Consider the following 144179-nt stretch of genomic DNA (forward strand, 5'->3'; position numbering starts at 1 on the left):
TTCTGCAGTGTTTTATGATAATAAAAAGCACTTGGTATTGCAATCATAAATTAAGATCACCCACTGAGAAGGTATTTCTTTTAAAAATACAACTTACAAAGAAGCAATTATTTCTCAAACAGTGTATTTGAGTATATTTGTTAAAGTTACTGTTCTTTTAGTGCTCATGCTTTTGAAATTATTCACACATAAAGTTGGTCTTTGAGTTCAAAAGAAACATTGATTAGTATTAAGAAAAACATAAAAGGAAGGTATAATAGACATTTTTGCTTTGGGCTATCAAATTACATATCATTATATAAGTCATAATTCCAGAGTATAGAAATTTTTTTATTTACAGAATAGTTGGAAACAATTTGCATTGTAATGAGGTAGAAGATACTGCTTGTCAGGAGAGATTTACTGGAAAATAACAAAGAGTTAGAATTCTTGAGATGTGTGTTCATGGGCAATCCTGTTCAAATTAGGGCAATCCCTTCCTACACTCCCTCTTGGTGTCATGTCTTTCAAGTCCAATTTAGAAAAAAGCATTTTCATACCTCTAAAGGTTTACACGACGAAACATATAGTTATAGCTATCTTGCATAAGAGGCCCTGAATCATTACATTCAAGTGTAAGCATGTCTAAGTGATAAGATTTTTGCAAAAGATAATCCACACAAAGTTTCATCATGGAAGTTAATTTTTAGTTCCATATCAGTTAAGTCATATACAGACTTCATTTTTACTATGCCTCATATTTTTCCCACAAGAAACATTACATATTCTAATGGTGGTTTTTTATGAATAGAGTGAGAATGTTTGTCCAGTTTAGCCATTTTTGATGAACATTGAATATAAGTCAACCTTACTCCTGCATCTTTTCAATGGTTTCTTCCTCATATTGATATTTGCCCTGCTCCTTTCCTACTTGGCAAGATTTGGCTTTGCCTTATTGGATGTTTTTGGTGTTTATTTTTTAATTTTTTTTAAAGATTTATTTATTTATACAAGAACCAGGGTACATGCCAGATGAGCGGGAGGGTGAGAGGATTCACCAGAGACAGAGTGGGGAACAGAACAGGCAGACTGACGAAATACACTGCTGAGGGGAGCAGTGGGTGCGACAGGAGAGGTCTGCCACACCATGTGGGATTCTCGCCGGCCAACCGGGATTGAACCTGCGCTGCAGCGGCTGTGGACAGCTTCACAGTGTGGCGCTCAACCACCTGCGCCACCAGGGAGGCTCTGTTTTGGGGTTTTTGTCCAGTTTTCATCTAATGAAGAGCCTCTAGCTGGGGTGAACACCCCCGAGAACAGCTGCCATTGCATCTCTCACTACCCTCATTCAAGGTAAATGATGTATTTCTAACTGTAAACCTGGAGGCTTGACAAATTTGCTACCTATTGTGATGTCCTGAACTTCATCATCTTTCTGATGGGCACTGATTGGACATGGTGCTTCTGCTCATTGGGAAGAGGGGAAGATGTGAGCTTCCAATGAGTGTGGGAGAGTGTGTAAAAGTGCCTGTATGGTTCTTGCTCTGGTCAGAAGTCACAAAGGGATTGAACTTGATTTTGACTGCTGATGCTTCAGCAATTATGGCAGAAGGAAAGAGATCAGATTTGCGAATTCTTAAGTGAGCTGAACTTTAATGACTAAGGCAATGTATAGAATCATATTTGGCACAGAACAAATCTACCTACCCATCTCTCTCTCTCTCTCTTTCTCAACTATAACCATTGAGTATAGCAGTACTAAATAAAGGGGGTGATAGAATTGGATAATAATTACATATTCATCTTCATAACTCCCTTCTTTGTTACTCACAACAAAGTAAAATCATACATATGTTTAATGGAATTTGAAGGAGAAATTTAAACTGGGCAGAACTTCCAAAACTCCCTCTTTTAGGACTATTTGTTCTTGTTTTATTTTGGTATTTTTCTCTAGAAATATTTTAACAGGTAAAGTGCTAAGAGACACATCTTTGACTTCTCTTATGTAAGTGGAGTGTTGATGTTTTGATTTGGGGAATAATAACTAACCCCTGGAGCAAGCCAAAGTATAACATTCACACCCACACTAAAAGGGAAATCTTACTCTCTTTTCCCCAAATTCCTTCTGCCATATGTCTGAGAATCCCTGAGGATGCTTCTTTGTTATGAGACCCTAACCATATTTATCTGTGGTCTTTGTAAAACACCAGAGCTCAGGACATTCCCATCTGGGAACAGTAAACTCCACAAATGCTATGAGAAAACTGGGTGTCCAGACATGCTCTGTTGTTCTTTGTGCCTGTCAATGCAACTGAAACCTGAAACCTGTGTAGTAGTCCAAGGACATCATCCCTTCTCCTTGGCTGATTTTGCATGGGGCAACTGCTGCCTGGGTGGCAGTGGTTGTTTCATTCTCTGGAGTGGTTCTTCAAGGTTCACCAAAAGGTAGTCATTCCCATGCTCACTAATGCAATGTTAGCCTCAGGTCACATCCCAGGCAACAGTTCTTAACATCACTCAGCTCATCATTCTGTAAGTGCAAGACCACCAACCTACCTCACCAAGACAGATGACTAGTTTTAGATTCTGGAGTCTACCATGCAGGAGTCTCAAATCTGCAGTCCACCAGAGTGACACACTTAGAGTGAGGACCTGCTCACCAATTCCATCTCTTTCTACCCTCATGGGAACTCTTCCTCAGGAGCTTCTGTGGCCTTCCCATACCTGGTCATGATTTGGGGTGGTTTCCAATGCCTTGCCTTCAAATTCACTAATCTTTTCTTCTGCAGTGTCTAAGCCACCATTAATTTCACAGGGTGGAGTTTTCCACTCAGACACAATAGTTTTCACATCTAGCAAACTCTGTATCTCTTCCATATCTGCTTCACTTTTAAAAAAAGATTTGTTAGTTCTGTGCTGGTAAGAAGCGTGGCACAGACATGGTTTCAGGTAAATAAATCTATTCTACGATAAAAATAAAATAAAATAAAAAAAGATTTGTTTATTTATGCTTTCAAGAACCGGGGTACAGGCCAGAGGTGTGAGAGTAAGAGGAGTCACCAGAGACAGAGTGGGGAACAGAACAGGCAGATCTACTGAAATACACTGCTGAGGGGAGCAGTGGGCGAGACAGGACGATGTGGGTAGCTCCCTGGCTGGGGATTGAACTCATGCTGCAGTAGATGCAGATTGCTTCACCTGCTGACACTTAACCACTTGCACCACCAGGGAGGCCTTGCTTCACTTTTTGAACATGAAACATATGACTATCATTTCTTTAGTGTTTTAGTGCTAATTTTAATATGTGTGTCAGTTCTGGTTTCATTTGCTTGATTTTTTATCTGTTTAGGGATCTGATTTTCCTACTCTTTGCATGCCTGGTGATCTTTGAAAAGAAGCCAGACATTGAATTTTATTGTATTGGAATGCTGAATATTTTTGACTCCTGTCAATAATTTTGAACTTTGTTTTGGGATACAGTTAAAATATCAGGAAACATGCAGACACTCTTGGGTCTTGGTTTTAGAATATATTGGGTGGGACTAAAGCCAGGTGTAATCGTTGGCTGCTTATTCCCTATTGCTGAGGCAAAACCACTGTGAGCCATATGTCCAGTGCCTTGTGAATTTTAAGGTTTTCCAATCTGGCTGAGTGGAAGAACTATAGCAGCCCTGTTTACTGCTCCCGCTAATCATTTTGGGTGATCCCTTTTCTTCTCATATTTCCTCACGTCTCCCTATTTCAAGATGATACAAAATAGCTCAGCACGTGTCCACAGGAAGCTTGCGTGGTTCTCCAGAGTTAGGTTCAGGGACCATTAGAGGAAGACAGAGAGCTTATTCCCCTTTCCTTGCAGGAGGACTCACTGGTCTACGCTACTCTGCTCCCCACCTAGTTCTTACAAAGACTCCTATTTCTGACACCTGAAAAGCAGATATCGTATTTTTCAAGAACATATAGTCATCCACATGGAAAATTCATCTTTTAATTTGTAACATCACTTTAAAAAATGAGTTTTAGATGCTGCCAAAGTTATGGAAGTGTCTCACATACAAATGTAGGTGAACTAGTGGGGAAATAAGTCATGTATTTATTAGAAAGAGCACAAGGGAAGGAAAGGCAAATAAGAGGTAAATAACAGGGCCTCCCCGGTGGCGCAGCGGTTGAGTGCTGGGTTGCGAGGCTGCCCGCAGCCTCTGCAGCACCGGTTCGATCCCCGGCTGCTCCCCGGCCACTGGAGGAGGGTCCCACATGGTGCGCAGACCTCTCCTGCCGCCCGCTGCTCCCCGCAGCAGTGTCCTTCGGTCCTTCTGCCTGCTCTGCTCCCCGCTCTGGCTCTGGTGAATTCTCTCATCCTCTCGCGCTTCTGACTGTACCCAGTGCTTGTATAAATAAATAAATAAACAAACAAACAAAAAAAGACTGGGGTGACATTATAAAAAAAAAAAAGAGGTAAATAACAACATAAGGTACCATAGGAGCACTTTCATGCTTTAAACATCAGTAGAGAAAAAAATGTATTTTTGAGTTCAGAGGGATGAGCAATCCCTTGCTGGGATGCCTTAAAAGACCCCAAGGAACAGAAGTGGGACTTGAGCTGATAGGATTCCAAGGAACAGATTTTGAATTTTTTTCCTCTCCAGGATTCATTGTGATTCATTTCCACACAACAGTCATTTCTCAGAACCATTCAGAGGTAAAGGAAAGTTTGAAGAAAGGGGAGGAGGCAACAAATAAAATTCCGTTTTTCTCACTGTAGAAACTAAAGCATCGCATTCCCGAGACAGCTGAATCCCAGCTGTTCCAAGTCTGCAGCTGTGGGAGTCCAGAACACTGCTCCCAACCTCACCGAGGCGGGGAGGAGGAGACAGCCTTCATAGGGTGGACACAATCCTTGAGCACACAGTGGCGTGTAGCGTTGCCCATTGTTCTGATCATTACCTGATCCAGTGAATGTGACTAATGGGCCAGAGGCAAAGCTGTTTCAACACCGCTGTATGGGTTCACGCAAGACTGGGAGTGTCATTTTTCTGTTGTCCGTAGAGGATCGTACAGTCTGGTTGCTAAGAAAACTGCTGAATGTGCATCCACTTGCCAATGAAGCTGGCGAAAATGTGCTTTTACACTCCCCCCACCCCACCTGGGATACGGAGAGGCGAGAGGACTCTGCATAGCTCCAGAGAGGTGTTAAATAGAACTAGTAATAGTGACGCTCAGGGCATCAGATGAGTGACAGTTAAACCCACAAAGAAGGAAAGGACAATTCTGTGTGCTCTCCCCAGAGCCGAGATAAACCAGAGTGAGTTACAGAAAGCTATGTGTAGCTAGTGAGGATGATACCGGGTAACGGGGGGTACTGAAACTGGCCAAGGACGGTGCTCCAATAATTTGCTCATCACTGTCTGAGTTCTTGGGCACAATTGCAAGACCACTCAGGTTCAGACAACAACAATAATGGGATTTATTTAAGAAACAAGGGAAAACGAAGAGTTGCTGAGGCCATAACCAGAAGACCAGAGATTGGGCCACCTGTCACCATCGAATACCAATGAAGCAGAGACAGGAATTGAATCTTTAAAGTGCGCTTTAATCAGACAGCCAGCAATCTGGAAGACAGGGGGTTAACACCCTAAAGAAACTGCCTTAGCATTTCATTTCCAGCTGTCTTTTTATAGTGAGTTGAACAAAGAGAGTTCATCAGTAAGCAGGCCTTCCCCGCTGCCAGGAGATTGTGATGTCCAGCCCCTGGAGCTCCTTATCATCCTCCTGGACCCGTGGCCTCATGCTTGTCCCAGTGTGCTGAGGCCAGTCTTCAGATAGCACTGCTCCCCACATTCCTCCAGACGTGTCCTTGGGCTGGGAAATTAACTCAGAGAGGACAGGCCATAAGCAATATGTGTGTGCAGATTTCCTACTGCACCAGCTCAGTGTCTCACCCGATCGCCTCCCCCTCCCTAGCCCCTATCAAGGCCACAAGCGGCTGTTTACCGCACCCGAAGCTGTGTCCGGTGTTTTGGAATTCTAAACAAAAGGCATCTAAGATGGTGTCTTCCCGTCCCTGGAGACTTGGAACATGTGGCAGCCAGAGATGACAGACTGGGATCCAACTCAAGATGACAGCAGAAGACATTTATCAGAGCCACCAAGATGTGCCAGAGGCAACAGCATGGTATTAGGTGAATAACACTGGAAACAGCAGCTGCAGCAGCCCAAGAACCCAACAAATGGCCACACTCACGCAGCTCAGCAAGGCATCTACCTCCACATCTTCGCCTTCCCTTCCAGCTGTCGCAGCAGCAAAGCTGGGAACAGTGTCAGTCCCTAGGCTACCGGCAAAGCCTCTGAATTTCCTCCTCTGAGGTTGCCTGCTGGAAGCCTCTTCATGTCCTCAGGATGCCCACAACAGTCTTCTGGAAGATTAGAGTGGTGGGGGCAGAAATTGCTGACCCTGGAATGTTGAATCCTGAAAAACTGCTGACATCCCAAAAATGCGGAATCATCCCAAAAGACACTGACTCCTGGGGGCTGCTTCTATAGTCCCTCATATTTCCTATCCAAGTCTCCACCCCCATTGATATGGTGCCTGTATTTCACCTGGGGTTATTCATCCTCACCTGCACCACCCTCCAGGGGGTACCACCTGTAACAGCTTTTGGCTTCAGCCCCCAGTTACAAGGAATGGGGTGATCAGCAGCCACCACCATCAGAACACTGGGCAAGAGCCCCCCATCGAAGTAAATGGATTATGGAAATATTTCCTGACTAGGCTCAGTTGTGATATTCAAAATAGAAAGCATGATTTGTAAAATCTTATAGTTTGACATTTTATAAAATCATAGTCATAATCACCATTATAAGTAGTCTTTGGGATGAAAGTTTAGGAAGCCTTAATTTCATTTCCCATTTCCTACCATATCTGACTTGTAATATCAAACTGAACATTTTTTCTCATCATGCCGTGAACACATCGTACGAGTTCCCAACTATGGTGAGTGCATGAAGAGAACATTCAAAGATGTTTTTTCTAGCTCTCATGTTAAACCTTTGTTTTATTATTTCATTGCCAAATATTTTTAAAACCACTTCCATGTGAAGAACAAGTATTGACAATTCAATTCAGGAACCCCTTCTTAATTGTTCCACGTTAGAAGTAATCACACATAAATAAATCAAATAGCTTTTCTGTACTATTCCTCAGAAGTAGAATAATTTTGTGCTGTGAACACCAAGATGGATCCACATCCTGGGCTGTGCTCAGCAGGCAGAGGTGACTGTAAAATAGAGCATGTGAGAGTGAATCATGTAAATTAATGCCATTTAAATTAAAGCCAAAGACCATGTCAGCTCCTCTGAAGTTGAGAGGCTTGATATTTCTGTGATTTCAACATGAAGAACATAGGGAACAAAGAGGAATAGACTTCCACAGCCAGGTCAGTTGGGGTGCAAAGCATTATTGTGTTGGTGTATCAGCAAGGCCGGTTCCTCCAGGTCAAAAAAGACAGGATGAAAGAGTGCTCTGGGCAGCAGCACACATAAAGGTGTAGAGACACAAAGACCATGAGATAAGCCGGTTGTTACCAGAATCTGGAATATGGTTTTTAAGAGATCACGAAATAAGAACAGTCAGGTGAGCAATATCTCAGATCATCAAGGAACTTCATGGGATGGGATTGAGTTTGCATATGCCTTTTAGGTCTGGGGGACATTTGAAGGTTTTTAGGTAAGGAATAGTGTGGTGCTATTTACAAGTTACAAAGACTCCCATCAACTTTGATTTAGCGTGGTCCAGAGGTTGTCACACAATCCGTGGGGGAGGTGACATCAGCCTGTAGTATAGGAGTGGTGAGAGGAGCAGTCAGGCTACAATGAAGGCTCAATATCATGTCACCTGGCAAAATTAGGAGCATCAGGAATGGCCTGGTGATATGTTCCCTTTCCCAGCCTGCTCCACTGGGCAAGGTCTTCTGGCCAAAATTGTCCTTACCAAGTGGACCGGGCATTTCTGCTTTCCCCGAGAAGTGGGCTCTGTTGCCTGCCAGCCGACTTCCACTCATTCCTAAGAAAAGCCCCTGTGGCCTGGCCAGGCAGCTGTGTCTTCCTCCCCAGGCTGAGGGTAGGTGGTGAAGACTCTGCTGTGGATTAAAAAGAATTAATGTTGTTTAAGTCAGTGTGTGTAATAGACATATTCATGCCTTTTGTCCTCCAAAGCCAAAGGTGAAGGAAAAGCACAAAGGCATTAGAACGACCATTCCAAATGGAAGTTAAATCCTTAAACTCAAAAATGTTTTTTTTTTTTAAAGTCCTGGGCCTCCCCGGTGGCGCAGCGGTTGAGCGCTGGGTTGCGAAGCTGCCCCGCAGCCTCTGCAGCGCCAGTTCGATCCCGGCTGCTCCCCGGCTACTGGAGGAGGGTCCCACATGGCGCACAGACCTCTCCTGCTGCCCGCTGCTCCCCTCAGCAGTGTACTTCGGTTCTTCTGCCTGCTCTGCTCCCCGCTCTGGCTCTGGTGAATTCTCTCGCCCTCCCGCGCTTCTGACTGTACCCAGTGCTTGCATAAATAAATAAATAAATGTTTAAAAAAAAAAAAAGAAAGAAAGAAAAACCCACTTATTTAAAAAAAAAAAAATAAAATAAAGTCCTGTGACTTGTTCACTCAGGTGTTGCCAATTTTGCTGATTGTCCTTGGTGGCAGTCACTGTGACAGAGGAGAGAATCTGAAGTATTATCAAGTTAATTCTATAACTGATAAACATTGTCTTTCCTTAGTGGGAGTGGAAACAGCTTGGGCAGGGTGTCTAAATGGAGCTCAGCCTTCATCTGGTGCAATGACCTTTGGAAGGTCAACCTCACCTGGGTGTTACTTTTATCTGTAAACTAGGTTATATTGCACTGAATCTTGAAATTTCCACCATTCTCATGAAGGATAAACTTCTGTTTATTTTTGAATCAGCAAAACTGTATGTAGTTATGGTTGAATTAAATTTTAGGATGAATTAGAAAAATTGGTTAGGCTGCATTGCTACTGGAGCCAGGTTTATCATTCCCATTTGGACCTAAGTTCTAAAATAGACTCATATCAAATCCAACTGACCAGCCTTGCAGTAAAATGTTGATTCAAGGTTAGGACATGGGTGTGACAGATAAGAGACTGTTCAAATGTGAGCACTGCTCCTCCTGCAGATAGCACATAATTCATCCCTGTGGATCAAAGGACACCACTGAGAGCCATTGATGGATTTGGCTGACTCACCATTGCAGAAGCAAATAGAATCTTCCCAGGAACTTGGAAAATGTCAGACAGCAGAAGTGGACTCAGAATGGTTCTCTTCCGGTGGCCCCAAAAGGCACTGAGCATTTGAGAATGATAATCAATGAGGAGCCATCTTTATATAGACTCTAAAACAAGAGTGATTTATTCTGTACCCACCTTGCACCAGGCACACTCCTAGGCACAGGGGCACAAGGGAAAGTCCCTGCTCTGTGGAGCTCCCATTCTAGTTGGGGTGACAAACAATGCACATTCAAGAATGGGATGTGCAGTAACTTCAGGTGGGGAGATGGCTAGGAAACAGAAAGCTGTGTCAGGACATGGAGTGCTGAGTGGAGGAGGGAGAAGCAGACACAAGGAAGCCAAGCTATGCAGGGAGGTCTTCTCTGTGGACATGCAAATTTGGACATGACATTTGACAAGTAAATGGTGAGAAGCAAAACATTATTGTGTTGGTGTATCAGAAGGCCAGTTCCTCCAGGTCAAAAAAGACAGGGTGAAAAAGAGCTCTAGGCAGCAGCACTTGCAAGGATGTTGCGGAGATGTTTTAAGTAAGGAAATTGGCCAGAAATGGGACTGAAAACCCTCAAGGAACAGAAAGGAAGTTCCAGAGAATGGAACCTAAGGGATAAATAGAAAAGACATTTTGTAGGTATGTGGCGATCATAGAAAAGTGTTTCAGTGTCTTTGCCTTTGTATCAGGAAAGGTTTGAGAGTTTGGAGCAGGGAAGTAAAATGATTTCTGGTTTTAAAATATCACTATGGCCACTGTGTATAGCGTATTGTTTCAGAATGAGAAAAGGTTAACTATGTAGAAAAGTTTTCTCAGCTTTCTTTTAACGAAACAATCAGATTAAAAAATGTGAAACATTTGCTTTATCTGCAAATGATCTGATGGCAAGGTGTCATCAGTAAAGGCTTAATAAGGTGTGTTTGTTATTGAATTGATCTGTAATCCCTATTGTAAAAACAACTTGCATGAGGAGGAATAATGCTTAATATTGTCCCAAGGAGGTCCCAGAATTGGGGGTGAGGGAAAGAAGTGGGAAAGAAGAGCAAGGGGGAGTTAATATCACAGGAATGGAAATTCCATCACAAGCAAGAGGTCAGCAGTCAGAACCATGGTGTAGGGAAAAGTGCAGAAGAGTGAACCTGAGAAATAATTTAACTCATTTTAGTAAACTAGAGTATGGAATGATGATGGCAAATGTAGGTGTATGTTCTAGAAACAGCATAAACATCTTCCCTTAGTTTATTTAACTACTCAGGAAAGCAAGAGGCACTAATAAACATCTATATATATATTTTAATAAGTACTATTTTTTAAAGATTTATTTATTTATACAAAAACTCGGGCACAGGCCAGAGGTGTGGGAGGGTGAGAAGATTCACCAGAGACAGAGCGGGGAGCAGAACAGGCAGACGGACTGAAGACACTGCTGAGGGGAGCAGTGGGCGAGGCAGGAGAGGTCTGCTGCACCATGTGGGAATCTCCCTGGTCAGTCGGGAATCGAACTCATGCTGCAGAGGCTGTGGACAGCTTCACAGCACAGCGCTCAACCTGCTGTGCCACCAGGGAGGCCCACATCTATATTTTTTATGAAGGACTTGACCCACTGTAATTTACATGTATGTCTGTGTTTTGTTTTTACTAAATACCAACATAATGTGTCTTCGAAAAATACTCTAAACAAGACAAAATAAAAGCAACACAAAACTGCCAGAGAATTTTCCCATCATCTCATAGATACCAGAGAACTACTGTTTTTAACATTTTAACTTACTCTTTCCAATATTTTTCTATGCATATATACAAGTTTCATCTTGTACATGTCATTTTGTTGTTTGCTTTTCTCACTTGTTGTCTGTATGCATTTGCTTCTTTTTCTACTCTATGCCTATTTGGTAATTAAAACAACTAAATATAGTATCAAAATAAAATTGATTAGTGGGTTAGAGGGAAGAGCTGGTAAAATACTATTATTTAATTGTTACAGGACAACCCCAAAAGGAAATGGGATGGCCTGGGTGTGAGTCCCCACTGCACGCTTTAAAAAAAGACAAACTTAGAATAGGACCCAAGTGCAAGCAAGCATAGAAAAGGTAAAAAAAAAAAGATTTATTTACAAGGGAGCACTGTCAGAGGTGGGACCCCAAAAACATGCTAAAGGCAGGCAAATTCCAGAGAGTGCATGCCCGCATGTGTTTGGTTTCACAGCAAGCATGGCTGCTTAACTCCTTAGTTCCCAGCAATCCCATCTTCTGAGAAGGGAAGAGTCATGGCAGATTCGTGACATGACGGCAATTGTAATCCTCAGTGACTGGATCTCTTTGGCATGGAGGGGGGTGGAGTCCATAAAACATCAGTGGGTGGAGTTCATTCAGAACATATTGTTCCCCCAACATAAACATAGCTTAATTTTAAAATTTATAATTAAAAGAGGAAATGAGTTTCCCTTTCAATTTAAATTTGATCATTTTATCCTCTCAGTCGTGGATGACATTATAATGTCCTCTATTAATTTTGTGCCATGCAAGGCAGTATTGGGAACACAAAGGTATCAGAAAACACAATGACCCTGATCTCAAAATATTATCAGGAGAGGAGAGAGTATGTATGATGTCAGTCTAGTCAGAAACATTTCGAAGCAGCATAAATAGGACGGTATACAACATACTACCTGCAGCATTTAGAGCAAAGAAAAGTCAATTCCATGAAAGCAAGGTTCCTTTTTTTGCCAGATACCTATGAGTGCCAGGCATTGAGATGAAACCATGAACACAGACAAGCATGAGCTAAAGTCTTCAAGTTCCAGAGCGAGCTGTTGGCTGGGGTAACCACAAGCCTTGCAGGTATATGGAGCACCTGAGATGTGCTGGTGCAAATGAAGATGTGTTGAAAGCATAAAGCTCACATTTTGATAGTATGAAAAAATATAAAATTTATTTTTAACTTGACATGTGCTTTTATTTTGATCACATGATAATGTACTCAGCCTTTAAAAAAAGAAAAGATGAAATCTTGCCATTTGTGACAACATGGATGGAAACTGGAGGTGATGATGCTAAGTGGAATAACTCAGAAGGAGAAGGACAAATACTTGATGGGTATCCCTGGGTGCCCACATGAAGTTGTCAGCCCAAGGTGGAGATAGCACAGGATCACACACGGTTTGGTCTGAGATTATGTCACTTCTCCGCATTCCAGCTGCCAAAATGATTGATGTTTTCACTACCAAGCATGGAAAACGTGAGCCCAGAAGGAAAAGAGAATATGCTTTGTGAATAATTAGCCAGTCACTGCCAATAAGCAAAAAGTGCCCTTGGACTTCAAATGCAATTTTATCCTTTATAGTTGTAATCTGGATGTCTCCACAAGTCAGACTGATAAAACGGTTAGATAACTCTCTGCATATTATTGCCATGTACAGGCACTGTTGTGTTTGAATCAGCAGTATTGAGACTGAGTTACTAGAGAAAAGCAACTGTCTGTGATGCTGTCCTCGAGACACGAAGCATCAATCATCAGGAAAGTGAAAATCATCATCTGACTCACTCAAATTCTCAAATCTATGACTTATTTGAAGACTAGCAGTCCCTTCACATCACACCTCATGCTTCTCATTCTTATTTTGTTCTTTTACTATTTTAGTCACTGTTCAACTAATTGGCTACACTGTACTTACATCACCTAGATTACAAAAATGATTCTAGCACCCAAGCCTGTAGGAGCACCCACAGGGCACTAGGGACCAAAAATCTAATGCAATAGCCATGTGACTCAATAGCCATGGTGCTGGGGAGGGGGAGCTCCCCAGGATGCTGATAGACTCGGGGACCAGATAAATAAGTACACTTTATGTGTTGGTTCTTGTAGTACACATTTCTTAGAAACATTATTGTGAATGTGATTTGTTGCCCAGGCTAGCCACAAAGATTTATGTGGCCCATAATGTGACTAAAACATAAAGTTATTCATGGAGAAGTCTGGACCGGTCATAAATAGAACAAAATTCCTTCTACTGGATTTGGAGGCCACATGCATTGTGTGTCAGCAGCAGTCCTAATGAACTCCCAGCATCACTGGATGCATTCCAGTAAAAATCAAGTTTAAATAAATATCCAGAGCAGCCATGATGAAAAGTAAGCATGAACTAGACACTCAGTAGTTTTTATTTTTATTTTCTATTTATTTTTACACTGAATATTTTTTTTAACACTATAAATTTTTTTTTAAAGATTTTTTTTTTTTATTTATACAAGAGCCGGGGCACAGGCCAGATGCACAGGAGGGTGAGAAGATTCACCACAGACAGAGCGAGGAACAGAACAGGCAGACTGACTAAATACACTGCTGAGGGGAGCAGCGGGCAAGACAGGAGAGGTCCGCTGTGCCATGGGGGTTGCTCCGAGGCCGGCAGGTGTTGAACCGGTGCTGCAGAGGCTGTGGACAGCTTCACAGCGCTGCGCTTAACTGCCTGCGCCACCACAGAGGCCCTACACTGAATAGTTTTTAAACATGTGTGAAGAGAGAAGGCACTTTGCCTTGGATATACCCTTCAAGCTCTATAAAAAGTTGAGCAGCAAATGGTATAGCATTTTACCTCTATTTTCTCCTTCTCCAATTCTTCCTCTCTTTCTCCTTTTTGGGGTCTTTTTTGCACTATATCTGCTAAATAAACCAAAAGGGAGGAGGTGAACATAGATAGACATGCTAACATGCTAACTCACCACCAAAGACAATGCCACTCCCCAGTGTTCCTTGGCTTGTGGGTGCATCCATTTCATCACTAAGGCCAATGTCTTCATGTGTCTCTCTGTCGTGTCTTCACATCATTGGCGTGCCAAATATCTCTCTGGCTCCCTTTTATTTTTTTTATTTTTTTATTTTTTAAAGGTTTACTTATGCATGCATACAAGAGCTGGGGTACAGGCCAGAGATGCGGGGGCTGTCTCACCAGAGACAGAGTGGGGAACAGAACAGGCAGACTGACTGAAATACACTCCTGAGGGGAGCAGTGAGCAAGTCAGGAGAGGTCTGCTGCGCCATGTGGTTTGCTTCCTGGCCGACCGGGAATCGAACTCGTGCTGCAGAGGCTGTGGATTGCTTCATAGTGCAGTGCTTAACCCCTTGCACCACCAGGGAGGCCCTCTACCTCCCTTTTATAAGAACACTTGTGATTGCGTTTAGGACTCACCCTCAATCATCCAGAGTCATCTTCCTACCAAACGACCTTTTCTTCCTTACCAGGAAAACAAAAATTAAAGACAACTTTACTAAAAATTAATGTAGTCATAAAGAAAAAGTAATATAGGAATAAAGAATATTGCAAACCAAGCAGCCAATGCTAATAAATAAAAATTGGAAAACTACAGTTCTTCCCCTTTGGAAAAGAAGTTAAGATTACTTAAGGTGGAGCATGGATCTAGCGGTACTTTTGTGGGGAACGTGATCAAAAATTGCTAGCATACTTTACTAGGACTCTTTTTGGAGTAAAAGACCAACATTATTTGTGCAAACTTCAACAGATAGAAGAGAATCAAGAAAATATTGCCAAGAATTTTGACACTCTAAAGGCTGAAAGGAAATGTATGAATTAAGCATTTTAGGAAGTTTAAAACTCTCTTTGAATGCAGAGCCATTTAGCTCCCTGGAAAAACCATGTAATTTTGAAACTCTTAGAACAACAAAAATCTAGACTGTTTATTGCTATTATTTTTCTCCGGATGTCTCAATATTCTGCCACTTTCTCCTGATATCCTGCTGCTTTATCCCGATGTTATTATTACACATCAGGGAATCCAACACAACAGTTTAAAATTGTAGGAATGATAAATCCTTTAGTTCTTTGTTGTTAGCTTTTTTTTTTAAAAAAAAAAAAAAGATTTATTTATGCATACAAGAACTGGGGTACAGGCCAGAAGTGTGGGGGTGAGAGAATCCACCAGAGACAGAGTGGGGAACAGAACAGGCAGATTAACTGAAATACACTGCAGAGGGGAGAAGTGGGCGAGTCAGGAGAGGTCTGCTGAGCCATGTGGGCCACCTCCCTGGCCGGGGTTTGAACTTGTGCTGTGGTGGCTGCTCATAGCTTCATAGTGCTGCACTTAACCCCTTGCACTACCAGGGAGGCCCCGCTGTTATTAGCTTTTATGAGTATTTTCAAAGCTTCTACATGCTAAGAATAAAGCAGGGGGTGACAGACGTGTTTAAGAGTAATTACTAATATTTCATTTATTTATTATAGTTTGGTTTTGATTTATTTTTTATTATGTGCTTGTTTGGTTTACAATCAATGCCTTTTTATTTATTTATTTTCAATTGTATTATTTTGTGTTGAAGTAACATTGATTTACAACACTACATATGATTTAGAGGCATAGGTTCACACCTCTTCAGGCGTTTTGTTTTTTTTTTTAAGGACTTTTTATTTCTTTATACAAGAGCTGGGGTACAGGCCAGAGGTGCGGAAGGGTGAGGAGATTCACCAGAGACAGAGCGGGGAACAGAACAAGCAGACTGACGAAATACACTGCTGAGGGGAGCAGCGGGGGAGACAGGAGAGGTCTGCTGCGCCATGTGGGTATCTCATGGGCTGGCCAGGAATTGAACCCGCGCTGCAGAGGCTGCGGACAGCTTCACAGTGCTGCACCGAACCTGCTGCGCCACTGGGGAGGCGCTCTTCAGGAGTTGTTAACCACACCACACCCACCACCAAGGCACCCACAATCCTCCACCACAGTCCATTGCGCCCTCTCCCCACTTTTCCCCTCCGCCCCCTACTCTTCTGGTAGACTCATTTTTTTAATGTCCATAATTTAAAATTTATCTTATAATTCCTTGTTGAGTAAATATTTGTTGAACAGCACATATGTATTAATTCAACATATATTTGTTGGATGATGGAAAGAATGAATGAATAGTGTCCCATACACACTTTTGAGGAGCAGCTGGAGTGAACTACTTCCCCCAGAGCCCTTCAAATGAGTAATAGGACCATGGTTCTGTCTGTGACTTGTGAAGTCCTGGTGCCCATGGGTGGTGGCCTTTTTCTGCGCACAGTCTATGTATCCCAAAAACCCATGGAAGAATTCCGAAATTAACCTGGAACCACATGGACTAGAGAAGACAAACGTATTATTTTATGGAGTCTTAGTTTGTTTTTTTTAAAAAAAGATTTTATTTATTTATACAAGAACCGGGGTACAGGCCAGATGCGTGGGAGGGTGAGAGGATTCACCAGAGACAGAGCAGGGACCAGAACAGACTGATGAAATACACTGCTGAGGGGAGCAGCAGGCATGGCAGGAGAGGTCTGCCGTGCCATGTGGGATCCTCGCCGGCTGGTCAGGGATGGAACCAGTGCTGCAGAGGCTGCAGGCAGCTTCGCAGCCCAATGCTCAACTGCTGCACCATCAGAGGAGGCCCAACATTTATCATTTTTTTCATTTTTTTAGACAATATTTGCTTCTCCCCACCCCCTCAGATTGAGTCCCCATAGAATCTCCTTCCCCAAGGTACCCCTGCACCATCACCACAGTCCCCTGTGTCCTCCCTCCCTCCCACCCCTCTCCCTCCTCCTCCCCTGCAAGATGTCTCTGGTTTATAATTGTCTGTTTTTGCTTTGTTGTGTTTTGTACTGTTATTATTATTTTTTTTTACACTGATGTCTTATTTGGTTCCTCTATATTCCTGTTATAAGTGAAACCTTCTGATATTTTTCTTTTTCCTTCTGGCTTATTTCACTGAGCATCATTCCTTCTATCTCTATCCATGTTGCTGCGAATGGCATGAGTTTATCTTTTTTGATCGCTGAATAATATTCCATGGTGTATATGTACCACATCTTCTTGATCCAGTCATCTATTTTTGGGCATTTGGGTTGTTTCCAGGTTTTACCTATTGTAAATAGTGCTGCAATAAACACGGGTGTACAGGTGTTCTTTTGAATCAATGGTTCTGTCCTTTGGGTAGATCCCTAGGAGTGGAATTGCCAGGTCGTATGGTAGCTCCATTTATACTAGACTAAGGAACCTCCAGACAGATTTCCACAGTGGTTGGACCAGTTTGCACTCCCACCAGCAATGTAGGAGAGTTCCTTTTTCATCACATCCTCGCCAACATTTGTTGTTGCTTTTTTTTTGATATGTGCCATTCTGACTGGTGTAAGGTGCTATCTCACTGTGGTTTTGATTGCACTTCCCTGATTATAAGGGATGTGGGACATTTTTTCATATGCTTGTTGGCCATTTACATTTCCTCTTTGGAGAAATGTCTTTTAAGTTCTTCTGCCCATTTCTTGACTGGATTGTTTATTTTATTTTTGTTGAGTTGTGTCAGTTCTTTGTATATCTTTGTGATCAATCCCTTATCAGTTGAATGGAGGGCAAAGATTTTTTCCCAATCAGAGGGGTGTCTCTCTGTTTTGGTTAATGTCTCTTTTGCTGTACAGAAGCTTTTCAGTTTGATGTAATCCCAGGTGTTTATCTTTGCCTTCACTATCACTGCTTTGGGTGATGAGTCTTTAAAGATGTTTCTGAGATGTATGTCTTGTAGTGTTTTACCTATATTTTCTTTTATATATTTTATGGTTTCAGGTCTTATGTCCAGTTCTTTTATTCATTTTGAGTTGATTTTTGTGCATGGTGAGAGGTAGTGGTCCTGTAACAGGGTGGTCCCCAGGAAAGGGGGAGGTTCCACGTTCCCTGCCCCACCCAAGGAAGGGTGGAGCTGAGCAGGAAGAGGAGAAGCTGCAGAAGAGACTGAGGAAGGAAGCAGGATGGAGGCAGAAGGAGACCTGGAGGAGGCACATGGAGCCTAGAGACACGTGAAGAAACTGCGCTTGTCTTTTGGTCGTGGACAGGGTGACACAGATGTGGGGGAGACCCGTGGGGAGGTGACAATGGCAGCTTTTATCTTGATGTTGATTTTGCTCTTTTCCTTCCAGGCTTGTCTGCTTGTTTCTGACCCTTTGCTGTGGGTCCCCACTGGAAGATGCTTTAGACTTGGGGCAGGCCTTGGGGCCTTGCTCTGGGCCAATCCCATTTGGATGGACTTTTACCCACGAGGGGACGGGTAACTTTGGGTGCTTGATTTAGAAACTAGATTATTTGCCTTTCCTGTATTGTTTACTAGTTGTATTAAAGTTCCTTCCCATTAAAGTCTCATATGTTTTGTGTTGATGCGGCGGATGGCAGAACCCATTTAGAATAGGCAGGTTTGCGGGGTTTGGGCTGCCCCTCTCCCTGTCCTATAACAGTCCAGCTTCATTTTTTTGCATGTGGAGATCCGCTTTATATTTATTAATCCCAAATATGTTCACCCTAGGTGTGTTTAATACACATTCTGACTGCTACTGACACTCATCTGACTGCACATTTTCCTCCTAGCCCTTCAGCCAACCCCTAATATTGAGTTCAGGCAGTTCATAGGGCTTGGTACTAATAAGATGCTACAGTTAGAATTGGGCCATAAACTCAAGATATACACACTTCCACAGGTGTGCACATATGCAGATTTACACACACATGCACACTACATAGATGGTTTAAAGGTATTTTGTTTCTTCTAACAAAAAACTCATTTAACTGTAGTGTGTCTCTGGTTTATAGTTGCTTGTTGATTTTGATTTTTACTTTATTATAATTAGGAGGGAGTAGTATCAAAATGGGGTGGGGGGGTGGGAATTGTATGGGGACTATAACCAAGATGAAAATGCATACATTGTGCAAAAATGAAAAATGATGTAAAAATATATATAAAATAAAATAATAAATTAAGAAAAGAAATTACAAGGGGGTTGTAAGTTTTATTTTTGAAAGAAACTGCAAAAAAAGTAATTAAAATAATATTAAAAAAAACTCATTTAACTAATAAATCCGATATGATGGAGTTTCAGACAGAGGGATGTTGCTTAGGCAACACCACACTGATAAATGGGAGTCATGGAGCAGGCTACACAATGCAGGGTGCTGCCGAAAGAGCAAGATCCTGGCCTTTTTATTCTTAGAATAATCATACAGCATCAGTTGCGTGGAGAAGGAAGACAAAGAGAAAAGGGGGCGTAAGAATGGAAAATGTGCTCTGTCATCTATAGTATCAGGGGTTGTGAGTCTTCCCTCCAGGCACTTCTCATCTGCTGGATGACTCAGTATTGAAATTGAAATCAAACTCTAGTTCCCACCCACCCCCCCATGGCTTCAATCTTATCAAGACATTCCACTGATCAGCTTCTGGAGACCCTTGTAATATATCAGTCAACAGCTCCCCGGGCATTCCAGGTCATACCTCAAGTGATGTATACCCTTCCCAGGGTCATCAAGCTTTCTGCTCTTGATTGATTTGAAAGGTACCTTGTAGGGTCAGGCTCACATATGATTGGGAAGTTCTGACCTTGTGTAGAAATGCAGAACCATATGTAACAAAAATAGTGGCCAAACAGGCCACTTAGGATTAGCAGACCCACAGAAGAGGAGGGATATTTTTGAGCAGGTGACCCTCCTCAATATCCTTGAATTCAGGATACTCTACACCAAAGGTCTGTTGCCTTCTTTGTTCACCCCTGCCCAAGCATAGGGCCTGCTACCAAAATTATTGTTGCTCGAGATGAGGTTAACTATAAGGGTTTCACTTGTATTTCCCTTAGCAGAGATTTTTTAAAAAATTATCTCATTAGTAACATAATTTTATATATACATTCTTCCAAATACTTTTCATTTTTGATGAAATAAATGTGTTGCACATTTCTTCTTTCCTTTATGAGAAACACTTCAAAGTATTTCACTCATTAAACATTTACTGAAATGTCCAATGATTTTTTTCAATAAAAAGGGGGTGTCAAGAGCTAAAATTCAGGAAGTTGATTCGCCAAATTTAAACATACTAGGATTAATATACAGATTCAATGCTATTCCAATCAAACTTTCAATGTCATTCTTCAAAGAAATAGAACAATTATTGATGAAATTCATATGGAATCGCCAAAAACCCCAAATAGCCAAAGCTCTCCTGAAAAAAAAAAGAAGGGAATGGAGGCATCACACTCCCAGACTTCAAACTATACTACAAAGCCATAATCATCAAAACTGCATGGTATTGGAACAAGAACAGACATACAGACCAATGGAATCAAATAGAAAATCCAGAAATAAACCCACAGATTTATGGTCAACTAATCTTTGACAAAGGAGCAAAAACTATGCATTGGAGCAAAGAAAGTTTGTTCAATAAATGGTGCTGGGAAACCTGGGTCGCTACATGCAAAAGAATGAAGCTTGACCACTACCTCATACCATACACAAAAATTAACTCAAAATGGATTAAAGAACTAGACATAAGACCTGAAACCATAAAATACATAGAAGGAAATATAGGCGAAACACTACTTGACATGCACATCAAAGACATCTTTATAGACACATCACCCAAAGCAGTGATAGTGAAGGCAAAGATAAACAGCTGGGACTACATCAAATTAAAGAGCTTCTGCACAGCAAAAGAGACAATAACAAAAACAAAGAGAAACCCCACCAACTGGGAGAACATTTTTGCACCCAACACTAATGATAAAGGACTGATCACAAAAATCTGCAAAGAGCTGATGAGACTCAACAACAACAAAGAAAATAATCCAGTGAAAAAATGGGCAGAAGAGCTAAAAAGAAACTTCTCTGAAGAGGAAATGCAAATGGCCAACAGGCCTATGAAAAAATGTTCAACATCACTTGTAATCAGGGAAATGCAAATCAAAACTACCATGAGATACCATCTTACACCAGTGAGAATGGCACATATTAAAAAAACTAGCAACAACAAATGTTGCCAAGGATGTGGAGAAAAAGGAACTCTTCTGCACTGTTGGTGGGAGTGCAAACTGGTCCAACCACTGTGGAAAGCTGTGTGGAGATTTCTGGACCTACTAAACATAGAGCTTCCATAGGATCCAGCAATTCCACTCCTAGGTATTTACCCAAAGGACACAGAAACATCAATTCCAAAGAACACCTGCACCCCTATGTTGATAGCAGCACTATTTACAATAGCTAAGCTTTGGAAACAACCCAAATGCCCAAAAATAGATGACTGGATCAAGAAGATGTGGTACATATACACCATGGAATATTACTCAGCATTCAAAAAAGATAAACATATGCAATTTGCAGCAACATGGATGGCGCTGGAAGGGATCAGCTCAGCGAAATAAGCCAGAAAGAAAAAGGAAAATACAGAATGGTCTCACTCATAGCAGGAATCTAGAGAACTTAAATAAGGGACCAGGAAAATGAATAACTATAAGAAAGTGAAAAATCAAAATCAACAAAAAACTATGAACCAGAGACACTTTTTGGAGGGTGGGGGGCGGGAGGGGAGGGATTGGGGTCAGAATGGGGGGGTTGCATTGTATGGGGAATATAAAAATAAAATTTATTATTTAAAAAAATAAATAAACATACTAGGATTAAAAATATTAAGAATTGCTTCAGAATGTGCAATTAATAAATTCAAGATGAACATGTAATTGAGAAAAATATATCCTCTTTCCTTTAGTTTCTACTTCTCCTACTACTTTTTTATGAGAAAGCAATAGAAATGCACAGAATAAAATGGACTTTTGTTTCAGGATCATTTGTATTGTTTGTTTAGTTTATAATTTAGAAATAAATAGCCTGTCTTAGAATGTGTTCCATGGAACACAAGTCCCTCAAAAGTTACCTCGCCAGAAGGCTCTCTCCTCAACTAAATGTAGAGATGTTGTTATAGGGCAGCCCCGATACAAAACAGGGTGCCTGACTGTGGGTCCTCACCCATGTGCTTAAAAGGACTTATCAATGCTCTGCTGCAGGCACACGTGAAAAGTTCATAAAAGGTTTATTTACAAGAGAAGGGGAAATGAGAAAATGTACAGCTCAGGGAGAAAAGTGGGAGACAAAGTTTTAAATGAGTCCTACCCGATCCGCCGATCAGGAATCCCAAAATGGCGCTCTGAGAGCTGGCTGCCAGCCAGGAGCCCTGAAGCCAGGAAGCGAGCGATAGTGAGCCCCCAAGGCCCACATGTTTGGTTTTTATACCCAACCTGGCTGCTTCACTCCACCCTCAGGTCCCAGCCACCTTCCCTTTGGTGGTGACGGGATGTGTCTTTCCCAATGTCCTGATGGCTTTGGTCTGGAGTGGGGGTGGGGTCCACAAAGCCTGCATGGGATTAGTGCAGGACATCCTTTCCCCCTAACAATGTGAGCACAGCATTAGTCAAAGTGATGGAATTTTCCTGTTGGCCAGTGTTCTCAGGCATAGGTAACTTGCATACAAATTTCTTGACCACAAATAAAAGCTAGATGAGTTAAGAATTGAGTATACGTCATACTATTTCCTGATAGTATGGTTTTTGCAGATCTCCTGGCTCAAGATATGTACCCAAAGATTCCAAGACTGGGGAAAATGACATATCTGAGGCCCCTCTCCCACACTAAGAAAGATGCCATATAACTTCACTGTCCCATCTAGGAGACAGTTTCTTTGGAAACATTAGTCTCCTTTTCTTGTCACAGGAAATAACTACATGTCTTTTCTGCATCCATCTTGCCAGTGTCTTTTTTTTTGGGCCAGACACCCACCAAGAGGATGAACTCATAGAGGTCAGTAGCATTTACTCCACACTAGATCTTGCTTGGCAGAGTGTCCATGAGCATTACCCCCTGGGGTCTCTGAACAAATGGAAGAATTAAGAGTGCAAGAACATTCTTTTTTTTAAAAAAAAAAATATTTATTTATTTTTGCATAGAAGAACTGGGGTGCAGGCCAGAGGTGTGGGAAGTGAGAGCATTCAGCAGAGACAGAGTGGGGAATAGAACAGGTGGATTTACTGAAATAGACTGCTGAGGGGAGCAGCGAGTGAGACAGGAGAGGTCTGCTGCGCCATGTGGGTCAGCTCCCTGGCGGGGAATGGAGCTCAGGCTGCAGCAGTGATAGCAGTGAGACTTAACCCCTAGGCCAACAGAGAGTCTACAAGAATATTCTTCACTGTATCTCTCCCAGCATTGCCAGGTCCACAAGTATATCTACTAATATCCACAAATTGCACTTTGAGAAATATTAACCAAGTTTTTTATAGTTCATTAACTCTTACACATATGGCTTCTTCAGACAATAGCAGTACTGTCCTGCAGTGGTTAGAAGGACTTTGGCTCAGACAACGTGGGTTCAACACCCATTCTGCTATTTGCTGATTGTGTGACCTTGGGCAAATGGTACCGATGGAGGACAAGACTAGAAAAACTGGAAAGGAGGCCTCACAAGACTAAAGCCTGACTCAGGGGGTCGAGGGGAATAACAGGACCATTAACCCAGCTGCAGGGGTCGTGACCCTTAGGCACCAATGCCTTATCACAATGCATGAGACCCAAGCAGGATCAGATGCTACAGGGAGTGGAGCACAGGCCTGAGGGGAAAGAAACAGAGATTGGGCCCACCCTGGAATCTCTGGTCCCTTCCTGGTTTTGCCTGTTACCCCAAATCAGCAACAAACACGCCACTCCACAGAGGAGTGAGCCCTCCCAAACAGAAGGAGACTGTATCAGCGCAGTCTCTGCACAGGCTGGGGCAGCACTCCCACTGCCCGCCTGTGACTATGCAGGTGCTTCTTCTCACCAACCCTCTCCTCCACAGGGCAGCAGCCTCCTGCCCGCCCGTGACCTGCAGCGGGGCCTTCTCTTCACTGACCTCCCTCCGCGGAGGCCGCGCTCCTCAAGGCCGCCCGCCTGCAGCCCCGCAGGCTTCTCTTAGCAAAACCTGCCCCTGTCTTTCCCTTTCCCTAACAAACCTGTTCTTTAAATATAACTAACGTCTCTGTCTCGTGGAGAATCTCGCCTGGGAAACTCGCCACGTGCCACTAAAACGGGAGCTCTGGTGACACAGAGTGAACCCCAGGACCCGCGACTCTACAAACCCCAACAATATCACCTCTTTCCATGACAGTCTTCCCACTTCAAAAGTGAGAGCCGTAATCTCACCAACCTGTTAGGACCGGGGAGATTTAAGTGAAAACCTCTAGCAGTACTTAGCATTGTGCCTGCTGTTAAGAAAGCTCTCCAGATAAACTCATGCCATTTGCAGCGACATGGATGGCGCTGGAAGGGATCATGCTCAGCGAAATAAGCCAGAAAGAAAAAGAAAAATCCCGGATGGTCTCACTCATAGCAGGAATCTAGAAAACCTAAATAAGGGACCAGGAAAAAGAATAACTATGAGAAAGAAAAAAATCAAAATCAACAAACAACTATGAACCAGAGACACTCTGTTGGGGGGGGGGGTGCAAATACGGGGTCAAAATAAGAGGGATTGGGGTCAAAATAAGAAGGGTGCAATTGTGTGGGGAATATAAAAATAAATTTTAAATAAAATAAAATCATAATAATACAGAATATGTGAATTAAAAAAAGAAAGCTCTCCAAATTTTTGAATAGTTGTTACGGTATTGCTACTATTAGAGATGGCTTTGGGGGTCTACCTTTCAGCTACTCATAAACACGGAGGTCATTACTATAACACCCCCGCCCTCCGCCCCCCACCCCACCCCAGCAACCTTGCCATTCAGAAGCAGCAGGTCTGGGCAGACAATGGGTCTCCCTACAGACCGACTTCTTCATCTGGAACCTGCTGCGCTGAGGTCACAGCAAAGTCTAATCACAAGCTTGCTGGGAGGCAAACTGCAGAGACAAGTTTATGGAACTCAGTTATCTGACCTGTACATTTATCTACCACGTTTGTCTTCCTGGCGAGTAGGACCTTTCAATGCTTCCCCCTCTGTCTCTCTCTTTTCTTCTTCTGCCTTTCGACTCCCCTGTTGCCGGGGTGACTGTCTTCATGTCTCCCTCTCTCCTTCCTCCAGCACCAGCAAGACCGGCGTGAGCCCGCCTGGCTGTGCTCTGCTGCTTCACTGACTCCCCTAACGTTCACTCGGGGTGTAAGTGGGCCTTGAACGTATACACCGCTGAGCATCCAACGCCAGGTTACCACGGGCAAAAGGCAGAATCTGAGTGTTTACATAACGTGAGGGGAAAGGAGTGAAAAAAGCAAAGCGTGTGCTCAGCAAGCGAAGTGACTGAAATTCAATCAGCCTTTTGGCTGGGCGAGCTTGTGAGTACAACAGGAAGAAGCCGGTGGCCAAGGCGGAGTTTTCCTAGGGAAAGCACACCTCTTCCCAAGCGCTGGCTCCCTGAAAGCTGCTGACCGAGCACTGGCAGAGGATCCTCCTCCAGCTGGCTGATAAGCTAAGCCCTGTTTTATATTTAACTCGCTCCAGGAGGGGTGGGCCGGGTGGGGATGCCGTGTTTATAAGGGGAGCGGTGGCAGTATTCCTGCCAGCCCGCTTCCCCATCCCCACTCCTCTGCTGGAATCCTTACCCGCCCCCTCCCTTCTGCCTCCATCCAGTGGCTGGTGGGAATGGGAAGGAGAGGGCAAGACGGCAGGAGTTAGAGGGGGAGAGAGAGAGAGAGAGAGAGCTCGAGCAGAGGTGTGGGAAAATCGCACAGGCTGCCAAATCAGGGAATTCCTTCCAATTGGAGAAGGAAGTCTGCTGACGTTAGTTAGTTAAATTTAACATCCTTTTTTTATGTGTGCCATTTGACTTTAGCAACAAAAATGAACTTTGAGGAGGAAGCCCACGCTAAGAGATACTGCATTAAAACAAAACATGTGGCGATTATCTGTGGAGTCGTGGTGGGTGTGGGACTAATAGTAGGACTTTCCGTGGGCTTGACCAGGTCATGCCCCCAAAACTCCGGGCAGGACACGATTCCTCCACCTACTGGCAGCCCTCCTGGCAGCACTCCCAGCGAGAGCCCGCCGCAGGATCTGGGGGTCTGTCCTGCCAGTGAAGATGACAGTGGAGCCTGGAAACACTTCAGGCTGCCGGACTTCATCAACCCGGTGCACTACGACTTGGAGGTGAAGCCCCAGCTGGAGGAAGACACCTACACAGGTGTGGTGACCATCTCCATCAACGTGAGCAAGCCCACCAAGCACCTGTGGCTGCACATCCGGGAGACCAGGGTCACCAAGCTCCCAGTGCTGAAGAGGCCCTCCGGGGAGCAGGTGCAAGTCAAGGGGTGCTTCGAGTACAAAAAACTGGAGTACGTGGTGGTCGACGCGGGAGAGGAGCTTCTGCCCAACGACGGCCAGGGCCCCTACCTCCTGACGCTGGAGTTTGCGGGTTGGCTGAATGGCTCCCTTGTGGGCTTTTACAGAACGACCTACGTGGAGGATGGACAAACCAAGTAAGCTTTCTGCTCTACCTCTCCTAAGCTCACAGATTTGCTTTGCATTTCTTTTCCTTTCCTTTTCATTTTCCACCTTTTATTTTCTTTTTGTTGTTGATCTGATCTTTATCTAAACTTGGTTTCTATTCTGCCTATTCATCTGGGAAGCAGATATTCTTGCCCTGTTTTCTTTTGAAGTTTTCTTTTTTTTTTTAAAGATTTATTTATTTATACAAGAACCGGGGTACAGGCCAGATGTGCGGGGGGTGAGAGGACTCACCAGAGACAGAGTGGGGAGCAGAACAGACAGACTGACCAAAAGCACTGCTGAAGGGAGCAGTGGGTGAGACAAGAGAGGTCTGCCGCGTCATGTGAGAATCTCCCTGGCCAGCCAGGAATTGAACCAGTGCTGCAGAGGCTGCAGAGGCTGCTCAACTTGCTGTGCCACCGGGGAGGCCCCTGTTCTCTTTTGAAAGACTAGCATAAAAGTTGAAAGGATTCAATGAGTTGCATGGAGTGAATAAAATCAGTGTAAGTTTTTTTTTTTAATCAGGAAAAATATAATGTACTGCATTCTAGCCTTCACTTTTAAAACAGTCTTTTTTTTTTTAATAGAGGCGTTTTATTTATTTGTTTGCTTGTTTGTTTTGTTTATACATGCACTGGGTACAGTCAGAAGCGCGGGAGGGTGAGAGAATTCACCAGAGCCAGATCGGGGAGCAGAGCAGGCAGAAGGACCGAAGGACACTGCTGAGGGGAGCAGCGGGCGGCAGGAGAGGTCTGCGCGCCATGTGGGACCCTCCTCCCGTGGCCAGGGAGCAGCCGGGGATCGAACAGGCGCCGCAGAGGCCGCGGGCAGCTTCGCAACCCAGCGCTCAACCACTGCGCCACCTGGGAGGCCCTAGCCTTCACTTTTACATAAACTTTTCAGATATCTAAGATATAGGTACTTAGTAAATTTCACCAGTGATAGTCTTGGGCTAGATGACTGTTGTAAGCTGAACTTTGTACATGATGTCACTAAATTTAAGTGAAAGTAAGTAGATGTCAATTATAATTTTGTCTGTTTTGTTGGAGAAGTGATGTTGAAAGATTGTACAAACTCCACGAAGCTGACTTTGTGCCTTTATCTGAGAAGGAAGACCAGCCTCTTCTTTCTTATTTCCTATGGCCAGAACCAGGTTTTACACATAAGCTTTCAATAAATACTCACTGAGTCCACACACATGGATAAATCTTTGGGCTTATTGCCCATTGTTCAATATGCAAGAATAATGCTAAACCTTTTACAACATAGAACATTATATTAAAAAGTTAAGGGCATAAAAAATATTTTTCCTGGGCCTCCCTGGTGGCGCAAGGAGTTAAATACAGCACTATGAAGCTATCCGCAGCCTCTGCAGCATGAATTCGAGTAGCCTAGCCAGGGAGCTGACCCACATGGTGCAGCAGACTTCACCTGTCTCACCTGCTGCTCCCATCAGCAGTGTATTTTACTTAATCTGCCTGTTCTGTTCCCCACTCTGTCTCTGGTGAATCCTCTCACACACCCCCACCCCGTGCCTCTGGCCTATACCCCAGGTCTTGTATGCATAAATAAATAAATCTTTAAAATAATATTTTCCTCCCCACAATTGCCAAATAGATATGCATATATATATATATGTGTGTCAGTGCAAGTGTCCATATATGTAAGTATATATATATAAATGCAAATATTCATATGCAGCTATGGTTATTTGCCTTGACTATCAATCTGAGACTGTTCCTGGAGGTACATTAAAGGCAGAAAGTCTGTCAATGCACTTGGAGACCTCTCGCACTAGAGGTGTGGTGTAGGATCTCAGGCTACACCTAAGATGTCACTGAATTTGAAATTACTTTGAACTTTGCTTACACAGATTCTGAACAGGTAACCAATTAACAAGTCTGGCATCACAGTTCACAAACATGTCTTGAGCCAGCTCAGGGACTACCCCTGTCTTGGGTTGTTCTAATACCTTTCAGAGCCAAGCAAACCTTGTAGTCCAATTATTGCCATGGTTTGTAAGAGAGACCCAGAGACTAAAGTAAATAGTTCATATCCCTAGATGACTGTGTGACAAAGTCGGCAACTGAGTTGAAGGGACAGTTTGCAAAAAAAATACTTGGAGGGAACACTCTCCCAGAGACCTATATCTTAATATCACTAGCTATAAAACAAATTTCTTTGCTGTTTACGTATTTTCATATTTATAACGATTTTAAATGTTGAAAGCTTTGATAACTATAGAAAGGAAATTCAAAAAAACCCCATGAATTTCACCATCCAGTGGTAACCACCCCGTTAACATGTTCATGCATATCTAGTATTTTTCTTTTGTTAAAGATTTAGTTATTTATGCATATGAGAAATGGGGTGTAGGCCAGAGGTGCAGGCGTGAGAGGAGTCACCAGAGACAGAGTGGGGAGCAGAGCAGGCAGATCTACTGAAATACACTGCTGAGGGGAGCAGTTGGAGAGACAGGAGAGGTCTGCTGAGCCATGTGGGTATCTCGGCAGCCGGCCAGGATCGAACCCGCGCTGCAGAGGCTGCGGACAGTGCAACACTCAACCGCCTATGCCACCAGGGAGGCCCCATTTTCTCCCACTCTTAAATATCTTCAAGATCATGATTTTAAAGATTGTACAATATTTCATTGGATGAGTGTACTTTATTTCTAAAAAACAGTTTTCGTTTTTTTTTTTTAAAGATTTATTTATTTATTTATTTATTTATACAAGCACTGGGTACAGTCAGAAGCGCGGGAGGGTGAGAGAATACACCAGAGCCAGAGTGGGGAGCAGAGCAGGCAGAGGACCGAAGTACACTGCTGAGGGAGCAGCGGGCGGCAGGAGAGGTCTGCGCGCCATGTGGGACCCTCCTCCGGTGGCCGGGGAGCAGCCGGGGATCGAAACGGCGCCGCAGAGGCTGTGGGCAGCTTCGCAACCCAGCGCTCAACCGCTGCGCCACCAGGGAGGACCTAAAAAACAGTTTTCTAATAGTGGACAGCAGAATTGCTTCTAGTATTTTCTTATTATAAACAAAGTCAGAAAAAAACACAACTGTAAATTCATGTTTAAGTGTGTATCTGTTATATCCTTAGGTTAGGACATAGTCCTAAAAATAGAGTGGCCGGGTTAGAGGATACAAACATATCAAGAAGTGGTGACATTTTGTTTATTTCAGAAACAATACACATTTATTGCAGATAACTTGGAAAATAGAGAAAATTATGAGAAAAGATCCATCTATAAGGCCATCATTCAAATATAGTCATTATTATATGTAGGCAGGTATTCTTCTGGTATTTTTCCTGGAGACAGATAAACATGGCATTATTATGCTGCACCTAGTATTGCTTTTACAATGTTTCAGTCTCCAACATGTCACTTGATATTCTTGCACCAATGATCTGAAAGGTACAAGACAGTTCATTGTCTGAATACATTGTAATTTATTCAAATTTTCCTTGACACTTGGATGGTTAAGTTGCTTCTATTTTTCTACCCTTAAACATTGCAAAAATGCTTTTACACTATTACTATGCTATAATAATGTAATATATAGTATAATAATACTATCTTATATTATTATAGTATATAATTCTATAGTATATAATACTATAATACTATATAATACTATAATACTACAGTATATAATACTATATAATACTATTATACATAGTTTTATAATAAACTATGCATAATAAACTATGTATAACATTTTCTAATGTTTCTATAGGAAAATTCCTAGGAGATTGACAAAAATAATGTATGAATGAACAATATACACGCATGCATGTGTGTCTCCACACTGACTTTCAAAAAGTATGTCCCAGGGCCTACCCGGTGGCGCAGAGGCTGAGCACTGGGTTGAGAAGCTGCCCGCAGCCTCTGCAGTGCCAGTTCAATCCCTGGCTGCTCCCCGGCCACCAGAGGAGGGGCCCACATGGCGCGCAGACCTCTCCTGCCGCCTGCTGCTCCCCTCAGCAGTGTACTTTGGTCCTTCTTCCTGCTCTGCTCCCCGCTCTGGCTCTGGTGAATTCTCTTACCCTCCCACACTTCTGACTGTACCCAGTGATGTATAAATAAATAAAAATAAATCTTTAAAAAACAAAACAAAACAAAAAGTATGTCCCAGAGGACTTTTCTACCAGCAAAATGAATGAAACTACCTATTTCTCTGAACCTCTCTAATGATAAAATGGTTGACTTAAGTATTTGCTACCTGATAGAGGAAAAGGTAAAATGGATATCCTGAAGACTCTACCTTCAAGACATGTTAAAAATTCATTAGTGTAAAGTGAAAACAAGTCCAAACTTTGAAGTGATAGTTTATAAGCTTAAAAAGCATTATATACTAGAAATAGATTATCTACTCTGATTCTTTGGATTTAACCCTACCGGCTAATTTAATCATAAAATATACACTTGAGAGCTGACATTTGGAAACTCGGTGTCTTAATTGTGGGTGAGGAGATAGTAAATGACAGCAGGACTGTGCATTGGTTTTTTTCAAGCCTGTAATTCACTTTTGGCAAATCAGGTCTCTGGGGCCCTCATCCATCTATCGCAAGACGGGTCTCTGCAACTGGTTCATGCTTTCATGGCATAGAGTCAGCTTGGTTGTGTTTGGTGCTCTTACCGCTGCAAACACCATCACAGCAACATGTGTTGAGCATGCAGACAAAGTTGTGTTTTCTGCCTGCGAGTAAAATTCAGCTCCAGGATCCATAGTTAGCAGTTACAGATTTAATGTGGGAATCACAATGCCCAGTAACCCTGCCTGTGCTCAGCAGGAATCAGAATGACTGGGTTTCTACATATACAGGGAGGACTTGACCTTCAGAGAGAGGAGACAACTGTCCAGACTCATTTGCCTCAGAAATCAGAGGCAGGAAGAGAGCTGCAGAAAATGGAGGCTGGATTTTCTAGCCTATTACCCTTGGCATCTTGCTAAGGTCAGTGTTGTAGGGAGGATAGGAGGAGAAACTTTCAAAGAAACTTTCAGAGAAAGTTTCAGAGACTCCAAGTCACTTTTCCTACTGTCTGGTCTGTTCCTTGGGGATCTGAAGAAAACTAATTAAGAAGACTGGAAACTTTGAAGTGTTTCCTAGCCCCCATCACCAACCTGCCGTGCCCTCTGTCAACATGTTCTGTGAGATTTCTGGTTGTTTTCTTCTGGGTCCGCTTCCTCTCCAAAGAATGTCATTTCTTCTCTCTAAGGTTTAGCATTTTCTTCAAAGCATTTGAATTTCTCTTACACAGCATTTCCCAAAGTATGTTCCCCAGGGTTCTGGTTGTTGGGATATTAATAGATATTGCCAGAATGAAAAAGCAGGGGAGGTATTCTGTGGCCAATCAGTTTGAGCAATAATGCTAAATACACAATGATGTTTTTTGTTTTAGTGGTGGGACTTTTCAGAGACTTTTATGTGGTCATGTCCATTAGGAATCTCAAGGACACTGACAGATTATGATGGTTTTCAACGTGTGACTGTGGAATGTTCTGTGGTCCCCAATGGTAGGGCTGTGTGTCTCTTGTTCACTGCCTAGCACAGGGCAAACAATCAGATATGGAATGAATGTATAGAATATATAGAAACACTTTCCTGTAGGTTCTCACACTATGAATATCCCAGCCCTTGCTGGGATCACCTGCATTGTTAACCCATGGCCAGGAAGGAGACTAACTCCCACCAATGACAGCTCTACCTGCCCACTCAATCAGGATGGACGTTTCCTTGGCTCTCTTGCTCCCGGTTGCTGAAGAGAAGATGAATTGGTTAAATCTTTTTCTTTTTAATTTAGGATAGAGTTTTCATACTGTAAGGTCTGAGAATCTTTGGAATGGACAGGAATTACAACAAAAATTTTTCAAAGCAGGACAGATACCTCCTAGTTTGGGTTTTCTGGGTGCCCACAACATGGCGCTGATTGAGGCTGAATTTTTATATTGTGGTGGGATTTCACTAGGCAACAGAGAAGGTAAAGGCAGGAGAAGGAAAGGCATTAAGAAAATCAGAGTGGGAAGAAAAGAACCATTTGTAGGAGAGGTTCTCATGAAGAGGCTGACTTAGAGAAAACTTTGGGAAACACATAAGAGAGAGAAAAAAGGATAGCTCATGGCCACGTTTGTGAAGGAAAGATTCATATGGTGGATAGGGATTGGTGACAAAAAGAGCTAAATCCACACATGTGTAGATGGGAGATACTGCAGAATTAGTGATCCCAGAATTAGAAGGTGAAGATCAGCTAGGGCAGTGATTTCAGGACAGATGGACAATGGCACAATGGAGACAAGAGTTTGGAGCTGAGGTAGAGGAAGTCAGGGTTTGCAGATCGGTTGACTATCGGAAAGCATTGAGTTCAAGTTATGGGTGTAGAACACCCCAGGTGTCTGATCTGAGAGCCTTTACATTGACATTAGATATAAAAGAAAAGAAACTTGTTTAGAGGGGGAGGTCATGAGTTCAGTGTTAGGAATCTGGGAGCAATATCTTATGGGCATTTGGAGAAAGATGTCTGAAGCAGCAGGTGAAGGCTCATGATAGAGATTCAGGAGTTAAGTGACAGAAAAGTAACCCGCGGGATGATATCCGTTAAGGGTGTGTGTATATCACAATGTCCCATTCATGCATGTGTACACTCATGTGTAGCCTTGATCTTGAAATTCCAGGTGTGTGTCAGTTTTATTGTGTTCTTAGATCCTGAGCTGAGCCACCTGTGTACTCATTGCCAGTAAAGAATAGAGTCAGTGGGGAGGGGTTGGGGTCTGTTTACTTATAACTTTGTAATTACCTTTATTTGGGATGCAAGAAAATTACCAGAAATTTTACTTGACCTTGGATGTCTTCTACATAGAAAGAAAGCAATTGGGAAAGAAAAGTTAAATAAATGGTTAACTGGTTCATTTAAACTGCCATGGGGCCTCCCCTGGTGGTGCAACAGCTGAGCGCGGGGCAGCGAAGCGGCCCGCAGCCTCTGCAGCACCGGTTCAATCCCCGGCCTCTGGCGAGGGTTCCACATGGTGCACAGACCTCTCCTGCAGCCCACTGCTCCCCTCAGCAGTGTATTTTGTCAGTCTGCCTGCTCTGCTCACCTCTCTGTCTCTGGTGAATCCTCTCACCCTCCTGCGCTTCTGACTGTACCCAGTGCTTGTGTAAATAAATAAATAAATCTTCAAACTACCATGAAAGTAAGCTGGGATCTGAATGATCTGGGGGTTGTCTTGCACTGCTTAACCCCCCAAATAGTTCAGGAACCCCTTACTTAACTGCACTGACTTGACAACTGAGGCTGCCTCCTGTCCTCAGCAGCCCTTTGTTTAAGGATTTCACCCAGACCTGTTTATTTTACTGGCTTACATTATTAAATCGCTGAACATGGCTGCGTGTCTTCACTGGAAGCAGCATGCCGGATGATTTATGAGATAATCAACTCATTTTGTTTTGTTTTTTTAAGTTGATTCAGAATGAGCTGGGCTGTGACTTATAAAATGCCCTCCTGTCCAGCTTCCCCTAAAGTCATCTTGACCTGATATGCTCTGAGACATCAGAGGGATTCTTTCTTTTGTAAATTAATAAGCCACAGAGAATTATACATTTAATGTGCCTATCTAGTGACTTATTAACGTGGAGACAAGAGGCCCTTATGGAGAAGTGGTCACCTCAGCACTTTTGCCTGCGTTGTAATTACTCAGGTCATCCTCAAGAGCCTCTCTTGAATAGATTGTGCTATTAGCCAGGCTTTCCCCATTATTTGCAACACTATTCATCTGATTTTAAAAAAGAGGAAGCTTTAACCACTGAAGGAAATCTCCCCACGGAAGTTGTGATTTAAAACTCTATTGTACTGCTAGCTCATATACCTTTCTCTCAAACCTGGGCTTATTTAGAAAACCTTAGTGACTTCAGATGGAATTTAGCATATGTAAGGAGTAACTTTTGATTTATTGAGGAGTCCATGAGAAACATAACAAATTACTATTTTTAAAAAGTCCTTAGATTGCCTCAATTTACACACCAAGTCATTTTGTCTTAGTACCTAATGAATGCATTTTGAAGTCTGCAGTGTGTGGAAGGTGCTATCTCAGAAAGCACAGCGAATTCTTCCAGAGTTTAAAAAAAAAAAAATAGAAAGAGGCATATCCTAATCCCATTGGGAGCTTTTCAAGAAAATTTTAAATACATTACTACTGTCCCCTATCCATTCATACTCCCGCAGAACTTGTGCGGCCCGAAGTGCTCGGATGATGACTCAGGAAGTCCTGTGTCTTGTGCAAGATCACACTCAGGGACTGAAGTGAGATTAGGATCTGGAAATGTTTACTCTTAGAAAAGGGTTTTCCCCCCAAATCATGTTGCACTTAAAGAAACAAAACTGTACCCATTTTGCAGCTCTTCTGGCTGGTGAAAGTCACTTTACTGCACGAGGGGGGTTCAGTTCACTGGAATCAAGTTGAACTTGCTTTGATGAACTTGCTGGGAGGACTTGCTGGGAGGACCATTGGAGTGGCCCTAACACACCCAGTAGGCGTGTCCAGCTCAGTGGTTCTGTCCCATTTCCAAGTGCAAACTCAGAGCCACTTTTCTGGGTGCTTAGACGTAGAAACTCTAGCAGACAATAGAGACTGAAACAGTATTTGAAAAGCCTACCCAGTGGCTACCCCTCTACCCCTCCGCCTCCCGCCTCCTCATACACTCTTTCTCATGTTCCCAAATTAGTAAACAGGCTTATTTCTGAGGTGTGACTAAGCTGAAACATTCTTACAGGGAGTGATTTTTCCATTTCCTCTGCCTCTGGAAGAAATCAGAAGCCGGAAGAATTCAGAAGAAATAGGCATCTGACTAAGCATGGAGTTGGAGCTTGTTATAAAGCCTTATTAGCCTGGGAAAGTGTCCACGTTCCTTTAAATTTATACTTGGATATATTTGCAATTCAAATGTTATCACTAAAACTAATCAGTAATCACTGACAAAGTTTTGGCTGAAGCTTTGGGAGGGTAATTTTTTACTTTGAAATAATTTCAAATTTATAGAAAAGTTATAAGGAATAGTACAAACAGCACAGGAACTTCTAGAAACACTTTGCCCATGTTCACTAATTGTTCACATTTTGTCCTCTTTTCCTGTCTCCTTCTGCCTAACCCTCCATGTCTCTTAGCTCTGTCTCCTATGTTTCTATTTTTAAAATACATTGAAATGTTTTCCCCTTTACCTCCTTTCATGAAGTGCTTGTCTAATATACAGGCACATTCTCTCACATAACCACAGTATTAGAGCAAGTTAACACTGATCTATTATAATGATCTAATAGTACAAGTCAGTGATTCTGAGATTGTCCCTCAATTTTCTTTTGGCTGACTTTCCTCATGATTTAAAAATGCCAGGTAGAGGCCCTCCCCTGTGGCGCAGCGGTTGAGCGCTGGGTTGCGAAGCTGCCTGCAGCCTCTGCAGCGCCAGTTCGATCCCGGCTGCCGGGCAAGGGCATGGTGCGGCAGACTTCTCCTGCCACCCGCTGCTCCCCTCAGCAGTGTATTTTGTCAGTCTGCCTGCTCTGCTCCCCGCTCTGGCTCTGGTGAATTCTCTCACCCTCCCGCACTTCTGACTGTACCCAGTGCTTGTATAAATAAATAAATAAATCTTAAAAAAAAAAGCCAGGTAGAGTCTTTATGAGGCATTTCCTAGATGAGGTTCTATGCTCTTCTTAGGGAATCGCCTTGGGAGACACCTCTTGTTGGTTTGTAATATTGTTGATGATACTCATTTTGGTCATTTGCTTAAGGTGGAATCCTTTGGGGAAGTCATCATTTTCTCTTTGAACGTAAACTTTGACACTATGCAAAAATTCCTTCCCTTACCCAACTTTCAGCTGCTAGTTTTTGTATCCACTGATGATTTTCTTAAGTCCATCATGCCTCCTGAAATTATTTAGTAGACAATCTCCCATAAAGAAGAGCTTTCCCTCTTCCCTCACTTATTTATTCATATTTTTATCCGTCAGAACTCAGAGTCTTCCTTTATACAATGGATTATGGCCCCACTATTTATGTTGGCATCTCAGTTACCCCAGATTTGGCAAATGCTGGTCCCCTCAAGTGGGCTTCTATGTCCCTTCAACTTGATCCCTTGATTCCATGAGAACTTTTTTCTGGCATAGCAAGCTGTTCCAGAATCACCTTGGACTTTTCTTGACTCAGCACTGGTATCAGCCACTTCTCTAAGGAAGTAGTCCTTTTAGTGGAGAGTGGTATTTAGAAATCACCATCTGGGAACAATTAGTGCTCATTGTTGCAAGCTTGTCATTGCCTCTAGCCCAGCTCAGTAGACGTGAAAGGGAATGTTTCTCTGTGTACTTTGATCCATCTGAAAGGTTGTTGAATCTATACTGAGCCTGCCATGGGTGTGTTCTAGTCTCCCCCTATACAGATTTGAAACTGTCTTCCCTAACAGTGAGGAACCTGCCTCCATTATCCCCACTTTTTTTTTTTTTTTAAATCATTTGCTCAGGCCTAGAAGACAGAGAGTGTTGTTTCTGAATTGCTAACCCATACCACTTCAAAAATACAAACCTACTTATTGATAATACTTATTGATAGTTATTTTTAGGTAAAATTAATGTACATGAAATGCACAAATCTAATGGGCACAGATCAGTGAATTTTGATAAAGGCACACATCTTTGTTATCGATATGTCTATCAAGACATAGTTGGGTTGTGTTTTTTTTTTTTTTCCCAATCTCAGAAAGTTCCATCTATCAGCCAATATTCTCCTAAAAGGCAGGCACACTTATGGCTTAATTTCTACTCAATTCATTTAATAGCCTTAACTTTCTTAGCTAAGTTTTAAACCAGTAACTTTTATATCTAGGAGGAATTTTATTATCTATTTTTTAAGGAAAATTTTAGAGGAGTTTAAAAAATATATTGTAATTTCCTGTGAGTGGATATTCCCCTGTGTCTTATTACTTCTTAGAATTAACTTATTTAATACATCCTGGAACTACAGTACACATCAACTCTTACCATGGCCTCCAACTTTGCCAAACACCACTTTCCCTGAACCTCTGGGCTCCCTGACCACAGTGGACACTGTTCAGGTCCTCAATCACATCAAGATCTTTTCCGCTTTAAGGAACAGGAAGTTCCTCTTCCCTCTACTAGAACCTACTTCCCTTCATCCTCTCCTATCTAACTTTTATCAGTCAGACCTCACCAAACCATAACCCACGCCAAGAGACTGTCTCTGATGACTCTGTGTGAAGCTGCTCACACTTGCCCTGGGTTACTCTGCACCTTCCCCTGTTTTTCTTTCTATGTAGTTCTCATCACTCTCACTTATTGATTCATTTAACCTTTGCTATTCTCTTAGCACCTGGGAAAATGCCTGGTGTGTTTGTGTGCTGTGTATGTGCTGTGTGAGAGTGTGGTGTGTGGTGTTAGGAAGGAAGGTCAGTATGGGGTCCAGTAACTATCTGTTGTGTGGATGAATGATGGAATTTTTTTATCTTGGTGTTCTTTAAGATGTGTGTCTTCCTTAGTCCCTAAGAATCTGAAAGACAAAGTGTTTTCCTTATACAAATTATTAGTGATAATATATCAACATTTCTTCACTCTTCCAATCTTTTATCCTTTTTATTTTCTTACTCTTCTTATGATCAAATGGGCAATAATACTATCTCACTGTGATATGACTATATGTGATAAGTATATACCTATTGCTTCTGAATAATCAGAAAATTATCTCTACTTTCCAATGATGGACACATTAAACATTAACATTTAACTACTTAGAGCCATAAAGAGCACTGCTGTTTCTTGTCAGAAGTGGACTGCAAACCTGGCCAAAGGTTATTTCACCAGGAGATTACCCACAGGACTCTTCACAGGGAAACGAAACTGGGGGTTTGGTTTCGGGTGTAAGAGAAATAAGAAAGAAAGTGTATTAGGACCTGGGAACGCTGGAGATACTCCTCTGCTCAGTGACAGGGCACAGCTGCTCCTGTCCAGAAAGACAACTGGAAACCAGCCCATTCGTTTGGCTTGGTGTTTATCTGCTTGTTGCACAAGAGCTTTGGGCTGAAGAGTATGATAGCTCATCATTGCCTTTATTTTGCTCATTTGCAGTTTGCATTTTTAATTATGGCACCGAAATATGTGAATATTGATATAAAATAGTTGACTCTGTCTCTAGACTTTCATTGAATTGTTAACCTAGACTTTCTGGAAAAAGACTTTGACCACTGTGTGAGAGTTTTCTAGAGAGAAACTCATTTTGAGAAATGCAACCATTCTAATTGCAGAGTTGATCATTTCCCTCTAGCAATAGCTACCTCGGGGATGTCAGAAGAGGTAACATGTATTTCGTGTTTGTGTTTGTTTCTAAGGAGCATAGCAGCCACCGATCATGAACCAACAGACGCCAGGAAGACCTTCCCCTGCTTTGATGAGCCCAACAAAAAGGCAACATACACAATAACTATTGTCCACCCCAATGAGTATGAAGCACTTTCAAATATGCCAGTGGATGTAAGTATTTAAAAATGGTTTTTGTTTAGACAAGTAGTCTGTTACCATATCAGGTAAATTACCTGATTTGCTGTGAGAGAATCCACCCAATCCTAAAATGAAATGAGCTCCTCTAGCTTATTTAGAGGCTTGAATATATAGGTTGGCCATCTTTTTCCTTTGGGTCCACATGTCAGTGTCCAGTCAAAAAGCTTCCTTGGGATTTCTAAGGAAGAGAGAATGTAGCAGACACCTGTCAGCTGGACTCTGTTTACTCGAAGGCATTCCCCAGGCATGACAAATTAATGGCAAACCAACAAAATTACAAATTCAAACATATTTGAAAGCCTAGTCTCTACTCTTGGATTTCAATTCACTATAAACCTGGTTTTTAAGCTATTACTACCAAAAATCCTGTCTTACATGTGGGAGTGCAGATGACAACTCCAGGGAATGCCATGCCCATAGATTTTTAGGTGAACAAGACGTGCTCATTAAATATTTTTATTTTTTAAGAAAGAGGCTACAATCATGTCTGGCTGTACAACCATGAACATAACACTATTTCTTCTGTTATTGCTCTCACCCTCATGAGGGGTAATATAGTTAACTAAAGTATCATTATTATCAAAGTTGAGGTTTCTTATACGTTATGTATTGGTCATTACAAGGACCAAGTTCTTAGATATAATTGTCACCTAATAGCCAACGTGATATTGTCCATCCTTCTGATCTATCTGAAATATCATCATTGAAATTCATCTCTTTTAATCATAAATATTCCTCAAGAAAGCAAGAGCAAGATGAAACAAGGAAAAGCTTAAGAGAGCTGTCATCAGCCAGCCTTGTCTCAGTGTGGATGAGTTTGTCAACTCATCCTTTTCACTGGTGGCAGGCCCCTGAGTAACTGAGTTTTGATTGGGAAAGCAAGAGGAAAGGATAGAGATGAAAGTATGACACAACAGCCAGAAAATTGGATCAGGGTGAGGACAAGACTGTCTCATGTGGAGGGGAGAAAGCCAGGTCAGGATGGGAAGAGACACACCAACCCTACCACTTGAGACACCCTGTAGGATCTTCTCATTTGCAGACTTCTTCTTCACCTACTAGGTCCACATCGTAGTCTTAGAAGAAGGAGAAGATCTGGCTCATTATACTTGAACAGACACTCTTGGGTTGGTTCTGTAAAGGAACTAACCTTGCTGGGGCTCCAGCTCACACACACACATGCTTGCCTTGTCAACAGTGCATCTGTTCTAGGCCAATCTCTCCCACTTAACCCCTTACTAACGCTTCCCACTGAAGCTGTGTGACTTACCGAGTGGCTGCAGGGCATATGAAAGGGTTTAAAGGATGGGCATCAGGAGCTGAGCAAGTCCAACATAATACTAGCTGTGTGCTTGGGGACCAAGGTGAGAACAAGCCAAGGGACAGTGATGCCTCAGGAGGTGATATTTAATCATAAATCTCATGTAGAAACATTACCATGTTACAGCAGCCACCACATCAGTAGCCAGTAGGGATTTGGGGACCAGCATGGTACAGTCCATCTAGGATCGACTGAAAAGTTACTAGGTGCGCATCTTTAGCCATGGGTGAATTTCAATGGTCATTGCCAGTGCAGAAGGCAAAGCTGACATGGAAAGAAAAGCAGACAGGGGTTGCATCAAACAATGCAATCCTTCTCTCGCTCCATGGTAACCAAGTCAGTGACTTAAGTGACCATATCTGGGTCTTTGACGTGGACAACCTGAGATAGAAAAGACACCCGTGTCCTGCTCTGCCTGCTTCAGCTCTTGTTCCCTGAACATAGTCAAGTGGGCAAATGTCTACTTAGCTCTCTAGGTGTGCACAGTCCTGAGTGCTAGCCTGCCTTTCCTCCTGGAGCCTCCATTTGTTTGTCTTGTACCCAATCCAGCTTTTGAAAAGTAAAAAATTGTCTTTTGTGTTTAACAGAAACGAGAGCCAGTGAATGGCAAATGGACTCGAACAACTTTCCTAAAGTCTGTCCCCATGAGCACTTACCTGGTATGCTTTGCTGTACACCAGTTTGTTCCTGTGAAGAGAACATCAAAAAGCGGAAAACCGGTGAGTCCTATTATATTTTTAAAGATTGATCACCTATGACTTTGTGATTCATTTTTGACCTTTTTTAAAGTTTTTGTTTTTTCACTCAATAGACTAGAAAACCCACTAGTCACCAGGATCTGTGAACTTGCTGATAAACTGAACAATATAGAAAAATATAACAGGAAAGGACACAGGTGTAAAATAAACAAACACGGTAGACATAGGTAGGAATTCCTAGCCTTGAGTTATTTTAAGGGGAAAGTTCACTACCAATCAAAAGAGGGCTGGTTATATATATCAGGACAAATATACTAAAATACTTGACTCTGCCTAAACAGTTAAGTGACTCTCTATATTTTGATGCTCCACTCGGTGCTTATATATTAATGAGTGCTATGTCTTCTTGATGGACTGATACATTAATCATATACTTTCCATCTCTTTCTCTTCTTACCTTTTTTTTTTTTGGAAGTCTGTTTTATCTGATACAAATATGACTTATTTGCAAGGTAGCGATAATGCTGGGTGAGTCATTAGAACTCGTACCAGTTAGCTGAGCTCTAGTGATGGATTTTATATAAAGGATTTAGAATGACATAATGCAAAATAGGGTTTGGCAAAGGTCCCAAAAATGTCCTTTAAATGGTAAATATTTCTTAAATGGTTTTTCTATGAAAACTAAGTATATAATATTCTATCTTAAATCAGTGATGTTTCAATCATTTGGGAGGGAAATAAAGATAAGGTTGTCATGCTTTGTATCTTTCTGATCATCTGTTTGATAAAAGAGAAGTAGAAACTCAAACTATCTTTGAACACGTCACGGAGACTCTGGGTCAAGAGAATTCAGTGAGCGTAAAGAGAACAAAGTAGGTTCTCCTCCCTCTTCCCAATATACAGAAGACAGGCAACCAGAAATGACCCTCCTGCAAAAAAACAAAACAAAACAAAACAAAAAAGCCCTGTGGGGCTGTTTCCTTCCAAAGCCAAACAGAACCTGTCAGGGGAACTTTGAGATATCCATTGTCACTGTCAATTCATGGTAAGTTCTGCCTCCTTGGCATTTGGGCTGCCTGCCTGGACCCCTACCCACTCATTCTAAATTGAAGTCTAGCAGTTGACACCTGAGCCCCAAGTGCTCCCAGGGCAATTTCTTACTCCAGAGAGAATTACAGATAAACCAACCTACTTCAGTCTACTTACATGTAGCATCAGAGAAAACCCACACTAGCCTCCCAGTCCTGCATTCTTACAACTCAACAGACAACTTAAGGCAAACAAGTACATCAGGAAAAAAAGTAACAAGAAAATATCCAAGACAAATAAGCAGAAAAACACAGCAGGGGCAAGTAGTGACAAATGGGGAAACAAGATAATTCTTAAAAAAAAAAAAAAAATCTATAAAAATTAAGCATTCATGCAATACAACCTTTAATTACTATACTCAGAGACTTAAGAAGCTGTGATCACCATGAAATAAAATAAAGTCAGAGAAATAGTAGAAAACAGAATTTAAAAACACGGTTCCCAAAACATGACCTGGCTCTGACCCTCACAAACCTGTTTCTGACTAATTCCTTCCCAAGCCAGGGCTCAGGAGGTCTGCAGTGTCGGTTCCTGTCCACAACTTTTATTTATTTATTTATTTATTTATTTATTTATTTATTTATTTATTTGCCAACTCCATGGAGATACTTGTATTGTTTAATGCCTGTTCTCCATTTTTACCTAAATCTGTCATTTCTGCATGTTAGGAACAGCAGAGGCATCAACATCAGTTCACTGCACTATCTTGACCCAAAGTCCAAGACCACTTTTTCAGTTAAAGGGAGAGGAATCAAAATGGGAGGGACAAGCACAAGAGAATATGGTGACCGTTCACGGTTGACTTGGTGGTGGGAATTTTGTGGGAACCACACCTGAGAGGAGAAATCAAACATTATATAAAAATGAACAGTGATGTAAAAGATATATTTATATATTTAAATAAATATATTTAATTTTTAAAAAAGAAATGCAACTAGGGAATTGGCAGGTAATACACCATTTTTAGTAGAAATTTTGTGAATCAAAGACCATTATTATCCTCTCTGCTCCTGACAGTATTATTCTGGTACATTAATCACCTGCTTTTCATAATGAGATTATACTGTGCAGTCCAAGAAACTGTAATACCCTGATTAAATTCTGTCGGGTATGTTCACCCTTCTGGCAAGAGTATCTTTATATCAACAAACACAGAATCAAAGCTTCTGTTCTTTTAACTGGAGGAGAGCATGGGAGGTATTAGTGGTTGAATCATTCATTATGCTTAAATATCCTGTTGCTTCATTAGAGAAAATTAGGTTGGAGGACCCGATCCTAAAATATGATTAAGAAAAAAGATAGCTCAGAAGATGTTTAACTCTGTCTATTTCATGTTTTGAATATTAGTTGCATTGTTTAAGTCTGTCCAGGAAAAAAAAAAAGATAGTAAACTGAGAAGTTACTTAGTGTAATTCAGGAAGAAATAAGGCCTGCCGTGGGCAGAAGGGATTTTTACGATTCTGTTGGCCACAAATCTCTTTCTGAGGCCTTTTTCAAGATTTAGTTGATTGGTTAAGGGTTTTACAATAAATGAAATCATTAATTCAACGCCAGAAAAACAGAAACATCCCTGCACTGCGCAAAATATAGAGATGTATATGATCTTCCAGTTCTGTGAATTAACTCTTTTTTTTTTGTTTGTTTTTTTAAATGTTCTCTTCTTTTTTTTTTTTAAAGATTTATTTATTTATTGATTGATTTATACATACATACATACAAGCACTGGGTAAAGTCAGAAGCGCGGGAGGGTGAGAGAATTCACCAGAGCCAGAGCGGGGAGCAGAGCAGGCAGAAGGACTGAAGTACCCTGCTGAGGGGAGCAGCGGGCGGCAGGAGAGGTCTGCGCGCCATGTGGGACCCTCCTCCAGTGGCTGGGGAGCAGCCGGGGATCGAACTGGCCCTGCAGAGGCTGCGGGCAGCTTCGCAACCGAGCACTCAACCGCTGCACCACCAGGAGGCCCGAATTAACTCTTGAGTTATCAATAAAATGTGCTTCTATTTCCAATTCAGAAGTCTCATCATGGAAACAAAAACCCTGATAAATTTGTAACCTGATATTTCAGCTCAAAATTTCCCATTGGTATTATTGTTGTCCACTTCCAAATCCAGAAAAAATGGGATTATGAATATGTTCTTAAAGTTTTTTAAATTGTAGGTGTATCTGGGTTCTTGGGCGGTGGGTGTGGTGTGGGTAACAGCACCCGAGGGGGAGGTCCTATACCTCTAAAACACAGTGTTGTAAGTCATTTTTACCGCAATAAAAATAAACAAATAAGTAAATAAATGACTTGTAGGTTTGGTACATAAACATTACGTACCAAAAATTGGGAAGAGAAAAGTCAAGTAGGAAAAAGGGAAAATTCCCCCTACTATTATATATAAAATCATTTGACTATTAGTAATATTAGTTATTTGCTATGCCATCCAAGATACATTTGACCCATGTCCTCAGACACTCTACCAGAGTGTGTCGCTTTACACTAGTCTTCCAGAAACCAAATTCAGGTCAAGCAAAATGGCAAGAGTGATCCCCTGTCTGAGAAACAGTTCTAATTAGGTCTTGAATTTCTCCTGCTGGAGACTTTCTTAGGTCTTGGCTGTCAGGATCAAAGGAGGGAGCTAGGGAGAACTGCTTGATAAGAGAATGCTGGTGGAAAGTACTGTCCATTTAATTAATTTTATATTATAACCATATTAATTCTAATAACTCAGAGGTTATATTGCACCTTCTTCCAAAAAGTCTTAAGGACAATTCTCAAACAATTGCACCTAGAATTTCAGTTGTTAAGTGTTCCTCCTAATTGCCTTACTGGTCCCCATTAGCCCACTACTCGTGTGGCCTGGAAAAACTGGTCAAGAGCAGGAAATATGTATGTCCTAGATTTTTAAATTAATTTCATTTTTAGAGCATTTTTCAGTTTTATGCCATGGATTTTAATTTATGCATTCCCTTATGTAGTAGTAGTCTTCTTAGAAAAATGTTTCCTTTTTTAATACTCAGACATATTTTTAAACTTCTTATTTTGAAATAATCTTAGACTTATAGAAGAGTTGCAAAAGTACAAGGAACCACATGTCACATTCACTGAGCTTCCCCTGGTGTTAACTACTTCTATCATCATTTACCTCACATTCATCAAAGCTAAGAAATTAGTATTTGTACAAACCTATAGACTAGACTACAGCCTTTATTTGGGTTTTGCCAGTTATTCCATGATTGTGCTTTTTCTGCTTCAGAGCCCATAGGTGATACCACATTCTATTTCATCATGAAGTCTCTTTAATTTCTTGTAGTCCATGACATTTTCTCATTCTTTCCTTGACTTGAATGGTCTCAATAACTTTACAGAGTACTGATCAGGTATTTTTAGAATATCTGTCAATTTGGATTTGCGTGATATGTTCTTATGACCTGGGGGAGACATAACACAAAGTGAAGTAAACTCATCACCTCTTATTGGACTCCTTGCTGTCAACATGACTTATTACTGTTACACTAACTTTGATCACTTGTAAGGTGATGTCTACTGGGTTTCTCTGCTGTGTGTTATGAATTTTCTCTTCCATTCTCTATCTAAAAGAAGCAATCGCTGAGTACATCCAAGGGGAAGGGAAATAAGTTCCACTTCCTGGAGGGAGGACTATAAATTAATTTATGGGTATACATTACATCCATCTCACTGATTAATACATATACAAGGAGAGATAAGATTATAAAAGTATCCTATTCCTCCCTAATTGACTACTTGTAGATTTTGCTTATTGCAACTCTTTCGTGCCCTAATGCATTGTCTACTTCCATGAGAGATATTTTTGCCAAAGGCTTATTGTATTATTTTAAGAAGACTTTTTTTCCCCCTGTGGCTTTGTTGAACTTTCAGAATGAGCTTGATTTTTAGAGTATATTTTCAGTTTTTTTAGCAAAATCATTTCTTTACTGGAAGGGTATTCTAAATTAAAAACTCTTGACTCTTCCCCAAGGGAATGATTTTAACTTAAGGAAGCCATGGAAGATTACTAATGTTTCTTATTCTTTTCTTAAATTTACTTATGTGTAAGCATTGCACCAACAAAATAATATGAAATTCTGTCAGGTAAAATTGATTTTTTAGAAGTTTATTTTTTGTCATTTTAAAAAATTCTACTGCACCAAGCAAACAATTTAAATTTTGACTTAAATGGACAAGTCAACAAATAGTTTTTGTTGGGTGCCTACAACACATACTTAGAGAATTAAGAACACTATAGAATTCTTTTCTCTCTCTCATCCTCTGCATTGAGAGTGAAACAGAGGGTCCCTTTAATCAGCTTGTGTGATCAGTCTTTACTGGGTGCCTACTGTGTGCACAGTCAGTTGCTAAGCTGAAAAGGCTGTGAGATGATCTAAGCTCTTTGTACCTAATTGAAACGTGAAGCAGACCATCACCACTGTCCATGCCCCCCAAGTGTGTTGCGAGGTCTTTGCTGGTCATACCATCCCTCTGGGTGCCCCAGATGTCACCTTCCATAGTAGGGGTCCCAAAGGGCTCAGGGCCATTAAAGGGGTGTGTTTATTTGGAGCAGCTCAGATGAGGCTCTGCAAAACCTCAGGAGGTGCTGCTGCATGGTCAGCAGTGGGAAGACAGGTTGTTGATAGATAGAGCGGTCGTACATTTTACCATCTATAAGATACAGAGAAGATGTTATCAGCTATGCTGGGCCGAGATACATTAAAAGGCCGGCAACAGGTTTCCATATAAACCTGGATGCACTGCACCCTTTATCTGTCAGAGTTGCTCGAGGACCTGGCCCCGGCACAGCTGAGCTGAGCACCCCAGGGGCAGGGGAGTCCTGCAGGAAGAGGCACATCTTGTGCCCTGAGTGATGGCAGCTGTGTGCCAACGGCCTGTGGGAGCTGATTGCTTTCTGTTCACGTGCTCTTCCCAAGTTCAGCTTCTTCATCTTAGATACTCATACATCCTTCAGGGCCTTCCTGCTCTTTTTGGCCCGCGTGACTTCCAGCTAGTGTTTGGAGACGATCACCAGGACTCACCCCACTCCCTTTCCAGTCTGTTGTCACAGCACAGCCTCCATGGTTTGCTTTTCTCCTTGGCCTTCTGCATTTATTGCTAAAAGCCTTTCAAACCAGATGCTCACATATTAGCAGGTTTGGGTTTCAAGTGTATTTTGTGGGCAAATCCTACTTTGGAAGTCAGAAGCGTAGCTTGTGTGTCCCCAGCCTTCTCCCAGCATTTCCGGGGGCTGTGCGGACACCCCTTCACAGAAGGAAGCACAGTCACAGAAACCCATGTCAGTTAATAATTCAAAACATTATCTCTAATGACACTAATGTTAAGATGGAACATGTAAATAGATTGCATGTAAGTTCTGCTTGTACATTGATTTGTGGGACTGAGATGGACAATGTTGTTATCTCTGTTTTTTATTCTGGGAAATATCAGGTTTCAGTTCTAGAAGCAGGATGGTGGTGTGCTATAATAAAAAACAAACTTTGTACTGAATTCTTATCAGGTTTCAGTTCTAGAAGCAGGATGCAGGGTGCTATAATAAAAAACAAACTTTGTACTGAATTCTAGGTCATTTGCCTGAGATGTCATTTTTTTCTTGGATCTAGAGAGGAAGCTTATTTTCAAAACTCTTCAAAATCAAAAACTTCTAATGAGGGCCTCCCCGGTGGCGCAGCGGTTGAGCGCTGGGTTGTGAAGCTGCCCGCAGCCTCTGCAGCGCCGGTTCAATCCCCGGCTGCTCCCCAGCCACTGGAGGAGGGTCCCACATGGCGCGCAGACCTCTCCTGCCGCCCGCTGCTCCCCTCAGCAGTGTCCTTCGGTCCTTCTGCCTGCTCTGCCTCCCGCTCTGGCTCTGGTGAATTCTCTCACCCTCCCGCGCTTCTGACTGTACCCAGTGCTTGTATAAATAAATAAATAAACAAACAAATAAGTGAAATAAATCTTAAAAAAAAAAAACAAACTTCTAATGAGATCTACAGTCTTTGTTTTAACCCCCTGGGGCTAGTTGTATGTTGAAACTAAGACATTTTCAGATTCCTGAAAGGCAATGTGTATAAATGCTGGGTACTCTGGAGTAACTACAGTGGGATCTGGGGCAGCAACTTCTAATCAAACAGCAATGCGTCCGCATCAATACTTTTGTAGTGAGAAAAATATAGATTGTGTGTTACCTGGGAGTAGGGGGACAGGCCCAGTGGTCTTTGGTAAGGACAGCAGGTGCGACACGAAAGAGCAGAGTGTGGACACAACAGTGGAGGAAATCAAGAGAAGCTGCCCCTTCTGGAGTGTGTGGTGGTGGAGAACAGATGTGGCAGAAATTCTGCAGGACTTTTGGTACACTCATTAGTGCAGAGAGGTGAAAAATTCCAAGAATCTGAGTTTGCCGCAAGGCAGTCCTGTAGCAACGGTTTTCATTTCACAGGGGCGATTTTCTTCCCCCTTCTAGGTGCCCACTACTGGATCCTTAGTTTCACTTCACTTCTTGGAAAATGCCTGTCATCACAGAGCACAGAGGGCAGTGAGAATGTGCCATCACTGCTGACGAGTAAAAAAAAAAATGTAAAAACCTTAGAGGATGTTAGGGTGACAATTGAGTGAGTGGTGTTGCCTGTGAGAGGAAGATGGACATGTCTGTACTGTTGCAACTAGAGTCGGAATGTGAATCATGTGGGGGACATGAGACAGTGAACCAGCACTGGTGATTCGGGCAGGCGCTTTCTGAATGTATCCTTCAGATTATTGAATCATTCCATTTTTCTTCACTTCTAAGGAAAATAAAGGGAGAAAGTAGATGTTATTTCTCCTTTTTTTCCAGTTTTTTGCCCTCAGTGGTGCCACTATCTTTTTTTTTTAAGTTAGTTTATTTTTTTTTCTTACATTGTTGTTCATTTTTGTTAAATATTTTATATCTCCCCTCAGGTGTAGTCCCCGTAGTTAATCTGTTATAGGACAGGGAGAGGGGCAGCCCAAACCCCGCAAACCTGCCTATTCTAAATGGGTTCTGCCATCCGCCGCATCAACACAAAACACATGAGACTTTAATGGGAAGGAACTTTAATAAAACTAGGAAACAATACAGGTAAGGCAAAGAGTCTAGTTTCTAAATGAAGCACCCAGAGTTACCCGTCCCCTCGTGGGTAAAAGTCCATCCATATGGGAATGGCCCAGAGCAAGGCCCCAAAGCCTGCCCCAAGTCTAAAGCACCTTCCAGTGGGGACCCACAGAAAAGGGTCAGAAACAACCAGACAAGCCCGGAAGGAAAAGAGCAAAATCAACATCAAGATAAAAGCTGCCATGGTCACCTCCCCACGGGTCTCCCCCACATCTGTGTCACCCAGTCCACGACCAAAAGACAAGCGCAGTTTCTTTACGTGTCTCTAGGCTCCACACACCTCCTCCAGGTCTCCTAGCTCCATCCTGCTTCCTTCCTCAGTCTCTTCTGCAGCTTCTCCTCTTCCTGCTCAGCTCCACCCTCCCTTGGGTGGGGCAGGGAACCTCCCCCTTTCCTGGAGACCACCCTGTTACACTTCTACCACCACAGCACCTGTGATCCATCCGTAGTCCCTCATTCTCTTCCCTCCCCTGTTCTCAGCCCCTCCTTCCCCTCCCCTGCTGTCTGCCTCAGATCTATGGTTTGCCTGCACATTTTGTCTTTTTCCTAACCCTTTGTTTAGTTTCCCTGCATTTCACCTATAAGTGAAACCATCCAATATTTTTCTTTTTCCTTCTGACTTATTCTACTGAGCATAATTCCTTCCAACTCCATCTGTGTGGCTGTGAATGATGTAAAGTTATCTTTTCTGATTGCTGAATAGTATTCCATTGTGTCTATAGACCACTTCTTCTTGACATTCTTCTTGGGGGCATTTATGTTGTTTCCATATCTTGGCTACTGTAACTAGTGCTACCATAAACATAGACGTGCAGGTTTCCTTTCAAATTAGTGTTTTCTGTCCTTTGGGTAGTTTCTTAAGAGTAGAATAGCTGGGTCATACAGTATCTCTGTTTTTAGTATTTTGAGGAAACTCCATACATCTGTCCATAGTGGCTGGGCCAGGTTGCACTCCCACCAGCAGTGTCAAAGGGTCCTTTTTCTCCACATCCTCGCCAATACTTGTTGTTGCCAGTTTTTTTTTAGTATGGATCATTCTCACCACTGCAAGATGGTATCTCACTATGGTTTTGATTTGCATTTCCTCAATAACCAGTGATGTTGAACATTTTTTCATATACTTGTTGGTCATTGCATTTCTTCTTTGGAGAAGTGTCTTTTTTGCTCTTCTGCCTATTTTTTGATTGGCTTCTTTGGTTTGGATGAGTCATGTAAGCTTTTTGTAGATCTTTGATACCAGTCCCTTAAAAGTTGTATGGTGTGCAAATATTTGCTCCCATTCAGTACAGTGTTGTTTTGGGCAACACCACACTGACAAAGAAATGGGAGTCGTGGAGCAGGCTACATAATGCGGGATGCTGCTGAAGAGCAAGATCCTGGCCTTTTTATTGACACATCGGTTGTAAGGGGGAGCAGCAAAAGGAGATTAAGGGGAAGGGTGTAGAAGATTAGGGATTGTAAGTTTGCCCTCCAGGCACTTCTTATCTACTTGATGACTCCGTATTGTCATTGAGATCACACCCTAATCCCCAGCCATGGTTTTAATATATCAACAAGGTGTTCCACTGATCAGCTTCTTGGGTCACTTATCATACATCTGTCCTCAGCCCCCTGGGCGTTCCCTTTCATACTTTGTGATGCATAGCCTTCCCAGTGTGATCCAGCTTGTGCTTTTGTTTGATTTGAAGGGCACCTTGAAGAATTGGGCTCCTATACCTAACTGACTGGGCCATTTTGACCTTGCTTAGGATTTAAAACTATAAGTGACAAAATGGTGGTCAAACAGGCTGCTTAGGAGTAGCAGACCCACAGTACGGTGTCTCTTTTGATTATTATTTTCTTTTTTTCTTTCTTTCTTTCTTTTTTTTTTTTTTTGCTGTACAGAAGCTTTTTAATTTGATGTAGTTCCAGCTGTTTATCTTCCCCTTCATTTTCTTTCCTTCTGGAAATGAGTCCCCAAAGGTGTTTCTGAGGTATATGTCATGGAGTGTTTTCCTATGTTGTCTTCTATATATATTTATGTCTTTGATATATTTCATGTCTTACACTAGAGTCTTTTATCCATTTTGAGTTGATTTTTGTGTGTAGTGTGAGAGAGTAGTCTGGTTTCATTCTTCTGCATGTGGCAATCCAGTTTTTCCATCACCATTTATTGAAGAGACTTTTCTTATTCTACTGTTTATTCTTTCCAGGGTTTGTTCTTTGTCATAGATTAGGTTACCATACATGAGTGATTTTTTTCCAGTTTTATTTATTTATTTTAAAAGATTTATTTATTTATTTATACAATCATTGGGTACATTCAGAAGCTCGAGAGGGTGAGAGAATTCACCAGAGCCAGACCCGGGAACAGAACAGCCAAACTGACGAAATACACTGCTAAGGGGAGCAGTGGGCGAGGCAGGAGAGTTCTGCGCGCCATGTGGGACCCTCACCAGCCGCCGGGGATCGAACTGGCGCTGCAGAGGCTGCGGGCAGCAGCCCCGCGCTCAACGGCTGTGCCACCAGGGGAGGCCCTCCAGTTTTATTTAAATAACAAATCACTGTTCTGATTAGATGAACTAATCGGGAAAAAAACACACCTTTTATAGGTCTGAGGTTCAGCATGCATATGGCATTTCAGTTCCTCATAAGCCTTTTTCAGAGACTTTTAAAGAGAGAAGTTTTAGGTTTACAATCAAACTGAGAGGAAGATACAGAACTTTGATGTACCCCTCACCCACATATGCATTATTCCCCCATTATCAATATCACCCCCACACAGTACATTTTTTACCAAGAGTAAACCTGTTGGGTTGTAGGAAAAGTCATTAATGCAAATTAATGCCCAAAGCTCATTATTTACATTGTGGTTAGCTCTTGGTGCTGCATAGTCTGTGGATTTGGACGAAGGTATCCCAATAATTATACATCATTATTATGTAATACAGAAATCCTCTGTACTCCACCTCTTCACCTCTCTCTCATCTCAACCATCCATGTCTTCATTCTCTCCTTTTTTTTTTTTTCCTTTGCCAGTCACATAGTTGGATCAGACAGTATGTAGCATTTTCACATTGGCTTTTTTCACTAAGCCATATGTATTTAAGTTTCTTCCATGTCTTTTCATGACTTGGCAGCTCATCTCTTTTAAGTGCTAAGTAATATTCCATTGTCTGGATATACCACAGTTTCTTTTATTCATCTACATGCTGAAGGACATCTTGGTTGCTTCCAAGTTTTATTGATTATGTGTAAAGCTGCTGTAAACATCTGTGTGCAGGTTTTTGAGTGGACTTGAGTTTTTGATTCCTTTGGATAGGTTGATACCAAGAAGCATGTTTGCTGGATCATACAGCAAAAGTATGTTTAGCTTTGTAAGAAACCACACAACTGTTTTTTATGTCTCCACCAAGAGTGTATGAGAGTTCCTGTTGCCTTGTCACATCTGGTCAGCATTTGGTGTGGTCAGTGCTCCAGATTTTGGCTGGTGTCATGGATGTAGTAATAGCTCACTAATGTTTTAATTTGCATGTCCTTGATGACATACAGTGTTGAACATCTTTTCATGGGCTTACCTGCCTCTTGTTTGACTTCTTCGGTGAGGTATCTGGTAAAGTCCTTGACCCATTGTTTAATTAAGTTGTTTCCTTATTGCTAAGTTTTAAGAGTTTTTTTTTATATACTTTGGATAACAGTCCTGGAACAGTTTTAAAAGACTGTTTTCTCCCAGTCTGTGACTTGTCTTCTCATTCTCTTGAGATTATCTTTCATAGCATAGAGCTGAAGTTTTTAATCAAGTCCAGATGATCAATCGTTTCTTTGGTGGATTGTGTCTTCGGTGTTGCAACAAAGAAATCATCCAGTACAACAAAGTTTTCTCCTATCTTATCTTTTAAGAGGTTCATATTTTATATTTAGGTCTTGATTCATTTTCAGCTAATTTTTTGAGAATGATGTACGATTTGCATCCACATTCCTTTTTTTAAGCACCATTTCTTTAAAAAAAAAGGCTATCTTTGCTTCATTGTTGTCTCTGCTCCTTTGTGAAAGATCAGTTGACTCTCATTGCGTGAGTCTGTCTCTGAGCTCTCTATTGTGTTGAATTGATCTATTCTGTATTCTTTTACTGGCACAACTCGGTCTTGGATTCCAGTCTGTCTAAAAGTCAGGGGGTATCAGTCCTCCAACTTTGTTCTTCTCCATCAATATTGTACTGGCTCTCCTGGATCATACATGCTTAGAATTAAGGGAGAAATGTTTACACCTGGTTTGATTTATGAATTATGTCATAGGGGCATAAAAAACATCCTAGAAACTTAGAGAATTGATGTAGGTTATTGATGTACAGGAAAATTTTAAATGGTTATATTTTATACTCTGAGAATAGAATAGTCAGAAAAATTAAAAGGATAATTTGTGTAACAATGGGTAGAACAGCACAAGTGAAAAATATGAACCCAATGATTCTTTAGATGAGAAAAATCACATGATTCATTTATTCAAAGACAAATTATACTAAAATAGATGATGACAGGTAAGATTGCTATTAAGAAGACAATATATGTTTTAAATACAAAAAAGTCTTAATATTTTAAAAATATATTGGGCACTATGCCAACCATTGGGTGTTGTATTAATTCTAGTTATTAAAAATCTGTGAGTCAGGTATTATTTGTTTTATCAAATAAAGGATAATGGTCACTCATTTTTTTGTGTTTTGTTTAATAGCTCACTATCTATGTCCAGAAGCAACAAAATCACACAGCTGTATATGCTGCAGACATAACCAAAAGTGTGTTTGATTATTTCGAAGATTACTTTGGTATGGAATATGCTCTTCCCAAATTAGGTGAGGATATTTTTTATTTTCTGATTTTTAATATTGCCTTTGTTTTCACCTAAGTTAGCTCACTTCCTCCAGTTTTTCATACTTTATAGTGTTCCCTAAGTCTTTTTATTACAGGCCCATTGTATGTGTCTCCAGTATGTGTTGGATTCCTGCATGTATACAGTCTATGCTCTGTTATAACCCAATCAATATGCAGTCAGTCCTTTATTTTCAAATATAGATTAAAGTTTATGGATAAATCTACAGATGTTGACAATGATGGAGTTAGAAATAGCAGCCTAGATCCATTGATTGCAAAATCAGTTCTCACTCTGATAGGCTCCATTTCCTCCCTACCATCAATGAGATGGGAATTTACAGGGCCAGAGGATGCTTTCAGAGGTGACTTGTGCTTCCAGCCTCTCCATTGACATACAAGACTAATCCTAGTCTTCCAGCAGTTAACTTGAGACACTGATGCTCCTTCCAAAGACATATATTTTTTTAATATGAAGGGCATGTTTTCTTCTTAAAGTAGGACTCAGTCAAAATGCTGTGGCTATGACACTTGTATTCATCACAGAAGTGCTTTGCTAATAAGCTTGAGTGGTTGTTAGCTAAGACTTTGAGTGCCGCACCTATACAGTTGTCTGAAGGCAATGAGAAAACCAGCCAACCAACAATCAATTTCTCTGTTTCTGCCCTTACTTTGATAGTTGTCCATGCCAAGCCATTGGTGTGCCAAACTCTCTAGATGGGAGGGGCCATGGCTTTGAACAAAAAGTAGAAATTTCACCAGTTTATTTTTCTCTTCTCCTTCCTCTCTCCCTTCCTCCCCACATCTCCCCCATGCCTCCTCCTTTCCATTTTTATATGCTTTTCACCATCTCCAAGTTGATTCTATTTTAGACTTATTTTGGAAATGACATCTGCTTTTATTAAGTGCACTGAAGTCAATAAATTATAATATCCATACTCACCAGAGAAGTGAGGTAACAAAAAGTTCCTTTTGTTCAAGCATTAGGTGCAAATCCCACCCCATAACATTATGGGAGATATTAGCCCTTGGGGGGAGACTTCCCAACCCTTTACTTGGTATTCTTTTGACAAAATAACTAAACTTAAGAAAAAAGATAATATGAAAAAAGGAGCTTCTGGGGCCTCCCTGGTGGCGCAGCAGGTTGAGCGCAGTGCTGTGAAGCTGTCCACAGCCTTTGCAGCGCGAGTTTGATTCCCAGCCAGTCAGGGATATTCCCACATGGCACAGCAGACCTTTCCTGTCTCGCCCGCTGCTCCCCTCAGCAGTGTATTTCGTCAGTCTGCCTGTTCTGTTCCCCACTCTGTCTCTGGTGAATCCTCTCACCCTCCCGCGCCTCTGGCCTGTACCCCAGCTATTGTATAAAAATAAATAAATCTTTAAAAAAAAAAAAGGAGCTCCTGCTGTGACCTTGACCTCTATTTAAAAAAATCCATTTCCAAAAAAAAAAAAAAAGGAAATATCCATCTTCATTCTTTTATAAAAAAGCTTTGAGAGTCTTTGTTGTAACCAAAAAGAAAGGACCTCATCTTATGTATTAGATAAAGGTTTGATCTCTTTTCATTTACATGCCTCATTGAAATTATATGTAAAAAAGACATTATATGTATGATAATTATTATATGTATAATAATGAATCACATTCTTGTTATTGCCCGTTAACTAGAGAAGCTGGATTCTGTCCACTAATCAAGTTGCATATATTCTGTTTGGGGATTTAACATAGAAACTAATCAACAATGATTCTTGCTGCCAAAGAGGTCTAAGATTTTAGCTCCAGCAAAAATGAGTAGAAAATCCTAATAGAATGCATCATTTTAGACCTGGAGGGAATTTAGAAAGAATATGGTCAATTCGATCTTGACTCAGTTTATTCAATGTAAACGTGAATGGTAGCTACTCAATTTGCGTGGAATGAGATTTACCTCAAGTGGCACAGAAATGGGGAAACGGGAATTTTTGTATTTGCTATCATCCTTTGTCAGAGACATGCATCTCTGCTCTGGTTGCTCTGTCCTTCCAAGTCCTTTGAAAACTCCATTCTTTGATTCTTCTCAGTTTATCCCCTCAAATAGATGTTCTGTGTTACCTACAAGAAAATCTTGGAGGACAAAAAAACTAATAAATATGAAGTATCAAGAGGAACAAAAGACATAAAATTGTAGAGTAATTGCACAGTGTGTTGCTGTTAGTATCCTTCTTCTGAAAATAAAAGACACATTGATGTCTGGAGCCAAGAGGAAAAGTTTTATGGAAATGTTGAGTGCATTAAGACTGTAGTTTGTACAAATAGATTATTGTTTTCCACGCTAAGAAATTATTTTTAGGGCCTCCCCAGTGGCACAGCGGTTGAGCGCTGGGTTGTGAAGCTGCCCTCAGCCTCTGCGGCGCCGGTTCAATCCCCGGCTGCTCCCCAGCCACTGGAGGAGGGTCCCACATGGCGCGCAGACCTCTCCTGCCGCCCGCTGCTCCCCTCAGCAGTATCCTTCGGTCCTTCTGCCTGCTCTGCTCCCCGCTCTGGCTCTGGTGAATTCTCTCACCCTCCCGTGCTTCTGACTGTACCCAGTGTTTGTATAAATAAATAAATAAAAATTAAAAAAATCTTTTTAAAAAAAACAAAAAAAGAAATTATTTTTAGCCTTTGTAAAAAACATTCACCCAAAGAACTTAATTTGGTAGGAAATGTTATGAGCAAATGGAAAGAATGTATTTCTCACTGGACCTTTCTTTTTCCATAGATAAAATCGCTATTCCAGATTTTGGCACTGGTGCAATGGAGAATTGGGGCCTCATCACTTACAGAGAAACCAACCTGCTTTATGACCCTGAGGAATCAGCCTCATCCAACAAACAGAGGGTGGCCAGCGTGGTGGCTCATGAGCTAGTGCACCAGGTACAGAACCTCACAGCAAGTAGCTGAGCTTGTTTGAAGCAATGACTTTGGACCAGAGGAATAATTGTAATTAATTATAATTTACCCAGTGAAAAAATAGCCAACTCAGACAATCCTGCTTGAAATTGTTTCTTACTGCTGATCCACATTTTACCATAAGAAGCTTTTTAAATATAAAAATAAATCCCTGAATTTTCTACCTAATGATTTAATGTGTATCAACTCTTGATAGTCTTTTGCAGACATTCTAGGAGAAATTAAGTAACAAGTCACTCATATTAAAATGCCTAAGAGGATTTTGTGCGGCCAGATGAATTTTTGAACCTAAATTAAGCAAGCATTTTAATATATGAAAATAAAATCTATTTTGGCTAAATGGTCTTAATTCACTTAACCTTTTTTTCCCTAACCCATTTTATATTCTCTTTCTCCCATCCTTCTCCCTCTTAACTCCAGAACCTTCTTTTATTAATGCCCATTAGTTTTTCTAAGTGCTTTTCTTGCCAAGTCATTCACTATGTAAGTGTCCAGTATCCATCACTCTGACCTTTACTACGCAGAATTCCCTTGAACCTCCTCTGTTTTGCTGTCAACGGAAGCATTTCCTCTTTCCCTCTGGCTGAATAGTATTCCTCATCTTCTATGGACAGACATATAAATGAAACTTTCAAGGCACATTTTTTACCTGTAGGTAAAGATAAGGTAAACAGGGTTTTCCTGTAACTTTAAAAACTAGATAAAAAGCAATAAGGACGGCAGTACTTAAATAAAGGCAATAAACTCAAGACGATTTAAAATCGTTTGCAAACCAGGAGAAATGAAGCAGGAAATAAATGCTGAGTACGCCTGCCTCTTCTGTATCAAGAGATATTCACAGGGACAAATAAATGTGTTGAAACTTTCTCTGCCTGCCTGCCACATTTCTTCATTGCTTGTCATTTCAGTGGTTTGGAAACACTGTGACCATGGAGTGGTGGGAAGACCTATGGCTAAATGAAGGCTTTGCCTCCTTCTTTGAGTTCCTGGGAGTAGCCAACGCCGAGAAAGATTGGCAGATGGTGAGCTCTAACCATATAAACTCCAGATCTCTGTTTTCCTCATGCAAAGCAGTTGAAGCCACAGACCATGACAGTGGTCCTGAGTCAGGGCCAAGGCAGTGGTGAGCTGGGGTGCCAGCCGGACTCTGGGGGACTCTGCTGAGGTACATCTCGCTTCACGCCGAAGCTCTGGTGCTAAGGGGCAGCTGACCCCCAGAGTGGGAGATCCTTGACAAGTGACTCTAGAACACGAGTCAGGGCAGGGGATAAAAACAGCCTAGAAAATGCCAACTCTGTGTGTGAGAAAGCATTGGTAGAACTAACCCTTTCAAAACCTCTAAGCCTAATTTTATACGTGACCTACCTTCCACGGATTGCTGAAATAGTGTGGGAAAGATATAAGAGCATCACCTTTATAGACTGAAGTTCAAATCCTGGGTGCATCATTTCTTAGATGTGGGACAGGGATTGTGACCTTGGGCAATTGACAGTGTCTGTTTTGTAAGCGTAAAATCTCCCCAAATGTATATGTATTTACTATGATCACCTCATGTGTGTCTCAGGGCCTGAAACATAAGTTTCTATGGGCTCGAACAAATTTTTTCAGCATAGCAAGGTCTGCTAGAAAAGCTTTTTAAAAAAGGCTTAAGGCCTCCCTGGTGGCGCAGGCGTTGAGCGCAGCCCTATGAAACTGTCCACAGCCTCTGCAGTGCCGGTTCGATCCCTGCAGGCCTTGGAGCAACCCACATAGCGAGCAGACCTCTCCTGTCTCGCCTGCTGCTCCCCTCAGCAGTGTATTTCGTCAGTCTGTCTGTTCTGTTCCCCGCTCTGTCTCTGGTGAGTCCTCTGCACATCTGGACTATACCCCGGCTCTTGTATAAATAAAATAAATCTTAAAAAAATAAAAATAAAAAGGCTTACATTTAGATGGTGTAATATCTTTATGTGAATGTATGTGTAGAAGTGTGTAAATAGAGAACCACAGGTGTATACTGAATAGAATACCGCCCTCTACTGGAAAGAACAAAAAAGACAGTGTTAAATGCTTGAAGCCCTTAGTTTCCAGAACCTACTTTAAAAGGTGAAAAAGTAAATTTGCATTAATTACTTCTTTGAAAACCTAATATACATCAAGTTCTTACAACAATGGAACTATTGGCATTTTGGGCCAGAACAGCTCTTTGTTATGGAGGCTTTTTGAGGTGTTATAGGATATTTAACAGCATCCCTGGCCTGTATCTACTGGATGTCAGTAAGCCTCCTGTCCCAGGTGTGAAGCCAAAAAGGACTGCACATATTTTCAAGTGTCCCTTGGGTGAGTGTGAGGGATTTCCCTAGTTGTGAACCACTAGTTCATGTAGAAAATTGTTGATTTCATGCTTTTCATCATTTTTTGGGAAATCTACATGCTTCCTCAATTCTCAGAACAAAGCTGTGAGGAGCTGTCATTCCCATCACACAGATATGGGACCAGGACAAGATAAAAAGTTTTCACCTTGTCCAAAACCCAGAAACAGAATTCACAGATGTTAGTGTCTTCTTGACCTGCACATGGGCAAAGTCAAAGAGGTGATAAAAAGGTGGAGGGATGAGTCAGTGTAGAGCCATCAGTGCAGAATAGGGTTAATTTGATCACCTAATACTTGCTTTAAATGACTTGAGTCATTTATAGACTCAATTTATGTCATAGAACTGAATTTTGATATGAACCAGTCTAAGGCCCGGGCCTTATTTGGTGTCTTCTGTCATTTCAGCGTGACCAGATGTTACTCGACGACGTGTTACCTGTACAAGAGGATGATTCTTTGATGTCTTCACACCCAATAGTTGTCAATGTGACAACTCCCGCTGAAATAACGTCTGTTTTTGATGGGATCTCCTATAGCAAGGTGGGGGAAATATGACATTCTTCTGAACATCTGTTTAGTGAATTTTCGTGCATGCTTGAAAATAGTGAGAATGATTAGTTAATGCTAATGGGCTGTGAGCAGCTGTAGCATTTATTCATGGTGCTGAATATTCCCTCATCTGCACTACTCAGTCACTATCACTGTCATCAGATTTTGAATCACATTTTTGAAAAAAATCTCTTTCCTCTTTTGTTTGTAGCTGCTGTCATTCTGGCAACTGATCATTCACACCTTCAACATCCAAATAAAATTATTTAGTTTCATTTTCACAATACAGTGAACTTCTCCTGCTATGAGATATGCCATGTATGTGAAACCTTTCCTGGTAGCTTCCTTTAGTGCTTCTGATGGGCATTTAAATCCAACTCAGTTCATAGGAGTTACTTTGGTCCATATTTTGCTAAGGCTTAAAGGTGACTTTTTGGCACATTGGGCAATTTTATTCACTAAAATTTTATGGAAAAGTGTCTCCCAATATGTAGTGACTCAACATTCATTCCCACCTGCATCTCTAAACATATTCTGGACCTGTCTACAGAGACTTGGTCATTTCCGCCACAGTCTCCCTCAAGGCCTACCCACTATGTTCACTTGCTCTAAAGTCCGCTGCAAAGTAAGACTTTTGTTGTTCTGGGTGCTAGATGGAGCTTGATTTAAGACAAACTGTTGCATTTACTAAAATGAATACTAGCTAACATCAGGGATTGTGTGAAGAAAGCCTTGATTATGTGAAAAAAGTCATGACATCCTATTTTTGACTTTTCCTCTCATTCCCATGGCATCTTTTCAGATTGATTTTATTCAAATTTATCTCAAGCTGCCAATGATTCCTTTTATCTTTCTATTGAAATGAAAACTATGAAAAGAAGGTAGAAAGCTCAGATTTTCATCTGATTTTTGAGATTAAAGGATTTCGATGCCTGAATTATAAATCTATCTCTATTAAACTATTTGTCCAGAAAATTCCTCAACTATATAGTTCCCCTTATTAAATATACTTTTTCATATATTGACATACACTTATTGAATAGCCAGAGTTTTATCCTAAACTACTTCCCTTAGTGAGCGAAGAACATTTTTTTTTCTTTCATTAGGAGAGCTCCATCTGCTGGTTTATTTGGTGAAGTGCAATAGTTTTCTGAACGTTAAGCCATTGAAATGATTTTATTAATTTCTCTCTATCTTTTAGTTACTTTAGAAGCATAGATACAGGTGGTATGCCAAGTGATGTTTTTGTACTAAAATCATAGTACAAAATCCTAACTATGTAAGTTACCAAAATCTCCTTGAGGAAATCATCTCACAAGTAATTATGAAATACTAGACTCAACACTGATCACGGATTTCTGTTTCTTATGTGTCCTTTATAAGTTCAACTTGTTGTTCTTTTCCATCACAGGGAGCTTCCATTCTGAGAATGCTTGAAGACTGGATAACACCAGAGAACTTTCGGAAAGGATGTCAAGTATGTTTCAGCACATTTAGTGTTATTAAAACGATACTCCCCCACTATGTGACTGCTCAGTGCTAAGACATGTGATTACCTGCAGGCAGGTCCTTTTTTACCTTTCCTTCCCTGATTCGGAATAGATAGTTCAGCACAACACACAAGGTGGTTTCATATCCAGTTGAGTAGGCCTAACTGTGTCCATAATTACCTTTTTTTTGCATAGAAGAATGGGGGTGTAGGCCAGGGGGTGAGAGGATTCACCAGAGACAGAGTGGGGAACAGACCAGGTGGATCTACTGAAATACACTGCTGAGGGGAGCAGATGGCGAGTCAGGAGAGGTCTGCTGTGCCATGTGTGTAGCTCCCTGGCCGGGGATGGCACTCAGGCCGCAGTGGTGATAGCGCCACCAGGGAGGCCCTGTAATTACCATTTAGCAGAGTGTAATGGACAGGTTTCAGCAGATGACTTAGTTACTGATCCCCCTCTGCATCTGTATGAGTTAGCGGCATAACAAAAATACATAACAGAAAACTATTTTCTCACAGCTCTGGAGATCGAGAAGTCTGAGACTAGGGTAGCAGCAGCTTCATTTTGGGGTGAGGGGTCTCTCCCAGGCTGCACATCTCTGCTTACCTCCCATCTTCACCGCATCCAAACATAGTTGCTGGGAATTCTTGAACTGACTAGAAGGGGATACCAGTCCCCAAAGTTCCATCTCCAGAGACTGTCATGTTGAGGGTTAGGTATTCAGCGCATGAACCTCTGCGGAAAGTCAGTCCATAGCAACATGATAGGAGAATTTAAACTGATCCCTAAAGATCTTCCCTTACCATCTGTAAAGGACTTTTTTTTATCACTAGATCTGAAAATGGTTGATGCCAGCATTGCCGCTGTGATGGAGTCAGTGAATTCACAGTGTCTACTTCCTTTTGGAAGCAGAAACGACCATCAACTTTCCAAGACCTGTCACACAGCCCACTTAAGCTTGAAGCTCCAGGGGCTATTTCAGTTTTCATTTGTGCCCCTCTAGAAGACCCTCAGCCAGTCTCTCGGGGTCTTATGTTATCAAAGTAGTGTCCCTGCAACTGCCCCACTGCAGCCTGGAGGGGGAATAGTCTCCCTGCACTTTCCCTACTGTCACCCCCAGGAGCAGGTGTTAGGCAGAGCATTGTGGATGTGTCCAGCCCATCCAGGGGCCGGGGGAGGCAGAGCTTCTGCTACACGTGACCCAGGGCACTGCCTGTCACTCACTTTTCCCAGTCCTCCAAGGTGGAGTTGAATGGTCTCTGTGCTACCCACTGAGATTCCCAGGACTGTTCAAGTATATCTTGTTCCTTTTGCCCAATCAGAACCCAGTCTGTGTGACATTAGGTGGAAGGAGAAGCTATGGGTTTGTCCCTATATGGGCGTTAGAACATCCTGAACTTTTGCAGCTGCTTCAACTCAGATTTAATACCTACCTCCCCAGAAGCACAACTATTTATATAGAGATGTTTATATATATACAGATATTTATATATCTTATATATACAGATATTTATATATCTTATATATACAGATATTTATATATCTTCACATATACCAGAGCCTACTAGATTGCATTATTCATATTAGGTAATCCAAAAAATGCTTTTATCTTCATATTATTTTTAAAAAATTTTTTAAAAATTATTTTTATTGGGGTCACGTTGGTTTACAACACTGTATTTGATTGAGGGGTGCAGGATCCCATTTCTATATTTATTTTTTTATTTATATATATTTCACATCACTGTTCATTTTTAAACAATGTTTGCTACCTCCCCCCCAGGTGTAGTCCCCATAGAATTTCCTTCCCCAGTGCACCCGTGAACCATCACCACAGTCCCCTGTGCTCCTCCCTCCCTCCCTCTGATCCCTCTCCCTCCTCAGGATGCCACTTCTTTAGGTGTATCTCCCCACACCCACCAGCAAGACACCCATAATCTTCCAGCATAGTCCATTGTCCACCCTCCTCACTTTGCTCCTGAACCCCACCCTCCCCCTCTGGCAGCTTCAATTCTGAGGTCAGATTTCTAGGGTTTGTTTTTACTCTAGTTTTGTCTGTTCCTTTGTTTTGTTTCTCTATATTCCACTTGTGAGTGCAATCACCTGGTATTTGTCTTTCTCCTTTTGACTTATTTTGTTTAGCATAATCCACTCAAATTACATCCACGTTATTACAAATGCCAAGAGATTTTTTTTCATAACTGAGTAGTATTCCATTGTGTATATACATTTTCTTAATCCACTCATCTGTTCTTGGGCACTTAGGTTGTTTCCATAAGTTAACTCTTGTAAATAGTGCTGCAGTGAACACAGGAGTGCACATGTCCCTTTGAATTAGTATTTTTGCCTTCATCAGGTAGATAGCCAGGAGTGTAATTTTTGGGTCGTATGTTAGATCTACTTTTTAATGTTTTGAGAAACCTCCAGACTGTCTCCTCAGGGGCTGGACCAGTCTAAATCTGTACCAGTGGCATAAGTAAGTTCCTTTTTCTCCACATCCTTGAGAACATTTGTTGTTTCTGCCCTTTTTGCTGTGACCATCCTCAGAGGAGTGAGGTGACATCTTATTTTGAGTTGCATTTCACTGATGATTAATAATGATGAATATTTCAGAAAAATGCTTCTTAGTTGAATGGGTGAGTAGTAATAAATAAATGAAGAAGTAAACAAGACTAATGATGCTACTATCACTATCACTAGTATACTATCACTAGTAATAGTAGTAATACTAGTAATGCTGGTAATACTGGGGGTACTAGTAATACTACTACTCCTAGCAATGCTACTAGGGGTACTAATAATGCTACTAGCAATAATAGTAATGCTAGTGATACCAGTAATGTTGGTGATACTGGCAATACTAGTAATACTAGTAATAGCAATATTAGTAATATTAGCAATACTAGTGATACTGATAATGCTGGTAATGCTGGTAATGCTAGTAATAGAAATAATGTTCCTTTACTTTTATTCTTACCAATACCAAGTAAAGGAGAATGATTGTGGAGGACCTAGGTCATCGTGAAATTTTGACTGGTATGACTATATTGTGTTTATTCAAGGTGAAAGAAGAAGTTTATTAATATGGGCTATTCAGAAGCACTAATCTAGACAAAGACAAAATTAGTACCGTCTAATACACTGTTTGTGTAAATGTTCTTTTAACCTCTAGTTCAGACAAGCAAGACACTGCAATGTGAAAAACAAAAAAAAGCCCCTATGTTTATAGCAGCACTATTTACAATAGCTAAGCTATGGAAACAACCCAAATGCCCAAAAATAGATGACTGGATCAAGAAGATGTGGTACATATACACAATGGAATATTACTCAGCAATCAAAAAGATGAACTCATGCCATTTGTAGCAACATGGATGGAGCAGGAAGGGATCATGCTCAGCGAAATAAGCCAGAAAGAAAAAGAAAAATACCGGATGGTCTCACTCATAGCAGGAATCTAGAAAACCTAAATATGGACCAGGAAAAAGAATAACTATAAGAAAGAAAAAATGGAAATCAACAAGCAACTAAACCAGAGACACACTAGTGGGGGGGGGTGAAGGGTGGGGAGAGGGAGGATTAGGGTCAAAATAAGGGGGGGGTGCAATTGTATGGGGAACAGAACCAAAATGAAAATATATACATTGTGCAAAAATGAAAAATGATGTAAGAATTATATAAAACAAAATTTTGAAAACTGGAAAAAAAAAAGCAACAGGGATAAAACTTCATAAACTGGTCTAGGATTCAGAATTCTCTCCCCTGGAAAATCGCATCGCCTCCTTGACATCCGTTTGCCCCTAAAATCTGAAAGTTGGTTCAATAATATTTAATTTTCTTCTAGTTCCAAGATTGCAATTTCTTAGCTCAAGACCTGGTGAATCTACAAATAAACTCCTCTAAATTAAGTTTAAGAAGGTACTGTTCATTAGAAATTGTCATTAACATGTACCTATGGTTGTAATTACTACTATTCCAAGTAGCCAATTATTTTATTAAGACAAAATGGATGATTTGTGCAAAACTCCACTGAACAACTGAAACCAGCAGGGAGTCGACGCTTTTATTTCTTCTCCCTGCCCGCGCCTGCCCTCTAGTGGCCGTGCTGAGCAGTGACTCAGGCGAAGGAGCGAATAGGACGCCAGCCTTCCAAAGGGGAGACCTCCTGGCTGCTTGGCTCAGTGCTGCTAATATTGCATTCTCTCTCTTTGCCTGAAAAGAAGAGAAATTTAGAAGATAATGTGACTTCTGTGTAGTACCTACTGGAAATTGTTGGCAGTTTGGATTGAAAGGATGTGTGCAAAGTAGTTATTTTCTTTGAAGACTCAAAAAGCACTTAAGGTTTTCTTTCTGTGAAAGACACCCACATTGCAATTTGCAGATGACATGATAGTAAATGCAGAAGACCCCGAAGACTCCGGTGAAAAGCCATTGGAAATAATAAACTAGTACAGTAAAGTCGCAGACTACAAAATTGGTATACAAAAATCTTTTGTATTTTGTACACACATAGTGAACTAACACAAATCAGGAAAACAATCACATCAAAAGGAATTAAATGCTTTGGAATGAATTTAACCAAATAAGGAAATGCCTGTACACTGAAAACTATAATATATCATTGAAAGAAATAGAGGAACTCTCAAAGGGATGGAAAGGTAGATGTTGCATGGCCAGGGATTGGAAGAATTCATATCACTACAGTGACCGTATTACCGAAAGCAATATACAGATTCAGTGCAACTGCTATCAAAATCCCAATGGTGTTTTTCACAGAAATAGACTCTCAAAATCATGACATTTATTCAGAATTTAAAAAGACACAGCAAAGCAATATCACTCCTGAGAAAAAAGAACAAAAATGGTAGCATATCTACTCCCCAACTTCAAGCTCTACTACACAGCAGTAATAATAAAAATCTTGGTGCTGGAATAAAAACAAACATACTGATTAATGGAACAGAATTGAGGAATAGCACACACGTATGGACAACTTCCTCATGACAGAGGACCCAAGAGCTTATAATGGAACAGGAAAGTCTTTAATAAGTAAAGAAAATAAAACTAGAACCACTACCTCACATCATACACAAAAAATAATTCAAAAGAGATTAAAGACTTGGATATAAGACCTGAAGGCATAAAATACATTGAAGAAAATGTAGGAGATCATGCTTCTTGACATCAGCCTCACACATGCTTGGGGAGCAGGGAAACAAAGCAAAAACAAACAAAAATTTGCATCGACACTAAAAGACATCCTATAAGAGGGTCCACCGGGGATGAATATCCAACACATACAAAGAACTCATTAAACTCAAAATAGAAAAAAAATACAAACAGCCCAATTAAAAGATAGGCAAAGGATCTGAATTAACAGACAGTTCTCCAAAGTAGGTATTCATATGGCCAACCGGCACATCTCTTTATTAGGGAAATCCAGATCAATATAGCAATGAGGTATCACCCTCCTTGGAGGCTATTATGCAAAAGATAAGAAACAACAAGTGTTGGAGAGGATGTGGAGAGAGTCCATCTCACTGTTAGTGAGAATGTAAATCAGTCCAGCCATTATGGAAAAGAGTGTGGAGGTGCCTCAAAAAAATGAATAATACAAATTTCATATAATTCAATTATCTGGATGTTTATGTATAATTCAATTCTGGTTGTTTACCAGAGAACATATAGAAGCACTAATTTGTTTTTTTCTTTTTATTTATATATATTTTTACATCGTTCATTTTTTTAAAAGATTTATTTATTTTTTTAAAGATTTATTTATTTACTGCCTCACAGTACAGTGCTCAACCCCCTGCGCCACCAGGGAGGCCCATCATTGTTCATTTTTAAACAATGTTTGCTTCCCTCCCCACCTCAGGTGTAGTCCCCATAGAGTTTCCTTCACCAGTGCACCCGTGCACCATCACCTCAGTCCCCTGTGCTCCTCCCTGCCCCCCTGTGATCCCTCTCCCGCCTCCTCCCCTGCAGGATGTCTCTGATTTATAATTGTCCACTTTTGCTTTGTTGTGTTTTGTACTGTTATTATTTTTTTATACTTTTGTCTTATTTGGTTCCCTTGTATTCCTGCAATAAGTGAAACCATCCCATATTTTTCTTTTTCCTTCTGACTTATTTCACTGAGCATAATTCCTTCTCTCTCCATCCACGTTGCTGTGAATGGCATGAGTTTATCTTTTTTGATTGCTGAGTAATATTCCATTGCGTATATGTACCACATCTTCTTGAGCTAGTCATCTATTTTTGGGCCTTTGGGTTGAGAAACACTAATCTGAAGAGATATATTCACCCACATCTTCTTGTGCATGCCATTTTATAACCTATAAAAAAATACCGCACCACTCAGTGGGCATTTAGGTTGCTTCCAGTTTGGGGCAAATGTAAACATGAGGGTGCATATATCTCTTCAAATTAGTGTTTCTCAACCCAAAGGTCCAAAAATAGATGACTAGCTCAAGAAGACGTGGTACATATACGCCATGGAATATTACTCAGAAATCAAAAAAGATAAACACATGCAGTTTGCAGCAACATGGATGGAGCTAGAAGGGATCATGCTCAGCAAAATAAGCCAGAAAGAAAAAGAAAAATACTGGATGGTCTCACTCATAGCAGGAATTTAGGAAACCTAAATAAGAGACTGGGAAAAAGACTAATCAATGCAAAGTAATAATCAAAATCAACAAGCAACTATAAACCAGAGACACACTACAGGGGTGGGGGGATTAGTGAGGGGCGGGGAGAGGAAGAACTAGAGTCAAAATAAGAGGGGGGGTGCAATTATATGGGGAATATAACCAAAATGAAAATGCATACATTGTACAAAGATGAAAAATGATGTAAGAATTATATAAAATAAGGGCCTCCCCGGGGCGCAGCGGTTGAGCGCTGGGTTGCGAAGCTGCCCGCGGCCTCTGCGGCGCCGGTTCAATCCCCGGCTGCTCCCCGGCCACCGGAGGAGGGTCCCACATGGCGCGCAGACCTCTCCTGCCGCCTGCTGCTCCCCTCAGCAGTGTGCTTCGGTCCTTCTGCCTGCTCTGCTCCCCGCTCTGGCTCTGGTGAATTCTCTCACCCTCCCGCGCTTCTGACTGTACCCAGTGCATGTATAAACAAACAAACAAATAAATAAATAAAACATGCCTCTAAAAAATTTAAAAAAAAAAAGAATTATATAAAATAAAATATTTTTTAAAATAAAATGGCATGCAGCATATCATTTGATTTTCGTTCTGGGTCAGTTTACTATAGCAGACATCAGTGAAATGTAACAAGGGCTCCTACTTTCATGGTGGAAGTCTGGGAAAACCAACCTCTGACTTCTAAAATACCTGTTTTTTTTCACATGCAGGCGTACTTGCAAAAATACAAGTTTAAGAATGCAAAAACTTCAGATTTTTGGGACGCACTTGCAGAGGTAAGGAAAGGTATATTTTCAACTATTTCTTTGGATGACCGATGTGGTCAACAATTTGTCGATCATTTCTTTCTGATGAGTCTATCCTTTTATTGCCTTTGTGTGTTCATTCCTCCCCCTGTCCTTTATATCCCAGGCCAGTAATCAGCCAGTGAATGAGGTCATGAACACCTGGACCAGTCAGATGGGCTACCCTGTGCTCACTGTGGAGAGGATGAGGACTGTCAAGCAGAAGCGCTTTCTTTTGGACTCCAAAGCTAATGCTTCCCTGCCACATTCAGAACTGGGGTAAGGATCTAGAATGCTTTTCAGGAGAAAATCAGAGAGCTCATGGAAATCGTGGTCATTTGCATCACTCCTGCTTTTAGAGCCATGGTTGATGGATGACAGTATGAAATCATGGTGTCTTTGGGGAGAAACTATTGAAAAATAGCTAAGTGGTTTTAAACAAAAATAGTCTAACCATTGGAATAAGAAAAAATAACTGGCTGAAGAGAGTAGATAAAAGAGATGATTCAGTGGCTGCAGGCTGGTAGCTTAAAACTGGTCACGAGGTGAATGATCAGATATCAGCAAGTCCCACAGCCTCCCAGAGAGTTGCTGTCCACAATACCTCCTCATTTCAAGCTAGCGGGGAGTAGCAGTATCAAGATGTATGAAACAAGGAATGACTATGTGACTTATTTACAAGAACAACTGTAACATATAGAAAGTCTAAAAATAGTCATTTTGTTTTACTAAATGTTGGTTGCTAAAGGAGGAATGTAAAAGAGAGCAGGATAAGTAAGCTAAAGTGCCTCTCTCGTGGGTAAGTAAATAGTATTCTTTTAAAAAGGTATTTAGGGCCTCCCCAGTGGTGTAGCAGGTTGAACACAGCGCTATGGAGCTGTCCGCAGCCTCTGCAGCGTGAGTTCGATTCCCGACTGGCCAGGGAGAGTCCCACATGGCGCAGCAGACCTCTCCTGTCTCGTCCGCTGCTCCCCTCCGCAGTGTTTTTGGTCAGTCTGCCTGTTCTGCTCCCCATTCTGTCTCTGGTGAATCCTCTCACCCTCCCGCATTTCTGGCCTATATTACAGTTCTTGTATAAATAAATAAATCTTTTTAAAAAAATTTTAAAAGGTATTTAGAGTTACAACGTCAACATCCTGAAGAACTAGGGCTGAGGCACGGAACCTGGGGGAGCCTGGATAAGGACTCAGGATTCACCTTGGTGAGGATGGCAGCCAGGACCTGCCTCCTCCCGAAATGTGCCACACTCAGCCCCCACAAGAAGTGAAATTCAGAGAACTGGCCATCTTTCTATATTGCACGTTCTGAGAATTAATAGTCCACGTCAAAACAGAAAAATGTGAGTTCCAGGAGCAATATGAGATCATTGGCTTCTTTATCTTTTCTTGATTTTGCAAAGGCAAGATTAGCATGGAGAAACATAGGTTTTCACTTGTTTCTCTCAGTAATCTTTGCATGAATTGAAACCTAGGCCTGACTTATCAAGTGATAACTGCATTCCAAAAATCCTAATAAGAGTTTCTGTGACTGTTCTGTTAATTGGAAACCATTTCTTTTAGAGTTACTGTTTATGTTCCAGAAAATTAAATTGGTCAAACATAATACTGCTATTTAATAGACTTTGGATATTAAATTTTTGAAAAAGGAAACTGAGAAAATCTCTGGGAAACTTTCACAACAGTTGTTCCTGTTTGCAGTAGTATCCATAATTTAAGCCAAAGACACAAGCCACACTGTTTTTAAATGCATGGGATTAGATTTTTTCAACTTCTCCTAAACTATGAGTTCCTCTCCACATAAACAAAAAATTTTGTTTCTAAGTAAACTAAGTATATTGTCAGTTCTAAGTCAGTTTTTTTTTTTAAGTTGGTTTTTTTTTTAATATTTTTTTAAAGATTTATTTATTTATTTATACAAGCACTGGTTACAGTCAGAAGCGCGGGGGGTGAGAGAATTCACCAGAGCCAGAGCGGGGAGCAGAGCAGGCAGAAGGACCGAAGTACACTGCTGAGGGGAGCAGCGGGCGGCAGGAGAGGTCTGCGCGCCATGTGGGACCCTCCTCTGGTGGCTGGGGAGCAGCCGGGGATCGAACCGGTGCTGCAGAAGCTGCTGGCAGCTTTGCAACCCAGCGTTCAACTACTGTGCCACTGGGGAGGCCCCTAAGTCAGTTTTTTAATTAGAATAAATTGTTAAATTTTATTCAAGATTGAGAATATGCAATGTATTAACACATACACTTTTCTCTAATATTTGCCTTATACTTCAAATACAAATTTTATTTCATTGAGATTTATAAGTGCATGATTTATCATAAAATCAGTTATCATAAAACCATTTAACACTTGTTAAAAAGCATTAGTTATACAAAAGAATAAATTATTATTAAAAAAGCAGTAGTAACTTCAGAAAAATAAGAGAGAAAAAAATGATAAAATATTTTGAAATTATTTTCTTTTACTTTCACTTTGCTTTTTATTTTAATCTTAATCCAAAAAATTTTTATTAAAAAAAAATTAGGTCATGACATATGCCTTCCTGCCCCCAGGATGGAAGTCATCTGCTCTCCCCTCTCCCTCCGGCTTCCTCACGCTCTGTTCAGATGTGCTTCTGTCCGACAGATGAGGGGTCAGTTAAGTTTTACTCAAATCTGAACAGCTTTCTCCCTTTTCTCACTACTTCAGTGTTCCAAGATTAGGAAATTCTTACCGGCCAGAACTGCATCCAAATGGCTCCCACAAGTCTAAGTTGTTGGAACACCAGGGCTTCTACCACCTCATAGAATTGACCCGTTTCAAGTCTCCCGGAGGGCGTTTCTCCGTTGGGCAAGTTTACATGCCTTTGCCAGTCACTTGCCTGAAGATTCTTCCTTTGTAACACCCTAGTGCACATGATTCTAAATAGGAGATATTTAGTGAAGCGCCTGAGAGGCTTTAAGGACAGTAGTGGTGGGATTGCAACATAACTTCTAAAATGTGTCATTTCCTTCACAGTAGATTAAGATTGTCTTCTGCATTGGAAGGATGCTCTGTGTGTGAAACTTCAGTGATACTATATAATGTTATTTTTATCCAGGATCTTTATTCTAAAGCCTCAAGACATTTTATTCTGTAAATTTTTTTTGAAGATTTTTATTAATGTATACAAGAACTGGGGTGAAGGCCAGAGGGGTGGGGGTAAGAGGATTCACCAGAAACAGAGTGGGGAGCAGAACAGGCAGATTGACTGAAATACTCTGCTGAGGGGAGCAGTGAGCGAGACAGGAGAGGTCTGCTGCACCATGTGGGTCAGCTCCCTGGCCAGGGATCGAACTCAGGCCACAGTGGCTAGCAATAGCTTGATAGCGCTGGGACTTCAACCCCTGGGCCACCAGGGAGGCCCTCAAGGTATTTTATTGTAGTAATGTTTGTCCTTTGCTAATTTTTTGAAAGAAAGTTCCAAATTATAGAGCTATTTTTATAGAGCTAAATTATAGAAATTGAGACCAATTATGTGTGCTAACTATATTCATTGTACAGCATGGACTGGATGACCAATTATGAGGAAAAAATACTGGTTTGTTGCTTTTAAATTGTTTTTACTTTTGAAAATGTTTCTATTTTGGGGTAATAAAAATTAAATTTCTCTTTTTTAAAAATTTTAGTTACACATGGAATATTCCAGTTAAATGGACCGGAGATGGTATAACAAATACTACATTCTTCAATAGGTCAGAAGCAGGAGGTAAATATTAATAATTTATTTCTTATTTGAATTAATGTATCACATTAGTCTAAGTGCAAAGAAACAGCAATAAAACCAAAACGTATGATGTAAATTTCAGCTAAAGGAGACCTCCTCTAAAATTTCTTGATGAATCCAAATTCTTATGTATAATAATGAGAACTTTTCTACCTGATATATTCTTTTTCATGTTTTACCATGAGGATACAACAATAAATACTCATCTCCAAAGGAGCGGGCCATATAGCGAACTATAGGAAATTCACGTATAAATTATCTTCCTTTCTTTCCTCCTTCCTCCTCAACTCTCTTCAGTTTTCCTTGCTTTTTTGTCCCTTATGTCACTTAAATAAGCCTCTGAATTTTTTTTTAAAGATTTATTTATTTATACAAGGACCGGGGTACAGGCCAGATGTGCGGGAGGGTGAGAGATTCACCACAGACAGAGTGGGGAAGAGAACAGGCAGACTGACTGAAATACACTGCTGAGGGGAGCAGCGGGAGAGACAGGAGAGGTCTGCTGCACCATATGGGTGTCTCCCTGGCCGGCCGGGAATCAAACTTGTGCTGCAGAGGTTTCGGACATCTTCACAGCACTGCATTCAACCTTCTGTGCCACTGAGGAGGCCCCAAAAGAGAAACTTTTAAAAATGTTTCATGGCCTGATAAGACTCAGTGAGACAAGTGTCCCCAGGCAGGTTTCCGGAAAGGTCTGCTGTGCTGTGTGGATCAGCTCCCTGGCCGGGGGTTGAACTCAAGCCACCGTGGCTGGCAATAGCTTCATTGTGCTGAGACTTTAACCCCTGTGCAACCAGGGAGGCCCCTTTGGCTTAACTATTACTGAGCATTTGTCACTGATGGTCAAGTGCAGGTTAGAGGAAAATCTTGTCAGCTGCTGGATTTGTTGCTTACTCATTGAAAAACATGAAAGATTCATCTACAGAAACACAGTTTACCCAGAATTTTCATGCACTAAGGTTTTTCTGTGAGTGAACTGTCCAGACAACCGAAGCTTAGGGTGTCATAAAATAGATTTCAAGAGTTAACAATAAACATTTTTCCTTTGATGTAAAATGGACCTGTTAGACTAGTTGTTTAATGAAGCTAATTCTTAATTAGTGGAGTAATTAGTGAATTCTTTCAAGCAAGTATTTATGGAGAACTAACATGTGCCAGATGCAGGGTAGGCATGGAGGTCATGCTGGGGGTGGGGGAAGCATAGTCCTTACCCCGTAAAAAGTTGCTGGCGGGTCCGCTGGCAGCTGTCAAGTAAGTGCCTGGCATGGTAATAGCCCAGAGAAGCACCTGCAACTCATGGAGGGGTTCAGGAAAGGTTGCTAGAGAAAAAGACATGTTGGCTGAGAGTTGGGCTTGTGATAGAATTGACCGACTGTACTTGCGCACTGGACAGAACACTGGTAGAAAGTGGGGGCTCTCACAGTAATCCCCAACCTCTGTCATTACACGTGCACATTTTTTTACTTTCACTATTGTCTCATCCAACTCCCCCACCCCATAGAATATTCCATGAAGAAACAGAGCTTACTTTTGTGTAGCGGTGTTGGTTCTTTATCTCCAGCAGATACCTAGTAATTGTTCACTGAATGAATGAAGAGACTAATGTCCACAGAGCTTTGATGACAAACCTATCTTAATCTGAAATTTCAGAATCATGACTGGTCACTAAGCCAGAAGCAAACTAGACATCTCTTCTTACTTCAAAGTGGCCGCTCCATTTTTAGACTGTGCAATAAGTTCCTGCTTCCTGCTTGGGGACAACTCCAGCTCTCAGCTCCCAGCACAGATGACCCACACGTCCCCAGAGTACTGGCTGGTCAATCAGCTCAGGTTACCTACCCCCCCCCACCTCCTGGCTTCTTAGATGATTCATCAGCTAGAAATTTCCCAGGCAATAGTGGGACTTCACCCAAGGTCTTTCATGTACATTTGTGTTGTTCACAATATTTTAAACAGTATAAAAAATTAAATTGTTATAAAAATGTTATTGATAAGAAGAGGATGTCTGTAAGAGAAGCTGCTGTGGTTCTTCTAACCTACCCTGAGTAATCTCTCCTCTCACCTGCTATAGTATGTTTTATGCTGCCAGTTTTGTCCATCCTTACGTCTGTTATTATTTTCTATTTTAAGCAACATCATTGTTAAAAAAGCTTCATATGCTTTCTCTTTGCTTTTTTTCAAATAAATTATAAGCTGCTTGAAGAGAGAAAGGACACACTGCACGCCTTGTCCCCTGCCCTACACCCAACAAAGCTCAGTACACACTCTACCACTTACTCAAGAGTTTAAACTCTTGCCTGAGTTGGCCTGTGTGTCCCAGGCTGATGTGTTTGAGAGACAGCCTGTGTATTTTAGTCATGCCTTTAGTCTCAGCTGTTATTCTACCTATTGTCAGTGTTATCTCTATTTAGTAGTAGTAGATTTTTCTTTTGCTTTTACCCTGCCCTCTAACACTGAGAAGAATTGAAGACTGTCACAAGATATCAGATAACCAGTCTTGTGAAAACATGTCTTAAAATAGTCATTCCTAAGCACTCAGGTTCTAGGAGGAGATGGTCTAGACTTTGCAATGACTGTTTTCATAACTGAGATTTGAGGATGTATTCTGCATGGTTTAGATCTCCAAAATCTGATGTGCTCATAGAAATGGAATATTATTATAACTTGATGGTAACTAATTTTAATACTTTATATCAAAATAATGGGCATATGTTTTAAAGTTTAACACAAAGAGACAGACTTTCTTCATTTGTGCAAACTGAGCTTCATGGAATGTTTGAATTGTGTCACTGTGGATTTGGGGGTTTTTTTATTTAAATTTTATTTTTATATTCCCCATACAATTACAACCCCCTTATTTTGACCCCAAGCCCTCCTTTCCCCGCCCCCCACCCCCCATAGAGTGTCTCTGGTTCATAGTTGTTTGTTGATTTTGATATTTTCTTTCTTATAGTTATTCTTTTTCCTGGTCCCTTATTTAAGTCCCTTATTTCGCTGAGCAAGATCCCTTCCAGCTCCATCCATGTTGCTGCAAATTGCATGTGTTTATCTTTTTTGAATGCTGAGTAATATTCCATGGTATATATGTACCACATCTTCTGGATCCAGTCATCTGTTTTTGGGCATTTGGGTTGTTTCCAAAGCTTAGCTATTGTAAATTGTGTTGCTATAAACATAGGGGTGCAGGTGCTCTTTGGAATTGATGTTTCTGTGTCCTTTGGGTAAATACCTAGGAGTGGAATTGCTGGATATGTGGATTCAGTTTTTCAGGTTCAGAAACTCTTTCATCTGTTTAGTCCTGGTCAAGCAAGTTTTGAAAGATTAATTCATATAAACCAAACATACAAACATACTGATTTGTTAATTTTCATAAATAAACACACTGGCCAAAGTGAACCAGGCTACTCACATCAGCTAATTAGGTGCTTTCTCAGAAAGAAGGTTTACTTAATAAAGGTAAAAAAGAGAGTCTAATTATTGCACTCAAGAGACAATCAGTGGTGTTTTGGTGCAAAGGTTTCTTATTCATGCAGTAGTCAGTGAGAGGTTCTTGACCCATCCTCTCTCAGAGGTGACCCTCTCCCAAATAATGACTTAAAAACACAATCTTTTCCCTTCTGTGGCTCTACCACCCCCCTTAGATCTTGGCTGGCCCTGCTGGATCTTCTGCATCTGGGCAGAAGACAGAAAAAGATAAAGAAAGGACCAGGCATAGAGGTGCATCTATCACTTCTACCCACGTTTTATGTGCAGTTGTCAATGAGGTGCTGAGCCCTAACTGCACGGGAGGCTAATAAAGTCTAGCCCTACAGGCAGAAGGACAAGGCCAGCAGCCGCATATACAATGGCCTCTGCCACATGCACTTCTTTCCAGGAAGAGATCTGTCAAAAGTTCTGGAACATGTGCCCCAGCTCAGTGTCCCTGGTCCCCTAGAAGACACAGGGACCGTCTTCACTAGCCAGCCCTCCCTTGCAGTTATTTCTTCCCAACCACCAAACCCATCCTTTTCCACAGTGGTATTGCCTCTTTCCAGATTCCTATTTATGCCGTAGGCCACTTCCTGAAATTTAGGAGAGACTAATTATTAATGACACGATCATTAAATACTTTCTTGAAAACATGATCCATTGAGGATATTCCCACAAGTGACTGACGAATCCATTCCATAAGGAATCATGTTCATCTTAGTTTCAGACAGTAAAGTTTTCTTCCTTGATCCAAAATTCTGTTAGTGTACCTATTGGGGATGTTTCAGCCTGCAAGTTTAACTTCTGTGTCATTAATCAAAAAACTGGGAGAAATTTTGCAAAGGCAGTTTTCAGTCTTCAACCATGTAGACAAGTAAGGGAAGAGAAAAATAAGACTTTTCTAGAAAGATTCCCTACTCAGTAAGAATTCAACACTTTTACTCATGGGGTGAGCAAGAGAGGGAAAAAATTTACACATTGGGAGATAAAGGATTATGTCACCATTAAATTTACATTTTCATACATAATATTTTTGTATTTTCCGAGTATATATACTTGGAACCACAAGGAACACATGGCTGTTATAATCAGAAAAAAAGTTAATAAATAGGGAGAGAGAAGACACACACACCCTCCCCTCTGCTACAGGCATCATATCTCAGTCCTACTTACTTATTATGTAACTACACAGCCCCACAGGCTTTCACTGTTGACAACTGTTCTGAAAGTAGCATGAACTTGGAAAGTTCCTAACTACTGGCTTCCTGGATCTCAGCTTCCTCATCTATAAAGTGAGAAAAATCACAGTAATTCTAGATAGGCTTAGCTAGGTATATATAAAGCACACTAAAATGCTGCAGTATTTAGATGGATTGCCAGGAACTTCTCGATGTTATTTATATTTGCTTCACTATTTATAGAGCTGGCAGCAGATCCTCTTTCATAATAATGGAGATAGCTAGCATCTGTTGGGCACATAGCTGGGTGACCAACACTTTACCTATGTTATCTTGTTTAATCCTCACAACAGACTTGTGAGGGAATTTTATCCCTCTTTTCCTTATGGTTAACTGGGACACAGAGAGGTCAAGTGATTCGGCCAAGGTCACACAGCTAGTAAGTCACAGAGCAAGGGTTTTATCCTAGATCTGTCAGACTTGAAAGTTCATGCTCTTTCTCCTATAACATACGGCTCTGTGCTTAGCAAGAGCCTCTCCTCCTGATACAAACATTCAACGTACATGCTTGCCAAAAGATTAGTTTCCTTTCAACAACATGTCTCTGGGAGAATGACAAAGAAAGATAAATATTACGTGAGTGAGGTAAAGGTTTATAATTTGTCAAGTACTTACTCTGAAAGTTTCTAAAGAAACGTATTGTCTCATTGAAGAGTTTACTCATATATTATGAAAAACTACCGTGTCCTGGAGACTGTCCAGCCTTGCAAACGCTTCCAAAATTTATATCATCTTTCCTCCCAAACTGACTCACCTTCCCCTTGTCTCTGATGGCGACACGTTATTCATCTAGTCATGCCAGCCGTGCTCCTTCCTTAACCATCCTTATCGGGCCTGAGAAGGGGATGTGTTGATTTTTCCTGTGATGTGTCTCTTGAATACATCTTTCTATTTTCATCCTCTCCACCTTGATATAAGCCCTTCTCTCCGCACTAGGTTATTTCAGTCAACTCTAGAATCTCCTTCTAACATATGTCCCAAACACTGTCACCACTTTCTAGAAAATGGAAATGTGAGCTGTTTTCCTGCTTAAAAATCTGTGTCTCACCATCTCTCCGAAGATGGATTCCTCACCATGGCTCGTGGCTCTTCCCAGGGAAGCCCCAGCCTCATTTCCGGCCTAATGTCCTCTTTTCCAGTATCATACGCTAAGTTGTCACTACCCAACATCATGTGCAATTCCTCAAATGTACTAAGTATTCCTACACCATTGTTTACATTGTATATTGTCCTCCTTGCAAATGAAAGAGTATACGACTTAAAAGTACAGGAGTGAGTCTAACCAATACTGGTGCTGTCAGAGTTTAGTTATTATTTTAAATGAGCATTTCTTTCTTTTTTTTTTTGCATTGAACTGGGATAAAGACTAGAGGCCTGAGGGTGAGAGGGTTAGCAGAGACAGAGTGGGGAGCAGAGCAGACAGATTTACTGAAGTTTACTGCTGAGGGGAGCAGCAGGTGAGACAGGAGAGGTCTGCTGCGCCCTGGCTGGGGATCGAACTCAGGCCGTAAAGGTAATAGCGTTGAGGCTTAACCCCTAGGCCACCAAGAGGCCCTTAACTGAACATTTTTTTAACCTGAATTATAAGTTTCTGTTCTTTCAATGTTGAGCTTCTAAGTATATATTAGAGCTCTATGTAAATACTGGTTGCTGCTTTAGAAAATTAATTTGGTAAACCCTTGGATGGAAAGGCATTGATACAACCAATTGAAATGAGGAAGTAGAAGACTCTAAAGATAAATAAAATTGGAAAAGCAAGTATGAAGTTCATCACAAAATCAAAAATGTGTCTGGATTTCAGCTCTATTGCATGTTTTTGGCATTTTAAAAGCATTATGATCCTTAAATCATTATTCTGCTTAACAATAGTGATTTCCACTAATTTGAATGTTGATTTGAATAAACAATGTACTCTCTTAGATGTTTACATATTTATCCCCTCCCCAGGCTGCTCCACAGTGAATACTCTTTGTAATGAGTGCATCATGATTAGGAATATATGACTTAGCCCTGGAAGGCAGGAACTTCTGTCTTTTGGCATTATTTTCTTTTACTGAAGGATCGCAAGCACAGAATTATTTCACCCATTTGGGAAGCTTCTGTCAGTAAGGAGTAGAAGTCACCAATTAGGGACAGTTATTTACATTACCTATTTCTTTTTCAGCTCATGCACTACAGCAAAAGTCCCAAGTCGGGCAACTAAATACGAATTAGGCTTGGGAGATTTGGATCCAAACCAAACTTTAGTCCTTGAGCCACTATGTCTTTTCTTATTTTTTTTAACCCTCTGGGTCTAATTTCTCTGTGCTTACAGTATATGCAAACATGTTTCTCATTAGTGTTTATGTACCACTGCAGGCATCACTTTGACAGCTAATCCTAATGGAGATTTTGTGAAAATAAACCCAGATCATATTGGATTTTATCGTGTCAATTATGAAAAATCAACTTGGGACACTATAGCTACTAATCTTACCAGGAACCACAGGGTAAGGGTAGCAATGGCTGAGTTGTTTTATGTTTGTTCAAAGAATAGCATCTTACTAATACTCATTTTTTCAACCTGCTTTCCTTGAAGATTCATTTTTCTTACCTCTTTTCCCTTTATCTCCAGGACTTTTCTTCTGCTGACCGTGCAAGTCTCATTGATGATGCTTTTGCCTTGGCAAGGTGGGTTTTGGAGTGAGACTAGATCATTTAAAATACTGTGGATTTTGTAAATGAATTACAACCAAGCTGAAGCATTAATCCATTTTAGTTTTAAGTAGCCAAAGCCACTATTTATAACATTGTCATCCTTTGTTCTCTTTTTTAAAACTCACAGAGCCGCATAGCCAATATCCTGGAATTAGCCCCTAGCATACACACAAAATCTCACCTGTCCTGCTGAATTGAGTAGGGTTGGTCTTTATCAGAGCCCTACAGTTAATCGGGGCTCTGATTTAACAGAGGCTCAAAAGTGCGCTATCATAACTGGATTTAATAAAAAGACAACATGTCTTTTGCTGATTCAACTTTGTGGGACCAAGCCCACAGTAAGAGCTCGTTGGCTAGCACTGTCACGCCTTCATCAGGTCCCTGGACTAAGAATGAGACACGGCACATTAGGACTGGTTGGAGTCACAGTAACACATAGGAAATTGGACTTTTTTTTTCTCATGTTCTAAACGTAACCTAAACCTAGAAAAAGACCAACCATTTCCCCTAGGCATGTAGCCCATGGCGACCTTTCTCACTCCATCCTATGTACTCCAGTATAAACCAAAAAAATTAAAACAAAAAAACCCAAGCCAGTCAACATGTACTAAGGGAATGAACCAGGGGAAGTAACAGTCCCATTGAGGGTTTCTTCCAGATAATCTAAGACCAGCAGTTCAACAGGTAGTTATTGAACTTCCAGCTTTTTTGTAGAGGCCATGGATACTCTGAGGCATGTAACTGACTTCATAGTGTCCTCACCCTTCAACCTGAACATACTCAGGACTGGATGCCACTTCTACAGGAAGCCTCCCAGCTGGCCTCCCTTCTGCCAGCCTTGAACTTCCCCATGTATTGTGTTGGCATTGCTTATCCATTGTCCACCTCCCTCACCAGGCTGCACTTGTCCTGAGGGAGGGACCCAGGTCCTGTCCTCATCTTGTCCCCTGCTCCTGACTCTGCCTGGCATATAGTAGATGCTCATCACACATGGACTGAATAGTGGCTGGAAGAACAGTGTAAAGCAACACAGGCAGGCAGGGAGAGCAACTTAGCAGGCTTCCTGGATAGCAAGCTAGTGTACTGACCAAACCAGCTTCTTGACATATTTTTCATTTTAAAATTTATTTATTTATATATATTTTACATTATTGCTCATTTTTGTACACTATTTGCTTTCTCCTCTCAGGTGTTGTCCCCATAAAATTCCTACCACCACTTCACCCGTGTACCATTGCCATAGTCTCTTGTGCTCTTCCCTGCCCTGTTTTGATCCGTCTCCCTACCCCTCCCCTGCAGAATGTCTCTGATTTATAGTTGCTTGTTAACTTTTTTTACTTATTATAATTTTTTCCTGATCCCTTATTTTATTCCCCTATATTCCTACTATAAGTGGAACTATCCAATATTTTTCTTTTTCCTTCTGGCTTAAATCATTGAGCATAATCCCATCCAGCTCTATCCATGTTGCTATGAATGGCAAGAGTTTATCTTTTTTGATTGCTGAGTAATATTCCATTGTGTATATATACCACATTTTTTTGATCCAGTCATCTATTTTTGGGCATTTGGGTTGTTTCCATATCTTACCTATTGTAAATAGTGCTGCAGTAAACATAGGGGCTCAGGTATCCTTTCCAATTAAAGTGTTTGTGTCCTTTGGGTAGATCCCTAGGAGTGGAATTGCTAGATCATATGGTAGCTCCATTTTTAGTAGACTGAGAAACCTCCACACAGCTTTCCATAGTGGTTGGACAAGTTTGCATTTCCATCAGCAGTGTAGGAGAGTTCCTTTTCCTCCACATCCTTGCCAACATTTGTTGTTTCCCAAACACAGAAAACTTGTCTGTTTTTTAATGAACTTTTTCCTTGTTTGATTCTTAGAGCTCAACTTCTAGGTTATGAGAATGCTTTGAACTTGACCAGGTATCTCACAGGGGAAGAGGATTATTTGCCATGGCAGAGAGTCATTTCAGCTGTGACCTATATCATCAGCATGTTTGAAGATGATAAAGAGCTGTACCCCAAGATTAAGGTGAGGTTAATTCTGTAGGTCAGGAAAGTCAAAGTTTAGCTATTGATAGCCTGAGATGATTTCTCAGACAAGGAGCTACTGGGGCACACAAAGGTTATCTGCCTATACAGTGGAATCACAGAAATTAGAGTGACTTGTCTAGTCAAAGCAAAGAGATGCTATCTATTCTTTTCAACTTGAAATATATCATTATTTGTACACCACAGTAAAAGTATATTTTAGTAATAGAAGGAATATTATAGTTAATAATTTGTTTAAAATAGACAACATGTAAAACCACAGATCCTAAAATCGATGGATTTATCTACATTAAATTGAAATTCTTCTTACTAAAATATAATGTTATATTACCTTTCCTTATTGCTGTTAATCTCACATAGATATTTTGTTAGAAATTATTCCAAATACTTAGTGATTTTTGTAGCATTTTGCTGGGACACTTGTAATTTTAGACAAATTCTGCATTCAAATCCCTAGCTCCTCCATTTACTAAATGAAAGAACTTAGACAAATAATTTATTATTTGTAGTCTTTATGCCCTTGGTACAATAGGATTGCCATACTCAGTTACCTATGACAATGGGATAGTGAGGATCAAATAATAATATTGCCCTTAGTAAATTCTAAGGCAAAATATGAACATTAATAAACATAATTATTATTATTGTAACAATACTTGAGAAATTTTCTGATTTGGTTATTATGCCAGCTGTTACTCTATTACATATATTAACTAAGAAATGGAGGTTTAAAGGGGCTCACCCAAAGTTTCATAAAATATTAGAGAAAGATCCCCAATGGTCTTCTCTTTAAGACTGAAGCAAAATTGCAATATAATAAGAACTGATTATGGCCCTTTGCAAAAAAAAGGACAGGCCCAAGTTCCCTGAGCTGATAGAAGATGGCAAGAGGGGATAGAGATGATCATGCACAGGAGACTTGATAAATTGTAAGCTTTACTTACTCATTGTACCTGGTGCTTTTATTTCAGGCATACTTCCAAAGACAAGTGGGGCCCATTGCAAGTAAACTGCAATGGAACGATACTGGAGACCACCTCACAAGGTTATTTCTTACCTTTTTAAGAGTAACATTCATTTAACATTTGTGCACATGAAGATGTGTTGAAAGTGCTCAAGGCGCCATCTCTGTGTCTTTGCCTCCTCAGGTTACTCCGGGCCTCAGTGCTGGGGTTCGCTTGTAAGGTGGGAGACAAATCTGCCTTGGACAGTGCTTCCCAGTTATTTCAGGATTGGCTCAGTGGGAATATAAAGTAATTATTCACCATGTTTTCTTTTCTTTTTTTTTTTTTTGAGATTTATTTATTTATGCATGCAAGAACTGGGGTACAGACCAGAGGTGTGGGCGGGTGAGAGGATTCACCAGAGACAGAGTGGGGAGCAGAACAGGTGGATTGACTGAAATACACTGCTGAGGGGAGCAGCGGGCAAGACAAGAGAGGTCTGCTGCACCATGTGGGCAGCTCCCTGGCAGGCTGGGGATCAAACTCATGCTGCAGAGACTGTGGATAGCTTCACAGTGCTTGAGCCACGAGGGAGGCCCTCACCATGTTTTCATTTAGAGAAGACTTTAAACTGAGAAATGAGGCAGTAAGAAAATTAAAAAAAAAAAATTGAAAGTCTGTGAAACAAAAGAAATCAAGTTTACTCAAAATTAAAGTCTAATAGATGAAAACACTCTCAAACTCATGTCCTTCTTCTAGGCTTCCTGTGAATCTCAGGCTTCTGGTATATCGGTATGGCATGCAGAACTCTGGCAACGAAAGTTCCTGGAATTTCATGCTTGAGAAATACCGGAATACTGCATTAGCACAAGAGAAAGAAAAACTGCTGTATGGGTTAGCATCCGTGAATAACATTACTCTTTTGTCAAAGTAAGTTGGGCTTTTATTTCACTTATATGGATGATTTTTGATGACTTAGGTATCATAGTATCTCTAAGATGCTATTAAAGATTATTTTCTCTGAAAAAAAAATCCATGTAAGAGTGTCATAAATAATAAGGGCACGTCACCTCAGATGAAATATTCTGGAGGTTGGAGAACTTCATGGTCCACATTTTCATCCAGGATTTAGATTCTGCTCTTTCTGTTGTGCCATTCTCAACATGTGGTATGTCTCGTGACTTCCAGAGCTCCAAACATTTTGTCTTGGCACAAATATGCTTGACAGAAGACACAATCAAGACAGTGCCTGCTCCCAAGTCTCTGTCTTTTATCTTCACACCTCCCCCACCCCCATAATCAGTGCTGGGCCACATTCTGGATCCACCACTCCATCATTTGAGTAGGATGAACTTGAACCAGTCAGGATAGTCTGAGTCTAGGAGCTCAGTCTGCCTTTCCAAGCACCAAGGGTACCATGCCCCAAGCTCCTCTGTCAGCAGAGGAGGCTTGTCTGTTACAGTGTGTGTGTATGTGTGTGCGCGCACACACACATACCAGAGGAAAATATCCAACAGTCCCCATAAGTTGCTTCACATTCTGCAGGTTTTGTTTTTGTTTTTGTTTTGTTTTTTTTTTTGTGGGACCCTCGCTGGCTGCCAGGGAACAAACCTGCGCTGCAGAGGCTGCAGGCAGCCTCGCAGCCCAGCGCTCAACCTCTGCGCCACCAGGGGAGGCCCCACATTCTGCAGTTTTAGTGACCCAGAGTCAACTGCAGTCCAAAAATATGAACTACAATAAATTATTTGTTTTCGAGAGAAAGAGAGCACATTCACATAATTCTCATTACAGTATATTGTTTTAATTGTTCCATTTTACTATTAGTTGTCATTGTTCATCTCTGATTGTGTCTGATTTTAAGTTATACTTTATTGTAGGTGTATAGGTGTCTTGGCATGAAACTCATCTATAAATCTTCTCCCACTTCACAACTATGCCCTCAGATTAGTTAGCTTCTGCCTTAATTAATTTTTTGTTTAATTAGTTTCTGAGTTATTTACTTTATTCATTTAACCAACACTTATGGTGTCCTTTCTACGTGGAGATTGTGGGAATAAAAATAATTAAGATATGGTAGATATCCTTGAAAAACTTAGAGGCTTACTGGGGAGACTGAATGGGCATAGTAAATTATAAGGCAGTAGCCAGTTTGTGAGGACCAGCAATTTGCTTTTTCCCTGACAGCACTAGCAGTACCCCTTCACCATTTTTCTTTTGTTTGTTTTTAAAGTTTTTATTTATTTATATTTGTGTAGAAGAACTGGGGTGCAGCCAGAGACACGGGGGTGAGGGGTGGTGAGAGGATTCACCAGAGACAGCGTGGGAGCAGAACAGGCAGATCTACTGAAATACACTGCTGAGGGGAGCAGCGGGCAAGACAGGAGTGGTCTGCTGAGCCATCTGGTTAGCTCCCTGGCCAGGGATTGAACTTGTGCTGCAGTGGGTGCAGACAGCCTCACAGTGCTATCTTAACCCCTCTCACCACCAGGGAGACCTGTTCCCTAAATTTACTAGCTACTTTGTTTTTTAGCTCAGTGGGATAATAGGTAAATGGGTGAAGATTTTCTATTCAGTAAGTGCAACTATTTTTCAAGTTAAAGTTAAAATTGTATCTTTTAAATTATTTTTAGTACTTCCAAAATAGTTCCATCTTCAGATATTCTTATAATTATATTTTACTAGTGCTCAAAAATCATAGGTTGTTGTTTAAAAACAGTCAACTACTTTACGCACTTTTAAATTGTTTTATTATTTGCTACTTTTCATTAACATTGTCCGTTGATGCCTTAGGAATTGAATTACTGAAATGAAAGCTATGTTCTACTGAAAGTTAGCTAAGGGTGAATATTAAAAGTTCAGTTTAAACTGTTTTTTTGTTTGACTTCTCTTAGCTATTTGGATTTGCTCAAGGACCCAAACATTATTAAAAGTCAGGATGTGTTTACAGTCATCCGATATATCTCATATAACCACTATGGGAAGACCATGGCTTGGACCTGGATACAGCTCAACTGGGACTATCTAGTCAACAGGTGGGATGATTAAACAATGGTTTGCTGTTCTCTTTGTTAGATCCCTGTACATGTTCTTTCTTTTTCTCCTTGCTGTCCTTTCTCTAACATCAGTACCATTTCTGACAGGGCATGTTATCAAAGGTAAGAGATCACTGTTATTTTCCTTCTTGGAAAGCAATATGCTAGTTAATTTTAGCGTATTTTTTTTCCTGGAAAGTATTATTTCCAATTGATGTACAGAATCTCTAAAATCCAGAGAGATCACTAAATTGTGTTATTTTTAATTTGGTTAAAACAGGTAGTTCTGCATTTTGTGCTAACACTTAGATAAGGTCAGGCACATATTTAGTTTTCAATATTTAATGAGAGCTAAATGAGAATGAACTTAGAAGAAATCTATGTAGATGAAAAACTGCTTATTTTAAAATTATTGTGAAAAGATATGAAAATAATGTCCTATTTTGCAAAATAGCATGGCTATTCCCTTACTGTTTATTAAATAGAGTGTTTTTCAAGGCCTATTGGAATAGCTCTGACCTGATTTATTTTGAATCATGACTTTTTCACTTCAAAAAATTGTTCATTTTTATACCTATTAAGGAATAAGTTGGAAAAAGCAAGTGTTACCTTGTCATAAAAATTATAAACATCTGGCCTTAAAAGAAACCTATTAGACCAAATTCTGAATTTTTTTCAAGAAAAATAAATTGGTAAACTATTTCCAGTGCTAGTTCCAAACCCTTGCTCAAGGCTTTTAACTTTCTTCATAGTCTAATGATCTAATTCTCATGAGGTCTTATTCCAAATAGCCTCAAACACAAAACTATATATAACCACATGTTCAGACATACAAAAAAATCAATATTACTTGTGGTTAGTTTGAATAAATAGAATTTCCCCAATAAAGTTGGATAAGCCAAATTAAATGAGTCAGTTTCATCCAAATATTTCCAAACTCTTTAATGTCTTCCAAACTTCAGAATGAATGATTTTACTGTCTCCATTTCTGAACAATTTATTTCCATCCTAAAATAAACAAGCAATTTTTTTTATAAATTTTTACCATGTGATTTTTTTAAAAGATTTATTTTTTATTTATGCATACAAGAACTGGGGTGTAGGCCAGAGGTGCAGGGGGGGTGAGAGGATTCATCAGAGACAGAGTGGGGGGCAGAACACGCAGATCTACTGAAATGCACTGCTGAGGGGAGCAGCAGGTGAGTCAGGAGAGGTCTGCTGCGCCATGTGGGTCAGCCCCCTGACCGGGGATCAAACTCAGGCCACAAAGGCTGGCGATAGCTTGATAGCACTGAGACTTTAACCCCTGTGCCACCAAGGGTGACCATGTGATTTTTATGAGAACTGATGTCCACACCACTAATATCCTTTCCAGTTTGAGACTTAACCATAAAGTTCCAAGGATACTTCAGAAATTATTTGCTGGTTTTGTTTATTCCACTAAACTTTTAGACAAAACTGTGAACTAGAATGAATGCAATAAGTCAATAATATATGGTGTAATTGTGTTTGGTTTTAATTAATAACTGTGGATGAGAAATTAAGCCACTGGGACATGTCTGAAACCACTTAAACACTACCTTGTAAACAAAATAATTCAAAAAGTGAGTAAATATTTTGTGTGCATCAAAACCATTTCTTTTGGATGAAATAATAATATTTATGTTGACATTAAGTCCAAGAAGATGAATTTTACATAATATAGTTATTTTTCAAAATACTTGATATAATTAAATCCTTATCTTAGTTTTCAAACTAATCAATATGATAAATAAACAACACATTTCCCCTTAAATCTTACACTTTAATTATTGGTTTCTTGGATGAACCTATTTCATTTTTGTATTTCTAGCATTTATATAGATAGTGGCAGCTTTTATTCAATCTTTTCATTGGTAGTTCCCAAGGCAGTGAAGAACACATATAATAGAAACGGTGTTGAGAATACATGCTTAGTCTGAGATTTTAGATAATGACTGATTGTTGCTAAGGAAAATTGCCTGACTTCTCCTTCTAAGACAAGAAAGATGAAAGATTGGGTGGATTAAACTCAGTAGTCAAGGTGAGCATTGGACCTGGCACATTGAAGATCGTGCTTAATTATTAAAGCATTTCATCATTTTTCCATTGGTATGTTTTCTCTTTATATTTCTTCTGCAAACTGCTGGTTCCTGTTGGTGTATTTTGACCAATTTGTAAGTGTTCTTTATATCTCCTTTTAAAACAAAATTATGAATTTTGATGTTTAATTTTGGTTCCCCTATATTCCTCCTACAAGTGAAACCATGTGATATTTTTCTTTTTCCTTCTGACTTATTTCTCTGAGCATAATCCCTTCTAGCTCCATCCATTTTGCTGCAGATGGCATGAATTTATCTTTTTGACTGCTGAATAATATTCCATTGTGTATATGTACCACATCTTCTTGATCCAGTCGTCTAATTTTGGGCATTTGGGTTTAGTTCAAGTCTTTCCTATTATAAATAGTGCTGCAATAAACATAGGGGTGCATGTATTCTTTTGTTTTAATGTTTTTGTGTCCTTTGGGTAGATCCCTAGGAGTGGAATTGATGGGTCATATGGTAGCTCCATTTTTAGTAGACTGGGAAACCTCCATACAGCTTTCCATAGTGGTTGGACTCGTTAAACATAATTTTTGTGACTGTTTTTATTACACTGCGTTAGCTGTTAGGTGACTTTTTTTTTTTTTTACAAGTACCACAATCATTTGTCTTGTGGTCTGTAAAAAAATTTATGATTCTTGCTCCTTTAGAGAGAAAATGCAAAAAAATAGGGATAGAATATGAGCTCTAAATTTCTATCTTTGCACTCAGCTTCAAGTGCTGTTACTTAGGGTGATATAGAACATCAACACAATAATGCATGTAGCTAGTCAGGCATTTTGAAAGCAGAATAATAATGATATTCAAATCTCAGTGACTACAGGAAGATGCAGAGTATTAGCATGGAGGTGATAGCACTCTCTGCTGTAATAGAAACAAGCTGCAGCAGCTTTAACGACATAAACGATTATTTCTCATTCAGGTCAGCCTCTGGAAGTGAGCATTTCAAGGTGTTCCACCCCTGGAAGTCTAGGGCATGTCTTATTTATGCGGTTGGAACTTGAAGGAAGAGGGATAACATGTCTGTGACAAGCAATATCCCTTACTTAAACAAGAACTACTGTACCATGTGGGTCAGCTCCCTGGCTGGGGATTGAACTCATGCCTCAGTGGCTGCTGATAGCCTCATAGTGCTGAGACCTAACCCCTTGAGCCACCAGAGAGGCCCTAGAATTTTCACATGGTTAACATGGTGTCTGGGGTGGAGGATGAGGAGAGAAGAGAGTTGGGGATGACACCAATCTGTCTCCTACATCTGAGAAAGGGACGTGAAGACATCTGCAAAAAGCGCAGAATTTACTCATACAGTAGAATTGTTTTAAACGTGTTTTCTTACTATGTTGTGTTTACACTGAAAAATCACTTTTTAACCCCTCCTCCCCCAACAGAAAGACGTGTTCATCTAGAATAGGGGTTTTAAATTCTGGGCACTTGTACTTGCTCTTATTTCCCTCCATGTCTCTTCAGATTCACGATCAACGACAGGAACCTCGGCAGGATTGTCACTATAGCAGACCCTTTCAACACAGAGCTGCAGCTCTGGGAGGTATGGACGTCATCCTCTGTGCTTGTCTAGGGACAAAATGAAACTTGAAAAAAAAAATAGAAAGGGTATTTTTTTTATTCAGATCAGGAAGCTATGGAGGAAGAGGTAATTCTTGTATCCTATTAAATATATATTTTTTTAAAAACTGAAAAAATTCAAATAACCAAAAAACAAGCTATTTATTTATTTTTATTAATATTATTTAATTGTTTTCTTACATCATTGTTCATTTTGGGACAGTATTTGATTTCTCCCCTCAGACATAGGCCTTGAGGTTCTTCCCCCAAACACAGTCACCCCCACAGTCCCTTGTATTCCTTCCTCCCCAGTTTTGACCCCTTTCCCTCCCCCCACAAATGCTGGGCACCTCAGATCTACATTCAGCTCGCAAGTTTTGTCTTTTTCCTGAACCTTTGTTCAGAAGAACCAAACAAAAGCAGAGAAAGGTGAGGCCTTGAAGGCTGCAAAAGACCCTTCAACCTACCAAGCATCCACCCTTACCTCCTCAAGGTTTGATTCATAGTTTCGGAATTTATTTTTTTTAATACTTTATTTTTTTAAAGATTTTTTAAATATATATACAAGAGCTGGGACACAGGCCAGAGGTGGGGGGGGGGGCGGTGAGAGGATTCACCAGAGACAGAGCGGGGAACAGAACAGGCAGACTGACGAAATACACTGCTGAGGGGAGCAGCGGTGAGACAGGAGAGGTCTGCTGTGCCATGTGAGTATCTCCCTGGCTGGGGATTGAACTCATGCCTCAGTGGCTGCTGATAGCCTCATGGAGCTGAGACCTAACCCCTTGAGCCACCAGAGAGGCACTAGAATGTTAACATTCTTTTGTGCATTGAAAAAATAATTATTTTTGGGCCTCCCTGGTGGCACAGGTGGTTGAGTGCAGTGCTGTGAAGCTGTCTGCAGCCTCTGCAGTGCCAGTTCGGAGCAACCCACAGTGGCCTCGGAGCAACCCACATTGCGAGCAGACCTCTCCTGCTGCACCCGCTGCTCCCCTCAGCAGTATATTTCAGTCAGTCTACCTGTTCTGTTCCCCGCTCTGTCTCTGGTGAATCCTCTTACCCTCCCACTTATCTGGACAGTACCCCAGCTCTTGTATAAACAAAATAAATCTTTAAAAAAAAAGAAAAAAATTTTTTTTCTAGCTAGCAAATCATATGGTTTAGTTTTGAGAAGCTTTTACTTTTTGTGGATTTTAAAAAATTATAACACTTTTTATTGAGATAGCTTTGGTTTAGAACATGATTTATGATTGAGGGGAATAGGCTCACACCTCTTCAGATATATGTCACCACACCACACCCACCACTGTGGTGCCCATAGTCTGCACAGGCCACTGGGTCTTTCTCCACTTTGCTCTTCACTCCCTAGTATCCCCTATGGCAGCCTCAGTTCTGTAGTCATATTTCTAGTATTTTTTGTTTGTTTGTTGTTTAGTTTTTTTGGTAGCTTTGCTTTGTTTCCATATATTCCACATAAGTGAAATCATCTGGTATTTGTCTTTGTCCTGATTTATTCTGCTTAGCACAATCCCCCCCAGTTCTATCCATGTTATCAAAAATGGCAAGATTTAATCTTTTATATATCTGTAGCTATAAAGATTCCACAGAGATTATTTTATGAGTTCTAAATAACCTAACTCAAATTATATTAAAATACTCCAGACTCCTGAAGTAAGCAAAGTCATCCTTGCACAGACCAGATTTTCCAGGGAAAGCCGTGAGGAATGCATAGTGGCCAGGTCAGCTGTTGGTACTGCTGTCCTCCTTCCCAGGGCATCAGACTCCCCTTGCCTCACTGGGCAGTCCAAAGCCATGGTGAATGCTTGTTATCGTGAGCCAGGAACTCCATCTCAGCAAAGCACCCGGAGGTTCATCTCCGTGTTCGTAAGGATACTGAATTTCTAGCAAAGAAGGGAACAGACCCAGTTTGCAAGTGAAATTCTTGATGAATAGTTGAACTTAAAATGACTCAATTATTTCTCTCTTTTATAGATGGAGAGCTTTTTTAAAAGATATCCAGAAGCTGGAGCAGGAGAAACACCAAGACAGCAAGTGTTGGAAACAGTGAAAAACAATATCGATTGGCTAAAACAAAATAGGGAAACTATAGCAGACTGGTTTCAAAATGTGTAGTGGGAATGGTTCATGTGTGAATGTTGCTTCTCCTATTAAGCATTTAGTGGCCTAATTTATAAGCATTATGGTGGGAGCTTTATGCAGATACTGCTTTTACTAAGTATCATGTTTTATATCTTGCAAACCTTTCAAATTGTTCCCCTTTATGAAGATGCTGATAGAATAGTTAATGTACTCAGGGATTTCTTCTAAGTGTACTTCATCGGAGATATTTTACAAACTGAAGACAATTTAATAGCTGTTTTAGTATCTTTAAATATCATTCTTTGTATCTTAAATCTATGAAAATAGAACAATTTGGTCTTAGCTTTACATTTTTAGTACCAAGGAAACTCCACTTAATCTTCTCTCTTGATTGATTTTTAAAGTTTAAATACCAGTACTAGAGGGACCAATATTACCATGTTAATCTTTATTTTATTATTCAGAATTACACAGCCCTAATATCATTTTATTCACATTTGTCTTACCCAAAGTAACCTGGGCTTAAGTTCTACTTAAGGATTGCAGGAATTAGCCAAAGAAATGACTGGCTGTTGCCTTCGCTCTTACAGAATCAACAAGAGAACTCGCCTCTCCTTTTAAAAATAAATCTAAATGATTACCAAGAAGAAAATACATTGTTTCCAGTGTCACTTTACTCTTGAATAATAATGACTGTAGCATTTCCCAAATAATTTAGCACAAAGCAAATACGATTCAAGAACCAGCCTTTTTCATGCTTGCTGTTCTACCATCTTCCTCCAGTCCCTATAAAGCTCCTTTAAATATGCTATGAAATCAGAGAGAGGAAAGTGCTTAACTCTGCCTCATGGATTTTAGTGGAAAAAGGCTAAATAATTGGAAACTGGTCAGGAAAGAGAGAAGGCTGATTATTCCATAAAACTAAGTGGAATTAGAATTTAGCAGTGGCCTCACCTAGCAATCTAAGTGTGAAAAGGAAGAAACTCATGGATGTCTCCAGCATTGCTGAGACTATGTCTTTTTATAGGTAACTTATATGTATGAACCCTCAGGTTCTAATCCATACAGAATAGCACTGGTCAAATTTATATTCACAATTTGATTAAACACAAGTAGAAGCTGGTAGCAAGAATATACTTAAAATGACATCGATGCCGAGGAAATCCACAGTATAAGTCCAACAGGCAAAAAAGATGGCAAATTACTCCTTTCCAATCTGCTGTATCTAGAAAATCTAAATCAATTAGTAACTTCCAGCTGTTATAATTCAAGGCGGACTTGATGACAACTGAAGCACACAGGAGCAATCAAAACCTTAGCTTTGATTTTATTTACATAAATAATGTGTCCCAATCAAGCACTCTCAAACTTTGTACACTTCCCCACTGCTGTGTCTTAATTATCACTTCTCAATGCATCCAGATAAACTGAACTGGCAAATTCAAATGTAGGCTTGTAGAAGGGGACAAGGACAAAAAAAAAAAAAAAAAGAAATCTCTGGACCAAACCTTTAAAATGTTATTTTAAGATACTTCGGGAATAAAACCATGTTAATACCATAGATCATCAAGAAAAAACTCACTTGCTCTGGGGATGAACCCCAAGCTTCAACTTGATCCCAATCAAAACCTGTACTTGAAGACTTGGTGTTGTTTGAAGTAGACAAATAAGGGAATAGAAGAGTTGCTCCTTCTGTTTTATGTCATAAATAAGATTTTAATAGAAATATATGTTCCAGGGGGCTAGTAAAACAGATTACAAGTTGCCCACAAGTCATTCTGTTTCATGCCAAGTCATTCTATTTTAGTCAATTTTATGCATTAAAATTGAAAGTGAATTATTTAGTTCTCTTTACACTACATGAAAAAAGAACCTGGCAGTCTTTATCATGAAAACTCCACGGACCCATCAGGATCCTCTGGCTTGTATTTTTTTTAATGAGGATTTATTTATGCATACAAGAGCTGGGGTGTAGGCCAGAGGTGCAAGGGGTAAGAGGATTCACCAGAGACAGAGAGGGGACAGAAGACACAGATCTATGAAATACACTGCTGAGGGGAGCAGCGGAGAGACAGGAGAGGTCTGCTGCACCATGTGGGTAGCTCCCTGGCCCAGGGATTGAACTTGTGCTGCGGTGGCTGCCGAGAGCTTCATAGTGCTGAGACTTAACCCCTGCACCACCTGGGAGGCCCCTCCTCTGGTTTTTAAAAGACTGATGACCCAAAGATGAGATTTGGCCAAATCCATGACAATACTACTTGGTTCCAGACATGGATGATAAAGAAGATGATGGTGGTGATGAAAAAAGATCCGCTGGGAGACCCATGAGCAGAGGGAGAAGATGAAGGTGAAGAAGATGAGGATGATGATGGGGCAGGAAGGAGCGGAGGTTGAAGAAAATGACTAATGCAACACATGGATTCTAACCTTTTAAATTTTCTCCTGTCCCTGGGAGCAAGTGCTCGCTCACTCTGTGCTTAAAGTCTCTTCTCTCCATTACAGCATGGCTCTCAACCTACTCTGGGGGAAATTACCTTTAGTAGAAAACAGTGGGAAAAGAATCTCTGCCCCTTTCTGTTCCAAGTTCGTTTTTTTTTTTTTTTTGAGGGACCCTCGCTGGCAGCCGGGGAATGAACCGGCGCTACAGAGGCTGTGGGCAGCCTCGCAGCATAGCGCTCAACCGCTGCGCCACCAGGGGAGGCCCCCCAAGTTCATTTTTATCACTTTCTGGCTCAACCAAAACTTTATGGACTCAACACCACCATGCCTTATAGGAAAAAAAAAAAAAGACCGCCCTCTCCTTTGCTCTGCTGAAAGCCTGAGGATGCTGTGCTCCTGGGTGGTAGGACATTGAATTCCAGCTGTTTTCTGCCTTTTTCTGATTATTGGGCTCAGATATTGCACTGTGTCTCTATGTAAATATGGATAATTAGCATTTACCAAGATGCACCTGTCTACTTCTTTTGTCTTTTTTTTTTTAAAGATTTATTTACTTATACAAGAACTGGGGTACAGGCCAGAGGCACAGAAGGGTGAAAGAATTCACCAGAGACAGAGTGGGGAACAGAACAGGCAGATGGACCAAAGACACTGCTGAGGGGAGCAGCGGGCGTGACAGGAGAGGTCTGCTACGCCATGTGGGTAGCTCCCTGGCTGGCTGGGAATTGAACCCATGCTGCAGAGGATGCAGACAGCTTCATAGCACTGTGCTCAACCTGCTGCGCCACCGGGGAGGCCCTACCTGTTTACTTTCTCTTGGTTTAAAGCAGAAAAAAAAAAAACCAAAACTTTAAAATGGGCTATAGAAGTTCAGCAAAAAGGTGGCCTTGAGATGTTTGGGTGGGTTAAGTGGGCATTTTGACAATATGGCTTCTTCAGTCTGTTTCAGTGGGATGTTTAATGGACATCTCTTGCAGTTGAAATACAATTCTTTCCTAGTGAAAGAACAAAAATAAAAGAAATGGCTATGACCAAAAGCTGTCTCTATGCAAAGCATAGTTGACTGCTGGTTGGGTTTTGTCAGTTTTCACAGGGCAAGAAATGAATGCGCTTGTTTCCAGAGTGAAGCCACTTTAAAGCCATCAACTTTTTTTTTTTTTTAAGATTTATTTATTCATTTATACAAGCACTGGGTACAGTCAGAAGCGCGGGAGGGTGAGAGAATTCACCAGAGCCAGAGCGGGGAGCAGAGCAGGCAGAAGGGCTGAAGTACACTGCTGAGGGGAGCAGCGGGCAGCAGGAGAGGTCTGCGCGCCATGTGTGACCCTCCTCCGGTGGCCGGGGAGCAGCCAGGAATCGAACCAGCGCTGCAAAGGGTGCGGGCAGCTTTGCAACCCAGCACTCAACCGCTGCACCACCGGGGAGTCCCTAAAGCCATCAACTTTTAAGATGTAACCGGAAGAAATGATTAGCAAGGTCATGGAGCAAGAAGCAGAACCAGTATCTTACAGTCTGTCCTGTATCACATCATAGTTGCACGCACATAAGCTAAAAGGCTGAGGAATAAACCAGGAGCACAAAGCTGAGAGGTGAGGAAGGTCTGGGGGCAGAGATGTACAGATAGGGTGAAGGCAGTGGTGATCCCATGTTTACCTTCATGTTGGTGAAGCACCAGTCCATAAATAGATAAATGTAAAGTGGAAACAAATATCTAGCACAGTAATTTTTGAAGGGGGTGGGGGATAAAGAGAAAACAGAAGGAAATGGAGAGCATGGTTACCAAATGGAAGTTTCTAAAACATAAGCTGAATAATAATTCACAGAATAATAATAATTCCACAGGCTTTTTTGTTAAAACCCTGCAGTTTTCTAAACTCCAGTGCCCCACATGTATAAAGTTATGTATTTAAACTTTACAAAAACCCCATGAGGTAGGTATTGTTACATACCTAGTTTAGAGACAGAGAAACTGAGGCAGAGAAATTACAGAACTTGCTCGAGCCCATCATAGTGGTATCTAATATCTGTCAGGATTCGAACCTAGGCAGAATCTGTTGATAACCACCATGCTGGAGTAGAAACAGGTGACTGGGTTTGAATTTCAACTATTTGGCATTCTGGTATCCTTAACCTCTCTCTCTCTTCAGCCTTCCAAATTTTTAAGGGGGAATAATTATAAGTACCTCAGTGGGTGGTTGTGAGGATTAAATGCAAAAATGCATGTAAAAGATGAATGTATGGGAAATAATAATCAAGAATATTCAAGAAACATCAGCTGCTATTCTTGTGACATTATTTTATCTCTCAGTCCCCACTGAAGACACCAGTTTGGAGAATATAATAAACACGAGTGCAGAAGCAGCCAAACCTAAGCAACCGAAAGCACTAAGAATAAGCAATGTGTCAGCCTAGGTCATTGTTCACAAATAGTTACTGCCCCCTCCCTGATGAGAAGCCCTTTGTCCTACCCCTTTGAAGGCTAGCATGGGTGTATGACTCGCACTGGCTATTGAAATAGGAGTAAATGTGATGTATGTTGATTTCAGGCAGAAATGTCGAGAGCCAACACATGGTTTGGCATGTTCTCAATTCTTCCGCAACTAGATCCATCAGTGTTCCAGGCAGAGGCTTTTCTACTAGCCTGAAATTCAGGATGAAAACGACAGGTAGAATTTAGCCGGCACAGTGCATCTGCATTGTAAGAAATAATCTTTCTTAAAGTAATCACTGAGGTTCTCAGATTGTCTGTTACTGCCCCAGAATCTAGCCTAGTCTGTCTAATATAAACACTAAGTGACTATGATAGTCTACCATATTTATTTCCAGTTCTTTCTCTTCCTCCTTCCCTTATCAAACTTTTGTCTTGTCTTTGTTAAGATGTGCAAACTAAAAATACTTTTTTACACTTTCATGTTTATTTAAAATTTTTTTAAAAGCTCTATGGCTTCCTGCTCTTTATTTCTTTTTTTTTTTTTAAGATTTATTTGTTTGTTTATACAAGCACTGGGTACAGTCAGAAGCGCAGGAGGGTGAGAGAATTCACCAGAGCCAGAGCGGGGAGCAGAACAGGCAGATTGACGAAATACACTGCTAAGGGCAGCAGTGGGCGACAGGAGAGGTCTGTGTGCCATGTGGGACCCTCGCCGGTGGGCGGGGATTGAACCGGCACTGGAGAGGCTGCAGGCAGCTTTGCAGCCCGGCGCTCAACCACTGCGCCACTGGGGAGGCCCCTGTTTATTTAAAATTTTTATTGAAATAACATTGCATTATGACAGTTAAGTTTGGGGCATGCATTTTTATAAGTCAAGGTAAAAATCATAAGAAGAGAAATAGTTCATAGCATGTAAAAACTCTGTGAAATTCAAATGCCATATGTACAGGATGCCTCCAAAGTCAGCTTCAAGAGCCAATAAACTACAACATTGTATCTTCTCCTTTTGGCACAGCGCCACCAAACTTGCAGGAAAAAAATGATGATTACATGAAGCTGAGTTTTCAGCCATGCATATCCAGACCTTTAACATGAGCAATAAATAAACCTTTGCTTTTTTAAAGTGAAAAACAGAAATCTGAGCAGTTCAATATGAAGATTTGCAGATAGAAAATATTCATATGAAAAGATGCACAATGACATTTGTAATCAGGGAATCAAACATTAAGATGAGATAATACCTCAAACCTATTAAAATGGCCCAACTCTTGGCACCTCCCTGGTCGCGCAAGGGGTTAAGATGCAACCTACGAAGCTATTCGCAACCTCTGCAGCATGAGTTTGATCCCTAGCCAGCCAGGGAGCAACCCACATGGTGCAGCAGACCCTTAGCAGTGTACTTCGGTCAGTCTGCCTGTTCTGTTCCCCACTCTGTCTCTGGTGAATCCTCTCATCCCCTGCCCCACACCTCTGGCCTATACCCCAGCTCTTCTGTGCATAAATAAATAAATCTTTTTTAAAAAAAATAAAATGGCCCAACTCTAAAAAAAAAAAAAAAATGCCAATTTCTGATGAGGTTGCTGGGCAACAGAAGCTCTTTCATTGCTGATGGAAACGCAAAATAGTGCAGTCACTTTGGAAGACAATTTGGGCATTTCTGACACATTCTTACCATCTGATTTGATAACTGACTTGAAAATTTATGGCCATACAAACACTTGCACATGAATGTTCGTAGCTGCTTAATGTATAATGGTCCAAAATTGAAAGCAACCAGAAGGCTTCATTGCGTGAACAGAAAAACAAACTATGGCACACATGTAAATGGAATATTATTCAGCAATAAAAAGAAAGGCACTATCAACTCACAAAAAGACATGAATGAAACTTAAATACACATTACTAAGCAAGAGAAGTCAGTTTGTATTGGCTACATTCTGTATGGTCCCAAGATATGATATTCTGGAAAGCAGAACCAGAGACTGTAAAACCATCAGTGGTTGCCAGGGACAGAAGGCTGGGGTAAGGAGGGTAAGGTAAGTGAGGTACAAGGAATTTTTTCAGAGCAGAGATATTATATGTACAATATCTGTGTGCTATTGTAATTGTGAATACATGATACTGCATTTGTCAAAAACCCATAGAATTTTACAGCACAAAGAGAAAACACTGCATGCTAATTAGGGAAGAAGTGTCATTTGGGAGGTCAGAGGGCTGCAGATTGAATACAGAATGTGACCCCCAAAATCTAATTTACTATAAATTTATTTACAACCTCAATGAACAAGGTGTAGGGAACAGTACTGACCTCTGTAACTGTGAAAATGAGTACAGTCTATAAAACTAAGAGCAGAGAGAAACTACCCTTAAGAACTCTATTTTGGATGATGAAGTAATTTGTCGCAGGAGTTCGAGTTAACAATCCTAATGCAACTGTGGACACACTGCATGTGAGGGGCATTCTACAAAAGCCCTGACCGTCAAGCTCTCAAGAACATTGAAAGCCTGAAAATGTGTTACAACCAAGGACACAATTAAATGCAATCTAGATGGGATCCTGGAACAGAGAAAGGACTTTAGATTAAAACGAAAGAAACCCAAACCAAGTATGGAAGTTCCATGATAAAATTCAATAATGGTCACGTTTCATAATTACATAATATGTTGGTTCTGCCTAATCTTAAGTGTGGTGACTTAGAAAGAAGATGGGCTTTAGGGGCCTCCCCTGGTGGTGCAGCGGTTGAGCGCTGGGCTGCAAAGCTGCCCGCAGCCTCTGCAGCGCCGGTTCAATCCCTGGTCACCGGCAAGGGTCCCACATGGCGCGACAGACCTTTCCTGCTGTGCCCGCTGCTCCCCTCAGCAGTGTATTTTGTTGGTCTGCCTGTTCTGTTCCCTGCTCTGGCTCTGGTAAATTCTCTCACCCTCCCTTGCTTCTGACTGTGCCCAGTGCTTGTATAAATAAATAAATAAAATCTTAAAAAAAAAAAAAAAAAAGATGGGCTTTGGCATTCACCAGACCAGCCCTGATTTCAGCTTTACCCCTCCACTTCTTGATAGCTGCTGGATCTCAAACAAGTTACTTTGCACTTTCCTAAGCCTATGTCCTCATTTTTACAAAGATGCTAATATCTGCTTCATAACACTGCTGTAAGGATAAAATGAGATAACCGCATATAAAATACATAGCACAGTCACTGGCATATAGTAGGAGCTCAACAAATATTAAAATGTGTCCCCTTTGCAAGCTACAGTGACACCTGGAAGTCAGAAAGGATAGGCATTCTATATTATGTAGAAGACTGAATGTTTGAGTCTCTGGTAGATTAAGACTTTGCCATCTGACACGTAAGGGATGGGTATCACTTGTCAGAAATTAAAATATTTGGAATGCAATATGCCTTTGATAAGGGATAAAGCCTCTTTCGGCTATTAGAACTTCTCATAAATCTTCACCTTGTACTCATTCAGTATTTGCTTATTTGAGATCTAATTATATCTTGCCTATTTGAAAAGTTCTTTCTGAATATCCCTTATCTTATTAAAAAGAGCGTGGGTAAAAGAGAACAATCATTCAATTCATGACAATGGCTAATAAGAAAAGCAACAGACACAATAGTCATGAATTGTGCCCTAATAAAAAGTAGGTTTTCTTTTTAATTACAAAAAGAAAATTCAGTGTAATACCCCAGGCCTATATGCTGTGCTGAGATACAAAAGCATATACCAAAAGCAAGAGTGTCTTTATCTTCTATTTGGATACCAACCACCAAACATCAAACAACTGATAGGAACCAAAAATAATTTAAAGAAAGAACTGTTAGGAGGAAAAGGCATCAAGACATGAGTAGCAAAGTGATGTAATTTCCAAAGTATTTCCAATTCCTTACTGATTGCGTCAAAAAGCTTTTCAAGAGACTAGTCCTCACATATTAAGAATTAAGAGCAGCCTCTAGTGGCAGGTTAAGGATTTTACACAGTGGTTTTACTGCACTGTTTTGCTCTGACTAGAAAGTACATTTCATCCAAGGTACTCCAGGAAGCCCAGCGCCAAATTTGTTCATTAACTCTAATAATTAAGCATAAATTCACCATTCCTTGAGTATTTTAAATGCTTATATCTTACTTGTAGTCTTCTTTTCATATAAGTAGTTTTCAAAACCACCTCAAAGTCGTTACTGACTGACAGGGGCTATTAACTGAATGGGCCAGTGTCCACATTGGGGTGGGGGGAGGGAGGAGGGGGAAGAGATTTAGTTGTAAGGAATGAAATGACTGACCAAAACCTAAATGAAGATAGATAGCGCGGATGAACGGAAGTCCAGCTCTCAGCCTTTGCCATCTCCTTAAATCAGGAGTGACCAAAAGTAGACACACTCTGAGGAAAAGAACCATCTCCACGAGAAACAATGATTTCCTGAACCTCATTTCATTTTTAAGAAGTGGCCTCCTTCTCCAACAGTGCAAGAGAAAAGCCGAGATGGAGCAAATATAAGTTTCCCTGTTTTGCCTCTGTGTTTCTCCTGCCTCTGAACTCCACTCATCCAAACCCTTGATTTCTCAGCACTTCTGAAATTAAAAATGAACGAATCAATAAAAAAGTTCTTCCTGGGCCTCCCTGGTGGCGCAAGGGGTTAAGCACCACCCTATGAAGTAATCCACAGACTCTGCACCACAAGTTCGATGCCCAGCCGACCAGGGAGATACCCACATGGTGCGGCAGACCTCTCCTGTCTCGCCCGCTGCTCCCCTCAGCAGTGAATTTCAGTGCATCCGCCTGTTCTGCTCCCCACTCTGTCTCTGGTGAATCCTCTCATTCCCACATCTCTGGCCTGTACCCCAGCTCTTGTATGCATAAATAAATAAATCTTAAAAAAAAAAAAAAAAAAGGTCTTCCTTGTCTATTATCACCATAAAGACGCTGATAGTACCTTTGGATAAAACGCACAGAATGGGGTGGACTGTTTTCCCCCTTGACCCACAGCCCTCCTGCTCTGGGGCGATCCACATTCAGCACGACATACACCCCATCTTCAGGGCGGCCCAGAAAGCTTTCTGCACGCCAGGGGCAGACAATGTCTCACTTTCCACACAGGACAGAGAGTCCAGTTGTTGGGGGGAAGCCACTGAGAACCGTGACCCACAAGCGGGGACGTGGAGTCACATCGCCGAGGCCTCAGGTACCGCATGAGGGAGCCTCCACCGGCGTCGCCTGCCTGGACTCTGCAGCAGGCCTCACCGTTTGGGGGAAATGTCGAAGGGGGCGCAGGCTTCGCGCGCCTCCCCGCGGGGTGAACCCCCTTCGCGGACCTCAGGCGCCTCAGGGCCTCGCCTGGCCTGCGGCTGCCTTGGCCCGGGCGCCACAGGCGCCAGCTGGAACGCGGCGCCGGAGAGAGAAGCGGCCGGGCCCCCCCTCTCTCCATCCCCGCCCCCTCTCCCCCATCCCGCCCCCTCTCCCCCACCCCGCCCCCCTCACCCCCATCCCCGCCCGCCCGCGCGCTCGGGGTGGCGGCCGCCACGGGGCGCCAGAGCGCGCCCTCCCCGGGCCCAGGCGCGCGGGGCAGCCGGGACGAAGCTTCAGCTTCCCGAGGTAAATGGCGCGCTGGAGCTTGAGGGGACGAGGGAAGCTCCTGGAAAGGCCTGGCGGTGACGGAAACCCTAATGGGGAGCGATGGGCCGCCCACTCCACCCAACCTGACTGACTCCCCGCCACGCCCGCCAACCGGAGCCGCCCAGGGGGCGCCCAGGGCGGTGGGGCGGGGCGGCGCGTGCACGCTTGGGGGGGCCCGGGGAACCCCGGGAAGGAACGGCCCAGAGGGAGAGACCGAGGTTGTCCCTGCCCGGACTTAGTCACGACTCTGTGGAAATGTTGCCAGTTGTTCCTTCATTTGAAAAGTTAGAGAGAAAACAGGAGTTTTTTTATGCCTTGACAGGCCCCTGACGCCCTTGAGTTCCTCCTGAAACTGCAAAGGAAAAGCGCGCCCTGAGACAATATTCCCTTCTTTCATGTCATTAATATAATCATTTAATTTTTGAGAGATTCGCTGCTAGTCTTTCACAGGTGCTCTCAAATAAATTAATTAGAATATATTTTATTATATTTTACTTATTAAAAAGTCGTGCTCCCTCACAGGAGTGCTGCAAAGATGAATTAATATTTGCTAAGCACTTGGAAGGGGAAAACTACATCAAACTTGATGGAGTTACTCTGTTATTACTGATACAGAAAAACAACTGGGTGGGATTGGTAACCCCTGCCATCTGCTCGGTTAACTGAAATTACATCGCTAAAAGGTTTTGTCTATTCAGGCAAAGTGGTGGAGAACCAAAGTAACCATCCACATCCCCCAGAAAATGAAATTCAGCTTGGAAGGAAAACAAAACCGATTTTGTTTTGTTTTATGCTCTTATTGTTGTCACGTGTAATGTAAATGTGATCACCTGGATAACTTGTCAGGCTGAATTTCTTCTTCTTGTGATTTAAAATGAATTACTTTAAGGCTAGGTCTGCATTCATCAATGGAAGATTATTAAATAATGTGCTTCCTTCCACAGCAGCCCCACTATTTGCTGTCTATTCAGGTATTGTGATAGAATGTAAAGAAAACTTCAAGGACTTTCATATCTTTTTATTTGAATATATTTATAGGCTATCTATGTATGAATTGAATTATATTAGTTGAACAACATTTTTGGCTGCTTAATTTTTCTGCGGTATTGGCATCAAGTCTAGGATTAGATTTCCTGTTGAGCTTATTTCCATCGTCACATTCTTTTAATTGTTAGGACAATTGCTTTAAATCCCCCTTTTTACTTTGCTCATGTCAACATGGTCATAGCCGTTCAAATGACATGGTGCCAAATATGCTTCAGAAGTAATCCAAAGAGTTTTAGAAATAAATTATTTTCTCAACACAGGGTTTTTAAGTGTAGTGTTCTAAAATATCCAGCAAACAGTTATAATCAATCATTTTGAAACTTCCCTATTCAAGCACAGAAAACATTAAAATTTAGTATCACAAAAGTAGCCAGACCACTATCATCAACCTCATAGTCATCATCATTTATATCATTTATTAAATTACTCAGAGCAGCAGTGCCAAAAGTGAAGTAATACTGTGAATTCACTAGAGGGAGCAATTCATTTTAGTAAACTTGTATTACTTAGCTCTGTATATTGAGCAGTGCCAGAGTGGAGCTTGACCTTTAACCTCATTCAAGAATAAAAATATGCAAAATCCGGGAGGCATCTCAGTGAAGATGTCATGTCTCTCCAAGAGTTGTTTAAAGGTGTCCTCAAAATACCTGAGTAGAAAAAAAAAAAAAAAAACTTGAAAATGTTAGACTAGGTCCAAGCTGTAAAACTCAAACTGAACATCTAGCATTTCTATTATATTTTAATTTTCATTTTTTTTTAATGTTTAGACAAGAAATTACTGCCTGCTAAAATTGGCACGGCATTGAATCCATTAAAAGTTCAACAGCAATCACAGTAACAATAGCTAGTTTCCAAGTGTCTGGTTTAAATGCAAATAAACTCCAGAGTCAACTGAATAAAGATACTTATTCCAGTTAGCAACATAAGTGACAGATGTTCAGACTTACTCAATTTCTGCTGTACATTTTTATTTTTTAGCTGCTTGTGACTTAACCACCACCGTTCATGTAGATTTGGATCCTATTTGATATATTTTATACTTGAGATTTTAGCCAGAAAATACATAATTAAATAAAAGTTAATATGGGGTTAATATTATTTATAATAATTGTATCAACTTACGATCGCCTGCTAAATGTTAATGTTTACTGATACAGATTTGGCCCTTGAAAACGAAATAAACTTTGAATTATTATTATTTAATTAATGCCAAATGTAGTAATATAAAAGATCCTGAATTTTAAATGGTAGTTTTATGTGTGAAGTAATTAATTCAAAACATATTTAGTGAATTTCTGTGTGTTGGTATACTTTAGGATTTGAAGATCAAATGTAAATAAGATCCAATTTAATGATCCTTTAAAAATAAAAAATTCCCTAGTAATTTAATTACACTAATGTTAAAAAAAAAGTGTGTGTTGAGAGAACTGCCTCAAACCCTTTCCTGAAAGGAGTAGTATTCCTCCTTTTTCTTATCACTAGAAAATTATCATAAGGTCTCAGAGTTTAGATAAAAGCTTTCGAGTCTTCCAGTATATGCAACATGTTTAAAATATAAATCATCAATTTTGGCGGCTCCGATTATTTACTACTATTTCTTTGCATGTAGATGGGCCAGATGTTCTCCAAACTGCATTCCCCAAACTCTTTTCCCTAAAGCCCTTCTAAAAAATTTCAGTTTGAAAAACTATAAAAGTCTATCAAAGTTTCCATGAAGTTATATTGTTAAATATGAAGATTTAGATCCTTTGTTGCACTGATTGAGTAATTTCAACTGTTATATTACAAATTAAAGTATAAATATCAGAGCTACCAAGGAAGAGCCATAATTGAAATAGATTAGGGTTAAGGATTACATAAATTGAGGACGGATTAATTTTCTCCATTTAAGATATGAATTAAAAAGAATATTGAACTTTTGTAAATATTTTATATACTAATAACAATGACATATTTTGGTATTGGCAGATAATTTGTTGAAATGGTTGAAACATAGAAATCTGTTCATTCCTCATTTTAGATTTTATTTTCCTTTTAAATGATATGATGTTAGCTCCCATTATAGATAGTAAGCACCTAAATAAACTGTACTCCGGCTTTAAAAACATTGTGGTGATATTTTATTAAGCATATGCTATAATGACCTTGAAATAAATGTCAAACATAGTTTGGATTTAGAATTAAAAGGCCATTTTAAGAAGGAAGCTAAGTACATTAATTTTTCAATTTCTTAAATATTTAACGTCACACATAAATGGCCATCCAATATGAAGAGTACTCTTATCATTATCAGAAATATACTTTCTTATAAATTTCCTAGATTCTAAATCCCGAGCAATGCAGATTCTAAATAAACTGAATTTAATCGCAATATATGTTGAAAATGAATGTTCTCCATTTCCTTGACAATTAGGATTACCTCATGTTACCACTGCAAGGAAGACTAATTTATACCTATTTAGAAAGCCTTGGCTCTTGGCCTTTTGTATATTTACAGTTTATAAATGTAAATCCCAGTGGATCCCAAGGAGGATGAAGCCTTATAGACTAAGAGCATATTTTGTAAGAAGTAAAAAAAAAAAAAAAAAAAGTAGATATTCACCCTTTGTTATAGAGCAAAAGTCTTAAGGACTTTGAACTAGTGTCTACAAATCCCCATATATTAACTGAGATCTTGGTAGGCAAGTATCCACGTCTGGTTGCTCATGCATTTGCTAACACATTGCCTTGATATTTTTCTACTTAATGTATACTGGTGATATAAAATAAAAACAATGAGGGTAGAAAGATTACTTGGGAGGCTTAGCTTGGAGGAACAATGATAAGAAAAGATCTCAGACATAAAATTTTTCCGAGACAGCAATTTTAGAATGGGCTTTTACATTCTTGGGGAAGAGCTCAGGACATTGAGCCTGTGTTATATCAAAGAAAAATGTTTACTCCAGTCTTAAGGTTGACATTTTAATATACATTATTCTAGTGGAAATATGATTACTGTCTTAATAAATTTTATAAATGGACCTATTTTTAAAATATAATGATCAAGATCTTTATCTTCAAAGCACAATAGATAACAAATCAAGATCTGTATGACATTCATATGTTCTACATAAAGATTAACCCCAATTTATAGATGGAAAAACTGAGAGCAGACTGCTTCATAACTCTAGAGTCAGCTGGGAAAAATTTTGATTTTGTTTTCCACGGTTCTGTTTAAAGAAATAGTATTGCATTAGACAGAATAATCTTATGCATTAGGTAAATAAGATAAATAGCAGTGTTACAGCAGTATCATTGTTTTTATAATTATAAATATTTTTCTAGCAGTAATTCCTGAGTTATTTTTAAGAGTGAGGACATCAACTTACCTTCTGTGTAGTTTTATTTTTATTATTCAAGAAAAATAATAATTCTCTCTAGAAACACCAAAATTGGGTTACACTGAGAACTCCTAGTTAAGAATCCTCAGATCTTTCCCACACCTTGATCAACAATTTTCTGACTTTCCTTATCTGATTGACAGCTTCACAGTTATACCAATGGCACATAGTGGACCCTTTAGATAAAACTGAAACAATAGATGATGAAACAAATACTGGGGAAAAAATGATTCAGGCTTATCTTTGTGCTTTGTGATATGTCAGTTGACTTTAAATCTTGTGAATCATTCTAATCTACAAGATTTGGCTTTAAAATGAGGCCAGAGCTGAATCTGGATCTTCAGAAAATACTTCTATCCCAGTTGTTGGTTTTTTTTAACCTTTAGACCAAAAAAGGAGAATTAAAGCTTTCTTCCTCCTACAGTGGTGTTTCTGCTTTGTTTCTAGATACCCATGTGATTGAGAAAGAACTATTTGCCTTCCATGGGTCTGCAGAATGTTCATGAAGTCACCTGTGATGAAACATCTACAGGACTTTGGAGGTTTGTGTATAAAGGGAGTTCCCACAAATCTGCTATTTATTGTGGGTTAGTGGATAAATGTAAAACAGATTGGAAAACAATCTTGAAGCTATTCTGCAAAGTGTATCCAACATTCTAGCCCAGGGCTTTCCTTTCCTACTTTTTTTTTTTCATGCATACAAGAACTGGGGTGTAGGCCAGAGGGGCAGTGGGATGGCGGTGAGAGGATTCACCAGAGCCAGAGTGGGGAGCAGAACAGGCAGACTGACTGAAATACACTGCTGAGGGGAGCAGCGGGCAAGACAGGAGAGGTCTGCTGTGCCACGTGGGTCACCTCCCTAGCCAGGGATCAAACTGGTGCTGCAGTGGCTGCGGACAGCTTCATAGGTTGCGTCTTAACCCCTTGTGCCACCAGGGAGGCCCTTCCTAGTCTTTTTAAGCTATATGTCTCAAACTATATGCAGTATCTTAAATTGGTGTAAACCTAGAAGCGCAGTTGATATGGAACATTTATTCAATTGGTGCAGTTGAAAAACATAAGATTTTAAGCCATCATTTCAAACTGTTGCCTCACACTGAAATTGTAGTTCACTGTATTATTTACCTGTTGCCGCATAAAAAAATTATCCCAAAATTCAGTGATTGAAAACAGCAAACATTTGTTATCTTACCCAATTTTTGTGACTCTGACATTTCAAAACAGCTTAGCTGGATGATCCTGACTCAGCGTCTCTTGTGAGGCTACAGTTAAATCTCAGCTGGAACTACATCCCTTGGAAAACTTGCCTGTGGCTGGAGGATCTGCTTGTAAGATGGCTCACTTAGAGCAATAGAGACAGGATGTCAAGTTCATGCTGTCTCCATTCTTCCACATGGACCTCTCCTTAGAACTTCTGTGTCCTCCTGTCATGTCATTATAGGTAACTTACCCCAGAGAGAATGATCCAAGAGAAAGAATGCAGAAGCTACAATACCTTTTTTGTCCTAGTCTTGGAAGCCACACATTGTCATTTCCACATTATTGATTACACAGGAGGCCCTATCCAGTGTCGGAGGGAAATAAACAGGGCATGAATACCAGGAGGCAAGAATTATTTGGGGGTCCTCCCTGGTGGTGCAGGGGTAAGGTGTCAGCGCTGTCAAGCTATCACCAGCCACTGCAGCCTGAGTTCTATCCCCAGCCAGGGAGCTAAACCACATGGCATAGCAGACCTCTCTTGTCTCGCCCACTGCTCCCCTCAGCAGTGTATTTCAGTAGAACTGACTGTTCTGCTCCCTACTCTGTCTCTGGTGAATCCTCTCACCACCCACCCACCCCACACCTCTGGCCTACACCCCAATTCTTGTATGCATAAATAAATAAAATAAATCTTGGGGCCTCCCCGGTGGCACAGCAGTTGAGCTCTGGGTTGCGAAGCTGCCAGCAGCCTCTGCGGCGCCGGTTCAATCCCCGGCTGCTCCCCGGCCACCAGAGGAGGGTCCCACATGGCGCGCAGACCTCTCCTGCCTCCCGCTGCTCCCCTCAGCAGTGTGCTTCGGTCCTTCTGTCTGCTCTACTCCCCGCTCTGGCTCTGGTGAATTCTCTCACCCTCCCGCGCTTCTGACTGTACCCAGTGCTTGTATAAATAAATGAATAATAAATAAATAAATTAATAAAAATCTTTAAAAATAAATAAATAAATAAATAAATAAATAAATAAAATCATTTTTAAAAAAAGAATTATTTGGGGACCATGTTGGAGATTAGCACTAGAATCCATCCTTGATCTCCCAGGGACTACCCTCCCTCCCACATTTAAAGTAAACTCACAGCTTCTCAAAGCCTCCAAAAGTCCATCCCATAACAGTGTCATCTCAAGTCTGCAATCTTGTCATCTCAACCAGGCCCAGATGTGGATGAGACATTTTGGTTACCTCCCCCACATAAACACAATCAACTTACAATGGTAGGGTAGGAATAGAATAACCATTATATTGCTTTTTAAAGGGTCCATAACTATTCTGTAATACAGCTAGGCAAGTTATTTGATTAGAACCCTTCCTGCTGTTTCCTAGAAATGGTTTTCCATGACTGTTGGCTCTGACCTTTAGGCTCTTGGTTTGCTGAGTCAACCTTTCCATAAAAGGTGACTTAGTTTGTAGCTGTGTATTTTTCTTAGTCTGGATCTTACCTGTCTAAGCATGGAGGTCCAAAGGTCTCTTTCCCTTTTGTTCTACCTCTGTTCCTTTCTGTCCCACAGGCTGATGTTTCTAGCAATTAAATATTTCTAAAAACTTTGTGAGTCTCCTATGACTATTTCTAAGGTTTTTCCCAATACACAAAAACCACCCCTATACAACTTAGATCTTTCTAAGATGTTAGCAGACTATCTTATCACCTACCCTCAGCTTCATTTATGTACATCTTTTGTCTGGCTGTGCCTGGATTTGATCTTTGCCCAGAAGCTATTTCTTTGTCCTAGCATTATTTCCCCTCTTAAGAGAGTCGCCATTTTCTAGGCCATCAAGTGTTGGTTTCTTTTGGTTTAATAATTCTTCCTTTCGTTTATCTCCCCCCACCTCAAATTTTACTGTAAACAGCAAGAAGAAACCAAGCAGCACTTTCAACACTCACTAAAACACCCTTAACCAGACCTTCTATCGTCAGAGGTTTATTTCCAATTCCCACACTGCTGTGGGTGACAGTGTTGTTCAATTTCTGTCACTATATTAAAACTCTCTTCCTTCTCTCCAGTTTCCAGCAGTGTTTCTCTCACCAGCAGCCTCCTCACAGGCCTTCAGGCTAATAATAAAAGTCTGTTCGAGACATTCTCAGCTTCCATTAGCACACTCTTCAATGTCCTTTCAGTTTCTGCCACTACCTAATTCCAGTGCCTCTCCCCACATTTTTAGGATTTGTTATGGTAGCAACCCACTCCAGATTTAGTGTCTATTATGTGTTACAAATTACCGCAAAATGTAGTGATTCAAAACAACAGTAGACATTTATTATCTTCGTTTCTGTGAAGAAGCAGGAGTTTGGGAGCAGTTTAGCCAAGGGTTCCTTGTTCAGGTATTTCATGAAGTTGCATTCAAGACAGTGGCTGAGGTTGTAGACATTGGAAAGTTTGACTAGAGCTTTGGGTTCTGCTTCAGAAACATTCATATTGGCTGTTTGCTGTGGTCTCAATTCCTTACCACTTTGGTCTCTTGAAAGGGCTGCCTGTATGTCCTCATGCCTCATGCTACTTCCCCACCATGATCCAAAAGAGAACCAGGTAGAGACAGTCAGCTATTTTATGCCATAGCCCTGGAAGCCACAAATCATTATTTCCCACAATATCCAATTAGCTACAGAGCTTTATGCCCTTTGGCATTAACTCTGTATTTTTTTTAACAAAAATTACCCCATATCAAGGCTGTAAAAACAACTAAAATTAGCCACATCTATCATTGTAGTTTTAATTCTGTATTCCAGACTATTCAGATCTCTTGAATCTAATTCTGTCATGTCAACAATACTCCCTACTATGAACTATTAAGTATGCTAAGTTATGGAATTTTAAACATTGCTAAACATGTGTGTGTGTGGGGGGGTCTATTTATACTTTAAAAAATATTTATTTATTTATACAAGCACTGGGGTACAGGCCAGATGCACGGGAGGGTGAGAGGATTCACTAGAGCCAGAGTGGGGAACAGAACAGGCAAACTGACGAAACACACTGCTGAGGGGAGCAGCGGGCATGGCAGGAGAGGTCTGTCGTGCCATGTGGGACCCTCAGCAAGGACTGAGGACTGAACCAGCACTGCAGAGGCTGCAGGCAGCCTCGCAGCAGCCCAGCGCTCAACCGCTGCGCCACTAGGGGAGGCCCAAAAGGGGATGCTTCTTTAATCTCCCTCAATCCACTCAACATGGCACAACTTTTGATAAGGAAGAAATTGGGCAATCTATTAAAATTTAGGGACCATCTCCAGTCAATGCCTTAATTCATATTAGGGCATCTAATCATGTGGATTTTCTGATCCAGTACAAATACATGAAAATGGTTGGGCAGACTGTTGGCTGCCTTACAAACCATAATAAGTTGTCATCAGCCTGACCTCTCAGTAATGTCAGTCCTGGTTGAACATGCCAGTTGGTGAATTCTCTACGAGGAACATCTGGACTTCTGATGTTGGAACTGCAAAAATATATTTCTCAGGGGCCTCCCCGGTGGCGCAGCGGTTGAGCGCTGGGTTGCGAAGCTGCCCGCGGCCTCTGCGGCGCCGGTTCGATCCCCGGTTCGATCCCCGGCTGCTCCCCGGCCACCAGAGGAGGGTCCCACATGGCGTGCAGACCTCTCCTGCCGCCCGCTGTTCCCCTCAGCAGTGTACTTCGGTCCTTCTGCCTGCTCTGCTCCCCGCTCTGGCTCTGGTGAATTCTCTCACCCTCCCGCGCTTCTGACTATACCCAGTGCATGTATAAACAAAACAAACAAACAAACCAGCAAACAAATAAATAAAGCATGCCTCTATTAAAAAAATATATATATATTTCTCAGGATGTGCCTTGCCACCATTCTCTTTCTTATTCACCTAACTTCAGAAAATTCCTCTTCAAATGAAAAGTGTTTCTCTGTTTCTGCTAATGGCCTCATTAATCAGTTATATAAACTCAAGATCTTGATGTTTGTGTGAGTTTGTCCTTTCCCTAAACCCTATCATTCAGTGTAATTGTTTGGCTATTCTTCTCCAGTCTGTCTCCTTCCTTACTCTGATACCCCAGTTTAAACCTTGATGTCTGCTCTCTTGTAGCAGTTCTGTCACACATCCTTGCCACACCAACATACTAAAGCACAGCATCTACCCATTCATTATTATCCTCAAAAACCTCACTCCCATTGGCTCAGTGCCTACACAGTGAACCTCAAACTTTTTTTAAATATTTATTTATTTTTATACTAGAGCTGGGGTACAGGCCAGATGTGTGGGAGGGTGAGAGGATTCACCAGAGACAGAGTGGAGAACAGAACAGGCAGACTGATGAAATACATTGCTGAGGGGAGCAGCAGGCGAGACAGGAGAGGTCTGCTGCACCATGTGGGTCAGCTCCCTGGCCAGAGATGGATCTCAGGCCATGTGAGTGATAGTGCTGAGACTTAACCCCTAGGCCACCAGGGAGGCCCTACCAACCCCATGTTTGAATTCAGCATTAGCAGTTGCTAGCTGGATGATCTTGAACAAATTAATCTCTTGGCTCCTCAGTTTCCTCATGTGTAAAGTAGACCTTTCAGTGCCCATTTCTTAAGTTTGTTGTCATAACTGAGGAAGGTGTTAGGTATAAGACACATACTAATAGGTGATCATCATCTCCTTCTTCACTATTGTTTCTAGCATGCAGTGTTGCAATTGTGTTAGATAACTTTTTGTTAAATGGATTTTTTAATAATCAGAAACATATGAATTATATTTTGAATACATATGTACATCTAATAATTTAAAAACACTGGAGGGGCATAGAAGACAGGATTAAAAATGTAAATGCAAAGTAGGGAGTCAAGAAATTACTTTTTTTTGAGTGAGCGAGAAAAAAATAATTTTTGAAACAGGCACAGCCTTAAATCTATAGAATACACTTTATTTATTTATTCACTTCTAAAGTTACATGTGAAAATATATAAATTATATTTTATATAATTTTATATATATTTCTATAATTTATATTTTATTTTATATAATTTTATATTTTATATATATTTTATATAATTTATTTTAAATAAATTATATTTCAGCCACTGTGGACTTTTCTTCAGAAGAGAGCTCTAAGCTATTTTAAACATTCCCCCCAGGGAAGGCCAAGGGGAAAAATAAAACATATGAGCAGTTCCTGGGCAAACACTATTGTTAACTTTCAAAGTAATAATCAAGCGTGAAATTAATATCTTGAACACCACGACTCTTCCAAACATAAGTCTGTTTATGTAGATTTGGGTGACTTATTTTGGGCCAGATGTCTAGATGACACAAACATATATGAATAAAGCTAGAATTGTAAGATAAATCACACTATTTAGTTAAAGTTTGATTTGGAGTTTTTGTTCATTTTTTATAATCCTTCTTGAAATGTTTTGGAGAAAAAGCCATTCAAAGAATAATACTGAAAACTGTTTTTATTTTCCAGAGGAGAGTGTGACCATAGCCCCCCACTACCACAAATGATGCTGTCGTATTTCCCATACTTGGGAAGATCCCACATTTGGGGGAAATCACCGGGGTCAGCACATCTGGAGTGCAATGGATGAGCCAGCCCTGGAAAACCCACCTTCGTGATCATGGTTCTCCCTCACCAGGTAAGTATCTGAAGTTGTATTTGTATTTAAAATCTTTCACCTTTCTTAGATTAACCTTTTATTATAGTGGCAAAAGAGACATCCAAGTGGTGGTTAAACGCAAAAGAGGTACAGGAAGGGGTGCAGAATAAAGTCTTTGCTCATAACTTTCAAATTTTATAAAGACTGCTACTTAACATCTTTTATCTTAAAGGTATTAGCTCATCTGTAATTAGGAACAGTCTGAAAATCTACTTTCTTGGACTAATGCAGAACAGATGTTTGTGAAAGTGCCTGGAATATAATAGAACTTCAATAAATATTATTGTGTTGGCATAAAAAAATGTAACAGGGATGTGTGTGTGTGTGTGTGTGTGAATGTGAGTGTGTGTACACAGATCTCCTCCCCCACCACCTTCATACTTCTCAGGTGGTGTTAGCAGAGGACCACTGGCAGGTGACATTTTATAGTTACACCTGACCCCCTTAGGATCCCAAAAGTCTATCTCAAATCGTGGTTCCAAATATATACCTCCTTCTGATGCCCCCAGGAAAGAAGACTCTTTCTGGGGCCAGGGAAGGGGGCATTCTCTTTGAGTTGCAAGTAACAGAAACACTGTTTGAACTACCTTGGGGAAACCAGGAAATAAAGTGACCTACGTATGGAAATCCTGGAGAGGGAATGGAGTTAACTAAGCCTAAGGGTCAGAGGGACAGGGAGCAGTCTAGGACTCTCCCCCGGTCCAGCTCTCATCTGCTTCTCTCTGAGTTGGCTTTCTGTGTTACTGGAAATGCCACCACCTGCCCTGGAGAACCCCACTTTTGCCATCTCATTTCTTCATCATGACAAGGACGCCTCTGACTCCCGTTTGCATGTTCCCACGGAGCGACCCAAGAGCCAGCCCAGGCACATGCCTGCTCTTGTGAACAGAGACCAGATCCATAATGGGCAGTCTCCACTGGACAATATAGCTGGAGTAGAGATGAGTAGGTTGTCTGCAAGGGGGACGGTTCTGTTTCCAGAAGGAGAGTGGTACTAGACAGACAAAAGAAGTATTCCGAAAATTATGCTTTAGGGCCTCCCTGGTGGTGCAAGGGATTAAACACAGCACTGTGAAGCTATCCGCAGGCTCTGCAGATTTCAATACCCGTTCAGGGAGGTGGCCCACATGGCGCAGCAGACCTCTCCTGACTCGCCCGCTGCTCCCCTCAGCAGTGAATTTCAGTCAGTCTGCCTGTTCTGTTCCCCATTCTGGGGAATCCTCTCACCCCCAGCACCTCTGGCCTGTACCCCAATTCTTGTATGCATAAATAAAATAAATCTTTTTTTAAAATTATGCTTTAAAAGAATCAGTATTGGATTTATTAAATATGAAACAAAAAAATCTTTTTCAGTTGCTCATTATTTTTGATAAATGTCTTTCTCTGGCACTTATTGTTCCTCACATAGATCCTCATCTTAGGGCTTTATTTTCACGGCATCACTCAGTCCTAGCCTTTCTCTCCTTCAAATCCATGCTTCAGCTTCATATCCTCAGATGTTTGGCAAAATTTGTTCAACCAAATACATTTGTTTAGCTCTCTTTTTCCCCAAATGCTATGAATGTGGCAGCAAAATAGAAAAGAGATCAGAATTAACCCATGTGTGCAAAGAAGGAGAGAAAAAAGAAAAGCTGAATGGTGACAAGACTTTTATAAGATAGGAAGTAGTTATACAGGGTATAACAATAGTTAACTGTTGCAATGGAACAAACTCCTCCAAAACTTAGCATCTTAACTTGATAACTACATATTACCTCATGCAGTGTTGAGGGTCAGGGATCTGGGGGAACGACTTGGATTGCAGTGAAGTTGCCACCCAGGGCTGCAGTCCTTTGAAGAGCCAGCAAGCCCATTTCCAAACTCACTCCTGTGGTTCTCAGCAGGAGGCTTTCACTCCTCTCTGTGAAGCTGCTGGTGAAATCCTAACTACGGTGGGAACAAATAACACGCTAGAGAAGCTAGCAGACACTGCCTTAAATAAGTAATTAGTGTGACATCACCAAATATTGTCTAACTGGATATTATGTGCCGAAGAACACAGCTTCACAAATGTGATTTTCTTGAATATCGCAGAGTACGCATAATCTAACCACATGAAGGTATTATATTATACACAGACTGATAAGTGGCCTCTAATCCAGCAGTGTGAGGTTCATGGGCAGCGTGCAATGTGCTTTAATATGACTATGGAAGCGCAGAGGAAGGGCACATTGACCTCTGCCAATGCCAAAATGTCAGAGAGACCTTTTCCAGAGTATATCTAAGGTGAGACCTAGAGATCGCCTCTACAAGGGAGAATGTGGGTGGGAGAGGCAAGAAAAAAGGGAGCAGGTCATAGTGTGCAAGACCAAGGAAAAGTCACTTGATCATACACCAACTGGACTCTGTGTGTGTGTGTGTGTGTGTGTGTTCCTTATATCAAAAATGTTGCTTTCAAAATATCTAGCGAAGTTCTGTCTACTGCTTTAGTCTAAGAAATGTGCCTGGAAATACATGTGAACAATGAGAACAACTTGACATTTGGTTGACTTGGTCTACATCATCATTATTTTTTTAAATACTCTACCTCATTAATAGGGATTAATGTTCTTGTAGCATTTTTAATATGTTTTGCTTTTATGAATGGCATTTTCTCATCAGGTCAATAGAAACTGACACAGAAGCCTTGCAATTCTTTACCATGGCAGTTTGTTTAGGGGCTGAGAGGACAGACGTTGTCAGATTGTACACCCGATTCACCCACATTAGCCAAGAAGTCTGAAGCCATTTACTTCTGAGAGTTAGTTTTCTCATCTCCCAAATAAGGAAATAATAGTATCTGCTTTATAGGGTTGTTGTGAGAACTGAGAAGATAGCATGTGGAAAGCACTTAGTACAATGCTTGGCTTTTACAAAGTATTCACTAAGTGGTCTTTGGCACAAGTGATAACTATATTTAGAAAAGATTATACATAAAATGATGTCAAAACCTAATAGTACAACTAGAACTACAGGGTTGTGAAAGTAACATGAGCCCATAGATTTATGAGTGTGGAGATAATTTTTGTTTGTTTTTCGGAGAGAAGAAATGGGGTGTAGGCCAGAGGTGCAGGGGGTGAAAGGATTCCTCAGAGACAGAGTGGGGAGCAGAACAGGTGGATCTACTGAAATACACTGCTGAGGGGAACAGCAGGGAGACAGGAGAGGTCTGCTGTACCCTGTGGGTCAGCTCCCTAGCTGGGGATGGAACTCAGGCCATAGCAGTGATAGCACTGATATTTAACCCTTCAGCCACCAGGGAGGCCCAGGAAATCTTTTTTTTTAGATGCTAATTGTAGTGTCCAAGCCAGTCAAAGACAGTTTGCTTACTCTATCATATTATTTAAGTTCCTAGTCATCCACCCCCTTGATATTTTAAATCTCCGGCTATCTAATCTTTCCTGGAGTGCCTTCTAAGCAACCACAAGTCCAGGACCAGTGATTCTGCAGTAGAGACTGGGGTCTGAGGAAGCTCTGCACTCCCGCCCACTTCACTCCCTACATTTATTTGTTTGCTCATATATGTATTTGCTTGCTTTATTCAGCATAATATGGCAAACATTTTTTCTAGTATATAATGGAATTATTAAATGTTTCATAATTGTCTTATCAAAGGCAATTCTACTCTTCCCATCATTACTCATGACAGGTGCTATTGTTTATGGTAGCAGCTGGAAAGTGGGAGTGGATGGGGTGAGTGAGCTAAGCAATATTTTGCTGCCAATAAAATTAATGAAAAATAGGAGGCTTACTGGGCAATGATGAGCTGCAATCAGAATGCAGTTTGTTTGGCCTATGACTTTAGTCAAAGGCTGATTGGATTAATACTTTTGTGTTGTTTTGGGAGTTGACTAACACCTTTAGCCTTTCAAGTTTCCTTGTCTTTCACTATGAAAATGAAAAAAACAACTTTGTCCATAGTATATTTTGATACACTGTGTTTTATTGTATATTATAAAATGTGAACTTGTTAAAAGTATGAAATAATTGTGAGGAATGAAGCCAATACTCTCTTAACATGAGTGATCCAGGTCCTGACTATTGTAAGCTGAAAGCTCCAGCCATGTCTCTGCCTGCCCCACATCCCGATACACACACACACACACATCATCATCATTATCATCTTTCTGCTTACTCACCACATACATTCTGTAGGCAATGTGTTTTTTTTTAAAGATTTATTTATGCATACAAGAGCTGGGGTGCAGCCCAGAGATGCAGGGGGTGAGAGGATTCACCAGAGACAGAGTAGGGACCAGAACAGGCAGATAGACTGAAGTACACTGCTGAGGGGAGCAGTGGGCGAGTCAGGAGAGGTCCGCTGTGCCATGTGGGTAGCTCCCTGACCATGGATCGAACTGGTATTGCAGTGGCTGCAGATGGCTTCATGTTGCTGCATCTTAACCCCTCGCGCCACAAGGGAGGCCCGGCAATGTGTTTTTAAAGTCTTTATTTTAGTAGAGGAATATTAAAAAATACAGAAATTTGTCCACTACTTTATGAACCCTGATCATCACCTTAAAGATGATGAATGCTGTGATGAATTGTCACCCTAAAAATGCTGTGACATAGGAAAAGGTGAGGATAAAAAAAGAGTAGGATGAGATTTCTGCTCTGCAGTTCTTTTACATGTTTCATTTGTTGAGAAAAAGATTAGAAATTGATAAACTCATGCCATTTGCAGCAACATGGATGGAGCTAGAAGGGATTATACTCAGTGAAATAAGCCAGAAGGAAAAAGAAAAATATTGGATGGTTTCACTTATAGCAGGAATATAGGGGAGCCAAATAAGACATCAGTGTAAAAAAATAATAACAGTACAAAACACAACAAAGCAAAAACAGACAATTATAAACCAGAGACATCCTGCAGGGGAGGAGGGAGAGGGATCAGAGGGAGGGAGGGAGGGAGGAGCACAGGGGACTGAGGTTATGGTGCACGGGTGCACTGGGGAAGGAAACTCTGTGGGGACTACACCTGAGGGGGTGAGGGGGAGCAAATATAGTTTAAAAATGAACAACGATGGGGGCCTCCCTGGTGGCGCAGCGGTTGAGCGCTGGGTTGCAAAGCTGCCCTCAGCCTCTGCAGCGCCAGTTCCATCCCCGGCTGCTCCCCGCTGCTCCCCTCAGCAGTGTACCTTGGTCCCTTGGCCTGCTCTGCTCCCCTCTCTGGCTCTGGTGAATTCTCTCACCCTCCTGCGCTTCTGACTGTACCCAGTGCTTGTATAAATAAATAAATAAATAAATAAATAAATAAATAAATAAATAAATAAATAAAATCTTTTAAAAAAAAAGAACAACGATGTAAACAAATTTTAAAAAAGATTAGAAATTAATTACAATTAGTCTGAGATTTAACTCATGTCAATCAAATTGATTTTAATGTCTTTGAACTTTGATTTTTGTGAAAAAGGTTTTAATTATACTATTTGATCAATAGACATTTATTGAATATCCACTATATTTGTAATATTGTCCCAGGTTCCCACAGAAAGCTTAAAAGAAAATGACCCTAAAAATCTTAACTCATATTAAAACAACCCACATGAGAAGTGACTAAAGAGTATTATGGTCAAAAGGTAATTTTATGTTTGGAACAATGAGTGCCCAGAAGTGAAATTTAAACAGTAAAAGAGGAGTTGTGAGATTTAAAATCACCCCTATGAGAGATGTTGGAAGAAGTTAGAAGAGCAGAAATGAAAAGAGAGTGGAAATGGGCACCTTTTCCAGGGAAGGAGATGTCTTTCTGCCAGGTTCTAATCTGAAAGCATTGCAGGACCCCAGGGAAGGGTTTTCCCAACCATACAAGGAAGACGCATGGCCACAAAATACACTGTTGAGCCACAAAATACCCTGTGACCATGGGCTGTAGAACTAGGAAAATCAACCTTGTATGGAAAGATGCAGAAAGACCTCACACGGGCACATAAACTGCACAGGAAGGTGTTTTCTGGGGCCACACACTTTTGGCAATGTAAGTCTACCGGTGGTAGTTTCAGGTGGAAGAAGAACTTTCAAGTTGAGAACAGTGAACTGAAGTGAGATTTAGCCGTGGGAGCTTATACCCCAATCTTTGTACTTAGGGGTGTGAGAAAGTGACTATAGTGTTCTGGGTGTGTGTGTGTTTGGGGGGGTACTTCCCAGTGTACCCAGAGTCAATGGGCTTTATTACAGAACAAGTGCTGTCTTTCAGTTGCCCTGACCAGGCACGTTCCAACATTGGTGCGTGCTTTGCTTGTTGGCCCTGGCACCTTAATTTTTTCATAAAAGCATTTCATATTTGTGCATATAAATGTTTTACAGGCCAACTCTGATTGGATAGGACGACTTTCATATCTGGAAAAGTAAACACTAAGAAAAAAAAATCTGAAGCCTTAATTCAAAAGAAGGGGGAGGCCGAGCTGAGGATAATCCAGGAACAGCCAGGATTTGGGAGGAGCCTACCGAAGTGAAGAAGACAAAAATAAAAAGAGGAAGTGAGGCGGCAGGAAGTAAAAGGTAAAGGAAGGGGATGTGGAGAGGCGCCTGATTCTCTCCAGAGCATGCGTGAAGTTGTGCCGGTAGCTTGTCCTGCCCCCTGTTCTCTGGCAAGTCGTGCCCGGTGAATGCAGAGTCCAATAGAGACATGGGGTCGCCAGGCTGTTTCCTTCTTCATCTCCATGGTGGCACCACACCCAGATTCCTTTCTTGTCAAACTTGTTTCCAGTCACCAAGTCCTCTAGTCTACGACCTCTTGGTCAAACCGTCTGTTACCCAGGACACAAATAGATCGAGGGTGTCAGATGACGTGGTAGTTTGGTGGAGAGAAGACAGTTGGAGCGGACCCTGCCATGCCGGCAGGCTCCTCCTTGCCCCCACCTCCTGCACCTTTAAAAGTAACTCCTCTTTTGCCGCCTTTGTCTGTCTGAATCCCTTAAGTCACTGGGGGCCCATGGGTATGACTCATACTTCTTTTTATCTCTGTGCTTTGGCGTTTTCATGCTCTCTTGGGAGCTGACTGGTAGAACATTTGCGTCAGTTCTACGTTTCAGGGGGGATGGGGGCCACAAAGTTGGGTGATGCCCCAACTTGAACTGTATTGCTCTATAGGAATGACATGAATACTGTGTGTCCTGTGTCATACTGTGTTGTGACATTACATGAAGTGGTGATCATCCTGTGACCACATCTGGAACTCAAAGCCATTTCTCCTGGAACTGATTAATGTCCACTAACACGCTTACACAGTCCTCACCACATGCCTGATGCCTGCTCAGTCTCTGCAGACCTTGTTCCCCAGATGGTATCCTCTACCCCCTGGCAAAAATTGCCGGGGTCACTCCACAAGCTGTGAACACACCAAAGGAAAGGAGTGCCATGTGAAGGAGCTAAGACCTGTTCCTGAGTGACAGAATGATGCAACCCCACCACCCCACCCATGCACACCACAGTCACTTTCTCACAGCCCTAAGTACAAAGATTGGGGTATAAGCACCCAGTGAAAAACTCCTTTGCTTCCTTGAACAGGTCAGAATGGGATCCAAACGGGGGTTACCTTTCAAAAAAATATTTACTGAGAGATTATTATGGGTCAGGCATTGCATTTTGAATAAAGCGACTGTTTTTGCACAAGAATCAAACTATCCTAAGAGGCACAAGAATTATTCTGCAAGTTGGTTGGCAATTCCAAAAGCTCTAGGTAACATCACATTTTTGTCTCGTTTGCATCTACTTTATCTCTTTTCTTGAACTGGGGAGCGGGAACGAGGGAGGTTAGACAGGAAAGAGACAAATACACAAAAAGAATTCTCTTCCCATTCTGGGATGTGCTGAGCACCAGGAGTTGCTGAAGTTTCCAGGTGGGGGCACAAGAACTCAGGAGGTGGCTGTCTCGAATTCTTTCTCCATATGCTCTGTATATTTGGCCTAGCACAGAAGTCAGTGCGTAAGTACCATTGTGACTTTCTGAGGCGCCCAATGAAACTTGGTGGAGGATTATTGTGGGCGCTGGTGGTGGGCATGGTGTGAAAACATACATTTGTAGAGGCTTGAACCTGTAACCCCTAAAACAAATACAAGGATGTAAACCAGCTCTACTTCAGTAAACATAAATGGAGAAGGGGGAAAAAAGAAGCAAGTAGGTCAGCATTAGAAATGGTAGGGCCCTTGGCAAGTGAAGTGTGGGGCTTTCAGGTGACCCAGGCCCCGTGGACAGGTGCTTTGTGTGACCCCAGGCCTGGTGGGCCTGGGTTTCATGGCCTCCTGCTCCAGCCGCCTACCCAGCATCCCCGGGCTGTCGGGGGACCAGAATCCACTGCTCAGCTTGGATTTTTGGCCCTGTGGGCAGCATCTCAATGGCAGTTGCTCCCACTGACTTTTGTGAGAGGCAAGCAGTTCCAGACTTCTTTGTGTTCCTCGCGTGAGACAGGGGGAAGGAAAATCGTGTTTTAGAAATATAACCTCAAGTCACTGAAAGGCTGGTACAATAACTCCATGGCTTCCGCCCAGACCCAGCTCAGCCCAGGTGCAATAGTCAGTTCCTGGGTGCTGGCCGCCAGCAGGTGGGTGTATGGGCCAGGGCAGTTCTAGAAGCAGACCTTGCTATAGGTCCTCTCTCTCCGGGATCAGATAGATGATTCATTTTTATATGTAACGTTTTACCCCACTCTATAGCTTGGGCTGGTTAATATTCAACCCCAGGGCTTCGAGAGGCTGCCCGAGGGAGGCAGGCAGGGATCACCCATTCAAGGTATATGGCCGCTCAGGAGTGAAGGCGCAGAAGCCTAAGAGAGGGTGAGGAGGGGTGTGGAGGGGAGAGGGGGGCTGCTCGCCTGGGCCTCCCGCAGCGACTCTGCTAGGACCAAGGCGGGCAGGCGGTCTGGCGGCCCAGCACTGTCCCCGCAGGCACAGTCAGAAGGCGGCCCCTGGCTGGGCCCCGACCGCCCACGTCGTCGTGGTGGGGCCCAGGCCCAGAGCTGCGCGTGCGGATTGGGGGCAGGGGAGGGAGGGTGGGTGGACTCTTGGCCCCTGTGGACCCCGAGGGTGAGGCTGCCTTGGGGCTGCGGTGGGGACTCAGCAGGAAGTGGGTGCTCAGGCTGCAGCTGCCGGGTAGATTCGGGTTTGTTGTGGGGGACGTGCAAACATCAGTTTCGGGGCACTGGAGGAATCCCCCGGAGGGGCATAGGTGTTCTGGGCTGCTGCTTCTCAGTGCTTCTGAAAATACTGGTGGGAGTTAGGGTAACTCGAGGCAGCACATCTTGCCACCGCCCTTCTTCTCCCAGGGCTCTAGCCAGGAAGCGAACAGTAAAGATGTAGCCTCTGCCCTAGTCAGCAGCGAGCGTGGGGTACAGTGGCCCAGGCACAGCTGCCTTGGGATACCCTCAGGTGCAGGGGCCGCATCGCCGGGAAGCTCTGGACCTGGCGGCCCGGCCCGGCAGAGCGCACAGGCCCAGGTCAGCCGTGTGCACTGCCATCTCCAGGCGCTGGCGGCCGACAGGCCTCCGGCAGCCCAGGAAGGAGTCTGTGGCTGGGAGCTTGGTGCAGAGCTGCAGCCCGGCATTGGCGGGCGGGCGGGAATTCACCCCTCGAGTCAGATAAACAGACAAACAAGACCCTGCCTCATCTGATAAGAGAGGCTCCTTCCATGTCACGGATTTTCAGCTGGGGGAGGGAGGGCTGGGCGGCTGAGGTCAGCGGGGGCCCTTTGCACATCGTGGAGGCCCAGCGCCCTCGGAAGAGTTTTACTTTCTTTTACTTGATATTGCATTATTGTCTAAGTGAGTGACCTGTCATCTGTAGCCTTGGGCTCTGGCAGGCAAAGTCCCCCTTGGCCTACAACGGGGTTTCCACCTCTTTGCCCATCAGCCTGTCCCCGTCCCTACCTCCCCGTTTACACAGAAGGCAGCCAAAGTCAGAGTGAAGACCGAGATAGATGCCATCAGCTTCCACTGGGTGCGGCGACCCCACTCATCTGCCGGCCCAGGGCAGCCAAGTTGTGGGAGCTGCTGACACCAGGCACTGGGGGACCTGGACCGGGATGGGGGGTGGGGGCGCTCGGGAACTGGGTAGGTGCTAGTGTGAGTTCCTAGTCATTAACCATTTGCTGCCCCACCGCCTTCTCGGGGACAGGAGAACCGGCTTTCGGTCTCATCGCCCCCAGCCACTGGGATAAAGGTTCCTGCTCAGGACCGAGTGCCTGCCCGAGAGTCCCGCGCTGCCGTAAGGTACTGTGGGAGGAGGCAGAAACGCTTTGTAACTCCTGGGCAGAGAAAGCGTTGTTAGAGTCTGGGGCTCTCAGGTAGCCACCCCAAGTCTTAGTTCTGGCACATGAGGTCTCAGCATCAGCGGGTCATTTCCTAAGTTCATGGCGCCGGGGACTTTGGTGTAGATGAAGGAAACAGGAAAGCGGAGGAAAGCCTCAGAAAGACACAGAGAGGTGGGAGGTGGGGGTCACACCTTAAGCATGTTTGCAGGAAGACTAAGAACTAGATCTAGAAAGAACCATCACACGCAGGGGGTGTAGACAGGGACTGTGTTCAGGAAGGGCCCAAGAAGTCTGAATTTCTCTTAGCCCTGCTAAGAGAAGAGAAAAATATAGGCCCCCCCAGAGTAAACTCCTTTATCATATAGTCACTAAATGTCTTAACAAATTATTTTTAAAAGGAATTTAGTTTTTTCTATCTGTTCTTTGGCTGAATAACTTAAGCCCCAAGAATCTCCTGTTTTCCCCAACTGCCACCAAACTGTTAACAACTATTACAACAGGAGGAGCAATGATTTTTTTAAAGGCAATTAAGTAGAATTAAGTTCAGTGCGATATTTTATTTCTTGCAGGCTTTCTCTAATCTTCAAATAAAATCTAAAATCAACATTTACATAAAATGCATAAAACACTCAGCACAGAAGTGAATGAAGTAATGCACAAGAAGCACAATAAATTCTGGGTTCTGCCTTTCAGATGGAAAGTCAACAATGAGAAGGCGTCCCTGCGTGGGGGAGGGGACAGCAAGGGCGATAAATATACTTTTAAGGTTAGAGTGAAATCTCCAGGGTTTGTCTGCTAAAACCTGAAATGATAAATTAGTTATGTGTTTAAGATTGGGTTTCTACCTAACCCATTTAAAAAAAAAAAAACTCACCTTAAGTTGCCATTTTCTCGAATTCCGTTTAAACACAATTTTCAGATTAGGGAGGCTGGGGAAGGAAGGAGAGCTTTTAAAAGTCCCTTCCAAAGACCTGCTACCAGAACTGTCTGGGTTTACGGGGAGACCTCGCTCAGTCAGCCATGTTTCTTGCTCTCTGTGTGCTTAGATCTGCTGGTGGTGGGGTTTATAAGTCAATCAATAGGAACTCTGTATGCTTAAAGCCCTCTGATCTGATTACACCCTCTCCTCCACCCTAAAATTTTAAATTGGTGAGCTGGGGACTCCCAGCAGAGCGCTGGGTCTGGGCCGTGGAGACTGGGGAACGGGGTGACAGTGACTGGGGCACTGTGGATTAGGATGTGGATTGCAGCCCGACCTTTGTTTCACTCCCATTTGCGGCTAGGTTGGGGAGAGGGTTGTCCTCCATCAAGATCGGGGTGGATTTTTATAGACTCGCCTTAAAAGAATTCACCCCCCTTCACAGGGATAATTTATGGGACTTTCGAGGAATAGTGGGACTTTTAAGATGCTATTTTCCCCACTCTTTTTTGGTGACACTCCTAAAGGAACTCCCCATGTCAGCATCTCAAAGCAAGAGGGTGTTGTGAGGCAAAGAGGACTTGCCTGCTCATCCAACCGCCTACACCGCTCACCAGCCCGCCAGCATTTCTTCAAAAAATTAAAAATTCTAACCAAGTTGTGGATAGCAAAATCCAGATTTCGGAACTGGGATGAAATGGGAGCAAACGTGCGCTGTGCACAGGGTTCCCCAGGTCTCCGCCAACTCGAATTCGGGGAAAGGAAGGGGAATTAGGCGAATGAAGAGTTGGGGGCCTTAGCTACATTAACAAGTTGGAAAATCGAGACCAGGCCAGAGAAAGGGTTTGAAGAACAGGTGAGTTGGGGTGGCGGTGGGAGCGCGGGGGAGAAAGTCCCCGGGCCAGGCGGCGAGTTGTCAGCTTGAGTTTGCAGCCCCAGAGCCCCAGCCCCTAGGTGCACCGAGGTGGGCAAAGTGCTGAGCCTGCGAGGCCTGGGCTGGGGAAGACCCCCAGGCTCGCCATCTTTGATCCAAGCAGAAGAGGTTAGTGTTCATGGTATAGATTACCTTAAAGGTTCCTTTAAGCACTTTAATATACAACTAGCTCAGAAATCATTAAGAGACTCAGGGAAGGGGGAAAAAATAGCCTCACACTCACCGGTAATAACTGTTGACATGCAGCAAAAATCGATTGAGTGGAACCGAGGTGGTGGCAGTCGAGGTGGCTGGACCAGGGGGGACGCGCGTGGCAGCGGGAGGGGCGGGGGGGCCGGCTCGCTGGCTCGGGAAGTAGCTTTTCTCACTCCCAGGGAAAAGGAGGTGCAGATCGGGGCCGGCGGTGAGCATGCAAGGGTGTGGGGAAGAGGGGGGTGAGGCCGCTAATTCTTCTGGAAGTCTAGGGAGACAGGGCCTCTCATCAGTCCCTCTCATCAGCCCTGAGTCTCCGCCCCCAGCCCGCACCACTCCAGTCGGAGAAGTGACAACTCTTCCCAAATCTCGACTTCTGTTTTTTGTTTCCTGCACATTGATTGATTTCCTGGCCCAGGGTTCTGCGGCAGCAAGCTCTCCAGGCCCAGAGGCAGCTCCTCTGTCCAGCGCTCCCAGGTCACTCTGCGGGACCCGCAGGAGAAGCAAATCCTCCCGAAAAGTCCAGTTAGCGCCTCCACTGCCCACCCCCAAATCCCTCTCCCGGCCCCTCCCCCACGCCCTGCTCCCTCCCCCCCCCCAAACCGGCGGCCTCGCGGGGAGGCCCGAAGGGTGGGCCCCGCGGCTCCAGAAGCCAAAGTCCGCCCGTGGGGACCGGTTTCCTCTCCAATGCTCTCAAGAGAACAACAAGGACGAAGGTGACCCTCGTCCAAAGGGCTTTTAGCTGCCCGCCCCCCCCCAACCCCCCCAGGCCGCGTGATTCCCGCCGCCGCAGGTCGGGGGCAGAGCTTAAAAAAGAAAGAAAGTTCAGTTCATGTGCATGGAGCACTGCTCTTAAATCGGGGACTTTATCTGCGACGTCTCTAAGTGGCCGCAGCAGCCCGGTGCAGAACAAAGACTCGGTGTCTGGGCTCCAAAAGCTTATAGGTAAATTTCCCATCAGTAAAAAACAACCTAAGCCCCAGAACACGGGTTTTCTGGCTGCAGAAATCCTCAGTGACTTTTCCCTCCCGGGTTTCTTTCTAGGGCTGCGTTTGTCTTGGTCCGAGGGGGGTGGGGGGTGAGCGAGCAGAGGGTGCACCAGAGTAGTAGAGACCCTCCCCCCCAGCTTCCCCCCAACACCCGCACCACCCCCCCCCCAGCTCTTGGTGATGAGTTCTTTGCAACTAATCGTATTTGCTGCCATTAGTTGGGAAATCAAATGTCACATTAAAAAAGAAACTCTGAAAACCACCAACAGAGGGAGAGCCGGCACTTAAAGTTCTTTGAAACACTCACACCGATATCACTCCCGTTTAGATGTCAGGGCTTGGTAGGGAGGGCCAGGCTGTAATTCATCTTGATTTGCTTCATTGTCCCGCAGTTTGCAAACTATAATCCTGTATAATTTCAGGAACAAGCAGGTTTAGAATTAATGGGTCAATATTATTTAAAACAAAACACTGGGAGCATGACCTTTGCCTCAACTACATATTGCCCGACAAGGCTCAGGAAACTCCACTCTAACCTCTCAACCCCTGGGCTCTTGGAGAAATTAAAGGGCTGCAGTTATTAGAAATGGTCTTTGTTTCTTTTAATGTCTCGAAAGGATTTGGAAATAGTAATGCAATATAACATGAAGAATCTCTGTACTTAATCCTGAAAGATAAACGCAGAGGCCTAAATATTTTGAACTAGAGGTGTTTCCTTGTAAACTTATTATAGATGTATTCCTCTTGAGGAATGTATATAAACTGTATGTGTGGACATACACACTTCTCCAGAACAATTCACTGGAGGTGCAGGCCCCCCCTCTAGCCCCCCACCCCGCAACTTCAAGAGTCACTGTAAGTTGGCCTACTCTCTAAATTTCTTTCTGTCTTATATGACTTGCTGGCACTAATGGAATCCTCTGGGTTTAAGCCAAAGAAAAATCTGGGAGACAAGACCAGACTTTGCAGCCTTCTTTTTCCCCCCGGGAATGCCTCTCCCCCCCTTTTTTTTTTTTAGTTTCTGGTGACTATAATTTATTTCTATCAAATTTAAATAGATGCTGTTGCATTGAGTGTTTCACTAGGCGGGCAGAGGGAACTGGCTTGCTCAGGAGGCAGTGACTGAGAAACCTGGCCAGACGACAAGGAGGGCAGAAAGAATCCAGACCGATTTGTATGCAGTATGCTTTACTCCCATGAAATAAAACACATTTTTTTCATATTTGCTGAAAAGTAAAACAATAATATTGTACGAAATGTTATACACAGGGTAGTTGTACATAGCAGTTCCAGAAACATCATTGCATCCACCAGAGAAACTATTCTAAAACTGATATTCACACATTTTTTTATAATAATAATATGTTAGAAACATACAGTGTGGCATTTAGTATATACATTCCTTTGCTCGCAAGCGAAAAACCCTAATCGCTTCTGTATAACATGCTTTATTTTAAAGCCTAACCTTTAAAAACACTGTTGTGATATTACTAACAACTGCTTTTTATAAAATTAATTTGACATTTCGATATATATACATCCTTTCAGTCATTTTAATGTTAACAATGCTAAACTTAAAAAATAACAAGCTTATAGTAATGTTAAAATGTCATATCCAGTCAAACATTGGTGTGTGTCCTCGCAACTGTTGGAAATACTTTTAGTGAAAGATGTCAGACATGGAGGAAATCCCTTTGAAATCAAAGGAGCTCTCTGCAATTCAGTGGTTTCCTTTTCTCTCTAGAGCTTCTCTTTCTCTCTCCTTCCTTTGCGCCCACGACCTTCTAGCGTAACTCCCAGTCTTTCAAGGGCAGAGCCGCCCCGTCCGGCACGGTCCTAGGATCCCGGCGCGCCCAGGGCGCAGCTCACACGGGCCGGTCCACCGCGTACTGGCAAGCGCTCAGGTTGGACGCCGGGTTCTGCACGCTGGCGTAGCCGAAGCTGGAGTGCTGCTTGGCTTTCAGTCTCAGGCTGGCCAGGCTCGAGTTACACGTGTCCCTGTAAACGTACGGAGGAGTCGGCGGCGCGTACGGACAGGCAGGCGTCGGCACCGCGGAATTCAGCGACGGGCTGCTCAGGTTGTTCAAGTTATTCAGGCTGTTGAGGCTGGAGCCCGGGACGCCGGTCACCGCGGAGGGCACCATGCTGGACGACATGCTCATGGAGGAGATGGAGTTGGGCGGGGAGAACATGCTCTGCGACGACAGGGGGTTGACGTTCATGGAGTTGAAGAAAGGAAAGCTCTTGGTGGACAAGGAGGCCGAAGTGAGGCCCTTGGCAGCCCAGTTGTTGTAGGAGTAGCCCGGGTACATGTCGTCGTAAGGCTGCATGAGCCCGTTGAACTGCGGCCCGAAGCCATTCTTGCACAGCTCGGCCTGCTGGTTGCGCTCTCGCTTTCTCCATTTGGCCCGGCGATTCTTGAACCAAACCTGGGGGTGGCGGACAAGGGAGCAAACAGACGCCACAGATCGGGTTAGCAAAAGCTTGATCCCGGAAAGCAGAAGCCACCTCTCTCCGACACACCCGCGCGCCCTCCCCATGGGCTCCCCAGCCGCGGCGCCCGGGCAGCCCGAGCCGCGCGGGGAGCCGGCGTGCAGCCCCGGGCCGGCGGGGGCTCAGGGTAGGTTCAGGCCTGCGAGCCCGGCCTCTCCACTGGGCCACAAGCCCCAGCCAAACGCCCAGGGCGGCCTGTGGGCGGCTTGTTCAGAACCCAGGTCCTCTTTAGGGTGCAAAACTTATGGCAAAACAAATGGAGGCCCGCAGGCTCTCCACCCAGCCGCCTCGCAAACTTGCTTCCATTCCAAAGCCACAGACTCAGAGATGAGGATATAGGGCTCGGAGGGCACCAAAGCCCCCCCTCCTCACACACACACACACACACACGCACACACACACACACACACACTCACGCACACACAGAGCTCCTCCCTCTCCTCTAGGGCCGCCAGCGCCGCCTCCCCCTGGAGCCTGAGGCCTCCACTGGCGAGAGCCGCGACCCCCTTCCTCGCTTAGCAAAACTACCAAATAAAAAGCCAAAGACCACCTCCCCGACAGCTCGTTAAACTCCAGGAGCTGGGCTTGTAAATCGCAGGGAATCCAGAACCGTTCTGACTGCCGCCGCCCTGCGCCCAGCCAGGCCACCCCGTGCGCGCGCGCGCTGCCCCGGCCGGGCTGGGCACAGTCGGGTCCCTCCGCCTCGCAGCCGGGGCCCCCAGTCCTACCTAACCCCCACCCGCGTCCGCTGGCCCCGCCGCAACCCCGCTCTCAATCCACATCGAGCCCGCCCGTCGCCCCAGACGGCGGCTTTTGTGTATTGGAGCGAGGCCTGGCCCGAGATCTCCGAGCTGACACCGGTGATGTTTCACATTACAAATCTCGGCTGGGCCCAGCCTCCTAATCCGCTTTCCCCCTCTTTCTCCTTTCATCCTCTCTTCCCTTTTCATCCCCCTACCCCTGTGCATCCGCCTGCTATAAAAAGCGCGTCTCGCTCCCACTCGGCCCGTGGCGCGCCGGCCTGGAGACCGCTGGAGACGCTGGAGCGAGCGAGCCCCGCGCGGCGCGGCGGCCGGGGACTCGGGCAGGCTTGCAGGGAAGCCGGAGGGGGCCGGGGAGGGCTCCGGAGGATTCCAGAGTACCCACGGGTTAGGGTTTTGTTTTAATTACTTGCCATTTCTATCCTAGGCCGCGTAAACTTTGCCCTGGCGAGAAAAGTACGTGCGGGGCGCGTTCCCTTGTTGGGCAGGAGACTAAAGAAGGGCTGACCTTGCGCAGCACCACGCGGCCCAGGCCGGGGCGCCAGGTCTGCGCGGTTAAACTAAAACCTTTTCCTACTCCATCCCGGCTCTTGAATCCGCTGGCACATCTTCACTCTCTCCAGAAACGCCATCCAGAGACCGTCTTCCTTCGCTCTGCTGTGGGAGCACATTTCAGTCTTTATTCTTTTCATCGCGATGGGTTTGCATGCAATGTTTTCTTCTTTGTGGCTCCGCGCTGTAACTGGGGGCTCCATTTTTCTATCCAGAGCATTTTTGGCTTTTCTACAGCAAAGCCTCGGGATCCTGCTGTGTGTGTTTTCTGCTTCCAGAATCCTAACAGGCTTGGGAGTTTTCTGCCGACCAGCGTAACCCCCGGATGTTGCTACTGGGTCATTTATTTAAAATTCATTTTTGCCAATTCATAGAGTACAGACTTGCTGCAAAGGTAAGCTTTTTCTTTAATAACACTGTGATTAAAGGGGTGAATGCAATCTATTGAGAAAAGGTAAATAAACCAGACTGAAAAGGTTTTCTTTTCTTTTTTTTTTTTTTCTTTCTAAGAGGACTAGGAGGGTAGTTGTGCGCTCAGACTTTTGTTTCCGGAGATCACAAAACCAGGAGGAAGGGTGTGGGAGAGAGCTGAATGGCCAAGAACCCGCCAAGACCGTGTGAGGAGGGCGAGCTGAGTAAAGGTGGGGCCATGCCGGGATCGAAAGTTTCCCAGGGAGGTCCAACCCTTGCGTGTCTTTGGCGGGTTTTCCTTGTTAAAGGCGCACAGGTTGGAGCCTGTTCTGGGCTCCTGGCCTGGACGGGATGTTATTAGCGCTCAGCCTGGCGACTGCCAGCCGTGAACATAATGCCCCGTGCAGGGAGCTTGCCATGCGGCCCAGTTGGGAGCGCGCGGGGTGGCGGGGCCGAGAACCGGCGCCCTCCCGGGGCGCCCGCGCCAGGCCCGCCGCCGCCACCGGCCTCGTAAGGGGGAGCTGTAACCTTGTAAGTGGGGCCGCCGCGAGAGGCCCCCAGCTTTGGCCAAGGCTCCCCACCCGCGCCTTTCTGGGTGGCGCGGGCCTGCGCGCGCCCTCGTGGCTTTGCGCGGCCGGCACCTCTCCCACACCCTCCCGGGTCGCCCTCCCGTGCGGGCGCCTACCCGGACGCGGGCTTCCGTGAGGTTGGTCCACACGGCGATCTCCTCGCGCGTGGACATGTCCGGGTAGCGGTTCCTCTGGAACGTGGCCTCCAGTTCCTGCAGCTGCTGGCTGGTGAAATGGGTCCGCTGGCGTCGTTGCCGCTTCTTCTTGGACGGGTCTTCGGCGCCCACGTCCTCATTCTTTCCCTGCTGGTTCTTCTCTTTCTCTGAAAAAACGCAACACAGAAAGCCTCGGGTCAGCATGCCCACCTGCAGCCCGAGCCCCGGGGCGCGCCGGGCGGCGGCGAGCGCAGCGTCTCGGGGTGTGCGCGCCCCATCGCCTCCTCTCCCCGGCGCCGCGCTTTTTATTTACATGTTTATCTCATGGCGACGGCATATTCATTTTTACAGCCTGTGCTTTCAAGTGTATTTATACGCCTCTGCTCAGACACACCAGACCTCCCGGGACGCGCACAGGCGCGCGGTTCCCAGACAACCCCCACCCCCTCCGCGAAAGCTCATATTTCTGTGCTGTTCCGGAAGGCAAGGTTGGGGTTCGGTCAGACACCCAAGTTTCTCCGCCCTGAAGAAGAAAACCCGTGCCTTGGTGAAGACCCTCTCCGAGGCGTAGCTTCCGAAATACTTTTCTAGTAAGGGGAGCTTTCCGGGAGCTTAGCGCAGAGGGGAGCTCGGGGCCCGGGAAGGGTCGGGGGCGGGCGCAGGACGTCTCGGGAGGGAGACAGTGGGGTTTTCGTGACCCGGGAGGCAGGAGGAAGGCCGGGGCAGAAGTAGGGCAGCTGGACTGCCCACGCGGTTCGTGCCAGCCCAGCCGCGGGGGTGGCGAGGACGGTGCGCGCCGCGGGGTCACCCGGAGCCTTGCTCCGGAAGCGCTGCGGGGAGCCCGCGGGGCGCCCACTCCCGCCACGCCTCCCCAGGAGGGGCCGACTTCCTCGGGGGCGAGCCGGCCGGGCGGCGCGGGGCGGCTGGAGCGGGGGGCCCCGCGGGCCGCGCGGCGCCTTACCTGCGGCCTCGGGGCTGGAGGTGTCGGAGATGGTGTGCACCTCCAGCCTGTGCTTGGCAGAGTCCAGCGAGCGGGTCTGACCGGGCGCCAGGACCGAAGCCATGGCCAGCGGCTGGGGATGGTGACAGGAGGACGACGACGAGGCGGCCAGCAACTTGGTCCCTGCTGCGCGGTGCTCCAAGTGCAGCGGGCCTTTCATGCAGTTCATGGGCGAAGGCGCGCGCCGCCCCGCGAGTCCCGGGCTGCCGCCCCGCCGAAGCCCCGTGGCCGCCGCCGGCTCCGCGGCGCGCTCCGGGCGCGCAGTCCCCGCTGCGTGGGCCGCCGGGGGCCGAGCCAGGGAACGCGCCCCCCGCGAGTCCTCGAGCCGAGGCGCCGCGTCTCCTTCGGAAGGCTCAGGCGAAAGGGTCCGGCGGCCAAGAGTCAGCGGGCCCGCGGAGACATGGGGGTGGGCGCAGGCGGGCGCGGCGCGGTGCGTCTTTGGGGAGCTGGCTCCCGAGCTCCAAACCGAAACGAGAGTGGCAAAGACCCCTTGCTTCCCTCCCTCCCTCCCCCGGGTACCCCTCCAATAAGGGCAGCTAACGCCGAGCGCGCTCTGCCCGCCCCCCCGAGCGGCAGCCCTGACGGCGAAGTGTCAAGAGTGACAGGGACAGGTAGCTGATATCAGATCCCCCGCGGCGGCGGCCGCCGGGGCCTCCCGGTGCGCCCTCCCGGTGCGCCCTCCCGGTGCGCCCTCCGCGGCGCGCACACGCACACCCCCTCGGGCTGCGCGCTGGAGCCCGGCCTCCCCGCGGCTCAGCTCCCGGCACCCCGGCGAGCGACGGACCAGCTCTGCGGCTCCGCGCTTCCCTGTTGGCCGAACATCTTAAAACCAGAGGCGGGCTTCCTGCGGCCCAGACGTCACGCCGCCCCGGCCCTCCCCGGCCCTCCCCGGCCCTCCCTCCGCCTCCCTCCCAGACCCTCAGCGGGCGGAGTGACGCGGCTCCGCACCAATCGCGAGGCCCCGAGCCACGGCGCAGGGACGGGCCGGCCTGCACCTATCAGCTGCGCGGGGCCGGGCTAGTGCCTCGGGGTGCCCACCGGGTCTACACCGCCGGCTCCCGGGAATTCTCCGGTGCAGCCCTAGACGACCCGGTTTCTACTTCGGCCGGGGAGATGGAGGCCTGGGGCCAGGCGCAGGCTCGGGGAACGGAGTGGAAAGGTAGAGGGATCCAAGGTGCAGGGAGCGGCTTGGTGACCCCCAAGCGCACACCCACACACGCTCGCCACCGCTTTTGTGAGTCACTCCATCCCACCGAGAGGGGTGTCTCCTCTCCACACCCCCACCCCGCACACCCATAGAAGGGACACATGTTTCTGAAAGCCAGAAAATTTTCAAAACACCAAACCAGTCACCGCTCTGACCTTAAAATTTCCAAACAGCCTGTCCAGCGAATGCTGCGCTAAGCTGAAGAAGCTTTGCTTTAATTGCAAAGAAGGGAGACCTCCGAGAAAGCAGACTAATAAATTAGAAATCGAGAAGCAAATGGACCCGTCACAAGCAAATTACCTTGACTTTAAACGAACAACTGCTTGGTGGTTCACTCTGGATTTATACTCGAATGAAAAGTCGCCTCGGATCACGTTCTCTGTAATGCTTATTAGTCCCCAGACAGAAAACACACAATAGACTAGAAACCCTAACCCAGCATTTTCAAAATACTGAAAGCTTATCCATTCTACTTAACGTTGATTAAGATACATATCCTAGATCTTTCAGATTCCTTGTACACTGTATTAAGCTTGTCCTAACCCGAGAGAGAACGCCACGCTTTAAATTCGACTCTCTTGTTTACTTTATTATCAATCAGATTCAAATCCATAAAGCCCGTAGAATCAACAACCTTGAGCTAATTATATATAAAATATGCTTTAATGAATTTCCATACAATTAAGAAGGTTGCCAAATAGCCCATTTCAAGGATAACTTTAAAATCATTTTATTTTCCTAGGGAGCTCAAGGCTGTCTTGAATCCTTAAAGTCCAAGCAAGCAGAGGCGGGTAGTGTGTGGGCGACTGTGGGGTGGGGTGGGGGGTGTGGAGGGGGGGAGACCTCGGAGACCGCCCAGCCAGGAAAAGCAAAGCCTTATTCATTTACATAAAGCAAAGAAAAACATCTTCAGGGAGAGCCAACTCTTTACAGTCTTATGTCCAAAGAGAGTTGATTGCCAAAGAAATTAAGGAAAGAAATTCAAACACAGACAAAATAATTTTCTGAAAGTCCTTTTGTCCTCGGCTTAGGTCAGCTGGAGAGCACAGACTAATCTCCACCGGGTTTCTGCATTGGCGATTGCTTTATTGTGGAGTTAGTGTTATCGTGCCTGAATGTGTATTTGTTTGACATTACAGTCAATGATTTGCAACTCCAGTCTGAGGTATCTTCAGAAAACTCCCTTCTTGTCCTTGTTCATGAGATTGGGAAACTTCTGGTCTGGGGCCGAGTGGATGGAGCAGACTGCAGAAATGGTTGCGCCCTGCCTGTCTCCTTTGCCCTGCTCCGCCACCCTGCCTACCTGTGACTGACTGCTCCCTTTCTTCAAGTGCACTCCAGAGCAGTCGGACCCCCCCCCACCACCAAATGAGAATTGTTCTTCAGTCTCTCCCACAAATATCATCCCCTTTAAGATGAATTTAGCAACAAGGGGAAACTTTCTTCACAGTCACCTGTAAATGAGCATTTCTGGTTTTAACCTTGTGTTTCAGTTCAGTCCCTCCTGCCTGTCCACACACCCGGTCAGAATGGATCAGAGCCATGTGCTGGGTCTGCCTGAGCGGGGGCTCTCACACCCCGCTATATTAGGCCCTGCAATCTTATCGCTAAATTATACATATTACGCCAGCAGTCTGTTGGTAAAGAAGGTTAAATTAATTTACATTCTGCTCATTATCTGGTGCTTAAATGACGCGTTTTATCCCTGAGATTTGGCGGAGAATCTCCTTCGCAGACCCCACAGCATTTCACTGAAGACAATGCTCTTACATTTGTAGTGGTTTTTAATCTGATAAGACTCTAATTTGCTTAAGTCTTTTAAATAAGGGTTTTAAATGTTTCTAGCCGTTTTCTTATTGAATTTCCTCTAATTCCCCCAAGATCATAAAGTATATGTGTAAAGTAAATATTTCCTCCCATTGCACTGCCAGCCGATGACCTATAACTAAGTCAATACGAATCTAGCCCTCTTCTGCCAAACGTGTTTACTAATCATATTCTAGTTTCTTCTTTTAAACCTCTGTGATAGCTCCACAACACTATGTCCCGAAAGCTTCACTTCACGAAGAAACTCCACCATATCAAAGAATGAACGATTTTCCACCGCACCGACCATACATACCTTTTCCTTGTTTCTCTGAGATTCACACCCCAAAGCTGCAATTTTGGGTGGTGGTTTTCAAACTCCGTACTAGGAAGAGCTGAGGTTTCCTAAGTCCATTTCTCATGAAACCCATAGAATTTTGATTTCAGCTCAGTGGCTCTTCACCCACCCCGGCAAATAGACATGTATGAAAAAACCTTAACCAGCCCCCAAACTGGGGTGAAACACCCAAGAACAAGGGAAAACTCCTCACAGAGCACAGTGTGGGAGATTCAGGCAGCGCTGATGATCTTCAGGTAGCCTAAAGCCTAAAAAGATAAGGAATCTTACCATTATGTAGATCCTTGCAAACGCTAGTGGAGAATAAAGACAACTATCTAGAGAATGCTGGTGAGAATAAAAACAATATCTATCTAGCATCTGTCCATCTACCTACCTATCCACACATCCATCCATACTCCTCCAACCGGCATTCCAAACAATTGAGCCAGTGAGACATTTCACTCCATTTTCCCAGCCAGTTCCAACTTTTTCCTAATCATTTTTGCACACTCTGAGATTGGATGACACCCTCCCCAGGCCCAGCAGTGAAGCCAGGACTCAGCCCATGCAAGGCAGCATGTCTCCACCATGAATCTTAGATGGGGACAGGCAAGGCTGTAATGAGGAACCAAGCAATGCTTTTCCATGAAAATTGTGTTGGTGCCCAGAAATTTTGGAAACTGATTGTATACAAAATTGTGCACAGACATAGGCAGTATAGATGAAGGAGGTGAAAGCAAAGAAAGCTTGTGTTTTGTGCCTTCCCGGTAACCCCGGAACTTTTCTTTGGCCGATTCTAGAAATTCTTAGGACTTCAGCCTCCATCACAGAAAATTTCAACGCAGCAAAAAATCGGCGTGTTGGGTTCACGGAAAGTGGAGGCACTCAAGGCCTCCATGGGTCGGGAGGAAGCCCAGTGCCGGTTTGGGGTTTCCAATTCCAAGACATCAGGGATCATCTCAATTGAGTTTTCTTGCTTATTCTTTCAAAGAAAGACCCCAGAGGAGTGAAATGTGTGACACGGGGTCAGGCGCATTTTGAGCTGGTACTTGCCACCGATTACCAGTCTTAAGGTCTTATTCAATTTCACACGCTTTATGTGAGTTGCAAACCCCTCTGGCCATCGCGGGGAGATGAGCGGGCCGCACCGCCAAAGTCAGGCTTGCCGCGGACCCGCCCGAATCTGCAGTATGGGTTGGGACCCAGCCTCGCCATCCACAATTTTTAGAAAAAAATCTGATCTCATAGTTCACCTGGAAGATGGCTCCCTGGCTTTCAGGCTGAATTGGGGTGGGTGTCCTGTCCCAGTCATAGCTCAAGGACTTGACCCAGCTTGGAGCCACGTGACAGGCCTGTGTGCAGGTCTGGAGTGTGCGTGGCAAGTCACAGCGCTCGCAGGTAGACTTTGCACCTGCCCAAGATGTGGCTGTTCCTTCTCTCCTTCCTCCGCCTCACTTTTCTCCTATACAAATCTAATTGAAAAGCCCTTGACCCCAGTGCTGTGAAGTTGAAGTGCCCCCAAATTATGACTTTAGAGTGATCCGATTTTCCTTCCATTCCTTATACTTTAAAAGTGTTGGCTTGGAAAAGGCACTGATTGCCTCTGAATCAGAAGCCTGTAGGACTTACTGAGCAACATCTACTCTCTGGGTCCCACATTTCTCTCATACTCTGAGTGAGGTGAGGTTTGGGATTACTGAATTGGGGGGTCCAGCGGCAGTAGTGTACCCAGAGTGGCTGGTGAAGAGAGGAGCAAGGGGTTGGGGAGGCGGGTTGCTGCTGAGGTCACTAACCTGCACCATGCCTTTGCATATCTGCATGTGGATGCTGCAGGTTTATATGTGCTCATTTAATCTCCGAATGCAACTAGTCGAGAAAAGTAAAATAAAGAGAAAAGTGTGTGTTGGAGGTAGGGGAGAGGTAGAATGACAAAGGGAGGGGGAGAGGAAAAATGGGGAGGGGTGAGATAAATATCAATAGCCAGAGTGGGAAGTGACAGAGACTGACTAAAGTAACTTTTGTAAAAAAAAACAAAAAAACAAAAAACAAAAAAAAACCCAAAAAACCCAAAACCAGAAAAACACAGCAGCTGGATTAACACACTCCTCTCTCCTTCCTCTCTTCCCCCCTCCCCAGCTCTGTGTGTCTGCCTTCTCTACTTCTCTTGCTCTCCCTTCTTTCTGTCTCCCCTCTCCCAGACATTCTGGTAGCTAACGTTCAGCATTAGTTGTCATGGTGACCATAAATCACATAAATCCAAAAATACCCACCTATAATCTGAGATGAAGCTTTTATTTCCCTAGCGAAATAATATTTTAAAAGCTGTCAGCTGACAGAAAGAAAAAAAAAAAAAAGGAACCCACCTCATTGTAGTAACCCAAGTAATATATTACTTCTAAAGGTTTAAATTAAATTAAACTGTCAGCCTGTTTAAAACATGCCGGGAGAATCTTGGGTACTCTCCCTCTTAGCGCCTCACAATGAAGTTGACTCAATCACTCCTGATCGCTCTTTAACACATAACACAATTTTGGGTGCTTGCTCTCCTATTCATTTCTTCCCTCCGCTCAGCCTTCGCAGACTCACTGCCCTGGGTTGCAAAACAGGAGTCTCCACTTGCCCGAGAAAGGGGCTTGATCCTTCACTTCAGTCTTTTGAGGACCTCCTGTGTGGGTCCTGCGCTAGCCACGACCCTCGACCCTCGGTGAAAAGTGGGGGTTCTAGGGGGGGAGTTGCTGGTCAGGGGCCTAACGGGGACAGCTGCCCTAGGGACGTTCAGAAGAAGGACCCAGAGCGCCCTGACTGGTGGGGACAGGCGGAGGTGAGGCCCGCAGGTTCTGAGGTTCCTGCAGCCCAGGAAAGGTAGGTATGGTCTCCTGCACCCCTACTTCCCTCCTGCCAGGAAACTTTCCCTTCTGGAGACCCGGGCGGGGCGGGAGGAGGCTGGTGGCGGCTGTTGGGGCCTTTGTCTCTTACCCTGGTCTTGTTGTCTTTTGCCTATCTTTGGATTACAGGGTATTCGCCTAGATGAAGAGCCATTAATTACCCATTCAGTCAATATTAGGAAGACGACAAAGCTTTTTACATAGGATTAAGAAGACATCAGATTGTTCCATTAGTATATTCCTGCTCACGAATAAGCTTTCGTTATACATTCCCTGTTCCCCGGAGTCGCCCTAACAACTGCTGCATATATTAGCAGCGGGCGCTGCGGAGCCGCAGCCCGGGCAGCCAGACGAAACTTTGAGCGCGCCGTGGCAGTGGCGGGGAGCACGACCCCTGGGGGGCCTCTGCGGGCGGGGGTCCTTGGGGACCCGCTGCCTTGGGGCGATGCTACAGTTTCCCCCATGGGCACCCCCACCCGCACGCGCGCGCACCTTGGTAGCTGCTGCAAATAAGCTGGAGGGGCTGGGGGTGGGGAGAGGGGAGGGGAAAAAAAAAGGAAAGCTTTGCTGACCCAGCTCCAGTGTTTCGTCACCACCTCCCCAGACCTCAGACCCAGGCGCGCCCCAGGCCCTGGTCCCCGCGCCGCAGCCCGAGCCCAGTGCCCGCTCCCCTGCGCCCCGCTCAGGTGGGGAGCCCCGGCCCGCACGCCTCCATTTTGCGTTTTGCTGGCGACGGCCTGGGCTGCTCGCGGGAACCCTCGTTAGCATCCAAGTGGCTTCATGATGGCGAAGGGACACCGGATTATTTGCTTTCGGGGTACATTCGGGAGCCAAGGAGAATGTGCGCGGCAAACATTTGCTGATGGAATGAATGGGCGGCGGGGTTACCCAGTCCCCAGGGGGAGACCCCGCGGGCTAGGGTCGCGCCAGCGGCCCTGGAGTGCCCCTCGCCAGGGAAGGAGGCGTGCGCGCCCCGACTCCTGGGGGAACGCGGGCTGCGCCTCCACTTCGCCAAAGCTACTGAGCAATCAATGGCGTCGCCCCGGGGGAGGCCGAGGGCAGGTCCTCGCCCCAGGTCTGGTCGCTGAGTCGGCACCTGGGGCCCTCAGACCACAGTGCGGTCCGGTTCTCGCCCCGAGTCCACAGGCGCAACTTGAAGGGTCGCTGATAGGGGAGGATCAGGCCTTTCTCTTCCTGAAGGTCAAGATTAATTTTTTGGGTTCTGCATAAAGGGAGGCTCCTTTCTGGACACGCAAAGCTAGGAAAAGCCACGACCCAAGCCTGGGGGGCATTCTCAGCCGCTCCTGCCCTTGAATGGGGTTACTGCTTCACCCGCCAACTCTCTCTCCCTCCACTTGCCAGGCCCAGCTCGTCTCCTCTCGCCCTTTAGCAAACCCCAGGACCTTCCAGGTCTGCAGCCAAGCTCACCGCGCCCAGTGGTTTAGGGTTCCAGCAAGGCGGAGGGTCAGCCCAGTGGGTATCAAGGGAATGGGCTCTCTTGGGAAGGGACATGGGGACCGGCCACTCAGAGGTCGACCCTGCCTCCTTGGAAAACCTCTCCAGTCTTCAAGGTTAAGGGGGAAGACAGGGCGGTGCTGAGTATAGACTATCATGGCCCTTTCTGAAAAGCACATGTCATTATAAACATTCTCTTTTGAAAGCAAACAAAACGACTTAAATATGAAGGAGAAAAATCTTTCTTTTAAAAGCAGGCGGGCAGTGGCTCGGAGCGGGCATATTCCATAAACTCCACTTACTTCTGTTTAGTAAAGGGACTCTGGCAACCTTCCTTCCCCGCACTACAGCTTTCTTCCCGCGTTGTGACATTTTTAGGTCTACAGCTCCCTAAACGCCAATAAAACCAAGATTTTTAAGCATCTACTCTCATCACAAGCCTCTTCTTCATGAATGGCATCTAACATAAAACTTTCCTCTTTGGTGCAATAGGTAGAAAACAGAAAAGGGATTGGCCATGTAGGGGTAAGAGCCTTTCACGTGCATTAAAATAACCGGGGCCTGAAAGTCATGGTTAAGGAAACAAACGTTCGTTATTTCTAGCTCTTCTATTTTCTAATTATCAAAAGCTAACGCCCAGGGGCGCTGAGGTGACAGAGACTGGGGTGCACAGGTCTCCAGAGCCCCCCCACCATTTTTTGCCCACCTAGGAGGCCTCTGCCCCACCCCTGGCTTGTCCTAGGAGGTCCTCGCCTGCAGAGAAAGCTACCTGTGCTCAGGACCCGCTCCCGGGGTCACCGAGGCCCTGGGAGCGGCGCGGGGGTGGGTGGGGTAGGAGCGCCCGGCGCGTCCAGATCTCCCAGCGCAGCCAGGAACGTCAGCCAGGGCTCGGCCGCCGGGGGGGCCCGCCCCGTGCGAAGAGAGACTGGGGAGCCCCCCCTAGCCCGGCCGGAGCCAGGGATGAGCCGGCACAAAGCATTTTCCCCGAGAGCCATCGCTGCTCTTGATTTTTAACCATATCCCAAACATACCTCGGTCTAATAATTTATTTTTACGACCGATTATCAAACAGAAGAGGAATTTAACACAATCTTAATGACTGAAATCAGCCGACGTTATCTTTGCATGGCCCCATTTAACCCCATGGGGTTAATCCCGGACAAGTGAGCGTTTAACTGGCCCAGCGGGAGGACCCGCGGTCCCGGGCGCGCCGAGGCCGGCCTGCTCCAGACCCCTGTAGACGCTTTATTTTAACAAATGAGGCTTTTCTCTCAGAGTCGCTGGGAAGACCTTACTTAGGGCCTTTGTTTTCTTCTTAGTAACACGGTTTGTTTACTTGGCTGGGGTCCCGATTCGCCCCCCCTCCGGCACACATTGCATTTGTATCCTTACACTTTAATCCGGAAAGAGGGGGTTAGGGGCCCAGGACTGTGGGGGGCTTTATCGCCTCCCACTATCAAAGGTCAACAACCTTCTAAGGCTGGGCACTTATTTATTAAGGAGGCTGAAAGACCCTGAGAACACAGCAACAATAAATTTGAGTTTTTCAAGTATGGCAAAGGAAAGACTGTCCCGTCACCCCTGCACACCCCCCCGCCCCGCCACAGGGCACGTCTCCGTCTCCATCCAGCAAAGGCCTGCGCAGGGGGTCGGAGACGGTGTAACTCTCACAGCAGCCTGCAGGCTTTGAGTAGCAAAAATGTCCCCCGACTGTTCCAGACTGTTCCAGCGCGCAAGCAGCCAATCAAGCAACGACACCACCAAAACCCGAGGCCCGCGAGCAGCACCGCAGGTAGGTTCGCGTGCGCAGGCCACACACCCCACCCCACCCGCGGCTGCAGCTCGCGGCGCCCAAGCCTGCCAGCCTCACCTCCCCGCCCAGCAAGCGTGGCCAACGGCAGCCAGGCAGGCGCGCCTCCGGGAGGGTCCACCCCGCGCCCACCAGCCTGGGCGGGGCGGGCCGCGAGCCTTCCGGACGGGGTGGGCCCCGGCGCCGTCCGCAGTGGGACGTGGCGAGCGACAGAGGTCGCTGTTGGACCACTTTTGCGCACCCGCCGAAGGCGCCGAGGTAGGTGGGGGTGCGCGAGGCCACACTGCGAGCGGGGAAGAGCGAGCGAGAGGTGTCCGGTCTCAGGAGCTCTGTGTGCTCTGGGCGGAGGCGAGAACGTCCCCGCGACGGCCGCTCCCCGGCGCAGCCAGAGGCCAAGCGCCCACGTGCCAGGAGAGACGCGCCCCTGGCGGCCCAGCCTGCGGGGCCTCACCTGAGCGCCCCGGGAGCCGAGCCCCGCGCCCCGCGCCCCGCGCCCCGCGCGCGCGGCCTGCGCTGCGCCCTGGCCGAGCAGAGGCGCGGGGATGCTCCCGCGGGCACGGCTCGCTGCCGGCCGCCTCTTCCCGGCCCTGGGCCGAGTCCGTGAACTCGACCTTTTTTGCTTTCGGAGTCTTTGGGGACGAGTAGTCGGCGGCCGCCGGCTGCAAGCCTGGGCCGCGAGTGCGCGCCCCGCGTGCTGGGGGAGACGCGCGGGCGGGGGCTGGAAGTGGGGAGCAGGCGGGCGGGAGCCGCGGGGGCCGGACGGCGCAGACCCAGGTGGAGCCACGAGCCGAGGGCGCTCCTGACAGCCGGGCCCTCCGGCAGCCGGCGCTGGGCGGCGGGCACTCTCCGCGCCTCCGAACCGCGGGCAGCCGCGGCCGGGAGCGGCGGGCCTGCGAGTGGCTCCCTCCCCAGCCGCATCCCCTCGTGGGGAGAGGTCGCCCCGACCCGACTGTGATCTTGCTGCAGGCCCGGTCGGCCCCTGGGGGCAGCGCCCCTGACCGCGACCTCGGGGCGGGCCGGTACCCGCTCGCCGCCCTCGGGAGGTCGTGCGTTCCCGGGGTGACCCGGACGGGAGAAGCGAGTCTTACCTAGTTGCACACACGCGGACACTAGTTTGCGGCAGTTGGTCTCCATCCCCCGTTATCTGTAAAACACAAGACAAGGAGGGCGGTGAGAAGCGGGTCCGAGGGTGACAGGAGCCGGTGACTTGCGGGGCGACCCCCTCGGCGCTCCCCGGCCGCGCTGCCCTGCGCGGGGTCTCAGGGCGGCCCCGGATAGCCCGGCCTCCTGCCCCCCAGCCCCGGCCCAGAGCATTTCAGTGTTTACCAACAGGGGGGCGCCTTCAGAATTGACCCAGGGGCCCTGGGCTGATAAAGCCACCGAGGTCTGGGGCCCAGGCCGTGCGCCTCCTCGCAGGGGTCTGCGCCTGGACGCGGGGCCGCCCGAGCAGATGCACGACGGGGGCGGGTGCATGGACAGGACTGTGCCCTTTGGGGAGTTGAGCGCGGGGGCCGCCCCTCAGCACCCTGCTTGCTCGTTCGTCGGAGCTCTCAGAAATATGTGTAGGATGTGCGCGTCCACTGCCTTGTTCCTAGTCAGCAGTTGCCCTCGATTTTCTGTAATTCTAGAAGGAACAGGACGCCCAGGCTCTCGGCCTAGGGTGCTCCAGGAGCGTGCTGGCTTCGGGCCTCTCATCCATCAGGAGCCACTTTCCCATATTTAGCCACACTTTCCCCTGGAGATATTCCACCGGCCATTTATTTACTCTAAAGCACGATTTAAGATCGCAGAGGAGGGAAGCGGGTGGCCTGAG

The 144179-nt window shown here is 43.3% G+C and overlaps 2 protein-coding genes across 4 annotated transcripts; one reads left to right on the plus strand and one right to left on the minus strand.

The window, feature by feature from the left end:
• Positions 1 to 25882: 25882 nt before the first annotated feature.
• ENPEP (glutamyl aminopeptidase) lies at positions 25883 to 89843 on the plus strand (the record flags this gene model as incomplete). Its single annotated transcript, XM_084252351.1, has 19 exons — positions 25883 to 26517; positions 38910 to 39051; positions 40987 to 41118; positions 54016 to 54136; positions 56891 to 57045; positions 57990 to 58103; positions 59837 to 59971; positions 61392 to 61457; positions 68837 to 68902; positions 69039 to 69190; positions 72552 to 72631; positions 79714 to 79844; positions 79970 to 80025; positions 81937 to 82087; positions 83079 to 83152; positions 83256 to 83360; positions 83811 to 83981; positions 85943 to 86083; positions 89674 to 89843. 19 exons carry the CDS (start codon positions 25883 to 25885, stop codon positions 89780 to 89782), a joined length of 2736 nt encoding a protein of 911 aa, XP_084108477.1. The 3' UTR covers positions 89783 to 89843.
• Positions 89844 to 128787: 38944 nt separating this feature from the next.
• PITX2 (paired like homeodomain 2) lies at positions 128788 to 143500 on the minus strand (the record flags this gene model as incomplete). Of its 3 annotated transcripts, XM_084251940.1 has the most annotated exons (4): positions 128788 to 129351; positions 131825 to 132030; positions 142896 to 142985; positions 143455 to 143500. In XM_084251940.1, the coding sequence occupies 4 exons, from the start codon at positions 143498 to 143500 to the stop codon at positions 128788 to 128790; spliced, it is 906 nt and encodes a 301-aa protein (XP_084108066.1). The 3 variants fall into 3 exon arrangements, with proteins under 3 accessions (XP_084108066.1, XP_084108067.1, XP_084108065.1); XM_084251941.1 differs by lacking the exon at positions 142896 to 142985; XM_084251939.1 differs by lacking the exons at positions 142896 to 142985; positions 143455 to 143500 and adding an exon at positions 132825 to 133032.
• Positions 143501 to 144179: the final 679 nt, after the last annotated feature.

This window comes from Talpa europaea (assembly GCF_964194135.1).
Source record: "Talpa europaea genome assembly, chromosome: 13".
Taxonomy (NCBI): domain Eukaryota; kingdom Metazoa; phylum Chordata; class Mammalia; order Eulipotyphla; family Talpidae; genus Talpa; species Talpa europaea.